The 123,655-nt window shown below is 47.0% G+C and overlaps 2 protein-coding genes across 6 annotated transcripts; one reads left to right on the forward strand and one right to left on the reverse strand.

The window, feature by feature from the left end:
* Positions 1 to 3,836: 3,836 nt before the first annotated feature.
* atg9b (autophagy related 9B) lies at positions 3,837 to 59,200 on the reverse strand. 5 transcript variants are annotated; one of them, XM_052022792.1, is made up of 15 exons: positions 59,075 to 59,200; positions 42,898 to 43,047; positions 40,434 to 40,481; positions 34,509 to 34,569; positions 33,603 to 33,767; positions 22,313 to 22,454; positions 20,436 to 21,184; positions 19,024 to 19,177; positions 17,152 to 17,331; positions 16,179 to 16,424; positions 12,860 to 13,092; positions 12,200 to 12,290; positions 8,104 to 8,188; positions 7,114 to 7,253; positions 3,837 to 6,023 (listed from the first exon to the last, which is right to left on the reverse strand). In XM_052022792.1, the coding sequence occupies exons 2-15, from the start codon at positions 43,007 to 43,009 to the stop codon at positions 6,015 to 6,017; spliced, it is 2,415 nt and encodes an 804-aa protein (XP_051878752.1). In that variant the 5' UTR covers positions 43,010 to 43,047; positions 59,075 to 59,200; the 3' UTR covers positions 3,837 to 6,014. The 5 variants fall into 5 exon arrangements, with proteins under 5 accessions (XP_051878752.1, XP_051878753.1, XP_051878751.1 ...); XM_052022793.1 differs by lacking the exon at positions 59,075 to 59,200 and adding an exon at positions 57,025 to 58,418 and having other exon boundaries at positions 42,898 to 43,035; XM_052022791.1 differs by lacking the exon at positions 59,075 to 59,200 and adding an exon at positions 57,025 to 58,418.
* abcb8 (ATP-binding cassette, sub-family B (MDR/TAP), member 8) lies at positions 58,993 to 114,106 on the forward strand. The gene is given in 17 exon segments (XM_052022796.1): positions 58,993 to 59,189; positions 62,765 to 63,107; positions 68,098 to 68,253; positions 71,489 to 71,583; positions 73,636 to 73,648; positions 73,650 to 73,729; positions 85,272 to 85,452; positions 88,084 to 88,169; positions 88,553 to 88,650; positions 96,524 to 96,629; positions 99,538 to 99,571; positions 99,816 to 99,952; positions 104,218 to 104,312; positions 108,324 to 108,457; positions 110,475 to 110,622; positions 110,927 to 111,177; positions 113,437 to 114,106. Coding segments are annotated over 17 exon segments (2,181 nt in total). The 5' UTR covers positions 58,993 to 59,052; the 3' UTR covers positions 113,524 to 114,106.
* Positions 114,107 to 123,655: the final 9,549 nt, after the last annotated feature.

Consider the following 123,655-nt stretch of genomic DNA (forward strand, 5'->3'; position numbering starts at 1 on the left):
TATGTTGCAGTTGTACACGACGTTGGCGAAGCCACATTTGGAGGATCGTGCAGTTTTGATCACTGTTATAGGAAAGACCTCATTAAGTTGGAAAGAGCGCAAAGAAGATTTATGAGGATGTTGCAAGGACTTGAGTGCCTTGAGTTATGGGGAGAGATTGGACAGGTTGGGGCTTTATTCTTTAGAGCGTAGGAGACTGAGGGGTGCCCTTAGAGGTGTACAAAATCATGCGGGAAATGGATAGGGTGAATGCGCACCATCTTTTTCCCAGGGAAAGAGAATCAAAAACTAGAGGGCACAGGTTTATGGTGAGAGGAGAAATATTTAAAAGGGCCCCAAGGGGCAGCTTCTGAGGAAATAACACAAGGGGGCATAATTTTAAGGTGATTGGAGGAAGGTATAAGGGGGATGTCAGGGGTAAGTTTTTTTTACACAGAGAGTGGTGGGTGCGTGGAACGCACTGCCGGCAGAGGTTGTGGGGGCAGGTACATTGGGGACATTTAAGAGACTCTTAGATAGCCTCATGAATGATAGGATAATGGAGAGCTATGTGGGAGCGAAGGGTTAGATAGATATTAGAGCAGGATAAAATGTCAGCACAACATCGTTGTCTGAAGGGCCTGTACTGTGCTGTAGTGTTCCATGTTCTTCATACAGACGGTGATGCATATATGGAACGAGCTGCCAGAGGAAGTGGATGAGGCAGGTACAATAACAACATTTAAAAGGTACTTGGATGAGTCCATGGATAGGAAAGGTTTAGAGGGATATGGGCCAAACGTGGGAAAATGTGACTTGTTTAGATGGGCATCTTGGTCAACACGGGCATGTTGGGCCAAAGGGCCTGTTTCTGTGCTGTATGAGTCTATGACCAAATTGAAAGGATCAATGCAAATTATCCATTATCCGTTGGTTATTTGTGCTTCCGAGTTGCACCTGGATTTTATCCCGGTGAAGACACCCTGGTACGTCTCCTACCATATCCCCAGAAGCATCATTCCCATGGTGTGCGAAGATCTCGGCCTTAAACGTACTTAAGGACTGACTGTACACAGCCGACTGGGATCAAAAATTCACATCCTTCTGAGTGAAGAAGTGTCTCCTTGTTTCAGTCCTATAGGCTCACCCTTGTTCGGGACTCTCCAACCAAGGAAACAGTCTCTCAGCATTGACCTTGCAATTTCCTTCAAAATCTTAAACGTTCCACTGCTATCATTTCATCTAAATCACTAATGCAAATTGTCAATAGCAAATTCAAAAGGACCGATTTATTCCGACAGGAAACACCAGAGGCTGCAGATGCTGGAATCTGGAGCAACAAACAATCTGCTGGAGGGACTCAGTGGTCGAGCAGCATCTGTGGGGGAGAGGAATGGTCGACGTTTCAAGTTGAGACCCTGCAACAGGACTGAGAGGGAAAATAGCCAGTACGAAGAGGAGGGGGAGGGGTGAAACAGGAGCCTGTAGGTGATGGGTGGACCGAGGAGGGGTGAAGGATGATGGGCAGATAGAGCCGGGAGGGTGAAGGTTGGAGACGGCTGCTGGAGGGAGATGAGCAGGAACACAAAGGTCTCCGATCAGTGAGGAAGGTGGGAATGGGAACCATTAGGGGAGAGGTGTAGGACAGGTGGAACCAGATGGGGGAGGAGATCCGGTGGGTGGATGGAACGGGAGGGGGAGGGGGGTGAAAATGGGTGATGGGGGACTGGTTATGGGAAAAGGAGAAAAGTGGGGAGACTTGAGATGCGTCAGAAGGAAGTAGAGAGGGGACACAGGTGGTGAGCGTTACCTGAAACTGGAAGATTCAGTGCTCACACCATTGAGGTGTAAACTACCCAGCTGGAATACGAGGTGCTGTTCCTCTAGTTTGCGTTGGGCCTCCCCCCGCAGTTGAGACAGGTCGGCGTGGGAATGACAAAGGGAATTGAAATGTCAAGCAACTGGAGGCTTGGGATGGCCATTGCGCACCGAGCACAGGTGCCCTGCACACAGGTCGCCTCGTCCGTGCTTGGTCTCACCAATGTAGAGGCCACATCGGGAGCACTGGTAATTGGCTCATTATTGTCACGTGCTAAGATACGGTGAAAAGCTTTTGTTTGCGTGCTGTGCAGATCCTGCCACACATTGAGGTAGTACAAAAGGGGTAAAAAGCAACAGAAAATGCAGCTGCACTTACAGAAAGTGCAGTGCAGGCAGACGAGTAAAGTGCAGGCAGACGAGTAAAGTGGAAGGGCCACGTCGAGGTAGACTGAGAGAACAAGAGTTCCTCCTCCGCATGTGGGAGGCCCTGAGTGCAGGTGACGTGGTTGGAGGTGCAGGTTCACGTTGCCTCACCTGGAAGGATCCAGGAATAACTTTGATATGCAGTCACTGATGGGTGGACACAATGAACTGGCGCACACAGTATGGGCTGAACCAGCCTTCCTTTGTGGGGTTACAGTCCTCTGATTCTGTATGGGAAATGCATCAACACAGCAAGATCCCATAAACAGCAATGCGACACAAGAGCCAATCTGTTTGAAAAATTGAGTTTGTTGACAGAAACTCAGCCAAACTGGAGGGACCCCTGGTTTCAGTTTCCCAGGCACTGAGTTCTGGAATCCTGGTGCTACACCTCTACTGGGGGGGGCGGTACTGAGGGGGGGTCACTGTGGGGGGGGGGGTGGCGGTACTGATGCGGCGGCAGGCGGCCAAGGGTCCCAGCCGGTCTGCCTACTTACCCGTCTTCTGTGCTTACCTGCGCGCGTGGGTGTCTTTGGAGAGGGAGCATGTGGTTTCTGCGGGCATCCTGGCTGAGTTCCGTGCTCAGTGGGCTTCTCAAGAGATTGCATGTGTCGTGGATGGCACCAATGAGATTTTGATCTGAAGTACTGAGGGTTGCGGTAGCAGGCGTAGTGATGTATGTGTGTTTTCACAGGTGTTAGTTTACAGTATTCTTTGAAGTTATGTAGTTGATTAGATGATTCTTTCTGTATTAGATGTAATACATTTGATACTTGTCTTTTGTAGTGCTTTTAACTAATAAACATTTTGTAAAAAAATGGGGTGGTACTGAGGGAGGGTCACACTGTGGGAGGGGTCAGAGCCACACATACGGATTTTGTGTTTCGATATGTTAACCGGAGGCCCCATGTGCTCCATCTGTGGAAGCGACTTCAGGAAGAGCCAGTGTCCTGTTTAATTCTCAGCCAACATCACTAGAAACAGAACATCTGGCTGTTACCACACAGCTGTCTGTCGGAGATTGCTGTGCATTAACTGTGAGTCCTCATTTCCCGTATTACAACAGTAACCACAGTATTTACTCTAAAGCACAGGAATGTTTGACAGTGCTGTGAGAATTTAGGATTAACTTGTCCACACTTCTCACAACAGAATCACTCTTTGCTGCACATCTCCACCCCTCTGCCTTCAGTTTCCCAGGCACTGAGCTCTGGGACCCTGTCGCTACACCTCTCTGCCTCTCCTCTCTCTGATGCTCCTTGTACCAAGCTTTAGCTCAGTTGCCCACCCCTTGCCCTGGTTCTGCTGTGAAGCGGCTGCAACATTTTCTGTTCCGCGGTGGAAGGATCAGGGCGTGATTCTGCGTCTTGGTTAATGATTGCGGCTCCTCAGCTCAGTAACCTGTGACTGCCAACCTCCAGCGCTCCCAGACACAGTGAAGAACAGAAAACCGTGCACACACCCAAGCCCCTGGCTCTGTGGATGCCTGTACTTCAGGAACTCCTGCCTGCTCTGACAGGTACATCTACAGGGCAGCCTGTGAGCTCATCGGACGGAGCGACTGCGTCAAGTTTTGGTGCTGCAGGAATCAAGAGGAAAAAATTAGACAGAAGTTCGGTTATAAATATTTAATAAAACTTTCCTATTTAGCAGTCATTACTTTGTAAAGTTAACTGACATCATCGCATCGAGCAGCTGATTGTTTAATCTGAAAATGAGTTCATTCAATGAGAACAGCACCACGCACAGCTAGCACCTCCGTCCAGTGAATACTGGGGATCAAAGTTAATACTTATGCCAGCACTCACTGATCCATCAGACACTCCCAGGGCAGCAGCAACACAGGAAAGACACAGAGTGAAGTTCCCTCTGCATTGCACCATCACACACTCCAGGGCACAGGCTAGACACATTGTCCATTACACGCTCCCAGGACAGGAACATTGCATGTTGGATACAGAGCGAAGTTCCTCTGCACTTTCCTGTCACATACTCCCAGGGCACAGGTTAGACATGGAGTAAAGCACTGTCCACGATGTTCCTTACACATTCCTGAGGGACATGCGAGTTAGATACAGAGTGAAGCTCCCTCTGTGCTGTCTCATTACACATTCCTGGGGCATAGATTAGACAAAGAGTAAAGTTCCCTCTGCACTGCCCTGTTACACACTCCCATTGGGAGTTGAGGGTTAGATACAGAGAAAAGGACCTTCTGCACTGTCCCAGGACAGGGTCGTGTGTGTTAGATACAGAGTAATATTCCACCGACAGACTGTTTACAAGAGGGAACTCTCTGACACCCATCACTCATCTGCTTTTACCAATGCTATTACCTGCCCATTGAAAACTGGTTCCCAAGGAATTCCCACCAGCACAAGCATGTTCAGGCTTTGGGCGAGTACAGAATGAAGCTTTGAAAGCAGACAATATACACCTGGTGTAGGGTGAGGTCACAAATCCAAGACCCCAACTGACGTAATGTGCCGGCATGAAATAAATCTAACATTCCGATAAATTGCACAATATTTGAAGCTCTGTCTCAAAACAAATCAAGTTGGAGAGCTTGTAACAGAAGAACTGCCGAACTGAGACAGAGTGAGCTGGAAATGCTGCTGCTGCACAGACAGTGAGACAGTTATTCCAAGAGTTCCTGTGCACCAGGTCCACACTGATACTGTCTGTAACATTCATGTTGAAACACTTTATTATCATGAACAGAGAGAGTCACAGGGAGAATCAGTAGAAGTGGTTCCAAATCGTGAAGGAGAAACTTGGTTCCAGAGGCAGGAGGGTTGGTGACTAGGGAAGCAGGACTGAAGGTGACTGTGGGCAGGGGAGAACCAGAGGGGAGATGAGGGAATGTTTCTTTACACAGCTGATTGCAGTGATCAGCAACACACTCCCTGGAAGGGTACGAGCACATTCAATCAGAACACTCACTGGGACTGGAGAAACTGGATCCAAACCAGGGGGTGATTTTACACTGAGTGGTTCTTGCAAAGACTTGGCACAGGGACCAGGAACCAGGAACCAAATGGCCTCCTTCCATGCTCTACAAGCCTTCATGTTGGGTCTGAGCTGGATCCTCCGATGTCTTGGTGGAGACAGGCACCTCCCAACAGAGAACTCCCTGACCAAGGGGGTCCCTGTCAGACAGATGGTCCCTCAGATCAGTGACCTCAATCTCCTAGGGTGGGGTTACAAACACAAAGAGAAAGTTCTCGCCCATAATCTTTGCCCAGTGAACCTTTGCGGGAAAATCAAGAATAGGTTTTGCATGGAACATGGATTTTTATTGCTGCCATGCCTGTTGTTTCTAGTGACATGCACACACAACTGAAGACCAGGTGAGGTGGGTCTGGCAGAAGCAGCGAGGTGGTAGGGGAGCTGGTACAATACAAAATGCCAAAGGCTGACCCCAGCATTCAAAGCCCTCAGCACCCTCTCTGCTGCACCTACACCCCCCTGCGCTTGGACACCACCAATGCAACCCCTCAAAGGGCAGAGATGGGAGAAGGGAAGTGGTATCTGATCCAGGAAGAGAAGAAGGGTGGTATCTGATCCAGGGCAGAGATGGACCATGGTGGGGGGGGGGGGGGTGGGAGGGAAGGGAAGGGGCAAGGAGTTGGGGGGAGTAGAGAGGTCTGGGGGTGGGATGGGTGTCAATGATCCATGGTTTTGATTCTTGCTCATCCTCCTAGCCTCAGCACCTCCCTCCAGGCCTGACGCTGGTCTTTGCTGCTTTCAGTCACGGCCGCCCCCGCTGACAGACGAGGGCCACGAACGACGTTTCATTCCTTCTGCACGTTTAAAAAAACCCGTCTCTGAAATAATCCCAGGAAGCATGGGTGGCGCCTTCTGCACACTGGCCCTCGCACCAGAACACAGCAGAGGTACTGGAAGACGTCAAGCCACTCTTTAGTGCAACGGAAGCCCAGGAAAAATGCGCCACTTGCCGACCACAGGCCTTGGGGAAGTGGTCTTGGGGGTCCCACCACCAGCCGTTTGGGAAACAGTAAGGCCACCGGGTCAGTCCCGTCCAAATACTTAAACCTGCTCAAAGAAGCAGATAGACGATAAATGTGTGGGAGGGGCTAAGAGACAGGGGTGTGTGTGTGTGTGTGTGTGTGTGTGTGTGCGCGCGCGCACGAGTCCATCCCTTGGTGAGGGTCAGTGTGTGTGGGACCGTCCCCTGGTGAGGGTCAGTGTGTGTGTGTGTGTGTGTGTGTGTGTGTGTGTGTGTGTGTGTGTGTGTGTGTGTGTCCATCTGTCCATCCCCCAGTGAGGGTCAGTGTGTGTGTGGGACCATCCCCCAGTGAGGGTCTGTGTGTGCATGGGATCCATCCCCCAGTAAGGGTCAGTGAGGGTCCGTCCCCCAGTGAGGGACTGTCCCCCAGTGCAGGTCAGTGAGGGACCATCCCCCAGTGCGGGTCAGTGAGGGACCGTCCCCCAGTGCGGGTCGGTGTTTGTGTGGTACCCGTCCCCCAGTGCGGGTCAGTGAGGGGCCGTCCCCCAGTGCGGGTCAGTGTTTGTGTGGGACCATCCCCCAGTGCGGGTCAGTGTTTGTGTGGGACCCGTTCCCCAGTGCGGGTCAGTGTTTGTGTGGGACCCGTTCCCCAGTGCGGGTCAGTGTTTGTGTGGGACCCGTCCCCCAGTGCGGGTCAGTGAGGGACCGTCCCCCAGTGCGGGTCGGTGTTTGTGTGGGACCGTCCCCCAGTGCGGGTCAAGTGAGGGACCGTCCCCCAGTGCGGGTCAGTGTTTGTGTGGGACCCGTTCCCCAGTGCGGGTCAGTGTTTGTGTGGGACCCGTCCCCCAGTGCGGGTCAGTGAGGGACCGTCCCCCAGTGCGGGTCAGTGAGGGCGAGGATCCATTCGACTATTTAATACACACCCTGTTTGTCTGAGAAGGCACTTCAGTTTCTGAGTCCCTGGGACCACCGTCGGGAAGCTCTCCGCCTGCCTCCTCCGTCCATCCCCCAAGATGGAGTTGTGAATGGGCCCTTAGCGTTTCAGGTGGACTTAACGGAGGCACTGAGAGTGAAGGACAGCACTGATCAGCAGGCAGGCACTCCACACCTCCCTCCCTTCCACCTCCAGCACTGGCCTCTCCAGCACCAGGAAATGATCCATCCACACCTCTCCCGGTAACCTCCTCCCGCATCCCACCAATAACACCTCTCCTCTGTTCCAAAGGAAACAACCCACGCCTCGGCACTCCATGAATGCAATCGTCCAGCTCTGACAACTCGGCAGTCCCTGACGTCATGTTCCACCTACACTAATCCCATTTATGGCCTTGGTCCGTAACTTTCTCTGCCTTGGTGATTAAAGTGCTTGTCCAAACATTATTGTAAGTGTGTGAGAGTCTCTGCCTCCACCACCCCCACAGGCAGCTGTGTCCCAGATTCCAACCCCCCCCCGGGTGAGAAAATTCTTCCTCACGTTCCCTCTAAACCTCTTACTCCTCACCTTAAACTCAATGCCTCTGGTCTAAGACACTGCTGCCACGTTGCAATGACTATCTGCCCTATCTATGCTTCTCATAAATGTATATATCGCTGTCAGGTCCCCCTCAGCCTCCCCCCCCCCCCCCGAAAACAAACCGAGTCCATCCAGTTCCTCCCCATATCTGGAAAGCTCCATGGCAGTCAACGTCCTGGTGAATCTCCTCTGCACCCTCTCCAGTGCACAGCCTACCCAACGCATTAGCCAGCCTTTCCCTGCCCGTCCCCTGAACCTTTCACACACACAGTGCATCATTGCTCCTTCAGACTGAGCCCGACCCTGCCTTTTCCTGAACTACATCCTGCCGTTCCACTCAGTTTACTGTGGAGACGTGGTGTTGGCCTGGCCCTTCGTGTGGGGAGATGTTGGGAGGTACCTGGAGCAGTGGGCTGCTCAGTGACTGAGCTGTGGACCTGCGACCCGGAGCCCATCTGTGGTGGCTGCACCGTCTTCTGGTGGAGCTGCAAGAGAGGGGAAGAATGAGAAGGTTTCAGCCAAATCCTCATCGTTACCTCCTCCATGTTTCACCACCATTCCCCCTGCTGTCTCAAACCTGCCCAGCACCACTTCCCCAATTCCCACCCTCCCCTTGCCATTCCAATCCCTGCCCTCTGCACTTCCCCCAAACACAAACCTCTATCTCTGGCTCCCTGCGATTAACTCTCCCTCCCCTCCGCCCACACGCCAACCAGCACCTCACCCTCTGCCCTTCCCCTCGGGTACACCCACTCTCTGACCCTCAGCCACCCTGACCCCTCACTGCCCTTTGCCCACCAAACCCACTTTTCTCGACTGAGCTGTAGGAAGAACCAGGAGCTCAGTAAGTTTGCTCAGGGAAGATGGCTGCTGCTGCAACCTCAAGCTTGGTCTGAGGTCACACCTCAGACAATTTCAGAAGAAGGAACCCCTGCCTGTTCTGTATACAGCATAGGAACAGGCCCTTCGGCCCACCACGTCTGTACTGACCATGATGCCAACCTAAACTAATCCCATCTACCTGCATGTGGTCTGTATCCTACATCCCCTGCCTGCTCATGTGCCTGTCGAAATGCCTTTCAAATGTTTCCATCTTATCTGTTTCCACCATCCCCACCCCTGGCACTGTGTTCCAGGCACCCACCACTGTCTGTAAAAAAAAATTTGTTTTGAAAATTTCTTTTAATCTTCCCCCTCACCTTAAACCTGTGCCCTTTAGTGTTTGACATTTCCACCCTGGAAAAAAGATTAACTCTCTACTCTATCGATGCCTCTTATCATTTTATATTCTTCTATCAGGTGTCCCCTCGGCCTCTGCCGCTCCAGAGAAAACAATCCAAGTTTGTCCAACCTCTCCTAATAGCTCATACCCTCTAATCCAGGAAACAACCTGGTAAACCTCTTCTGTACCCTCTCCAAAGCCTCCACACCCTTTCTGTAATGTGGCGACAAGAACTGCCCACAGTGCTGCAAGTGTGGCCTAACCAAAGCTTTGTACAGCTGCAACATGACCTTCCATCTTTTATATTCAATGAAGGCAAGTATGCTGTACGCCTCCTTTACCACCATATCTACTTGTGTTACCACTTTCAGGGAGCTATGGACTTGCACCCCAAGGTCTCCTGGTATTTCAGTGCTCCTGAGGAGCCTGCCATTTACTGTATACTTTCCCCTTTCATGTGATCCACTTGTCAGGATGGACAAAGATTGCAGGACTGATCTGGTGTGGTCACCTCTCTGTTCAACCCCCACCCCAAAACTCCCAGCATTTCCCTATTCACTCTCTCTTCAGCTAATGGCAGCTACCTGTATATCCTATCCTTAGCGTCACTTCTTACTTTGTACTGTTAATTCACAGGGTTCATAGTCTGCAATTATCCTGCAGACTGAGCTGTTGGGGGGGGGGGGGGGTTGTGGTTCTAATACACCAACTCCACCATGGGGAGTCTGCGACTGAGGGAGAGGCTCATTCATAACTTGCTGTGGCATCATGAGTACCTACACTTTGGGACTCTGATGGGAAGATGGTGATCTTCCGTGAGCTGGAACTGTGTTGTGATCACGTGCAGTAACACATCCCACGCTTCCCAATGGCTCAGCTGTGGCTCACTCAACAACTCTCCAGGTATCCAGTCTGAGATCTGACTAACACTCAGACCCCACACCAATGCATCCAGTGGGAGCGTCGCACTCTGGGAGGGGCGGTACTGAGGGAGGGTCACACTGTGGGAGGGGTGGTAATGATGGCCGAGGGTTCCGGCCAGTCAGCCTGCTTGCCCGTCTTCCGTGCTTACGTGCGCGCGCGGGTGTCTTTGGAGAGGGAGCACGTGGTCTCCACAGGCACCCTGGCTGAGTTCCATGCTCGGTGGGCCCCTCAGGGGATCACTTGTGTGGTGGACGACACCAATACGATTTTGGTATGAAGTATTGAGTGTTGCGGTAGTGTGCGTAATGACGTACGTGTGTTTTCGCGGGTGTTAGTTTACAGAAATCTCTGAAGTTCTGTAGTTGATTAGATGATCCTTTCCGTATTGGATGTATACATTCCATATTTGTAGTCTTCTGTAGTGCTTTTAGCTAATAAACGTTTTATACAAAAAAAGGGGCGGTACTGAGGGAGGGTCACACTGTGGGAGGGGTGGTACTGACTTCCTCGCCCTGGTCTGCCGGCCGGACACGCCGTGGCGGTCCGTCTTGCCGGTGGGCGGTGAGGGCGGTCCCCGGTGGGGGTCTCTCTACGCGGGAGTCCTCCCGCTGTACATCGGGGACCTGGGGTGGAGGGTCCTACACTGGGCCGTGCCGTGCAACCGATTCTTGAGCTGGTTCACCGACACCCCGGCCGCCCGTCACTTCTGCGGCCGGGAGGAGACAGTGTACCACGCGTACGTGGAGTGCGAGAGGTTGCAACCCCTCTTCGAGTATCTGCGGGGGCTGCTGCTGAAGTTCTGGTTGCACTTCAGCCCGGCGCTGTTGGTCTACGGGCACCTGGTGCGGCGCGGGGAGGGGCGCGCGGTGGATCTCCTAGTGGGTCTCCTGCTGGGCCTGGCCGAGCTGGCCATCCACGGGACGCGGCGGCGGGTGGCTGAGGGTACCGGCAGGTCGGCCTGCCTGCCCGTCTTCCGCGCTTACGTGCGCGCGCGGGTGCGTTTAGAGAGGGAGTACGCGGTTTCCGCGGGCACCCTAGCCGAGTTCCGCGCTCGGTGGGCCCCTCAGGGGATCGCGTGTGTGGTGGACGGTACGAACGCGATTTTTATTTGAAGTGTCGCGTGTCGCGTTGATGGGTGTAGCATCGCGTGTGTGTTTCGTTAGTATTAGTTGCATTCTCTATCGTAGTATGTCGTTGCGTAGTTTCTTCTTTTCTGTATTAGATGTCATGTATTGACACTGGTTGTCTTTTGTAGTGCTTTTAGCGAATAAACATTTATTATTAAAAAAAAGCAGCAGTCCCGAGGGTAATGCTGGAGGTGTTTGATAAGACAGTGTAGAAGGAACTATATAGAACCATAGAACAATACAGCACAATACAGGCCCTTTGGCCCACCATGTTGTGCCACCCTTCAAACCACTCCTAAGACTATCTAACCTCTTCCTCGCACATATCCCTCTATCTTAAATTCCTCCATATGCTTATCTAACAATCTCTTGAACTTGACCAACACATCAGCCTCCACCACCACCCCAGGCAGCGCATTCCATGCACCAACCACTCTCTGGGTGAAAACTCCACCCCCCCATTACTTTAAAGCCATGCCCTCTTGCATTGAGCATTGGTGCCCTGGGAAAGAGGCGCTGGCTGTCTACTCTATCTATTCCTCTTAATATTTTGTACACCTCTATCATGTCTCCCCTCATCCTCCTTCTCTCAATGAGTAAAGCCCTAGCTCCTTTAGTCTCTCCTCATAATCCATACTCTCTAATCCAGGCAGCATCCTGGTAAATCTCCTCTGCACCCTTTCCAATGTCTCCACATCCTTCCTATAATGAGGCGACCAGAACTGGACACAGTACTCTAAGTGTGGTCTAACCAGTTTTGTAAAGCTGCATCATTACTTCGTAGCTCTTAAACTCGATCCCCCGACTTATGAAAGCTAACACCCCATAAGCTTTCTTAACTACCCCATCTACCTGTGTGGCAACTTTCAGTGATCTGTGGATACAAACCCCCAGATCCCTCTGCTCCTCTACACTGCCCAGAATCCTGCCATTTACCTTGTACTCCGCCTTGGAGTTTGTCCTTCCAAAGTGTACCACCTCACACTTCTCTGGATTGAACTCCATCTGCCACTTGTCAGCCCAAGCTCTGCATCCTATCAATATCCCTCTGTAAGCTTTGACAGCCCTCCACACTATCCACAACACCACCGATCTTTGTGTCATTTGCAAACTTGCTAACCCACCCTTCCACCCCCTCATCTAAGTCATTAATAAATATCACAAAAAGTAGAGGTCCCAGCCATGTCCAACCCATTCTGTATCAGAAGCCATTCTGTGCTTACCTCATGCATGTAGATAGCATGCAGACTCATTTCTGTAGAAGCAAAGTTAGCGAGAAGCAGGGATCTGCCTGAGCCAGCACTCTCAGTCACGCTGATGTAACAAAGAGAAACACAAGAGGGAAATGTCAATTAGCCACTAACTAATCCCGACTGGTTTCAAGCGCCTCACTTTTGAGACTATTTTCTCTGTATGAGCTTGGCTGTGTTATCTGACTTATCACTAGGGCAGTGAGTGTGGAGACCATGCACAATACTCAATTGTCAGGACCACTACCTCTCTTCAGTGATGGACTCCTCAGCCACCTTCCAGTGTCTGAATGCAACTGGTTCAATAATATCTTGGAACTCTTGCTGGAGTTAACAAAAGTCAGCAAAATATTCAACTGTAGGATGCATCACTGTCAAAAAGCAGCATTGCTCAGGCTTCGAACAAGGCACTTGTCTGAGCCATTGGACCCCAAGGGTGGTCCGGGCTGATTAGAGGCTCCAGGACTGGGAATGAGGTTTGCCTGCCCTGTACAGACAGGGACCAGACTGACGTCCTCAGGAGGTGGTCGAGAGCTCACACCGCCTGACCTACTGAAGCCAGAATCCTCTGGGTTTATCTCAGGATTCTGGCACCTGCAGGATTCTGATTCTGTGTTTCCGCTGGTCGCCTACCTCTCTTCGATGATGGTCCTGTCGCTGCGATACAGGGAACTCTCGGCACCGTTCTCCACCAGGAGGGTGTGGGACCTTGTCCGGGCCGGGTGGTGAGAGGAGGACAGCGAGGCCAGCACGCTGGCAGCAGCAGAGGCCGTACTGCAGGCCTGAGCAGGACCCCCGTCCCTGCCTGCCAGTGGTGAGCCCGGCAGTGCTGAGTGCGTCAGCAGGCTCATGATGAGGTTCTCCGGCTGCAAGGAGAAGGGTACAGTGAGGCACGGGGACATGCAGATCACACCCACACAACACCACATCCCACTGACACTGCAGTACTGCCCCTCTGACATCTGGCAATCCCTCCATCACTTACGTTAGTAGAGAAGAAAATGTTTTTTTGGGTTAACATGGAAGCCGCAGCCAAAAGTGTGAAGTGATACACTTTGGAAGATTGAACTTGAAGGCAGAGTACAAGATTAAGGCAGGATTCTTCACAATGTGGAGAAACAGAGGGATCTTGGGGTCCACGTCCACAGATCCCTCAAGGCTGCCGCACAGGTTGATAGGGTTGTTAAGAAGGTGTGTTGGCCTTCATTTAGTCAGGAGATTGAGTTCAAGAGCCGCGAGGTGATGTTGCAGCTCTATAGAACTCTGGTCAGACCACACTTGGAGTATTGTGTTCAGTTCTGGTCACCTCATTGTAGGAAGGATGTGGAAGCTTTAGAGAGGGTGCAGAGGAGATTTACCAGGATGCTGCCTGGATTAGAGAACATGTCTTATGAGGAAAGGTTGAGTGAGCTAGGGCTTTTCTCTTTGGAGTGATGCAGGATGAGAGGTGACTTGATAGGGGTGTATAAGATTACGAGGGGCATAGATAGAGTGGACAGCCAGCACCTTTTCCCCAGGGCAGCAATGGTCAATACCAGAGGATATCAGTTTAAGGTAAGTGGAGGAAAGTTTAGGGGAGATGTCAGAGATAGGTTACTTTTACACAGACTGGGTGCCTGGAACACACTGCCGGGGGTGGTGGTGCAGGCTGATATGACAGGGACATTTAAAAGACTCTTAGATAGGCACATGGATATAAGAAAAATGGAGGGTTACAGGCTGTGTAGGAGGGAAGGGTTGGATTGATCGTGGAGTAGGTTTATATTGGTCGGCACAACATTGTGGGCCGCAGGACCCGTACTGTGCTGTTCTGGTCTGTGTTCTATACAGAGGAAGATCCTGCAAACAGCAGTGAGCTGAATGACCAGTTAAATTGCTTACTTCTGGTTGAGGGCTATCTGTTGGTTAGGAACCAGGCAGAACTCTGCAGTTTACTTAAGGTAGAGTCAGGGAGTGATACAGCATGGAAACAGGCCCTTCGGCCCACCAAGTCTATACCAACCACCTGTTTTTACACTAATCTTACCACAACCCATTTTATTCTCCCATCAACTCACCTAGATTCTGCTACACATCAATGCACTAGGGGCAATTTACAGCCGCCAGTTAACCTACCAACCTGCAAGATGTGGGAGGAAACCGGAATACTTGGAGGAAAGCCATGCTGTCTCAGGGAGAACTTGCAAATTCCACACAGACAGCCACTGAGATCAGCATTAAGCCCAGGTCTCTGGCACTGTGTGGCTGATGCACTATTATCTAGTCTATAATCATGGCTAGCAAGCAAGGTTAGAGGTTCTTTACAACTGTTGGGAGACGAGGGAGCCACTTGAGCTAGTTGAGGAGCCGGAGGCATCAACTGCACTTGTTCTGACTGATAAGGAGTTCAGAATAATGGACAAATTACAAACCGACTGTCCTGGTCAGTTAGCACCTCTCACCACAGTCTCAGCGTGACAACCACCCTGACGGGCTGTGTGTTTCCTGCAGCTCTGGCACTTCTTTGTGTTTCCTCTCTCTAACCACCCTCACTAACCCATCAACCAGATGGGTTCATCAACAGCTAACCTCTGCAGCTGTTCCTTAAAATGTGGCTAAGAATCTTTAACATTCACCTTTACTGTTTGGTCTCGACTAAAAGATGCTCCCTTTGACAATGCGACAGTGCCCCATTAATGTCCATCGGAGAGTATGGTGCTCCCTCAGCACTACCCCTCCAACAGTCTAACACTCACTCAGAACCAGAACGGTATTTGAAGTCACAACCTCCCAACTCAAAGACCAGCTTGGCATTAACAGAAATCCCTGTCCATTAATAGAAGCAGCTGCTCGCTCTATTAGTGAATTAAAATCTGAAATGAACTGATTATTGCTAGGCAAGGATAATAACAGCTTTGTTGTCAAGCTGGATGGATGGATTTAAGCTGCAGACCTGCTGTGATTTCAGTGAGGAGCGGAAGAAATTTAAGACGCTGCTTCTTCCTGCTTCAACCTATTCTGCCGCAGAGCTGTGGCTGTCGTGGTGTTCAGTCTAGGATACAACCCTTTGACCTGTCCCATAATAGTGGTGTCAAGTATTCAAGCCAATAATTTGTGGATTTATCATAGTTAATCTCATATTTATATTTACTTTGTTATAATATTGTTCCTTTAGAAATTTGTACTCTGATCTATTTTACTGAGAGTGCTCGTAATACTCAGCAGGTCAGGCACCAACTGAGGAGAGAGCAATGAGTTAATGTTTTGTCCACTTGTGTGGCTACTTTCAGGGAGCTGTCGACTTACACCCCAAGATCCCTCTGTACATCAATGCTCCAAAGGGTCCTGCCATTTACTGCACACTTTCCTCTTACTTTTGACCTTCCACTTCACACTTGTCCAGATTAAACTCCATCTGCCATTTCTCTGCCCACATTTCCAACTGATCTCTATCCTGCTGAATCCTTTGACAAACTTCCTCATGTCCACAACTCCACCACTTTCTGTGTTGTCTGCAAACTTACTAATCAGCCCACCTACATTTCTGTCCACATTATTTATATACATCACCAACAACAAAGGTCCCAGCACTGATCCCTGTGGAACACCACTGGTCACAGACCTCCAGTCAGGATAACACCCCTCCACCACTACTCTCTGCCTTCTCTGGCCAGGATGACTTTGAATCCAATATGCCAAGTCTCCATGGATCCCATGTGCCTTATTCTTCTGGATCAACCAACCATGAGGGACCTTGTTGAATGCTTTAATAAAGTCCATGTTGACAACATCCACTGCCCTACCCTCATCTATCATCTCAGTCACCTCCTCAAAAAACCTCATCAGATTTTTTATTCCAGAACCTGCAGTGTTTCTGCCTTTGCAGCACCGTACCAGTGTTTCTGCTCCTCCTCCCACACTTCTTTCCATCTACTGAGATCCTGACCACCCCAGGGTGTGCTGTGACACTTACAACATTGGTGGACTCGTTGGATAGGAGCGAGCTGCAGAGGGGAGTGTCGGAGAGGAGGTGCTGAGCAGGGGGCCCAGCAGCTGCATCGTGCTGCACCTTCTCCTTCAGGTGGCTAATGAAGACCGAGCTCTCCTGGGGCGGGTGCCAGCGAGGGTTGGTGATGGTGAAGTGCATGAGGGAGAGTTCAGTCTTCCCGTTCTCTGCCTGCTGGTAGACTGAGGCCTCAGTCTGGCCTTCTGACAGCCACTGCAGAGAGAGGACCATTAATTCCAGAGCCAGCTGATATCACAGTGCCTGCCCCCAAAACCATCCCAAACCCAGGGGTCTGTCGCTGCAACCACCCCGACCCAGGGGTCTGTCCCCAAAACCACCCCAACCCAGGGACCCATCCCTGAAACCACCCCAACCCAGGGGTCTGTCCCCAAAACCACCCCAACCCAGGGCTCCATCCCCGAAACCACCCCAACCCAGGGGTCTGTCCCCAAAACCACCCCAACCCAGGGCCCCGTCCCCGAAACCACCCCGACCCAGGGGTCTGTCCCCGAGACCACCCCGACCCAGGGCCCCATCACTGTAACTGCCCCAACCCAGGGGTCTATCCCCAAAACCACCCCGACCCAGAGGTCTGACCCCAAAACCACCCCGACCCAGGGGTCTGTCCCCAAAACCTCCGCGACCCAGGGAGCTGACATTGAAACTGTGCCAACTAGTTTATAAGACCAACATCTCCCCAACTCTGTCAGCCCCAGGAACCTCGGGGAAGAGCTTCCACCTGTGAAGAAACCCCTAGGTTTATGGAGTCATGGAGCTACACAGCACAGAAACAGGCCTTTCGGCACAGCTCATCCATGCCGACCCTGTCGTCTACCCGAGCTAGTGCAGTTACGTGGAGTCTTGTGGGAAGTGTGGTGTAGATGTGTGACTGTGGGAAGTCTCAGTGCGGTCCCCTGCCCCTACCGCACCCCCCACTCACCATCGGGTTGCCGTGCTTGCGGACATCCATCTGTGCAAAGGAGCAGATGTCCCCGACGCCAACCACCTCCACTGAAAAGTTTCGGAAGAAGTCAATGATCTCCAGGGATTTGGGTCGCAAGGAAAAGATAAGCACAAATGGAGTGATGATCGGACTGAGCAACTCTTCCAGAATAAACACCTGGAACACACAGAACTGAAGATCAGTCACCACCCCAACATCACACACAGCCTGGAGAGTCCAGTCCAGATTCCTGCAGTGTGGTTCTGCTCACAGCCAGGTTGGGAGATCAGCCCAGCACTCTCCTCGGGCCCCACTCACTGAGACCCAGCCGGCCACAAGGATGGGCCAGGCCTGGAGACACTCTGCCTGTGGACAAGTTAATGGGACCCTCAGAATCGGGACCCTCATTCACGGGCAGGTCCGTGGCTGAGACACAGTCACACCGTGGCTGCTGGGAGGGCTTTCAGAGGTCTTTACATGAAAGGTCAAAACTCAAGGAATTCCCGTTAATGTGGAGTTCAGGGGAGGGCTGGATAAGGTTTATCTACACGTGCCTCAAAATCTAAAGAGAGGGTTTGAAGGGTAGTAGTGAGAGAGCACTACACTGTCATAAAGGCAGTGCTGAGGAAGTGCTTCACTATCTGAGAACACAGAACAGTACAGCACAGGAACAGGCCCTTCGGCCCACAATATCTGTGCCGAACACGATGCCAAATGAAACGAAATCTCTTCTGCCTGCACATGATCCACATCCCTCCATTCCCTGCATATCTGTGTGTCTCTCTAACAGCCTCAAACGCCACCATCGGATCTGCTTCCACCACCTCCCCTGGCAGCCCGTTCCAGGCACCCACCACTCTCTCTGTAAAAAAAAACCTGCCTCACACATCTCTCTTAAACTTTCCCCCTCTCACTTTAAATACATGTCCTCTACTGTTTGACATTTCTACCCTTGGAAGAAGATTCTGACTGTCTACCCTAACTGTGCCTCTCATAATCTTATAAACTTCTATCAGGTCTCCCCTCAGGCTCCTATACCCCAGGGAAAACAACCCAAATTTGTCCAACCTCTCCTTATAGCTCACACCCTCTAATCCAGCAATATGAAAAACACAATGATGCTGGAGGAACTCAGTAGGCCAGGCAGCATCCGTGGTGAAAAGCAGGCGGTCAACGTTTCGGGTCAGGACCCTTCTTCAGGACTGAAGATAGGAAAAGGGGAAGCCCAATATCCAGGCAATATTCCTGGTGAACCTCTTCTGTACCCTTTCCAAAGTCTTCACATCCTTCAAGTGCGGTGACCAGAACTGCACACAAGAGCAGTGCTGAGAGTGTTAGAGGGGCAGTATTGAGAGAGGGCTGCCATCAGGGAGTTAGCATCTGGGAGCACTTCACTGTCAGGGGAGAGTACTGAGGGATTGCTGCAGTCTGGGTGGGGCAGTTCGAAGGGAGTGATGCACTGTTGGAGGGGCAATGCTAATGGAACATTGTACTGTGAAGTGCTGCATTGTCAGAGGGGCATTGCACTGCTGAGCTGCCAGCTTTCAGGTGAGACATTTCAGATGACATGGCAGCATCCGGTCTCTCAGATGATGATCTCAGAACTTCTCCCTGCTCTCCAGGGATCAATATTTAACCCCAAACAATAAGTGAAACAGAGCACCCTCCCACAGTCACACTGCTACAGACTTTAGCTGTGTTACACAGTGACCATCCTTCAAAAGGGGTTTCAGTGGCTGAGAGAAAACTGGGGGAGTCCTGAAGTAGTGAAAGGTGCTAAAGAGATGCAGAATCTCCTCTCCTCATTGCACGTGCCCTGATGGACCCCATCATGCTCTCCCCCAGGGTGGGATCCAGGCTTCGCCGTACCGCTTTGTACTGGAAGAGCTGTGCCATCTCATCCCTGGTCTCCGATTTATTGGCGTTTCCCTTCCAATGGTCAGGCATGTAGTGGATGTGGGCGAGAACACACTGCAGCAGCTGCTCCGGGCACCAGACCATGTATTCATCAGGGATGAAGGACCTGCAGAGAGAGACAGCAACACAGCCACGTACTAGGGATCATTCCAGGAACACACAAAGCAGTGAGCACAAACACAGGAGCTGCCCAAAAGAACAGAGGTGATGGAGCCAAACGTCTCCATGTTTAGCCATTCAAAACTGGGGCTGTGTCTGGTCTCATCAGATAGAACAGTGTGGAGGGAGCTTTGCTCTGTGTCTGACCCCAGGAGTGTGTGATGGGATGGTGTGGAGGGAGCTTCACCCTGTGTCTGACCCCAGGAGTATGTGATGGGACAGTGTAGAGGGAGCTTCACTGTGTCTGACCCCGGGAGTGTGTGATGGGACAGTGTAGAGGGAGCTTCACTGTGTCTGACCCCGGGAGTGTGTGATGGGACGGTGTGGAGGGAGCTTCACTGTGTCTGACCCCGGGAGTGTGTGATGGGACGGTGTGGAGGGAGCTTCACTGTGTCTGACCCCAGGAGTGTGTGATGGGACGGTGTGGAGGGAGCTTCACTGTGTCTGACCCCAGGAGTGTGTGATGGGACGGTGTGGAGGGAGCTTCACTGTGTCTGACCAACGGGAGTGTGTGATGGGACAGTGTAGAGGGAGCTTCACTGTGTCTGACCCCGGGAGTGTGTGATGGGACGGTGTGGAGGGAGCTTCACTGTGTCTGACCCCGGGAGTGTGTGATGGGACGGTGTGGAGGGAGCTTCACTGTGTCTGACCCCGGGAGTGTGTGATGGGACGGTGTGGAGGGAGCTTCACTGTGTCTGACCCGGGAGTGTGTGATGGGATGGTGTGGAGGGAGCTTCACTGTGTCTGACCCCGGGAGTGTGTGACGGGACGGTGTGGAGGGAGCTTCACCCTGTGTCTGACCCCGGGAATGTGTGATGGGACGGTGTGGAGGGAGCTTCACTGTGTCTGACCCCGGGAGTGTGTGCTGGGACGGTGTGGAGGGAGCTTCACTGTGTCTGACCCGGGAGTGTGTGATCAAACAGCGTAGAAGGAACTTACTGTGTCTGTCCCATGCTGTCCCTGCTCTAGGAGTGTGTGACAGGATAGTGTGGAGGGAGCTTTGCTCTGCTTCTCCTGCCCTGTAACATTTTGATGGGTTAGTGCAGTGGAAGAACTACACTTGCAGTGTGGAATGGTCTACAGGTTCTGTTCCCTTGGTGTTTCAGAGTTCCCCAGCAGCCGGCCTGAGACACAGTGGTCCTGTCCTTGCCTGCATTGCCAGGGCGCTCCTGGTGCGAGTCACCAGCCACCCCCCTGAGCCTTACCTGCACACCGTCACCACAATGCCCAGCACGGTGATGGCAGTCAGGATGTGCTGCACCGTTAGCACGTCCTCGTCGTAGACAGTGAGGGCAATCAGGACGGCCAGGATGGAGCCCGAGAAGAAGGCCAGGTTCTGGGCGATCACCGTCAGCAGCGGTGAGGTGAATGAGTTCATGTACTTGGCAGCGGGTTTGTAGCCACGGCTGAGGCGGGCCTGCAGCTCATGGTCCAGCTCGTTGAAATGCCGGAGGTAGAGGCGCCCAAACAGGGACCAGCGACGGGCTCCCAGGCTGCCAGGCTCTCTCTTGATCACCTCGGTGTAGCTGAAGAAGGCGTAGAGGATCTGCCAAACCAGGATGAAGGGGCAGAGCAGAAGGTTGGCAACACCCATCAGCAGCACTGTCCGACTGAGCTGCTGGGCCAGCTCCAGGCGGCTGCCAGAGCGCTTGTACTTGGGGTGGAGGTTCCACTTGTTCTGGAACAGGGAGCCAGGCCCCCAGAAGAAGATCAACTCAAAGTTGTACTTCAGGCCCTGGGAAAAGAAGATGACGTCGCCCAGGAGAGGGAGGCTGAGGTGGACGGGCAGCAGCGATTTGTTCACCATGGCCACCATGTAGTTCTTGAAGCGGAGGATGCGGTGGTAGATGTCCAGCTCCGTCAGCTCCTTCTTGTGGATGCACATCTGCTGCTCCCGCTGGAGCTGGATCAGACGGGCCTGCACCTCCTGCCATGTGTAATTGCACAGCTCGACCTGGAGGGGGCAGGAAAGGCCACCGTCAGTCACTGCCCCACCGGGTTCACAGATAGATATTTAGATCGATAGATATTTATTCATTAGTCACATGTACATCAAAACACACAGTGAAATGTGTCTTTTTGTGTTGCTAAGAATGTGCTGGGGGCAGCCTGCAAGTGTCGCCACTCTTCCAGTGCCAACATAGCATGCCCACAGCTCCTAACCCGTACATCTTTGGAATGTGGGAGGAAACCGGAGCACCCGGAGGAAACCCACGCAGACACGGGGAGAACGTACAAACTCCTTACAGGCAGCAGCGGGAATTGAACCCAGGTCGCTGGCACGGACACGTGGAGGGCTTTCAGCCCAGAGGCTACGAGTATCATCAAGGATACCTGCCACCCTGGCCATTTCCTTTTCTCTCTTCTACCTTCTGGGAGAAGATACAGGAGCTTGAAAGCCTGGACGTCCAGACTTAATAACTTCACCCCCAACTGCTGTCAGACCCCTAAACCAGTCACCCCTTTCACATCCCCTTCCCGGTGGTGCTGCCACATTCTCTGACTCTGAACTCTCCCTCTCTCGGTTATTCCGCTATTGTCACTTTAGCAGTTCTGTCTGCACCACCTCAGGCTGCACTACAGTCTCTGCACAGTTCTGTTGTTTGGTGCTCATCACTGTATTTATCGTTGCATTTATTACCACGGAACTGTGAGCTTCAGGCAGACAAGGAATTTTGTTGCAGCCTGGTGTATATGACGATAATTTAGCTAATCCAATTAAAGTTCAAATCCCACCATGGGTAAAAGATACCTGAGAAAAGTGCTGGGGTGAGAAAGTTAACAAAAATTAAAAATTAAAAAACACTCCAATGTCACTGAGAACAGTGAGCATCTCAATCCTGATCCACAAACCGATAAGGAAGGTATCTGATGTGGGTGTTTGAACTGGGAAAAGTAAACTACAGTTGTGTTTCCTCAACAGCCACATAAAAGGAGTTATTCCCTGGATTGCCAATGAAGCCCTCAACTGTATGAAACCACCAGAAGGACTAGTCACCCTCCCCACCCACACACTGATACATCAGATCACTGGGCACACTGAAGCTTTCCAAAGGGTCCCCTGATGAGCTGTGGGCTATACCGTGGGAATCTTCAGTGCTTTGATGTAGAATGTTCTGATTTCCCAGTAGCTCAGGAGATTGCAGATAACTTTAACCAGGCGATAGACCCAGAACACAGCAGCCATGATCAGGAGAAAGATAATCCAACCATTGTTTCGAATCCTAGAACAGAAGAAGGTAACATTAAAACTAATTAGCAAGGTGCCATCCATCCCAGTGACAGCAGAGACAAACCCTAAGTATATGGGAATCCTATGTAGATGCTAAAGGTATCAATGATTTTTCATATGTATTTAAGTCACTGCTTTGTGTTTCATGAGTTACTCCTTTCTCATGTCACTTAATCTGATGTAAACTTGGGAGTTCAGAGCTCGTTCCTTTCCCTAGGGGAATCTAATTGTAATTAATGCAACCTCGATTAATTAGCTTAAATCTCAGGGGTAAGGGATTCAAATCCTACCAGGTAATCTGTGAGCTGGCACCATGAAAGCAACCACAAAACTGTCGGGATTAACACAAATTCCCAGGGGAATAGCCTGCCATTTCTGAACTGCACACAGGATGGTCACTGGCTCACATTCAGTCCTCGGCAATGGGAACCTGGCCCACACATCCTCACCTGGGCTACCTGTGGCCATATGACTACCTGTAGGCTTCCTCAGAAAGCCGTTCAGCTGTAAGAGCATTTGCTCAAGAATACGACTTCCCACCAACACATCACATCGCCAGTGTGGGCTCCCTTTAACCAAGGTCAGCAGCTCGAGAATAAATTGTCACAGAGTTCAGCCAATCGGTAGCATTCCAGCTTCCAGATCAGATCTCGTGGCTGTTAATCCCTCTCACAGAACAGACCAGAAAGCCTAGAGCGACACTCCACCACTACCAACGAGGGAGAGTGGTGAGGGAGCGGCGGTGCTGAGGGAGCACCGCACTGCGGGAGGGGCAGCACTGCATTGTCAGAGAGTTCAGCTGAGGGGATGAGGCAGTTCTGAGGCTTCACCGCTCATCTTCCCCTTCTGCAGATTCTTACATCGGGTTCTAGAGCCCCTCTCCTCCCCATTGGAAGCTAAGCTGGATGCAAGGATTGCAAATTTCCTTCTGAAGTACATTGGTAAACAGTCGTTGCATGGTCACCGTTGCTGATGCTTACATTTTTCATTTGATTAATTAACTAAGCTTCAGTTAGTTACAGATACAGCAGGAAACAGACCCTGTGGCCCACCAGTTCAGCACCAACCGTCAAATCACCGTTAACCTCACGTTTTATTCTCCCCACATTCACACCAATTCCCCCCTCGCCCCAGATTCCACCCCTCACGCACAGCGGCCAATTAACCCACCAACCCACACGTCGTTGGGATGTGGCAGGAAACTGGAGCACCCACACAGACAAGGGAGAACATGCAAACTCCACGCAGACAGCACCGGAGATCAGTATCAAACCCGGCTCTCTGGCGCTGTGAGGCAGCAGCTCTGCTAAGTGTGCCACTAAATTCCCCAGCAACCAGGAGGCATTGGAACTCCTTCCTTTGAAGCATTAGTCCCCTGAATGTGTGCATGCAGGTGGAGAATTGGGACAGTTTGATGTAAAAACAAAAACTGGCCACCTCTGCACGTCCTCCAGCAGCAGACGGTATAACTAATACTTCTCAGTTAAAGGCTATTATTATCTGACAATGGGCCAGCAGTTGTTACTCTCTCCTGGGATACTTACATTACTGGAAGTCAATGTACAGCATCAACAGGAAATAAGAGTACACTGTCCTTGGGTATAATACAGTATTGGCAGTCTATTCATTACATCGGGATAACTGGCAACGGTCTTGAACTGAACCAGCCTGCTCACCGTCATGAAGTCATATCTGATCAGAGGGTCAGCTTAACCTCATATCAATGCCTTCATCGAAACGGTTTGCTTTCACCTCCCTCTCCGTCAGTTCAGTGACTGATGAAATCCTCACCTGCGCCCACAGTTCCAGAGCATTCCTGTCTAGTCTCCTACTCTGCCCATAGTTCAGGCTGTCCAACTGCTGCCCGTACCTAATGCACCAATTCCCATTCATCCATCAAGCCTCTGCTTGTTGCCTTCCACCACATCTAAGTTAGAATCTCATCCTTTGTTTCATAGAACATAGAACAGTATAGCACAATACAGGCCCTTCGGCCCACAATGTTGTGCCGACCTTTAAACCTCGCCTAAGACTATCTAACCCCTTCCTCCCACATATCCCTCTATTTTAAATTCCTCCATGTGCTTATCTAACAATCTCTTGAATTTGACCAAAGTACCTGCCTCCACCACCACCCCAGGCAGCGCATTCCACGCCCCAAACCACTTTCTGGGCAAAAAACCTTCCTCCGATATCTCCCTTGAACTTCCCACCCATTACTTTAAAGCCGTGCCCTCTTGTATTGAGCATTGGTGCCCTGGGAAAGAGGCGCTGGCTGTCCACTCTATCTATTCCTCTTAAGATTTTGTACACCTCTATCCTCCTCCTTCTCTCCAGTGAGTAAAGCCCCAGCTCCCTTAGTCTCTCCTCATAAAGCATACTCTCTAAACCAGGCAGCATCCTGGTAAATCTCCTCTGTTTCAAATCCCTTCATGGCATTTCTCCTCCCACCCTACAGCCTCCTCCGGTCTCTCCGCTTCTCCAATCTGAGCCCCTCGATCATCCTTGAACTTCTGTGGCTCCACCACTGGTGGCCGTACCTTCAGCTGCCGATGCCCTGAAGTCTCCCCACAACACTCTGCCTCCTCACTTCTCCTTCCTACTTTACACAGCTTCTCAAGATCTACAGTTGAAGCAATCTTCTACAATAGAAGTACAGATGAGGCCTAAACCTTACTGAAATTTGCAGAAAGGCTCATCTTGAAAGCATTAGGCAGGAACTTGCAAAGGTTGTTAGCAGGTAAAGGGGACATCTGGCAAGTGGGAGGCTTTTAAAAGTGAGACAGGAAGAGTGCAAGGGCAAGGCTGGCAGAAGTAGAGAACCCTGGTTGATGAGGGTTATTGAGGTTCTGGTCAGGAAACAGGAGGGAGCATAGGTGAGGCATAGGCAGCTGGTGTCATGTGAGTCCCTTGAGGAGTTTGTCTCTTGACAAACTTTGACAGATGCACAGTGGAAAGCATTCTGTCTGGTTGCATCACAGCCTTGCATGGAAACTCCAATGCACAGGAACACAAGAGGCTACAGAGAGTGGTGGACTTGGCCAGTTCCATCACAGGGACAGCTCTCCTTACCATTGAGGACATCTACACGAGGCAATGTCTCAGAAAAGCACCATCGGATCCCCACCCTCCAGGCCATGCTCTCTTCTCGATGGGCCTTCATCAGGTCACACCTGAAGACCCACACCTCAAGGTTCAACAACAGCTTCTTCCCCAATGCCTTCAGGTCTTGAACCGACGTGAAAAACCTTAATTCTACCTATATATTTATTTCTCTCTCTCAGCCTTGCACTAGTGTTGTTTATTTTACTTGGATAGGGGCTTGGAGGGATATGGGCCCAACACAGGAAATTGGGACTAGCTGGGTGGGCCCCACTCATTGGGCCGAAGGGGCTGTATCCGTGCTGTATTGCTCTATGACTCTACGACATGCGAGTTATGTATGATTTATGTCAATTTGTTTACCTTAACTTACGTTTATCCTTGTCTTGTAACGCACTGTGCTGCTGCTGCAAGAAGCTAATTTTCATGGCATTTATACTGTGTATGTGTGCCAAGAACAACCATAACATTGAACATACAAGGGATGTAGTAAACTGGGAGGGCAAAAGGAGGACAAGAGATATCTCTGGCAAATAAGTAAAGGGGGGCAAGGCAGAGAGACGGGGGGGGGCAGAGACGGGGGGAGGCTAGAGACGGGGGTGGGGGGGACGGTGGGAAGGGGGGTAGGAAGAGAGAATGGTGGGACAGGGAGGGGGGATAGTGAGGTGGGGATGGGGAGGGGGGACAGGGGGTTGAGAAAGAGCAGGAGGGAGACAGATATGGTGGAGGGACAGAGCAGAGGGGTGACAGCTGTGGGTCAGGGTCAGTGAATGTGAGTGGTCAGCCTGCCTGCAGATTTTGCAGTATTGGCCCATTGAAGTAGTGAGGACTGGTCAGCAAATTGGTGAGACCTGGTCCCAAGGACTTATTGGACCAAATGTTGCTGTCTTGCCTCACCAGCTAAAGTGCTTGGGTGAAGGAGGAGCAGCCCACCTCTGGGCATCGGTGCTGAGTGACGACACTCATTCACTGCCTTTCACTGAAGATTAATGGCTGACAGCTGAGGAAGGGCAGCAGCTGGTTCTCTCCAGCAGCCGCACAACAACACTGCTATTCATAGGCATAAAATGTTTCTAAAAAGTCTCAAAGTCAGTGTTTAAGTAGTTTAATTTGTTTTTCACCCAGAAACAAATATGCTGCTGAATTATTGCTTTGAAGAAAAATCAATATTGCTTTTCCACAATTTTCATAACCAGAGAGAGTCAGAGGATCACACAGCAGGGAAACAGGCCATTCGGCCCACCATGTCCACACTGACCAGTGGGCACCCATCCACCAGCATTTAGCCTACAGCCTTCATTGCCAGGCGATTCAAGTGCTCAGCTGGACACTTCTTAAATGCTGTCAGTGACTCTGCTCCCACCACTCTGGCAGTGCAGTCCAGGTACTCACCACCCTCTGGTGGAGAAAGTTCCCTCTCAAATCACCTCTAGGTTTCTTACCCCTTACTCTAAATTTATGAACTCTAGATTCATTCATCCCTGATCAGGGGAAAAGTTTCCTCCAGTCTGCCCTAACTGTACTCCTCAAAATTTTATATATCTATCCTGTCCCCTCTTAATGTCCTCTGTTCCAGGGAAAACAAACCAAGCCTCTCTTGTCCCCCCTCATAACTAAAACGCTCCATCCCAGGCAACATCCTGGTGAATCCCCTCTGAACCCTCTCCAGCACTGTCACACCCTTCCTGTAGTGTGGTGATCAGAAGTGCATGCAGTGCTCCTGCTAAGGTTTGACCAAGGTTTTATCAAGTTGGAGCATAACCTCAATTAAGTACATGTCCTGACTAATGAAGGCCAACATCCCATTTGCCTTCTTAACCACGTTATCTACCTGTGTTATCACCTTCAAGGATCTTTGGATTTGCATCCCAAGGTCCCTCTGTTCCTCAACAAGGATCCTACCATTCATGGTGTATGTCCTAGCCTATTTGTGATGTTGTTTGTGGGAAATGTTTGACAAGGACACCAGGAATGACTCACATGCTTTTCCTTGAAATGTTGCCGCCAGATCTTTTTACCTTCAGCTGAAAGGACAGACTGGCTCCCATTTAATCCTGCATCAGAAAGGCAACCTCCTCGGGCTGCACTGGGACTGCCAGCCTGGGCTTTAGTGCTCATTTCTTTGAAGCAGGGCTTGAACCCTGCGGCCTAGTTACTCAGTGGTGAGGGTGTCACCAACTAGAGCTAGTCGGGGGTTATAAATGGGCTTGTGGAGAGAGGAAAGTGGGACTGGATCAGATTGAGCAAGAACTAACGGAAATAAGTTGGCATGACTGAGTGTGTGTTGGTGCCAGGAACCATCAGAGGCTGTACCTTGGCAGCAAGTCAGACGCCGGGAGGAGAGGAGACGGAGCAGCTATTCGTCAGCATGAAATGTTGTAAACACTACAACTTTCCTGCAACCTGCCAATGACTCACCCTATTAGGGTACAACATGGAAAATAGTTCAGTAAACATCTCAGCACACAGCTTTCGACCCTCCTGACTAGCATTAACCTGCCCATCCTCCACCCTTCAGAGATTCAGAGAAGCTTCTAATGTTCATGGACAGAGAATGGTGGGTAAATGGAACAAGCTGCCAGAGGAAGTGGCAGAGGCAGGTACAACTACAACATTTAAAAGATATTTGGACATGTACATGGATAGGAAAGGTTCAGAAGGATATGGGCCAAATGCAACTAACTTAGGTTAGGCAACTTGGTCAGCATGGACGAGTTGGACCGAAGGGCCTGTTTCTGTGCTGTATAACTCAGTGACTCTGGGAACACGGTGACTGCAGACAGTCGGTATATCTGTTCTCAGGAGAAGGAGGAAATCACTATCCAGAGATGACTACCGTTAACTATTGATAGTGGATGACTAAAGTGAGGCTTCCTGCAGTTCAATGCCTATTACCCCGATTGGACATTCAGGAAAAACTTCATCTCCAAGTGCCTCCAACCTCCTCAGGATTAAATCACATGGAATCCACATACATAGGAGGGGCAACAAAGAGAAGGAGCGAGAGAAAAAGGGAGGCTTATCCCCACGGCAACCCTGACCTCACCCAGGCCTCATCAATCAGAGATATTCTCATAGTCCCACCCACCTCTTCCCCATCCTCTCTGCAACTTCTCGCAGCCACCATCGGGCAGGAGGTACAGAAGCCTGAAGTCCCCACACCACCAGGTTCAGGAACAGCTACTTCCCTTCAACCATTCGGTTCTTGAACCAACCGGCACAACCCTAATCAGTTTAGCAACACTAGAGCCACTTTGATCACCGCACCAAAATGGACTTTATTTTTGTTCTAATTGTGTTCTTTCTTGTAAAATTTGTGTATAATTTATGTTTTTCTTGTGAATGCTGCTTAGCTGATGCTCTGTGCCTGTGATGCTGCTGCAAGTAAGTTTTTCATTGCCCCTGTGCACACATGGACTTGTGCATCTGACAATAAACTCGACTTTGGACAACACCTCATATTCCACCTTGGGAGCCTCCAACCTGAGGCCTCAACATTGATCTCTCGAACTTCCGGTAACCCCTCCCCTTCTTTTTCTTCCCCACCCCCCAAACTCCTTTGTCTTCCCTTATTCCTGTGGCTCCCTTCCCCCACCTTGATGACCTGCCCATCTCCTCTCCTCCCCTCCTCCATCCTTTATTCCATGGTCCACTGCCCTCTCCCACCGGATTCCTCCTCCTTCAGCCCTTTGCCTCTTCTACCCATCACCTCTCAACTTCTTACCTTCCATCCCTCCCCCACCCACCTAGTCTCGCCTATCCCCTGCCTGCACATGCTCCTCCCCCTCCCCCAAACTTCTTATTCTGGCTTCTGCCCTCTTCCTCTCCAGTCCTGATGAAGGGTCTCAGCCCGAAACGTCGACTGTTTATTTCCCTCCACGGATGCTGCCTGACCTGCTGAGTTCCTCCAGCGCTTTGTGCGTATTGCTCCAGATTCCAGCATCTGCAGAACTTCTTGTGTCTCGGACTTAAAGCTAACTTGTATTTTCCATTTCCCATGCCCTTCGAAGGGTTTTTGACCTGAAACGTTAATTCTGTTTTTCTCTCCACAGATGCTGCCTGACCTGTTGAGTGTTTCCAGCATTTTGTGTTTTTATTTCACATTTCCAGTTCTTTGATTTTTGTAAAAATAAAGAGACACAGAGCCAAGGGAGAGAGACATACACACACACACACAAAGAAAAAATACCAGGAAGAGAGAGACAGAGACATCCAGGCAGGGAGAGACAGAACAGAGACAGGGAGAAAGAGTGGGGAGAGGGAAAGATACAGGGAAGAGAGAGAGGGAGACGTACAGGAAAATAAAGTGGGAATGCTCAGAGATTTTTCATTAACACATGACACCTGGTGAAATCAGCCATGACAGAGTCCATCAATCTTATCCATTGTTTCACCGACAGATACCAAGAAGGTGCAGGCAGATGTAGTGCTCTAGCCAACCCTGCGACCCTGGTGTTCAAGGCAATTATAGACCAGTTACTCAAACATATGCTGTGGGAATGTTATTGAAATTTAGAGTTAAGGACAGAGTGGTTGAAATATGAGCCGATTTAAGGAGAGCAACTGTGTGTTTGCGAATTGAAACTTTTTGAATAAACATATATAGAGAGTTGTACAGCACAGAAACAGGCCCTTCGGCCCATCATGTCCATGCCGACTTTTTTGCCCATCTATGCTAATCCCATTCGCCCACATTAGGACCATATCCTGATCCCACCATCTCCTCTGGAACCGCGTTCCAAATATCAACCTCCCTCCGTATTAAAATTTACCTCTCAGATCCCTAATAAGCTCCTTCCTCTTACCTTAATCCTAAATCCCCTTGTTTTTGACACCCCTATATGAGAAGTTGACTATCTAGTCCATCTCTGATAATCTTGTACATTTCTATGACGTCAGCCCTCAGCCTCCTACGCAGCAGTGAAAACAAGCTCAGCCTATCCAATCTCTCCCTATATGGTGACTGATACCTAGAATACACTGCCAAAGGTGCTGGCAGAATCTGGGAGGAGGGGTTCATCACATAGGACACAAGGTATTGAAAGCACTATCCAGGAAAAAGATTCAGAAATAAAACTCTCTACACAAAAGATGGTTCAAGTATAGAAATCATTCCCTGAAAATGTAGAGACCAGGTTAACTAAATCTAAGAATGAAGGATTATGGCATCCAGTCCTGAAGAAGGGTCTTGACCTGAAACGTCGACTGTCCATTTCCCTCCACAGATGCTGCCTGACCTGCTGAGTTCTTCCAGCATTTTATGTGTTGCTCCAGACTTCCAGCACCTACAGTCTCTTGTGCCTCCATTATGGCATCAAAGTGGATGAGAACTGAGCTGGTCATAGAGTCATACAACATGGAAACAGACCATTCGGCCCACCAAATCCACACTGACCCATGGGCACCCATCAGTATTAATCCTATCTTCCAGTACTTGGCCTGTAGCCTACTACGCATAGATGATTTTAAAGACTTCTTAAAGGTCATCAGCAACAGCTTCCACCACTCTCTCTACAGACTCTCCTATTCTGACTCAGTGCAACTTACACACGTGATCAACCATTTCCACAAACCTCAAGAAACAGGAAGAAACAACAGTGACTAAGATGTCAGTAGCAGCTCAGTGGGTAGCATTCCCGACTTTCAATGGATTGTAGGTTCAGGTCCCACCCAGAGACCTGATGCCACACTCCAGCGAGTAGTGAGGGAATGCTGCATTGTTGGATGGACCGCTACTGAGGGAGCAGCATGCTGTCAGGGAGGCAGTATCCAGGAAGCGCTGCACTGTCAGAGGGATTTATTATCTAGGAGGAGAGAAAATCCAAAGCACGGAAGTACAAAGGGACTTGGGGGTACTCGTGCAGGATACCTTAAAGGTTAACCACCAGGTCGGATCGGTGGTAAAGAAAGCGAATGCTATGTTGGCATTCATTTCGAGAGGTATAGTGTATAAAAGTAAGGAAGTGTTGATGAGGCTCTACAGGGCACTAGTGAGGCCTCATTTGGAATATTGTGCGCCGTTTTGGGCCCCACATCTTAGGAAGGATGTGTTGACGTTGGAGAGGGTTCAGAGGAGATTTACGAGGATGATTCCAGGAATGAAAGGGCTTACGTATGAGGAGCGTTTGTCAGCTCTTGGACTGTACTCGCTGGAGTACAGAAGAATGAGAGGGGACCTCATAGCGACATTTAAAATATTGATAGGAAAGGACAGAGTAAATGTGGCTAGGCTGTTTCCCTTGGTGGGTGAGTCCAGGACCAGAGGGCACAATCTTAGAATTAGAGGGTACAGTTTCAAAACAGAGATGAGGAAAAATTTCTTTAGCCAGAGGGTGGTGAATTTGTGGAACTCCTTGCCACGTACAGCAGTGGAGGCCAGATCAGTGGAGGCGTTCAAGGAGGAGATAGATAAATATCTAAATAGTCAGGATATCAAGGGATATGGGGATAAGGCCGGTAATTGGGATTAGAATAGTTTTTTTCTTCTTCTTCTTCCCCCATTCCCCATTTCTCATTTCTATTTCCCTTTCCTTGGAGCACTCGATGGGCCGAATGGCCTGCTTCTGCTCCCTTGTCTTGTGATCTTGTGATAATACTGAGGGACCTTTGCACTGTGCAAAGGAAAACGCCAAAGGAGCTCTGCACAGTGGAGTTGCAGTGCTACAGGCACATTGTACTAACAGAGGCAGCTCTGCATTGCCACGACTGTCATGTTTTGGGCAAGTTGTGAATTGCCCTCTTAGTTGGGTGCAAATAATTCCAAGATATCACTTCAAAGAAAAACCGAGAAGCTTTCACTGGTATCCTTGAAGTACTTGTCAGACAACACTTAAAGCAGATTATCAGGTCATGCCACATTGCTGTTGTGGGAGCCAGCTGTGTGCAACCTAGTTGTTGCATTTCCTTCATTATAAATGGTGATTACATGGCAAAATACTTCATTGGTTTGTAGAGGCAGAGAGAAGGACCAGGACTTCAGGGACCACACAGCCTGCTTCTTTGGCCACTGTGTTCACCAACTGAGTCATCAAGGGAGTTTTGAATAAATGTCTCAAAGTTTCCCAAGCAGAGCAATGAAGTATTAGTTGGATTTGCCTATGCAGGTTAGTTTTCAAAAGTTGACTGACACTAATTGGCGATTAGTGGACTTGTAACAACTTGTTCACTGCAGAGTGAGCGTTCTCAGGATCCACAGAGCAAACCACGCCATTCAATGCACTTCAGTAAAGCCCAATCCGTGAGGTGCCTTTCAGCACTAGGAGTATTGTGTGCAGTTCTGGTCACCCCATTATAGATAGGATGTGGAGACTGTGGAGAGGGTGCAGAAGAGGTTCACCAGGATGCTGCCTGGATTTGAGGGTATGTGCTATAAGGAGAGCTTGGACAAACTTGGGTTTTTCTCCCTAGAGCATTGGAGGCTGAGGGGAGATCTGATAGAGGTTTTAAAATTATGAGAGGCATTGATAGGGTAGACAGTCAATATCTTTTCCTCAGGGTAGAAATGTCCAACACTGGAGGACATGCTTTTAAGGCTGGGGGGGGAGTTTAAATGTGACATAAGGGGTGTTTTTTTCTTCACAGAGAGTGGTAGGTGCCTGGAGTGGGTTACCAGAGATAGTAGTGGAAGCAGGCAGTTTGGTGGTTTTATAGAGGCTTTTAGATAGACTCATGAATATGAAGGGAATGGAGGGATAGGGATGTTACACAGGAGGAGGACATTTGTATAAATCAGCATGAAGAGTGGCACAACATCACGGGTCGAATGGCCTGTCCAGTGCCGTACTGTTCCATGGTCTATGTTCATTGTCACGAAGCAATTGGCAGATTAGCCCACCACTTGCAACAGCTCCCCAATTCCACATTTAACTGTTCACCTGCTGACACCCAACATAATGACCACAGATGCCATTAGCTTCAGCATTGACACAACAGCAGAACCTGGGCCCAAATATAAACAAAAGGGGTCAATAGATCTATCCATCTAGCTGTTTGGCTCAGCTCCTCACCCACCCAACACATGCTCAGCAACAGCTCTTACCTTGTGGTACATTCCTCAGTGGGTAAAATTGCATCAGGCAGAGTGACTTTATTCCTCTCTGGGTACCCAGAACCAGTATGGTTTACAAACTTGTTTGCAAACAGCACGTCATATTCCACGCAGTTGAACAGGAAAGTAGTGAATAGCACAACAAACAAGAACTGCCTAAAACACAGAAAAGGGAGAAATGAGTCCACCACTAATCGGCACAACCCTAATCACTAGTTTAGCAACACTATGACTCCTTTGATCACTTTGCACTAAAATGGACTTTTTCTTTGTTCTAATTCTGTTCTCTTGTAAAAATTGTATATAATTCATGTTTTCTTGTGAATGCTGCTTACATGATGCAATGTGTCTGTGATGCTGCTGTAAGTTTTTCATTGTACCCGTGCACACATGGATTTGTGCAGATGACAATAAACTTGATTTTGAACTGTCTCCAATGTTCTCAGTCCAAAATTCTTACCATCTCCCTGACCTCTCACTGAATAACATATTTAAAGTGTAGAAGGAACTTTACTCTGTACCTAACCCACGCTGTCCCTGTTCTGGGAATGTCATAGAGAGAAACAGTAAGGAAACAGGACCTTCCCCACACCTCACTGACCATCAACCACCCACCACCCATTTTCTGTTCTACTCACATTCTCATCATACCACTCACCTACATACTAGGGGCAATTTACAGCAGCCAATTAACCTACTAATGCATAGATCTTTAGAATGTAGGAGGAAACCCACACAATCACAGAGAGAACATGCAAGCTCCCACACAGAGTGTATGGCGGATCTACCCTGTCTTGTACCTGGCCTGGGAATGTTTGATGGGACAGTGTAGAGAGAGCTCACACTATTTAATTTTATTTGCACACTTATCAGATGTTACAACAAGATTCTACTTACACCAGTTCAAAGAATTCAGAGAGCATCATGCAGGCAAAGCCATTCTTCTGGTGGAAATGATATATGTGACCAGGTTAAGGGATGTCTTCCTGCTGTGGCAGTGGGCCCACAGACAACACACAGTTAGAGAGTCTCCACTACACCATCCTCCCAGCACTACATCTTTTTAAAAATATTCATCCTTGGGATACTGTCCGAGCTAGACAGGACAGCATTTATTTCTCATCTTGTAGAGGTGTTAGTGATCCGCTTCCCTGAACCAATGCAGTCAGTGCAGAGACAACGTTCACACAGCAGTGTTAAGGCAGAGTTCCAGGATTTTTAAACAAAACAGCAATGCTGGAAAGAGAAACAGAGGTAACATTTCAGGTCAAAGACCTGTCACCAGTTCTGACAGTCTTTGACATGAAACATTAACTCTCTTCCTCTTTCCACGGATGCTGCCTGACCTGCTGTGTGTTTCCAGCATTTTCTGTTTTATTTCCAGCATCTGCAGTTTTTTGATTTTCAGCATTTTTATCCAGCAAGGATGAAGAACATCCGTATAAGAAATAGATGCTGGAGGAGGACATTCAACCCTTCATGCCAACACCATTCCATAAGATCATGGTTGATCTTTGAAGACATAAGAGACTGCAGATGCTGGAATCTGGAGCAACAAATAATCTGCTGAAGGAACTCAGTGGGTCGAGCAGCAAGGGACTTGTCGATGTTTTGGGTCAACAATTGTCCAAATGTAGGATTTCAACCCAAATTATCAACGATTCCTTTCCTTCCAAAGATGCTGCTCGACCCTCTGAGTTCCTCCAGCTGATGGGTGATCTTTTACCTCAGCGCCACTTTCTTGCACTAACCCTATATCTCCTGATTCCTTTAACATCTGAAAGTTTATTGATATTTGTTGAGAATGTCTTGAACAGAGCAAATGATGCTCTGTTCAAGACATCCTCTTGGGTCGAGAAATCCAAAGAATCACAACCCTTGGGGTGAACAAATTCCATCTCATCTCAGTTCTTATTTTGAGATTGTGAGCCCAGGGGAAACATCACCTCTGCTTCTATGCTATCAAGCCTTGTACTAATTTTATACCTTTCAATGAAATCTCCTCACATTCTTCTAAATAAAAGAGAAAGCAGACATTCTGCCATCCAGGTGTCAATCTGGTGAACCTTCAGTGCACTCCTTCTATTACAAGTATATCCTTTCTTAAGTAAGGAGACCAGACCTCACACAATATTATTGCTGTGGTTGCGCTGGGGCCCTACATAAATGCAGCAAGTTATTCCTGCTCTTGCAGACAAGGGCTGCAGGAAGTCACCATGATTGAGAGGGAGCAAAGCCATGGAAGGATTAAAAATCAATGAGAACTTTAAAATTAAAGTCATTGGTTGACTGAGTGCCAGTCTATGTCAAGGACACAGGTACTGAATTCAAATAATCTTGGTTTAACCACCTCAGTAACCTAATTAAAGACACATGATCATAAAGTACCCTGTCCAGCACTGGGCAGCCACTTTGGGAAGATGTGAAGTGGTATCACTGGCAGAGAACTCCCTTCCCCAAAGGGGAAGTAAATGGATTAGATCTCCCATTAGAGCCCAGATTAAGGATCTCGACCTGAAATGTCGGCTGTCCTGAAACTGTCCATTTCTTTCCACAGATGCTGCCTGACCCAGAGTTCTTCCAGCTTTTTGTGTGTTGCTCCAGATTCCAGCATCTGTAGTCTCTTCTGTCTCTATCTCACATTGCCTTATACATAGGCTTGCTCTTCATACATAGAAATTACTTCCAATTAACTGTTGGGTAAACTAAAGCTATCATTTTGGGTCTCTACCACAAATTCTGCTCCTCATTCTCTGACTCCATCTTCCCTGAATCTTCGCAACCTTGGTGTGATAAATTACACGGAGATAAAGTTCAGATCTCGTTTCTGTGCCATCACAAAGACCGCCTACTTCTGCTTTTTATAACATCACATGACTCTGCCCCTACTCCAGCTCATCTGCTGATTCATCCGTGTTGTTGTTGCTACTAGTCATAATTATTCCAACGCACTCATCCCAAGCCCTGGTATTGGTGTCCTCATTGGCACCATAAGAGTGCTTAGTGGAATGGTGTCATGACAACAACCTTTCCCTCAATGTCAAGAAGACTAAAGAGCTGGTCATTGACTTCAGGAAAGGGGGCGGTGTACATACACCTGTCTATATCAATGGTGCTGAGGCCGAGGGGGTTGAGAGCTTCAAGTTCCTGGGAATGAACATCACCAACAACCTGTCCTGGACAAACCACGTGGATGCCATGGCCAAGAAAGCTCACCAGCCCCTCTACTTCCTCAGGAGGCTAAAGAAATTTGGTTTGTCCCCTTTGACTCTCACCAACTTTTACCGATGCACCATAAAAAGCATCCTATCTGGATGTATCACGGCTTGGTATGGCAACTGCTCTGCCCAAGACCGCAAGAAGCTGCAGAGAGTTGTGGACACAGCCCAGCACATCACAGACACCAGTCTCCCCTCCTTGGACTCTGTCTTTACCTCTCATTGTCTTGGTGAAGCAGCTAGCATAATCAAAGACCCCACCCACCCGGGACATTCTCTCTTCTCTACTCTTCCATCGGGTAGAAGATACAGGAGCCTGAGGGCACGTACCACCAGACTTAAGAACAGCATCCACCCCACTGTGATAAGACTATTGAACGGTTCCCTTATACAATGAGATGGACCTCCTGGTCTACCTTGCATCTTATTGCACTGCACTTTCTCTGTAGCTGTGACACTTTACTCTGTACTGTTATTGTTTTTACCTGTACTACCTCAATGCACTCTGTACTAACCCAATGTAACTGCACTGTGTAATGAATTGACCTGTAAGATCAGTTTGTAAGACAAGTTTTTCACTGTACCTCGGTACAAGTGACAATAATAAACCAATACCAATACCCCATTGATCCATCGCTCACAGGCTTTCTGACTTCAACTGGCATCTGGTCAATCAACAACTTGATTTTCAAGAATTCTCACAATTGGTTTTAAATATTTCCATGGCCTTGCCTCCTCACAATCACAGTGATTTCTTTCACCCCAGAACCACCTGGGATCTATGCACAGCAATCCTGGCCTCCTGCACGTTTCTGATGTTAATCACTCCACCTTGAGCAGTTGTGCCTCAAGCAGACAGCAACAGGTTCTGGTGTTCCATCCCCAAACTGCTCCACCTCTTGCCCTCTCTTTCCAGCTCCCGGAAAAGCTGACACTTTGTCAAAGCTTTTGGCCATTTGCCTTAATATTTCCTGAAATGGCCAAGTGTCAAAGTTCCATTGAAAAGGCTGCAATAAAGTGATGTCTGTTTTGACATTTAAAAAACTCAATCTGTGACCACATACCCATCCTGTCCTCATATAGAGTCATACAGCATGGAAAAAGGCCCTCTGGCCCATACATGCCGACCAAGATGTATATTTAAGTTAATCCCATTTCCCAGCACTTGGCCCATATTCCTCTAAACTCTTCTTATTCATATACCTGTCCACATACTTCTTAAACGTACTCAATGTACCTGCCTTAACAATTTCCTCTGGCAGCTGGTTCTACATCTCTACCACCCATGTGTAAACAATGTTGCCCCTCATACTGTATACTTCAACAAACAGGTATTACATATTTAATATTAACAAATCAACCTACCTCTACCCCACTGTGATAAGACTATTGAACGGCTCCCTTATACAAGGAAATGGACTCTGACCTCACGATCTACCTTGTTGTGACCTTGCACCTTATTGCACTGCATTTTCTCTGTAGCTGTGACATTTTACTCTGTACTGTTATTGTTTTTACCTGTACTACATCAATGCACTCTGTACTAACTCAATGTAACTGCACTGTGTAATGAATTGACCTCTACGATCGGTTTGTAAGACAAGTTTTTCACTGTACCTCGGTACAAGTGACAATAATAAACCAATACCAATAGCATTAATTGATGTTTGTGGAAAATCACTCAAATTTTCCAAAAGGCTGGGTCTAATTTTAGATATTGTCCTCCTCTTCTAGATTTGCCAACCACAGAAAAATTGAGGAATCAAAGGAGAGTGGGCTAGTGCAGGAAAGTGCGCTGAAGTAAAACATCAGCCACGATGTTGGTGAATGGCAGCGCAAGCACAAGGGCCCAAGTGGACAACTTCTGCTTCTATTTCCTATTTTATTAAGTAGTTTCTGTCTATCCACCAAAGCAGCTCTCTGTAATATCTTGGAAAATTACACTAAATCATAGTTTTAATCTCACAATTTTTTGGAAATTTATAGTCTGTGCACTCTATATGTATGCACCAAGGGGTTGTACTGAGAGTGAATGAATTAACCCTCCATTGACTTATACACAGCCCCAAAAGCTCAACTTCATCCCCAGGTTCCCAGCTGAGGTCGAGGGTCCCCCATGCATTTAATGAACATTGCAGAGAGCATGATAAACGTGGAGTCAGTACATGTCTCAAATCAAGACGTGTCACTTATGTGTGTAAATATCTGCTCAGTTTATGGGGGAACCTTTATAGTCATTGTTGATGAATTAATGATTAACACATCGCCTGTGATTAGAGAAACAAATACATTATGTGAGAAGTGACACATGCTCAGGAGAAGTAGGACTTTGGACTCCAGTCCGAACGGTTTCCTACAAAGGGGGTTTCCTCACCCAGTGCTTAGATCCAAAAGGAGGTTTATCACTGAGACTACTCACTAGACCCAATGTCAATATCAGGGTAAAAGGTGAGCTGGTGGTCACTTCCTATCTCCATTTCCAAAAGGGTCAGAGGCCAGTTCCCTCACCACCCAATCAGGAACTTGTGGGCTGAAGCCCCATTCTTGAGCAAAAAATCTTAGTAGGCACATCAGAGCAGTGCAGCACTGCGGGAGGGATGGTACCAAGCGAGCACTGCACTGTGGGAGGGGCGGTGCAGAGGGAGCGCCACACTGTGGGAGGGACGGCGCTGAGGGAGGGGCAGTACAGAGGGATCAGCACACTGTGGGAGGGGAAGCGCAGAGGAATCGCCGCATAGTCAGAGGGAAAGTTGCACATGTATCTGAGCTGTGGAAGGACTCCCTCATATAGGCAGGACCCAGAGCTGGCATTTCATTTTGGGACAATGCTGTGCACAAAATGTGTACATACTCACTGCAGCTGAAGCCAACTGCTGAAACACGAGAGCTGTAATAATGTCCCTGGTCCCTGCAGGATTTAAAACTCTCATTATCTCACAGAGCCGATACCATCATCACTGCCCCTCTGCCCTTCAACCACACACGTCTCTCTACAAACACTAACTACTCCCCTCTTCTCATATGTTACAGCACCACAGGCCATCCAGCCACTAGCCAGCTCTCAGAATGTACCCATTAGTCCCCTTCCCCCTTATACAACCTATTCTCTCTCATATGCCCATCAATCCCTCACCACTTCACTTGCTGGGGGCAATTTATGGCCAATTAACCAATCAGCAGATCATGGGAACGTGGGAGGAATGTGGAACAGCCAGGGTGAAACACACTTGGACACACAGTGAAGTGGAAGTGCCACACAGACAGCACCTGAGTCCTGATTGAAGCTGGGTCACTGGAGAATTACCTGCACCACCTCTGCGCCATCCTTCTCCCTCAGCCGTTCCTAGAGGTTAAGAATGACTCACCTGCACTCCTGTATTATGGGTTCTGAGTTGACTGAAATTCTAGGTGGGACCCACAGACTGCCACAGATAGGTGGTTGGTTGGGATGTCCCCTTCTCTCCAGAACCAACATCACTCAGTGCCCCCACGAAAACATTGGTCGTTGCCCTCCACGTTTGCCCAGAGGAATCACCTGCCCTGCAGGACAGTGATCACCTCCAAACTGCCCTGCCAAGCCTAAATCAATCTCTGACCAGAAAGGATATTCTTGTGAAGAAATTATCCAGGTTCTTGATGTGATGCCATGAATCTGTAGAAGAATACAACCGAAATTAGTCACTTCAGCCAACATTACCCGCAGCACAGATTACCCATGATGAAAGCTTCCGATTCTTCAGAGGAACATAAGGAGCGGGAGCAGGAGTGGCCTGTTGGGCCCTCAGACCTGCTCCTCCGTTCAATAAGATCATGGTTCATCCAATACTGGCCTCAACACCACTTTCCTGTTCTCCCCACACCACTTAACTTCCTCCCAGATTAAATTTCTGTCAAACCAGCCTTGAAGATATTCAATGATTCCACCTCCATAGTTCTTTGGGCAGAGGATTGTGAAGATTCTCTTCAACCACCTGAGAAAAGAAATTCTTCCTCACATCCCGCTGAAGTAATGACCCTGTATTCTGAAACTATGTCCTCAAGTTCTAGAAACCCCCAGTAGGGGAAACATCCTTTCAGCATCCCATCAATCCTCCTCAGAACCTTATACAAGATCACCTCTCATTCTTCTAAACTCCACAGAGCACAGGCCCAGCCCACTCAACCTTTCCTCACACTCCTTCCTTTAACCCTAGGAATCAACTCAGTGAACCTTTTCTGAATTGACTCCAAAGCAAGCTCATCTTTCCTTAAGCATGGAGACCAGAACTGTATGTATGTGTGGTATCACCAGTGCCCTCTGAAGATGCATTAAAGCTACCCTACTCTTACACTCCATACCCCTTACAATAAAGGCCAACGTTCCACCAGCCTTCCTACCTAACTTGTGCTTCCATGCCAACTCTTTGTGCTTTATACATAAAGACCCCCAGATGCCTCTCTTCCACAACACTTTGGAGCCTTACTCCATTTATTAATAATCAGCTTTTTTTTGTGACTCGGAAGTCTCTACTCAGAGAGCTGTGGAGGCAGCTGGATATCCTGGAGCATACCAGCAATACAAAGGAGGTGGTGCTGGAGATCTTGAAATACATAAAAGGTGGATAAATCCCCAGAGCCTGACCCAGTGTATCCAATGTCAGTATAGGAAGCAAGGGAGGAGATTTCTGGGACCCTGGCAGAGACTTTTGTATCTTCATTAGCCACAGGCGAGGTACTGGAAGACTGGAAGATAGCTAATGTTGTGCATTTATTTAAGGACTGCCAGGGAGCGACAGGTTTGTGAACCTTACATCAACAGTGGGAAAGCTATTGAAAGGGATTCTGAGAGACTGAATTTATCTGCATTTGGAAAGCCAAGGACGGATTAGGGTTAGTTAGCATGGCTTTGTGCGAGGGAAATTGTGTCTCACCAATTTGATTTGAGTGTTTGAAGAGGTGTCCAAAGAGGACTGACGAGGGCAGGGTGGTAAACACTGTCTACATGGACTTTAGCTAAGCCTTTGGAATGGTCCTTAGCTAAGCTTTTGACAAGGTCCACATGGTAGACTAGTCTGGAAGGTTAGAACAACACTGGGTCTAGGGTGAACTAGCTAATTAGATACAAAATTGGCTTGGTGGAAGGAGGCAGGTGGTGGTGGTGAAGGGCTGCTTTTCAGACTGGAGGCCGGTGACCAGTAGCATGCTGCAGGGATCCATGCTGGGTCCCTGTTGTTTGTCATATATATGGGTGATTTTGAAGAAAATGTTTGGCACGATCAGTGAGTTTGCAGATGACAGCAAAAGTGGCGGTGCAGTGGACAGTCAAAAAGGTTGTCTAAGGTTACTACAGGATCTAGATCAACTAGGAAAGTGGGAAAGAGAATGGCTGATGGAATTTAACTGGACAAATACAAAGTGATGCGTTTCAGGAATTTAAACCAGGGCAGGACTTACACAGTGAATGACAGGGCCCTGGGGAGTGTTGTTAAGCAGAGAGACCTAGGATCATCATTTCCTGAAAATGGGAACACAAATAGGTGGGGTGGTGAAGAAGGCATATGGCACACTTGCCCTCATTGGCTGAGGCACTGAGCGTACAAGTTGGGATGTCAAGTTACATTTGCACAAAATGTTGGTTGGGCTGCACTTGGAGTCCTATGTGTAGTTCTGGTCACCACACCACAGGAAGAACATGATTAAGCTAGAGAGGATGCAGAAAGGATTCATGAGAATGTTGCCTGGATTGAAGGACTTGAGGTATAAGGAGAGATTGGATAGGCTAGGTCTGTTTTCCCTGGAGCGAAGGAAGCTGAGAGGTGACATAATTGAGGTACAGACAACTCCCACATTACAGAGGGGTTACATTCCCAGAAAATCATTCGTATTGTGAATTTCTGTAGCATGAACCCCCTTTTCCCAGTGAGGGGAAAGAAGATACATACATGGAAAAATGGCAAATGTTTACATGGCACACAGGAGATAATTAAATATCTGGAGACAACAGGAGCTGTAGTGATTACATTAATCATAGTGATTAAAGAGAAGAGGGTGAATCAGATCAAAATGGAAGTCAGAATTAAGCTCTGTACCTTTGAGTCCCTCTGGAACATGAACCAACAGATCTTCACCAGGTGGGGAATCCTCTTCGTACTCATCCCCCACAAGCCGCTGGTACTCCTGGTAAGTCTCAAACCTTGCCATTTTATATCACATTCCCCAAAGCGGACCTGTGTAAACAACTGAAAGAATAGTAGTGTCAAAGTGTGCAGCATGAGAATGGCAATAACAGTGTGCCACATGGAAATGACTGGGGACGATTTGGGAGTGCTCAGAATGGGAAGAGTGCAAGGATGTGAACAAGAGAGATGTAAAGAGGGACCATGGGGTCCAAGTCCATAGCTCCCTGAAAGTGGCAACATGAGCAGATGGGATGGTAAGGAAGGCGTTCAGCATACTTGCCTTCATCGGTCAGGGCACTGAGTACAAGAGTCAGGAAATCATGTCACAGCTGTGTAAAACTCTGGTTAAGCCACATTTGAAGCACTGTGTGCAGTTCTGGTCGTCCCATTACAGGAAGGATGTGGAGGCTTTGGAGAGAGTGCTGAAGAGGTTCACCAGGATGTTGCCTGGATTAGAGAGTATGAGCTATAAGGAGAGGTTGGACAAATTTGGATTGTTTTCTCTGGAGCAGAGGCTGAGGGGAGACCTGATAGAAGTTTATACAATTATCAGAAGTAAAGATAGAGTAGATAGTTTATCCCCCAGGGTAGAAATATCAAATACTAGAGGACATAGCTTGAAGGCGAGAGGGGCACAGTTTACAGGAGATGTGCGGGGTAAGTCTTTTTTTTTACAGAAAGTGGTGGGTGCCTGGAACACACAGGAGTGGTGGTGGAAGTGGACAGGACAGTGGTGTTTAAGAGGCATTTAGACAGCCACATCAATGTGCAGGGAAAGGAGGGATATGGATCATGTGCAGGCAGATAGGTTTAGTTTGAAGGGCGGCACAACATGGTGGGCCGAAGGGCCTGTATTGTGCTGTATTGTTCTATGGTTAATTTGGCATCACTGTCAGACGTCGTGAGACGAAGGGCCTGTTCTTGGGTTATACTGTTCGATGTTCATTAACAGGCCAGGCTTGTGAGATAAAAGGTATCAAAATTTCACATAGTTTCTCAATTTCTGATTACTATTTTTCTCTATGTAACTAAATGCTATTAGAACCCATAGACAGCACATCATACAGATGCAAATATGATATGCAGAGATACAACCACAAGAGCAGTGGGAAATTGAACTGCACTGAGCTGTTACAAGAGCCAATACATCAGGATCAACCTGTGTGGGACTCTGGCTAGAGAAATCTGGGAAAACACTTGATCAAACATAGGGAGGAGGACAACAACCAAACTAGCAACTATAGAATGGATTAGAACTTCGAATATACCCTGGCCAGAGTGGACAAAACAACACCTGAAGCATTGTTGAACCAATTAGAGTTAGCAATGGAGCAAGTTAGTGAAAATCGAAAAACTGCAGATGCTGGAAATCTAAAATAAAAATAGAAATTGCTGGAAATACTCAGCAGGTCATGTCACATCTGAGGGAGAGTTAATGTTTCAGGTCTAAGACCCTCCTTCAGAACAGAGAAGGAGACACGCTTCTTAGCAGCTTCACAAGCTTCTTTTCTCTCCTTCCCAGTTCTGATGAAGGGTCTTTGACCTGAAACTTCAACGCAGTTTCTCTCCCCACACACACGGCCTGACCTGCTGAGTATTTCCAGCATAATAGAGCAAGTTAATCCGACAGGCTGAGATGTTACCTTACCTGATCCTGTGACTGATAATTAATATAGAAATTGCAAACTCCTTCTGCTGCTTTGAAACTTGAGTAAAAGCAAGCTGTTAATTAGTGATGGTGGTCCCCCCAGAGAGATTGCCTAATGAGGCTGGAATCACAATAACATCAAGTATTGAAACTTGGGTAAAAAAATTAGCAAAAGGACTTGGGTTTTCAGCAGACATGAAAATACTGGAATATGTTGATGGTACTCAGCAGGTTAACACTTCAAGTCAATGACTCTCATCAGGTCCAATGAAGGCTCATTGACCCAAAACGTTAACTCTCTCCACTGATAGTACCTGATCTATTGAGGATTTCCAGCATTTCCTTTGTCTGCTGCAGATTTCCTGCAACTGCCGTATATAGCTTTTGGAAATAGAAAAGTGAGATATGAAGTATAAGTATGTGGGAGGAACAAAGAGAGAGCTTCTAAAGTAATGAAATTCTTTAGTGCTTTCATGAATTAAATCCTCAAGGAATGCAAAGCAGGTGGGACTAGCTTGGGTAGACAATTTGGTTGGCATAAAAACCTGGCTGAAAGGCCTGTTCTGAGCTGTATAATTCTATGGCTTGCAGGTTTCTTTCAAAGTTGCACACTAACCCAACTTGAAAAGACATTACCATTCCTTCATTGTCACTGGAACTCTCCATCCAACAGCACCGTGGAAGTACTTTACCAGATAGACTGCAGTGGATCAGGGCAATGCCTCACCACCACCATTTTGAGGGCAGCTGGGAAAAGGCTGCCTTGGCAATGACACCCACATCCCAAAAACTGAGTAAATAATAAAAAGCGAGACTAGAGCAGTTCTAAGGGAGTGTGGCACTGGTGGAGATCCATATTTTGGATGAAACATTGATAGAAGTCCTGCTCTGTTTTCTTGGGTTAATTGAAAAGATCCCCCAGCAGTTCTAAAGAGGACCAAGCAACTGACATCCTAGCTAAGATTTATCCCTCAACTAATATTCCCCAAACTAATTATCTGTGATTATTATTGTATTGTTTCTGGGATTTTGCTGTGTGCATGTTGGCTGCAGTTTCGTCCTCTATAATAGTGACTGCATTTAAAAGACTGCGAGGTCCTTTGGGACGTCCAGGGGTTGTGAAATTTGATAAGATTCTTTGTGATGAAAGCAGTCAAAAGAATGCTCACTGTGCACTTCAAAACCAAATGTTTCCTTTCCAATCTCTTTCCTTTTCCAGCCCTTTCACCTCCACGTCTGGTACAGAGTGAGCAGGGTTTGGTGCACACCCGTTACTTCTGCAATAATCAGCTCCAAGGCTTCACACCCTTTCCTTAGAAGACAGTCTTTGATAAGAGATTCTGTTTGTGGTACGAACAAGCTATTGTTGTTGGAATATCTGACACTATTTGCCCAGATTGGATTATAGTGTGCAGAATATTGGAAAGATATCTTTATTAGTCAAATGTACATCGAAACACACAGTGAAATGCATCTTTGTGTAGTGTTCTGGGGGCAGCCCGCAAGTGTCACCACGCTTCCGGCGCCAACATAGTACGCCCACAACTTCCTAACCCATACGTCTTTGGAATGTGGGAGGAAACCAGAGCACCCGGAGGAAACCCACGCAGACACGGGGAGAACGTACAAACTCCTTACAGACAGCAGCCAGAACTGAACCCAGGCCGCTGTCGCTGTTATGGCGTTACGCTAACCGCTATACTACCGTGCCTGCTGAAAGAGAATGTTCAGTGAGAGGTTCTCACCGGAAACCCTCTCCAACATGTCTATGAGACGTGCCGCACACAGCTGGAGACATCAGAGCCAAGTGGGATCAACAAGTGCACGAGAGGGGGAGACTGACTGTCAGAGGCAGCAGAAAAGCAGAGCAGTTTCCTCATGGGGAAGGCTATTCAAGGAATTTCAAAATGTGCCAAAATCAAATGTCTTAGCTATACCAGTTCACTGACAGGCAGTTGGCAATGAGGGAGTGTTGCATCGCCAATAGCATTGCAGTAATAGAGTCAGAGTAATACAGCATGGAAACAGGCCCACCGGCCAACTCAAACGTGCCAACCATGGTGCCCACCAACCTAGTCCAATTTGCCACATTTGGCCCATACTCCTCTAAACCTTTCCTATCTGTGAACTTATCCCAAGGACTTTTAAATGCTGTTATTGCCTCAACCACTTCCTCTGGCAGCTCATTTCATATATGCACCACCCTCTGGGTGAAGAAGTTGCCTCTTACCTCTCACCTTAAACCTATGCCCTCTAGTTTTTAGTTCCCTTTCACTGGGAAAAAGACTGTGTGTTCATTCCATCTATGCCCCGCACAGGAGTACCCCTCACTGATCCTGTAATGTTACAGAGGCATGGACTAATTCAAATCTAACTGGAGTTGAAAGGTGTTGGTCTGAAGTGGGGGGGTGTAGGGGTGGCAAAGAGGGGCAGGGAATGGTTCCAAATGGTTGGGAGTTGACCTCTTTACTGGTGCTCTGGGGATGGGAAGAGGGAATATTCCTGTTTTTTTGGGGGTAGAGGTAATAGCCCTATGGGTTTACGTGTACAAATCCGAATGACTTTGGCCAGAAACCCTGATGGGAAGGACCGTCTTTTAGCCAATAAGACACTTGGGAAGAGTGGGTTTGAACTGACTTTTGGGGACATGGATGTCAAGATGTGACAAGAACAGTGTTTGGTGAGTGGAACATTTGTTTAGCAACAAATTGACAAATGGCTCCATTAACCAGATTACTGATAACTAGAGACCAATACTGAGCAGCATAGAAACAGGGAAAAAAAGGTCAAGTCAGCCCTTTGATCCTTGTTCACCGTTCAATGATCTATCTCAAGACCATATTCTATAGAAGTCTACAACAGTGATTTTCAGTATTCAACTTCATAGTTCTGATGACGGCTTACAAACCCAAAACATTGACCATTTCTCTTTCAACAGATGCTGAGTGACTTGCTGAGTTTTCCCAGCATTTTCTGTTTTTGTTTTGGATTTCGAGCATCTGCTTTTGATTTTCATCAAATTAAGTATCCAGGGCTAGTTCTGGGCTGAGTGACTAGTGGGTTGCTTGAAGAGTCATTGCTGGGGTCGGAGTTGTTCACACAATCTGTAACAATGATTTGGATGAGGGGTTCAGGTGTCATACTGATTATCATCAGCTGGGTGGCAATTATATGCAACTTCTTTCACCTTCAGAGCAGTGACCTCTCACTGATGCGTGCGTTATCCAGATAAAATGAGCCATCCATTGCAAAGGTCTGTCTCCACAACATCAGCTCAATCTGCTTGGTAAGAGGTGTCCATTTGCCTGCTGTACTTCTTGTTTAATTCAACGTTAATCTCAACACAGGTCAATAGGGTAGTGAAGAAGGCATAAAGCAAGCTTGCTGTCAGAGGTCAGGGCACAGAATATAAAAGTTAGGATGTTATGTTGCAACTTTACAATACATTGATTAGATCACACTTGAAGTATTGTGTAGTGACCAAAACAGCACATTACAGGATGAATTTGGTTGTACTGGAAAAAGTGCAGAGGAGTTTCACCAAGATGGATTGAAGGACTTTAGTTACGATGTGAGATTGGATAGGCTGGGTAAAATTAGTAAATTGGTTTATTATTGTCACATGTACTGAGGTACAGTGAAAAACTTGTCCTGCATACCGTTCATACAGGTCATTTCAATACATCAGTGGATAGGATAAGATAGGATAGGATGAAAGTGCACAGTCTTTTTCCCAGGGAAGGGAAACTAAAAACTAGAGGGCATAGGTTTAAGGTGAGAAGTGAAAGATGTAAAAGGGACCTGAGGGGCAACTTCTTCACCCAGATGATGTTGCGTATATGGAAGGAGCTGCCAGAAGGAGTGGTTGAGGAAGGTACACAGAAACACAGAAAACCTACAGCACAATACAGACCTTTCGGCCCACAAAGTTGTGCTGAACATGTCCCTACCTTAGAGATTACTAGGCTTACCCATAGCCCTCTATTTTTCTCAGCTCCATGTACCATAGAACAATACAGCACAAAACAGGCCCTTAGGCTCACCATGTTTTGCTGACCTTTAAACCACACCTAAGACTACCTAACCCCTTCCTCCCACATATCTCTCTATCTTAAATTCCTCCATATGCTGATCTAACAATCTCTTGAACTTGACCAACACATCAGCCTCCACCACCACCCCAGGCAGTGCATTCCATGCACCAACCACTCTCTGGGTGAAAAACCTCCCTCTGATATCTCCCTTGAACTTCCCAAAAGTACCTATCCAAAAGTCTCTTAAACGACCCTATCGTATCCGCCTCCACCACCATTGCCGGCAGCCCATTCCACGTACTCACCACTCTCTGAGTAAAAAACTTACCCCTGACATCTCCTCTGTACCTACTCCCCAGCACCTTAAACCTATGTGCTCTTGTGGCCACCATTTCAGCCCTGGGAAAAAGCCTCTGACTATCCACACGATCAATGCCTCTCATCATCTTATACGCCTCTATCACGTCACCTCTCATACAATAACAGTATTTAAAATAACTGTGGACAAAAACATGGATAGGTTTGTTTTCCCTGGAGCGAAGGAGACCGAGGGGTGACCCAATAGAGGCACAGGTCCTCCCCAGCTTACACCGAGAGTGGTGGAGTCAGATACAATCACTATGCTTAAGAGACATTCAGACAGACATTGAGGCAAGACATAGGAGGATACAGACCTGGTATGCACAAATGGGACTGATGTAGAGGGACAAAGGGTTTAACATGGACATGGTGGGCCAAAGGGCCTGTTTCTATGCTGTACAATTCTAGGACTCATTTATGAAATTCCCTCTTGGTAACAACAAGACATTCTCTGGGCAGGATACATTAGTCACCCTGAGGTCTTTGCATGAACACAGTCCCATTTGTAATGCAGAATCAGGGCAGAAGGTTCCTCCAGCTTGATATCTGGTTGTAGGATTTTGTTGCGTGAATTGGCTGTTCTCTCCTGTGCAACAGCAAGCATGCTTGAAATGTAGTTACTTGGCCATTAAGCACTTTGCAATCTTATGAGAAAAACCTGCTCAAGAGTGTGGCCTCGGCTTTGCGTGCATTGCTTCACAGTGATGTTAAACAGCAAGGTAAGGCAAAGCTCCATATGGAGAACTTACAGCACACGAGGCTATTCAGACCATGGAGAGGAGGGAGGAAGGAGTAGAGGGTTAAGATGATACAGTGGGATAAAGAACAATATGAAGCTGCTGTTATGGTGCACAACTGCCAGTAAAGACCAGTCAGACCAAATGGTTGGTTTCTTGCTTAACAATCAGTGTTTATGCTCCTTGTAGGTCACAAAGTGGGAGACACTGCAATTCTTTGCAGTCCATCAATATAACAACAGCGCATCCCTTCCTGATCAACTTAACACATCCTATGAGCGTTTTGAACAAATGCGAAGTAGATTGTCACCATCCACCCTGACAGCCACCAATGCAGCTGAACCTGTGATCACAGTGGAGGACGTAAGATCAGTCTTCCAGAGAGTGAACACGAGGAAAGCACCTGGCCCAGATGGTGTCCCGGGCTGCATGCTCAGATCTTGTGCTGATCAGCTGGCAGAAGTATTTGCGGACATATTCAACCTCTCCACTTCAATCTCAGGTTCCCTCCTGTTTTAAGGCAGCCACTATAATCCAGGTACCAAAGAAAAGCAAGGTAACGTGCTTCAATGACTACCGACCAGTGGCTCTGACATCCACCATCATGAAGTACTTTGAGTGGTTGGTCATGGCACGCATCAACTCCAGCCTACCAGACAACCTGGACCCATTGCAATTCACCTATCGGCGAAACAGGTCTACAGAGGATGCCATCTCCCTGGCCCTACACTCAGCTCTGGAGCATCTGGACAGTAAAGACATATACATTAGACTATTGTTTACTGACTACAGCTCTGCCTTCAATACAATAATCCCAAGCAAGCTTATCACCAAACTGCAAGACCTAGGACTCAACACCTCCCTCTGTAACTGGATCCTTGACTTTCTAACAAGCAGACCGCAATCAGTGAGGATAGGCAGCAATACCTCCGGCACGATTATTCTCAACACTGGTGCCCCACAAGGCTGCATCCTCAGCCCTCTACTCTACTCCCTATACACTCATGACTGTGCGGCCAGATTCTGCTCTAACTCCATCTACAGGTTTGCAGATGATACCACCGTTGTAGGCCATATCTCAAACAGCGATGAGTCGGAGTACAGGAAGGAGATAGAGAGCTTAGTGGAATGGTGTCATGACAACAACATTTCCCTCAATGTCAACAAAACTAAAGAGCTGGTCATTGACTTCAGGAAAGGGGGCGGTGTACGTGCACCTGTCTACATCAATGGTGCTGAGGTTGAGAGGGTTGACAGCTTCAAGTTCCTGGGAGTGAACATCACCAACAGCCTGTCCTGGTCAAATCACATAGGTGCCACAGCCAAGAAAGCTCACCAGCACCTCTACTTCCTCAGGAGGTTAAAGAAATTTGCTTTGTCCCCTTTGACTCTCACCAACTTTTACCGATGCACCACAGAAAGCATCCTATCTGGATGATCACAGCTTGGTACAGCAACTGCTCTGCCCAAGACCACAAGAAGCTGCAGGGAGTTGTGGACACAGCCCAGCACATCATGGACACCAGCCTCCCCTCCTTGGACTCTGTCTTTACCTCTTGTTGTCTTGGTGTAGCAGCCAGCATAATCAAAGACCCTACCCACCTGGGACATTCTCTCTTCTCTCCTCTTCGATCTGGTAGAAGATATAGGAGCCTGAAGGCACGTACCACTAGACAAGGACAGCTTCTACCCCACTGTGATAAGACTATTGAACAGTTCCCTTATACAATGGGATGGACTATGACCTCACGATCTACCTTGTTGTGACCTTGCACCTTATTGCACTGCACTTTCTCTGTAGCTGCCACACTTTACTCTGTACTGTTATTGTTTTTACCTGTACTACATCAATGCACTCAGTACTAACTCAATGTAACTGCACTGTGCAATGAATTGACCTGTATGATCGGTTTGTAAGACAAGTTTTTCACTGTACCTCAAGACAAGTGACAATAATAAACCAATACCAAGAACTATGGTATTCCAGCACTTGTTGTACTGGCAAAAGCTATGAATAACTTTATAATGTCTAAGTCGAAAATAGGAAGAGAGCAAATGAGCCCCTCTTGTCACAGCATCAGCATTCTGCATTCCCCTAGAAACATTAGCCTGGCTCACGCCAAAAAATCTATATGACATGGCAAAGTGAAGACACGAGACTGCAGACTCTGGAATCTGGAGCAACAAACAATCTGCTGGAGGAACTCAGCAGATCCAGCAGCACCTGTGGGAGGAAAGAAATCGAAAGCCTGAATCAGGACTCAAGAGGCAAAGTGATGCTGACAAGATGGTGGAATGGACAAGAATAACATTCAGTCAATAGAATACGAGTAAATGTGAAATGGAACATTTTGTTTTGAGAAAAGTCAATTACTCGTTTGCTGGAGTAATGGCTAGGAGGAGGAGGGGTGGCGATACTGGTCAGGGACACTGTTACGGCTGTGGAAAAGATGGATGTTGTAGAAGGATCATCTCTAGAGTCCGTATGGGTGGAGTTAAGGAACAAGAAAGAAGCAGTTACTCTACTAGGAGTATTCTATAGGCCCCCCGGTAGCGGTAGAGATATAGAGGAGCAGATTGGCAGGCAGTGTTTGGAGAGAAGCAAAAATAACAGGGTTGTTATAATGGGAGACTTCAACTTCCCAAATATAGACTGGAACCTGCTTAGTGCCAAAGGTTTAGATGGGACGGAATTTGTTAAATGTGTCCAGGAGGGATTCCTGACGCAGTATGTCAACAGGCCGACTAGAGGGAATGCCATGCTAGATCTAGTTTTAGGAAATGAACCGGGACAGGTGAAGGATCTATTGGTGGGTGAGCATTTGGGGGACAGTGACCATTGCTCCATAACCTTTAAAATTGTCATGGACAGGGACAGGTGCAGAGAGGACAAGAGGATTTTCCATTGGGGAAGGGTGAACTATGAGGCTATAAGGAGAGAACTTGGGAGTGTAAATTGGGATGTCCTTTTTGAAGGAAAATGTACCATGGGGATGTGGTCGATGTTCAGGGATCTTATGCAGGATGTTAGGGATAAATATGTCCCGGTGAGGCAGAGAAGGAATGGCAGGGTGAAGGAACCGTGGGTGACGAGAGAGGTGGAACGACTTGTTAGGGAGAAGGTGGTAGCATACGTGAGGTATAAGCAGCAAGGTTCAGACAGGGCCCGTGAGGAATATAGGGTAGCGAGGAAGGAACTTAAGAAAGGGCTGAGGAGGGCTAGAAGGGGACATGTAAAGGCTTTGGCTAGTAGGGTTAAGGAAAATCCCAAGGCCTTTTTCAAGTACGTGAAGGGTAGGAGGATGGCTAGGGTAAAGGTAGGTCCGATTAAGGACAAAGGTGGGAGAATTTGCCTGGAGGCGGCAGAAGTGGGAGAAGTTCTCAATGAGTACTTCTCTTCGGTATTCACCAGGGAAAGGGGTCTTGATGATGCGGAAGGGAGTGCTGGTAGGGGTAACGTTCTCGAGGTTGTAGATATCAAGAGAGAGGATGTGTTGAAGTTGTTAAATAATATTAAGACAGATAAATCACCGGGGCCTGACGGGATTTTCCCCAGGCTGCTTCGAGAGGCTAGGGAGGAGATTGCTGAACCGCTGGTAAGGATCTTTGAGTCCTCGTTGTCCACGGGGATGGTGCCGGAGGATTGGAGGGTTGCGAATGTTGTCCCCTTGTTCAAAAAAGGTAATAGGGATAGGCCAGGGAATTATAGACCGGTGAGTCTCACGTCTGTGGTGGGTAAGCTGTTAGAAAGGATTCTAAGGGATAGGATTTATGAACACCTAGAGAATCATGGACTGATTAGGGACAGCCAGCACGGCTTTGTGAAGGGAAGATCTTGCCTCACAAGCCTGATAGAGTTCTTTGAGGAGGTGACCAGGAAGATTGATGAGGGCAGTGCAGTGGATGTGGTTTACATGGATTTTAGTAAGGTGTTTGATAAGGTTCCTCATGGTAGGCTTCTTCAGAAGGTCAGAGGCCGAGGGATCCAAGGAAGCTTGGCTGTGTGGATTAGGAATTGGCTTGCATGTAGAAAGCAGAGGGTTGTGGTGGAAGGAGTGCCCTCAGATTGGAAGGCAGTGACTAGTGGTGTCCCGCAGGGATCGGTTCTGGGACCTCTACTTTTTGTGATATTTATAGATGACTTAGATGAGGGGGTGGAGGGCTGGGTTAGTAAGTTTGCGGATGACACTAAGATAGGCGGTGTTGTGAACAGTGTGGAGGGCTGTCGGAGCTTACAGAGGGATATTGATAGGATGCAGAGCTGGGCTGACAAGTGGCAGATGGAGTTCAATCCGGAGAAGTGTGAGGTGGTACACTTTGGAAGGACAAACTCCAGGGCAGAGTACTGGGTAAATGGCAAGGTACTTGGCAGTGTGGAGGAGCAGAGGGATCTGGGGGTTCATATTCACAGTTCGTTGAAAGTTGCCTCACAGGTGGAAAGAGCAGTTAAGAAGGCCAATGGGATGTTGGCTTTCATAAGTCGCGGGATTGAGTTTAAGAGCTGCGAGGTGATGATGCAGCTTTATAAAACTCTAGTTAGGCCACACTTAGAGTACTGTGTTCAGTTCTGGTCGCCTCATTATAGGAAGGATGTGGAGGCGTTGGAGAGGGTGCAGAGGAGATTTACCAGGATGCTGCCTGGATTAGAGAGTATTCAATATGAGGAGAGGCTTAAGGTGCTAGGGCTTTATTCACTGGAAAGGAGGAGGATGAGAGGAGACAATGATAGAGGTATATAAAATATTGAGAGGAATAGATAGAGTAGACAGTCAGCGCCTCCTTTCCAGGGCACCAATGCTCAAGACGAGAGGGCATGGCTTTAAGGTTATGGGTGGGAGGTTCAGGGGAGATGTCAGGGGGAGGTTTTTCACCCAGAGAGTGGTTGGTGCATGGAATGCACTGCCTGGGGTGGTGGTGGAGGCAGATACATTGAACAGGTTCAAGAACTTGTTGGATAGGCATATGGAGGAGTGTGGGGTGGGGGGATATGCGGGAGGAAGGGGTTAGGTAGTGTGAGGGTGGTTTGATGGATGGCACAATATGGTGGGCTGAAGGGCCTGTTTTGTGCTGTATGGTTTTATGGTTCTATGATAGGGAGGGATAAAGGAGAGAGGCAATGTCTATGTATACAGTATACAGTTCTGGGCTCCAGGTTCTCAGTAGGATGTTAAGACAATAGAGATGGGGCAGAGCAGGTTTATCAAGATACCATCCAGTGTGGGGAAATACTTGCTATAAAAAAATTACTTTAAGATTCAGGATCATAATAGCAGACCAAAGAAGATTATGGAGTGATTACATAGAATTGTTCAAAATTTTGAAGGGATGGGCAGTGTAGATGCAAGTAAGTCTCCAAAAGTCTAGAACAAGGGGACATTGATGTAATTTTAAAAAGAAAAACTTAAGACAGTGGTAAAACTTTATTAGATGAATAGTTACTGAAAGTATGTCAAAAGTAAAAAGGCGAGCCTGGTAGCTGAAGGAAAGGGGGATTTAAAAGATAATGGGAACTAGGAAATGAATTACACGGGGTAGAAACACCATGATAAGTGGTGGGAGTGAATACCTGAACCTGAGCTGTGATTTCCATGTAATTCTGGAGAGCAGCGATCAGACCCCTGATGCGTTATGTGTTTAAATCAAGATGTCCAAGGAAATAGCCACATAAACGGTAATTATAAAAAAACCTACTGATGTGTGCATTGCCCAGATAAGGTGACCCATCCACTGAAAGGTGTTATCTCCACAACACTGCCTTCAGTCTGCTTGGTTTACGGTGCCTCTTTGTTGTAATCTTACTTACGCAAGTCCCTCTTCCTTAAAAACACGAGCCACCCTCTCGGCAGTGCACATTTGCAATGCCAAAGGCTACGTCACTACACAGCCCCACATACTAAACTGAACTAGGGACAGGCCCCCTTTTAATCTGGTGACTACCCAAAGTAAGGGATATATTCCAGCTTTACTTCTGATACCTTATACTTTTGGAAAAAAGCTGCATAGAATGAATTCAATTGTCCCACAGAGCAGTGTAGATGAAGAGCTCAGTTGGCCCTGCACCCTCACACTGTACAGGGACCTAGTTGTCCAAACGGCTGCCAGAGGGAATCCCCTCTTTTATGCTTTGATCCTCATTTACAAACAGCAAATGAACATTAACTACTTTTTGAACCAGTGTTGGAAAGTGGAACATGACAGATGACGGCAGGTGGCAACAGATGTCAGTCACTGATTCAATCTCTCGGACATGTGTCTCTCTCCTGACTTGCTCCATCTTGAGCTGACACCAGACTCCTGTGCAAGATCGGGTGGTTTGAAGGGGAGTTGCCCCACCAAATGAACATTAAGGATCCTTGCCATACACCAATCTATGAAGGGTCTCAGACCTGAAACATTAACGGCTTCGCTTCCCACAGATGCTGCCTAACCTGCAGAGTGTTTCCAGCATTTTCTGTTTTTATTTCAAATGTCCAGCATCTGCAGTTTGTTTTAGATTTTCATCTCTAATCCACCTTGGGCTGAGAGATCAATTGATCAGGGCTGTTATCCCCCCTAGTTAATGGAATGAAAACCAGGTAGTCACTTTTGGACCCAGTCCCCCTCTCCGTGCCTTCCCTTTCCATTAGATTCCTCATATTCCAAAGTGGAAACAGGCAGAGAAACGCCAGAAAGGACAACTTCCACTCAGCAGACACAAAATTAAAAGCCAGACCTGAAGCGATCGCTTGCAATACAAGGCCAGGGAGTGAAAATCTGGATGCAGCTGGCACAGGCTGCCCCCCAGACTAGGCACACAGATGACCATTTCCCATGATTGAGCTATGCAACTGTGATTGGCATCACACGCAAGCTCATGCATGAATCTTCCAGTGTGGCTCACCAGATAGCAACCAGGAGCAAGAACCCTGACTCTTCCCTGGGCTAGGGAGGGTCAAGGACAGGGACACTGAAACAAAAGGGACTAGTATCCAAGATAAGGAGCCAGCGTAGGCTCCAGTTATGCCAACTCACTGACTGGCAAACACATTATGTTCCAGAGGAGGACAGGACCTCCAGGCAGTCCCACAAAAACATCCTCATGGAAGGAGAGCAGACCAACTACGACTGCCTGTTTTGTTCTCCAAATGTCCTTGCAGAAATGCTGGATTGCATTACAGCCCCATGACACACGGCACCAGCTGCTCCTCTCTACTAATAACATGCTTCCTCTGGGTGTTTCACAAATCCACAACAAACACAAGACACATAGCTTTCTTACCTGGGATCATTCTACAGATAACGAGATCTCCCACCCAACAATAGCTCCCCTTCAGTCACAGTTCAAAGATCCAGTCCACTAAATAGCCTTCACTTTGTTAAACAACCCGTTAGTAAGAGCAGTCTGTGGAGCCAGCAGTCATAGCTTGCTTTGACTTGTAGTATCTTATCTAGTTGCAGCATCTGTCATCCATCTCCAACATCCTGCTCTCTGCCTCTGTCACTGGTCTAACGGCGAGCAGTAGAGATACTTTGCTTGCTTTCCTTTTGCATTAGTCCCATACTAACAGCCGGAGAAACAGGAGTACATCTGGCTGTTCAGTGCTGTGTGTCAGCCACACTCTTCTTCTCCAGTTCCTGCCTTTGTGTTTTTCTCAATTTCCTCTTGACGGTGCAAGTCGGTGTGTACGTCTTTCTCCTTGTTAGTTTAATGACAGCAGCTAAATGCAGAATAATTCTTGCTCTTGGTGCTTGCAGTACTCCAGCAGTTCCTGTTGATTCTTGCTGTGTCAGTGCACTTGCTGAGGTCTTTCGAGTGTACACTCCTCTTGCAGTTTCTATGTTCTGTTGACTCTGTCCTTGCACTCTATTTATATTCCTCCTGCAGTCTGTTTATATCAGCCTGGTGTTTAACCTACACTTCTTGTGCTTTGTCCTCTCACCCCAATCGGTACTCTGTTGTTTGTTTTCTTGTGTATCCCTGATCTGCTCTTTGCTCTCTCTGCCCCTCCACTAGGCTTGACTTTCCCGTTATGTCAGCACTCCCTGGGCTTCATTATTTGCCCTGTGCTCCCTCTAAGTTGGTTGCTTCTTTGTTACAGTCTTTGCTCTGCTGGTTGCTCCTGTGATTTTCTCTCTCTGCCTTCTTTCGTCTTGCTTGGATTGTTTGTCTGATGCTTCTACCATTGACTTTTCTGTCTGCCCCCCTCATTTGCTCTTCCCTCAATCACACTTCCTGCTGGTTTTCACCCCCCTTCTATTCCATTGCTTTACCTTTCCAACTATAATTTCATCTCCTGATTCTTTTCTGCTTCCTCTGTAATTTATTGATTTTTTATTTAAAAAATATTATTTTCCCTGCAGATTTTCCCAGTCTCTGCTTTCAATAATCTTTCTCAGACCAATTTTCTTTCCCAGTTTTCACCCTGTGCTTCCCTGTGTTCTCTGTCCCTTTCTATTTACTAGCCCATTTAGAGATTTCTCTCTCAATTCAACCTCCTGTCTTTTGAGCTCCTGAATCCTCCTCTCCCCACTTGTGTTCCCCTCTCCTCACACCCCACCCTCTACCATCCTCCCTCTCTCCTCACGCACTCCAAATGTATCTTTACTCCAGTCCCTTTCTCTCCTTGTAATTCTCCTTCTGCTCTCCTCCCACTCTCCCTTTCTCCCCTCTCTGCCTATCTCCCTCTGAAGCTGCCTCTCCCCCCCTCAGCCTCTCCCCCTCTCTCCCTCCCCCCTGCCTCTCCCTCTCTCCCCTCTGCCTCTCCCTCTCCTCTGCCTCTCTCCCCTCTGCCTCTCTCCTCTCCCCTAGCTTTGCCTCTCTCCTCTCCCCTCTGCCTCTCTCCTCTCCCCCCTACCTCTGCCTCTCTCTCCCCACTGCCTCTGCCTCTCTCCTCTCCCTCTACCTCTGTCTCCCTCTACCTCTGTCTCTCTCCCCTCTGGCTCTCTCCCCTCTGCCTCTGCCTCTGCCTCTGCCTCTGCCTCTGCCTCTGCCTCAACCTCAGCCTCAGCCCTGAAGCTCCCTCTTTCACAAAACCCAAGACAAATGACAGCTCTCACCAGTGACATCACACAGATGAACCTCTGACCCTGATGGTGACCTCATCATCACCAAAATAAATTAAAACAAAGCGCACCGCCCGACCCCCCTCTCGCCCGCACAGACTATGTAGAAGGGAATTAAATATAAATAACCCCCGCGAGAGAAAAATAATTTTAAAAAAGCTCTACGCTATGGATTGTGGGTGGATCAAAGATGGCGCTGCCCGCGTTGCTGGGGTAACGGCACTGAGCGGGGCTCGGGGAGTCGATGGCGGGCCTTCACATTGTACCTGCGATGTTTCACCTGTGTCTGAAGAATGGCTCCAGGCTCCGGGGATGTTTCCCCACACGCTCCGTGTGCATTTGGACCCGAACCGGCTGGAGGATCTCCGTCGGCAGCGGCAGGTAGGAGAAAGCCGGGCGGTCGCTCTCCCGAGGCATGCTGGGATGTGTAGTTCCGTGTCCGCAGGAAGTAGCGAATCTAAGCGGAAGCGATGGCGAGAGGAACTACAACTCCCAGCACCCCTTGCAGCAGATAGCCTGCCCTTTACTCTGAGATAAAAGGGGCATCGGTTTCAGATCCCAGTGTAGAGCCAAAAATAAACAGATCTCGAAATAGATCAACGTGGTGACAACAGATTAATATGTCGTCATCTGACAGGATCGTAATCTAGATCAACAGGGCAACCTAACATTCCAAAACAAATGACCCTGATGGGCAGACACACCATCTCCCGTATCTTGGAGGACGCAAGACCGAGGCTTTATGGCTCTTTACTTCTCGGAGCTCCACCCCTACCCGTCAGCTGCTCAGTAGCTGATTCTACATGCTTTTCTGAAGTTGGTGAGACTTCCCTCTGACTCTGTCTTGCCTTCTGATCTCTTTGGGGATGAGGAACCAGTGCATTGAGGAGTCAAAGATGGGCTTCACAGCCCTCCAACTTGTGTAGTCCCTCTTTAGTTCCTCAGTGTTTTCTGGGGTCAGCAGTTTTATGTTCACCTTCCATGTCCCTGTGCCAGCCCTCTAGTTTTCCTGTTGGTGAGAGACAGCTTGAAGGAGGAGTGGCCGGAAAAGAACACTGGCGTGATGTTGGTGGATCTGCCTGTGAATGCTTTGGACACAAAGAGGAAGTATATCCGGGGCTGGACAGGTGAATTGCTGTGGTGCCCCATCTGCAGGGTTGCTGTAGACAGCTTGGCATCTTTATCGCTTCCATTTGCAGAGTCTAGAATGTGTACCTCAGTCCAGAAGTGTAACAGTTTACACAAGGTACAGAAAAATTGGTTGTGGTGATGAGACTTTAGGTGTTGAATCACCTGAACTATGGGTGTTAAAGTCACATCAATCAATGTACGCAGTGTGAAAAGTATGGGATACCACTCCAAGGTCAAGGCTGACATGTTTTTGCAAGAGTGTGGCTTACCGCACTTCAGGAATGATTGGTAGTGGTTGTGATGTAGTCCCGCGAATCATAGATGTGTAGAATGACAGTGATTTCCTCACCTCCGGTCTGGGTATCCTACTCCGAGGAGGTAATTTCATCATCACTGAAGTCAAAGAGGTGGTTGATGGGCATCTTATTGTGGCTGATATAATGCAGAGAAATGCTCTGCTCCAACTGATGAGTGTGTACATGCCACCCCTGAAGAACAAACAGCTCCTCCAGCTGCTGGCAATGTCACAGTCAGTGGTTTGGCAAGTGACTTCAAAGTCAAAGTCGAGTTTATTGTCATACGCACAAGTCCTTTTGTGCCCAGGGCCAATGAAAAATTTACTTGCAGCAGCATCACAGGCACATAGCATCAGATAAGCAGCATTCACAAGAAAAACATAAGTTAAACAAATTATACACAATTTTTACAAGAAAGAACACAATTAGGACAAATAAAAAAACAAAGTCCATTTTAATGCAAAATAGTCATAATATTGCTAAACTGTAGTGATTAGGGTTGTGCAGGTTGGTTCAAGGGGTGAATGGTTGAAGGGTTCTTGAACCTGGTGGTGTGGGACTTCAGGCTTTGTACCTCGTGCCCAATGGTAGCTACAAGAAGATGGCATAGCCTGGATGGTGGGGATCTTTGATGATGGATGTTGCCTTCTTGAGGCAGTGCCTTAATTGTATCATCAATGTTGCTGGATGATCTGCCAGGACCAATACCATGTGCAATATCTAAGGTGTGGTCTCACCAAGATTCTTTATGAAAGCAGTGAGACATCTTAAATCCTGTACTCAAATCCCCTTGCAATGAAGACTGACATACCATTTGCCTTCCTTTTGCCTGCTTACACTTAATGTTAGCTTTCTGTGGCTGTTCTGGTTGGAAAAGAGTTATCCATCTAATCCCCCCCTTTAAGCACTATGTTCATAGCACCACAAATCTCAGCTTTTTATTTCTTTTTAAATGCAAAGTGGATTTCAGCCTCTTCCACTCCTTCAAACAGTGAGTTTCAGACTCCCAACAACCTCAAGCGAAAAATAAAATTTTCTTTATGTCTCCTCTAATCATTTGACCAATTACTTTAAATCTCTGCCCCCTAGTTATTAACCCCTCTGCTGAGGAAAATGAGCACTTCCTATTTACTCTGCCCAGCTGTAGGAAATATGTCAATAAGCTGGAAAGAGCACAGAAAAGATTCACAACATTGTTACTGGGACTGGAGGGCTTGGGTTTTAAGGAGAGACTGGATAGGCTGGGACTTTTTTCTCTGGAGTAGGGGGCTGAGGGGTGACCTTATAGAAGTATATAAAATCATGAGGGATATAAATAAGGTAGATGGTGACAGTCTTTTTCCCAGCGTAGGGGAGTCTTAAACTAAAGAGCATAAATTTAAGGTGAGAGGGGAAAGATTTAAAATGGACATAAGAAGCAGGATTTTCACACAGGGTGGTGGGTATATGGAACGAGCTGCCAGAGAAGGTGGTAGAGGCCGGTACAATGACAACTTTTAAAAGACATTTAGACAGGTACATGGATAGAAGAAGATTTGAAGCGCTATGGGTGAAATGCAGGCAAATGGGACTAGCTAGGATAGACATCTTGGTCGGCATGGACGAGTTGGGCCAAAGGGCCTGTTCTGTGCTGTTTAACTCCATGTCTCTGTCTAGGCTCCTCACCATTTTATGTATCTCACTTGCATCTTCTCCCAGCCTCCTCTATTCCAAGGAAGACAGCCTGACTGGTCCCTTCTTTCCTTAGCTAGAACTTTCCAGTCCCAACACCATCTTCATAAATCTCTTCCACACTTTCTCTGGTGCAACCACATCTTTCCTGTGATGTGGTGACCCTGAACTACACAGTACTCAAGCACATTTTGAAATAGTGTTGTGTACAGTAGCAGCACTGTCTTTATAACCTATACCTCAGCCGATAAAGGAAATTGTCCCATATGACTTTTTAATCACCTTATTACCACCAGGTTCAAGAACAGCTACTTCTCTTCAATCATTCGGTCTTGAACCAACTGGCACAACCTTAATCACTAGAGTTTAGCAATACTATGACCACTTTGCACTAAAATGGACTTTGTTTTTTTTGTTCTAATTGTGTTCTTTCTCATAAAAATTGTGTATAATTTATGTTTAATTGATGTTTTTCTTGCGAATGTTGCTTATGTGATGACGCTATGTGCCTGTGATGCTGCTGTAAGTAAGTTTCTCATTACACCTGTGCATACATGTACTTGTGTATATGACAATAAACTCGACTTTGACTTTAACTTTTTGACTTTATTAATTGGAAAGGAGCCTAAGATGTGAATGAGGAGTTGGAGAGAAGGTGCGGCTATGAACAACTTTGCTGAACCTGAAATATTGACTCCGTTCCTCTTTCCACAGCTGCCGTCTGACCTGCTGAGTATTTCCATTCTGTTTTTATTTTAGATTTCCAGCAACTACAGCTTCTTTTATTTTTATTTACAGAACCTGTATTGAATTGTTTTAAGTGAAGTTTGTGAAAATGTGATTTCAATCTTCCTGCAGGTTCCCTCTGAGCAGGAGCCAGCAGTGTTGGAGATACCTTCCAAGTGGGAAGAGCTCAGGGTGCAGCTTGTTTCTTCAGGCATTGAACCTTATGCAACATGGCATCAGGCTGCGAGCAGGCAGCTACCTGCGGGGTTCGCTGAGGATTCAGAGTGCCTTCCTGCTGGTGGGCACACCTGGGCTGATAACACTGGGACTGAGACTGAATGGCACTGTAGCTCACTGTGAAGAAGATCAAGGCTGTCATGTTAAAGACCCTGTGCCACAGGGTCCCGAGTTCAATTGGAGAGAATTTTGGAGGTTCCTTCGCCCAGAGCTCTCCTCTCTGATTTGGGCCATCATTGTAAGTATTATAGAACATAGAACATTACAGCACAGTACAGGCCCTTCGGCCCACGATGTTGTGCCGACATTTTATCCTGTTCTATGATCTATCTAACCCTTCCCTCCCACATAGCCCTCCATTTCTCTATCATTCATGTGTCTATCTAAGATTCTGTTAAATGTCCCTAATGTATCTGCCCCCACAACCTCTGCCGGCAGTATTCTACAACCTACTAACTAAATGTGACCAGAGGTTTTTCTGGCCTAGTTCCCTCTGTGCCCATTTTCCCTACAATGTTGGTTTCCCTTTTATCAACACTGCATGATATTCAGCACCTTGCTACCGAGGCCAGGATGGCGCCACGTTCAAACTCTGGCACCAAATGCCCATACTTTGATTTTAATTTTCTTTAGGAATGTAAGCATCACTAGGAAGCCAGCACTTACTGCTGATCCCCAACTGGCAACTAGCCTTCTTCAACAGCGGGAGTCCATGTGGTTAAGACCATAAGATATAGGAGCAGAATTAGGCCATTCAGCCCATCGAGTCTACTCCGCCATTCAATCATGGCTGATTCTTTTTTAACCCCATTCTTCTGCATTCTCTCCGTAACTCTTAACTCCCTTACCAATCAAGAACCTATCAATCTCTTCCTTAAATACAGCTAATGACTTGGCTCCACATCCCTCTGTGGCAACGAATTCAACAGATTCACCACCCTCTGCCTGAAGAAATTCCTCCTCATCTCAGTTTTAAAGGGACGTCCCTTTATTCTGAGGCTGTGCCCTTGGATCTTAGACTCTCCTACTGATGGAAACATCCTCTCCACGTCCACTCTATCCAGGCCTTTTAGCATCTGGTGGGCTTCAGTGAGATTCCCCCATCACCCTTCTGAACTCCATCGAGTACAAGGCGAGAGACATCAAATGCTTCTCATATGTTAAGCCTTTCATTCCTGGGATCATTCTTGTGAATGTACTCCCACAGTATCTTTGGATAGGATTTAGATCCAGTGAGGATGAAGCAATATATTTCCAAGTCAGGATGGCGAGTGACTTGCAGGCAAACCATGTCTTTCTATGTGCCTGCTGCTGTTGTGCTATATATATGGAAGTGCTATTGGAGTAAATGCAGTACTCAGGCAGAACAAAAGGTCATGGAGGTCTTGCCATCACCACTATAAGGCTCAAAGATTAGGGGTAGAAATGTTAAGTTTGCCTACTAAATCCAAAAGGTTTTATCAGCTCTACCTGTTTTCAGTATTTGTTCTTGGTTGATGGGCAAGGCATCCCTAACTGTCCTCAAGAACATGGTAGTGAGCAGCTTTGTCAGTCGTAGTTGGGTGGTGAAGCTGCTCCCACAGTGATGCTGGGTAAGACTATGAGAAATAGAAGCAGAAATAGGACTTAGAGCCTACTCGATTGACCAATATCGTAGGCGATCCACTTTCCCTCCTGATCCTAAATCTATCCATTTTCCTTATTGTTCAAAAACGCATCAGTCTCGGCCTTGATCACAATGACTGACCATCCATAGCCCCTGGGGTAGGATTGGGCATATATCGACATGGCAGGGTGGTGTACACACTGCAAGGGAAGGTCTTCTGATAGTATTGAAACTATTATCATTTTTATTTTGGGGCCTATGACAATAAGAGCAGTTAACGGCAGGCTGATCTTAATTTCTCTGAAACATTTTCAGATTGAAGACTCTGGGAGGAAAGAAGAGACAGTAATTTAAAGTGGTCAGTTTCATGTGAGACAGGACATGAGCAGACCTTTCAGCCTATGTGATCAGACCAAACAATGCTAGTTCCCTGGAACTCTACTTACTTCATTTCTCTCTAGTCTATGTTGTCTTTTCCCAAGGGGAGGGCATAGGTTTAAAGTGAGGGGGTAAATTGGTTTATTATTGTCATGTACTGAGTTACAGTGAAGATACAGGAGTGAAGATATGAAGGAGGGAAGAAGAGGAAAGATCTAGCAGGGTCCTGAGGGGCAACTTTTTCTCATAGAGGGTGGTGGTATGTGGAATGAGCTGCCACAGTGATAGAGAAGGGTACAATTTGCAGCGTTTGAAGGCACTTGGACAGTTACATGGATAGGAAAGGTTTAGAAGGATAGGAGCCAAACGCAGGCAAGTGAAACTATCTCAGTAGGCAACTTGGTCGGCATGGACGAGATGGGCTGAAGGGTCTGTTTCCGTGCTGTATAGCTCTGACTCTTCAAAGTGTTTAATTGCTTAGTGCAAAACAAAACTTGAAATGTTGAGGATTAATTGTTCATTAATTGGGTACAGCAGTGCAGTGTTTCTGGACCTTGAGCATTGGCCCAAAGGTGGTGAATTCATATCCTAGCCGGATGTGTTGTGAAACTTAAAGCTGGAAATCCCGGAAATCGCATAGAAAAAATGTGAGATTGTCAGAAATCTCACCTGGGTCACTGGGTGTCCTTCAGGAAGGGGAATCTGTTGTCCCTGCCCACTCTCCTTGCCCTTAGACATGGTTGCTTGCATCTTGCCAGTATGAACAAATTAATTTCTTGGATCCAGAGTGACACCATATTTCTCCACATTGGTATACATTTACTAATCACTTTGTTTATCTATGTTCATTTAGAACTTCCTGGTTCTGACCATACAACTTAGTCGCTCTCATCTTGTGGTGTTATTATGCATGTAAAATGGAACTGAGATGTGTTAAACAGATCTATGATTAAAAAATATAAGTATATTAAGTAAATGGTGAGTGACTGCAGAGCCCTGAGATGCAGAGGGATCTGAATGTCCTGGTACATAAATTACAAAATGGATGTATACAGGTACAGCAATTAATGAGGAAAGTTAACAGAATGTTATTGTTTGTTGCTAGGGAAATTGAATACAAAAGTGGAGAGATTATGCTTCAGTCATATAGGGCATTGGTGAAACCACATCTAGAAGACCACACCTGAATGTTGTTGAGTGTTGGTCTCCTCGTTTAAGGAAGGATGTTAATGCTTTGGAAGCGTTCAGAGGTTTGCTAGATTGATACCTGGGATGGGAAGGTAAATTGGTTTATTATTGTCACGTGTACCAAGGTACAGTGAAAAACTTTGCTTCGCATGCCCTCCATACAGATCACTTCATTATAACAGTGCATCGAGATAGTACGAGGGAAAACAATAACAGAATGCAGAATTAAGCGATACATTGATAGAGAAAGTGCAGTGCAGGCAGACAGTTAGGTGCAGGACCATGACGAGAGAGACTGTGAGGTCAAGAATCCATCTTATCGTTCAAGGGGACCATTCAACAGTCTTATAACAGCAGGATAGAAGCTGTCCTTGAGCCTGGTGGGACGTGCTTTCAGGCTTTTGTATCTTCTGCCCAATGGGTCATACATCCTGTTAAGATCTTGAGAGGTCTTAACAGGATGTATGTGGAGAGAATGTTTCCTCTTGGAGGAGGATCCAGAATGGGAGGTCACTGCTTAAAAATGAGGGGTCACTTATTTAAGACAAAAATGAGGCAATATTTTTTTCTCTGAGGGTCATGAGGTTTTGGAATATTCTTCCTCAAAGGGTGATGGAAACAGAGTCTTTGTGTGTTCTTGAGGTAGATAGGTACTTCATAAGCAAGGGTGTGAAAGGTTACAGGTAACAATCCGATCATTCATGGAGACACAAGAGACTGCAAATACTGGAATCTGGAGCAACAAACAATCTGCTGGAGGAACTCAGCGGGTCGAGCAGCATCTGTGGGAAGAAAGGAATTGTCGATGTTTTGGGTCAAAAGCCTGCATCATTCATTCATTCATTGCCAGCGTAGATCTGAGGGGCCGAGTGGCCTACTCCTGCTTCAACATTTGTTCGTAAAGTTTAAAACCCTCCTCTTCCTTGCTCTATATTCTGAATTCTTCTTGATCAAGGGGTTGGTAGTTTTGGTGGATATTATTGACTTGCTTTTGTGTACACAAAGCTTGCAGATGACAGACCTCATATTGTACTAAACAGTGAGGTGGGTAATAGACTTCAGAAAGACAGTCTGTTGAAATGAGCAGATGTGGCAGATGAATTTTAGCATGGAAATGTGTGAGGAGATGTGAATGGGGAGAAATACTATATACTATGTGGTGTAAGAACACATTAAAGTTGGCAGGACAAGCTGAGAAGGTTGTTGAAAAGCCGTACTCAAACTGTGGTGTTAGAAAGAAGGCATAGAATACTAAAAACTAATTATCTTAAACCTTAATAAATCATAGTTCTGGACACAGATGTTTTGCAAGTGTTGTGATGGGAAAGTCCAATTCTCCACACTGCACCTTGGGAAGGACACCTTTGCGAGGGCAGACAGGACACTCAATGAAATGGCTCAAGTATGAGGGGCTTAACTTATGTGGAGAGACTGGAAAAGCTGTGGTTGTTGTTAGAGCAGAGTTGGGTAAGAGGAGATTTAATAGAAGTTCAAAATTGTGATGAGTTTGGACTGGTTTATTATTGTCACATGTACCGAGATACAGTGAAAAGCTTTTGTTTGTGTGCCGTCCTGACAGATTGTGCTGTACGTAATTACATCAAGGTAGTAAAAAGAACAGAATGCAGAATGTCGTGTTGTAGTAACAGAGAAACTGCAGTTTTGTCAGTTATTTAAAAACTACTTCCACAGCCAAGAGCAACTGGGAACAGGGAACGCAGATTTAAGAGAATTAAAAAAAGGCAGGTGAGAGATGAGGAAAATTGCCTTTAAGCAAGGAGGTGTTATGACCAAGAACGTGCTGCTTGACAGGACGGTTAACAAATTCCATAACAACCTTCTAAAGGTAGTTGGATAAGTACTTGAAGAAAAAAAAATTGCAAAACTGTGGAGAAGTAACAAGGAATCAGGGCTAATTCCATCATTTCATCAGGACAGGTACGATGGACAAAATGATATCCTTTTGTGGTTTATAATTCTGATCCTCTGGTTCCTCTCTCTGACCATCCGTACTCTGATTCCTAGCTGATGCATCCATTTCTTCTCCCTTTCCCAGTTTGCCTGCGGTACAGCATACCTGAATTCTCAGATCCCACTTTTGCTGGGGGACCTGATGAATGCTATCGTCCAGTGCCTGCAGACCAATCCTGCCTGCTACTTAAGGAACATGAAGGTGCCAAGTGCAAAGTTACTGGGGATCTACGTTATACAGGTAAGATCCTGTGGGATAAAGTGGAGTTAGTGTGTTCAGTGTACAATCGTTGGTGAGGATATGCCCTCATCGCCAGATGGCACAATGGACCAGCAGGCCATATCCGGATAGCAGGTGATGGTAAGGAAGTGGAGGGTGCTGGAGCAGCCCACATAAAAAACACCTTTGTGCGGTGTGGAATGTTACAGAGGGCATTTTCAAGGGATGGCTCAAGTTGTGTGGGTCCTTTTTTTGATAGGAGTTTTGGGAATTTGGTCTGGTAAGCAATTCTGGCCAAGTGAATTATCCTCTTGACACCCACAATGACGGGGCTACCAGCTGCTTCGTCTACGTGCCTCGGTGTCATATGGCTAGCTCCTTCAACATCCAGTTTCTCCCCAGGTCCAGCTGCTCTGACAACCAGAGTACCTTTATTCCCAGCCAGGGGAGCCACTGTGACTAGTGGCAAGCGTGTCCCAGATTCTAAAAAGGAACAAGTAAAAGACAGGCAACTCCCTCAGAGAAGCACAGTAAACACTTGTTGATGGGAGCTACATGTCATCCTGAAGGAGTGTCCTTGGAGGAAATATGTCACCATTACACACCAGCTGGGAGGATCTCAACATGCAGGCATCTCTGCAGGGACCTCGAGCAGAGAGTTACAGATGCACACCAGTGATTGTTCACTATCCTCAACTGAGAGAGGGAGAACTGTGGCAGACACCCAATGTTTCCTCTTGTGCAACAGAAATTGACAAACTTCTTCTGGACCTTGACAGCAAAAGCAGGGTTTGGGACCGAAGTGGCCAAGCATGGAGGTCACAGTTGGCTTATGACCAATATTTAGACCCCGTAGGAAAGCACTTGGAGCAGTCCTAACTAAGTGGTGACTTCTACTTCCAATTCCTGCTAGTTTGCTGGCCAGGCTTCCTTGGTGGGGCTCAGATGGAGGAGGTGTGTGATGCTCCATACATCCTTCTCTGGCAAGGAGTCCACCCAGAATTGTCCTACTGGAAGTCCGGAATATTTCTCCCAATTGATCCATGTGGAGGATATGGAAGAAAAGACTGGCTGGAACTTGTATGTCCTCCACAGGGCAACAGGATTTGTGACTGAGAGAAGCACATCATTGGCACAAGCCGAGAGGACATCCTCCCATGTTGTGTCTCCAAGAGACAAAACCACACTCCGGTCCTCCTCACCGAGGGTGCCCAACCCAGTGGGACAGGACCTGAAGGGTTAAGGGGGTCATTATATTTTTGGGAGATTCTTATAAAATAAGATAAGGTATTAGTCACATGTACATCGAAACACACAGTGAAATTCATCTTTTGTGTAAAGTGTTCTGGGGGCAGCCCACAAGTGTCGCCATGCTTCCAGCGCCAACATAGCATGCCTACGACTTCCTAACCTGTATGGCTTTGGAATGTGGGAGGAAACCGGAGCACCCGGAGGAAACCCACGCAGAGACTAATAATTACAGGCAGCAGCCGGAATTGAACCTGGGTCGCTGGTGCTGTAATAGCGTTACACTAACCGCTACACTCTTTCTTTCTTGTGCCCTCATCCTGCAAAATAGAGATCCCTCCTCCAGGACTTGCAGCCACGGTGGTCATAAGGAGGGGATTGGGGACCAGTGCCAGGAACCCCAGACATTCCTCAGAGTCCTGGGGAACACATCTCAAGATTTTGCTTTTCTCCACACCCTCTTTCCATTCATATAGTCCATGCCCTCTTTGCCAGCATCTCACTCCACCTCTGCACCCACTGTTTGTGGTGCAGGGTTGAGGGAACAGGCAATAGGACCACCCTGGGCCATGAAATTTTGGCCGAGAGGTTGGGAGAGTTCTTCTGAAAGTGCCCCAGCTCCTTGCAGCTGTGTGGTGTGACGTGCTGCTCTTTGGGAGATAAAATGTAAGGGTAAAGTGTACAGTCAATGTCAGGACCCTTGGGAGCATTGATGTGCAGGGGGATCTTGGGATGCAAGTCTTTAGGGTAGATAGGATGGTTAAAAAAGGCAAACTGCATGCTTGCCTTCATTGGTCAGTGTGTTGAGTATAAAAGTTTACAAGTCATGTTGCAGCTGTATAAAACCTTAGTTAGGCCACATTTGGAGTATTGTGTGCAGTTCTGGTTGCCCCATTACAGGAAGGATGTGGAGGCTTTGGAAAGGGTTCAGGAGAGGTTCATCAGAATTTTGCCTGGATTAGAGGATATTACTGTAAAAGGTTGGAGAAACTTGGATTGTTTTCTCTGGAGTGAAGGAGGCTGAGAGGAGACCTGATACAAGCTTATAAAATTATTATAGGGTAGATAGAGTCTTTTTCCCAGGGTGGAAATGTCAACCAGAAGGCACAGGTTTAAAGTGAGAGGGGAAAGTTTAAAGAAGATTGACGTGGCAAGTTTTTTTACATACAGAATGGTAGGTGCCTGGAACGGGCTGCCAGGGTCGATGGTGGAAGTAGATATGACAGCAACGTTTAAGAGGAGCGTTTGATGGCGCTGGGCCTGTGCTCAATGGAGTTCAGAAGGATGAGGGGGGAATCTCATTGAATCAGAATAAAGGATGTCCCTTTAAAACTAGAGTTGAGGAGGAATTTCTTCCCCCAGAGAGTGATGAACCTGTGGAACTTGTTGCTACAGAGGGCTGTGAAGGCCAAGTCATTGGATGTATCTAAGGCAGAGATTGATAGGTTCTTGTTTGGTAAAGAGGTTAAAGGGTATTGGGAAAAGGTGGGTGAATGCATTTGGTTTAAAAGATATATCAGCCATGATTGAATGGGGGAGCAGACTCAATGGGCCAAATGGCTTAATTCTGCTCCTATATCTTAGTCTTAAGAGGCATTTAGACAAGGACATGAACTGGCAGGGAATGGAGAGATATGGACCACAGGCTCGGACATGGTGTACTGTTCTATGTCGTGCCTTCAGTGGGTGTTTACACTGACCACCAAAAGCTCTCTGGCTGTGACTAACCTGAGAGCAGAAAATGTGATTGTACTCAAAAGTCAGGCCTTTGTACACAGTTGAAGCCTGAGGATGATTGCCTTAATGCTGGTGACTTTCATACAGCACCAAAACACCATTTACCGGCACTGTTGGTCCACAGCCTTGTGTGCCCTGGCAATTCAGGTGCTCTGATGCCTGAATAATTTCTCCCCTTATGGAGTCTAAAATTCATTAAGATAACAGCAATTTCCTACACTTGCTCCAGATCAATCACTGACCTTGTTTTTCTTTGACCTCCCATTACCAGGGAATTCTGAGCTGCTTTTATATCGCTCTCTTGTCCAGGGTTGGGGAGCGAGTCGCTGCTGCGATGAGGAAGGAGTTATTTGCAACTCTAATCAGGTGAGAAATTTTTTAGGGTGTTCAAACATTTCTCAATGTCGTTTGATCTTGGCTCAAGATTTGTAATGTGAAAGTATAACAAGTTTACTAGCACATTCCTTAATGATGGAGGAACTCTGACTACCTGTCGGCCAAAATCTAGGAGCTATTGTCAATAATTCCTTGTTCCTCCACAACATGTCTTGCTTCTTTCTTCTCCAAGTAATCTGCAGGTATCAATGAACTGGCAAGAAGTTCAACTGTTAATGTAGAATTCAGACTGTAAAATCACTTTAAAAGCACAAGATTTGTGCGTGGAAAGTTCACTGAGGAGCTGGTAGATATTCTAGCCTAGGAATTGCTGCATATGACCATCTAACATTGAAACAGTACTGTGGGTCACCCTAACAATGTTTGTCACCGTATAGTAAAAAGCAAGAGCTTCACATGGGAAATTCACAGGATTAGCTCCAGCTCCTCTGTTTTGTTACATACTCCATGTGCATTGCTCTACAGACATCGTAACCCAGTTTTAATAGGGTTTCTCCTCACTTTATCATTAACCATCTTTTTAGATTCCTGTTTGTAACTCTGTTTATTCCCTTACTATCACTGTACTCCCTCACTTGATTCTTTCTGTGCTCTCTTTTCCTGTTTTTACATTTAGCAGCTTGCAGATCCCACACCTCACCCCATTTTACTAGTTTAAAGCCTTTGCCACCTCTTTATTCGTGATTTTTATTAATGACTTGGATGAGGGGGTAGAAGGGTGGGTTGGCAAGTTTGCAGATAACGCAAAGGTCGGTGGTGTTGTGGATAGTGTGGAGGGCTGTCGAAGATTGCAGAGGGATATTGATAGGATGCAGAGCTGGGCTGACAAGTGGCAGATGGAGTTCAATCCAGAGAAGTGTGAAATGGTACACTTTGGAAGGACAAACTCCAAGGCAGAGTACAAAGTTAATGGCAGGATTCTGGGTAGTGTGGAGGAGCAGAGGGATCTGGGGGTTCATATCCAAGGATCCCTGAAAGTTGCCTCACAGGTGGACAGGGTAGTTAAGAAAGCGTATGGGATGTTAGCTTTCTTTAAATCGTGGGATCGAGTTTAGGAGCCGCGAGGTAATGATGCAGCTCTACAAAACTCTGGTTAGACCACACTTAGAGTACTGTGTCCAGTTCTGGTCGCCTCATTATAGGAAGGATGTGGAAGTGTTGGAAAGGGTGCAGAGGAGATTTACCAGGATGCTGCCTGGTTTAGAGAGTATGCATTATGAGGAGAGACTAAGGGAGCTAGGGCTTTACTCTTTGGAGAGAAGGAAGTTGAGGGGAGACGTGATGGAGGTGTACAAAATATTAAGAGGAATAGATAGAGTGGACAGCCAGCGCCTCTTTTCCCAGGGCACCAATGCTCAATACAAGAGGGCATGGCTTTAAAGTAATGGGTGGGAAGTTCAAGGGAGACATCAGAGGGAGGTTTTTTACCCAGAGAGTGGTTGGGGCATGGAATTGTGCTGCCTGGGGCAGTGGTGGAGGCTGGTACATTGGTCAAGTTCAAGAGATTGCTAGATAAGCATATGGAGGAATTTAAAATAGAAGGATATGTGGGAGGAAGGGGTTAGATAGTCTTAGGTGAAGTTTAAAGGTCGGCACAACATGGTGAGCCGAAGGGCCTTGTATTGTGCTGTACTGTTCTATGTTCTATGATTATTTACGTTTCCACCAGTTCCCATCCCAGTTGAGGTGATGCCTATGCCGTCAGTGCAGCTCCTTCCTGCCCTAGGATAGGAACCATTTTCGCATGAGGATTAGCTCATTGGCCTGAAACATTACTATGATTCAATCTGCACAGTTTGCCGTTGCGCTGACCAGCTGAGTATTTGCAAGATTTCTAATTTTATGTTATAATAGGGTATGATAAGCATTGCTTTGTCTGAGGGATTAGGAGTAATCCACATAGACCTACCACTTCACACTCCCAGGTTCAGCGCTGCCTGTGAGTATCTAAGCTTTAATGAACAGGTATATTTGATGGATTCCATCCATCTGAGCTCTGTTTCTTTCTCTACTTGGTGTCAGGCAGGACGTGGCCTTTTTACGTATGCCACCGGACAGGCCAGCTAGTGAGTCGCCTAACCAGTGATATCCAGGAGTTTAAGTCCTCCTTCAAGTGGTGGTTTCTCAGGTGAGCTTACTGGATCTGGGCGGGGATTTATCAACGCTGTGAATCACAAAGATCTGAGTTCACTTCCTTCCTCATCGCATAATGAATATATATCTTTCTGTTCTTTATTCGTGGTTGATTCTTACTTTGACTTCAGAAGATTGAACCCCAGTCTGGAGATAAACCTATTAATTGAGGCAGGTTCTTCCAATTCAGTACCAAGCAAGTGCTACCTTGTCACCGGGGCAATACCAAGGTAATGCTGCAACTGTCAGTGGGGCACTTCTGAGGGAACACATTTTTGTCCAAGTGGTAGGACTGAAGGAGCGCTGGACCAAGGAAGGGCATTAGTAAAGGAATGCAGCAAGTTGGAGGGGCATCTTCCAGAGGTAGACCTGAAACCTAGGTCCTCCTGCCTTCTTAGATGGATGTAAAAGATCCCAAGACAATATGTTGAGGAAAGACAGGGAAATCTCCTGATGTCTGATTCCTGACAATATGTATCCTAAACAAGCAGCAGAAAGCACAGATCAGCTGGTCATTTGTCATGTGCATGTTGTTGTGAGTTTCACCTTGCAAGAGGCTAGAGAGCCCACATTTCAGGTTGTTACTAGTTGATTGGTAATTAACAGCAGCAAATAAAAGGAAGGTAGGTATAAGCAGAGTGGCCTTTGTGTGAGTGGACCAGGTTTAAGTGGAGCACTTGAGACTTTAGCTCAAAAGGCTTTGGTGAGAGGAGGCGGAGGTGGAGGCCACAGTACGTCTCTGGTGAGTTTCCTTTTGTCTTTTCTTTCTCTGATTTTCCTTTAGTGCCAGGGTAGAGTAGTTAGAATGGCTCCAGGGTCAGTGCTGTGTTCCTCTTGTGGAGATGTGGGAATTCTGAGAGACATCCAGTCTCCCTGATAGCTACATCTGCATGAGATGCATCAGATGCAGCTCCTTACAGACCACGTTGGGGAAGTGTAGATGCAAGCTTTGATAAAATAAGCTAAGGTCTTTATTAGTCACATGTACATCGAAACACACAGTGAAATACATCTTTTGTGTAGCAATTTTGGGGGGCAGCCCGCAAGTGTTGCCACGCTTCTGGCACCAACATAGCATGTCTACAACTTCCTAACCCGTACGTCTTTGGAATGTGGGAGGAAACCAGAGCACCCGGAGGAAACCCACACAGACACGGGGAGAACGTACAAACTCCTTACAGACAGTGGCTGGATTTGAACCCGGGTCGCTGGTGCTGTAAAGCATTATGCTAACCACTATGCTAACGTGCATCTTCGGCTCCTACAGGAGAACGAGGAGTTCATAGCTAAGAGCTACAGGGAAGCAGTCAGTCCAAAGCTGCAGGAGGCAGGTAGCTGGGAGACTGTCAGGAGAAGGAAGGAGATAGGCAGGTAGAGCAGAGCACCTCTGTGACCGTTCCCCTGAATAACAGGTTTGGATACTGTTGGGGGGACGATCTACCTGGGGAAAGCCGCAGTGGCCTGGTCTCTGGCACTGAGCCTGGTCGTGTGGCGCAGAAGGGAAGGGGGGAGAAGAGGAGAGTGGTTGTGATAGGGGATTCCATAGTAAGGGGGGCAGACAGGAGATTCTGTGGATGTGAAAGAGATTCCTGGATGTTACGTTGCCTCCTGGGTGCCAGGGTCAGGGACATCTTGAATCAGGTCCACAGCATTTCTGAAGTGGGAGGTCGTGGTACATATTGGTACAATGACAAATCTAGGAAAAGAGAAGAGGCCTGAAGAAGGAATGTAGGGAGCTAGGTTAGGAATCTGAAACGCAGACCTCAAGGTAGTAATCTCTGGATTGCTGCCTGTGCCACGTGCCTGTGAGGGTTAAGAATAGGTTGATTTGGCAGATGAATGCGTGGCTGAGGATTTGGTGCAGAGGGCAGGGTTTCAGATTTGTGGATCATTGGGATCTCTTCCGGGGAAGGTACGACCTGTACAAAAGGGACGGGTTACACCTGAATCTGAGGGGAACCAATATTGCTGCGGGCAGATTTCCTGGAGCTGTTGGGAAGGGTTTAAACTAGTTTGGCAGGGGGATGGGAACCAGAGTGATAGGTCAGAGGTTGGTGCATTTAGTGTACAAGTAGGTACAGCATGTAGAAAGACTGTGAGGAAGGACAGGCAGTTGAAAGGGCAAAATTGCAGTCAGTTGGATGGGCTGAAGTGTGTCTAGTTTAATGCAAGAAGTATCAGGAACCAGGGTGATGAACTTAGAGCGTAGGTCAGTATGTGGAACTACGACGTGGTGGCCATTACAGAGACTTGGCTGTCACAAGGGCAGGAATGGCTGCTGGATATTCCGGGGTTCAGATGTTTCAAAAGGGACAGGGACGGAGGTAAAAGAGGTGAGGGAGTGGCTTTGCTAAAGAGCAGATAGGGAGGCAGATTTTGGAGAGGTGCAAAGATAACAGGATTGTTGTCATGGGTGACTTCAACTTTCCTAATACTGATTGGCACCTCCTTGGTGTAAAGGGGATAGATGGGGCAGAGTTTGTTAGGTGTTTCCAGGAAGAATTCCTGACACAGTATGTTGACAGGCCGATTAGAGGAGAGGCCATACTGGACCTGGTACTAGGCTCTTGGTGAGAGAGCATTTTGGAGACAGTGACCATAACTCCTTGACCTTTACCATAGCCTTGGAGAGGGATAGGAGCAGACAATATGGGAAAGTATTTAACTGGGGGAGGGGGAATTATGATGCTATTAGGCAGGAACTTGGGAGTGTAAATTAGGAACAGATGTTCTTGGGGAAATGCACAACAGAAATGTGGAGGTTGTTTAGGGAGTACATGCATGAGGTTCTGGATAGGTTTGTCCCATTGAGGCAGGGTAAGGGTGGTAGAGTGAAGGAACTGCGGTTGACAAGAGATGTAGAATATCTTGTCAAGAGGAAGAAAGAAGCTTATTTGGGGTTTAGAAAGCATGGATCAGACAGGGCTCTTGGAGAGTTACAAGGTAGCCAGGAGGGAGCTTAAGAATGGACTTGGGAGAGCTAGAAGGGAGCATGAGAAGGCCTTGGTGAGTAGAATTAAGGAAAACCCCAAAATGTTCTACATTATTGTGAAGAATAGGAGGATGACTGGAGTGAGGGTAGGACCGATCAGGGATAAAAGAGGAAACGTGCCTGGAGTCGGAAGAGGTAGGGGAGATCCTTAATGAATACTTTGCTTCAGTGTTCACCAGTGAGAGAGACCTTGACATTTGTGAGGATGCCGTACAACAGGCTGATACGCTGGGGCATGTCAACGTGAGGAAAGAGGATGTGCTGGAACTTCTGAAAAAATTAGGATAGATAAGTCACCGGGGCCGGATGGGATATATACAAGGTTATTACGGGAAGCGAGGGAAGAGATTGCTTTGGCGATGATCTCTGCATCCTCACTGGCCACAGGAGTAGTACCAGATGATTGGAGGGTGGCAAATGTTATTCCTCTGTTCAAGAAAGACAACCCTGGGACCACTCAGTCGTACTTCAGTGGTGGGCAAATTACTGGAGGATTCTTATAGACAGGATTTCTGGGCATTTGGAGAAGCGTAGGCTGATTAGGGACAGTCAGCATGGCTTTGTGAGGGGCAGGTCATGCTTCATGAGCCTGATTGAATTCTTTGAGGATGTGACAAAGCACATTGATGAAGGTAGAGCAGTGGATGTGGTGTACATTGACTTTAGTAAGGCATTTGATAAGGTTCCTCATGGAAGGCTCATTCAGAAAGTTAGGAGGCATGGGATCCAGGGAAACTTAGCTGTGTGGATTCAGAATTTGTTTGCCCATAGAAGACATAGGGTGGTTGAAGATGAAGCGTATTCTGCTTGGAGGTCGGAGACCAGTGGTGTTCCGCAGGGATCTGTACTGGGACCCCCGCTCTTTGTAATTTTTATAAATGACTTGGATGAGGATGTGGAAGGGTGGGTTAGTAACTTCGCCGATGACATGAAGGTTGGTGGTGTTGTGGATAATGTAGAAGGTTGCTGTAGGTTACAAGAGGACATTGATAGGATGCAGAGCTGGGCTGAGAAGTGGCAGATGAGTTCAACCCAGAAAAAGTGAAGTGATACACTTTGAAGATCGAATTTGAAGGCATCAGAATACAGATTAATGGTAGGACTCTAGCAGTGTGGAGGAGTAGAGGAATTCTTGGGGTGCACGTCCATAGATCCCTCAAGGTTGCTGCGCAGGTTGATAGGGTTGTTTAAGAAGGTGTGTTGGCCTTCATTAGTTGGGGTATTGAGTTCAAGAGCCACAAAGTTAATGTTGCAGCTCTATAAAACCCTGGTTAGACCACACTTGGAATATTGTGTTCAGTTCTGGTTAACTCATTATAGGAAGGATGTGGAAGCTTTAGAGAGGGTGCAGAGGAGATTTACCAGGATGCTGCCTGGATTGGAGAGCATGTCTTATGAGGATAGGTTGAGTGAGCTAGGCCTTTTCCCTTTGGAGCGAAGGAGGATGAGAGGTGACTTGATAGAAGGTGAACAAGATGATATGAGGCATAGATCGAGTGGACAGTCAGAGACTTTTTCCCAGAGCGAAACTGGCCTTACACTAGTGGCCATAATTTTAAGGTGATTGGAGGAAGGTATAAAGGGTTGTCAGAGGTAAGTTTTAACACAGTGTGGTGGGTGTGTGGAATGAACTGCCCGCAGAGGTGGTGGAGGCAGATACATTAGGGACATTTAAGAGACTCTTAGATAGCCACATGAATGATAGAACAATGGAGGACTATATGGGAGGGAAGGTTAGATAGATCTTAGAGCAGGATAAAAAGGTCGGCACAACGTCATGGGCCATAGGGCCTGTACTGTGCTGTAATGTTCTGTGTTTGACAAAGATGAATTGAGTTTGCGTTTAAGTTTGAAAATGATTTTGTTTGATCCAAAGTGGGGTCTCAAACCTTAATGAAGTAAGTTAATGAAGGTATGAGGGAAGAGTTTGCCTGTTTGGTTGGGGAAATACATAGAAAAGTTAGATGGTCTAGCATTTGAAGAAATAAATTGGTTTATTATTGTCACACGTACCAAGGTACAGTGGAAAACTTTGTTTTGCATGCCATCCATACAGGTCATTTCATCACATCAGTACGTAGAGGTAGTACAAGGGAAAACAATAACAGAATGCAGAATAAAGTGTTACAGTGACAGAGAAAGTGCAGTGCAGGCAGACAATAAGGTGCAGGGCCATATGCAGTTAGATTGTGAGTCGAGAGTCCATCCTATTTGCACTAGGGGACTGTTCAATAGTCTTATAATGGCGGGATAGAAGCTGTCCTTGATGCCTGGTGGTTTTGTAATCTTCTGCCTGATAGGAGAAGAGAGAAGGTCTGTTTGCAAAAAAAAAGGAATGAATGATGAACCCCTTTATATATGTTTTGATGCCTTAGTCATCCACAAAGATCAGTTGTACATGTTTTGACAAGTTTCGCCAATTTCCTTTGCAGTGTGTTGGGGAAATTGGACCAGGCATTCTTTACCGTGTCATGATTCACCCTAATCATGGGTTATCTTTTTTCCCATGGTCATTAATATGTTGTTGTCATGAACCTGTGTAGTGTGTTTTCTCAATAACCATCATATATTGAAGCAAAGGTCACTATAAACAAGGAACAAAGAAAGTCGGACCTAAATGTGATTTAAAAGGTCCCAATTGGGCACCGATTTTATGTTCACTGAAACTCCAGGATAATGTTTCGTACATGAGCAGCTCTGAGTATTGCAGCATCACTGCACTGTGTCTCTCGGTGTAAGGGGCTGTTACTTGTGGTCCTACTGGCAGCTGTCTGAATGCGGTGCGTGGTTGTGATCAGACCAGTCCATTGTGAAGGTGGCTAATTCGGATGCCATTCCACTCCACATTTCCCCACCCACCCCCCCCCCCCCCATGCTGTAATTTTTCTCCCTTTCTGTTTCCCCTTATTTCTTGCAGCCTTCCCAGTGAACAGTTTGCAAATGACTGCATCAGGGAAGGCTCAGCAAGTAGCTTCTGTTGTGAGATACGAGCATGGAGTGTTCCACCCTTCTGCATGGCAATGAAAACCATTAGAGTAATTTGTTTGAGCAAGAATCTCCCGATTCTGCAGTTTTTTCCGATGACATGTTGTGACTTTGTTTAATTGGTTGATTATTGTCACATGTACCGAGATGCAGTGAAAAGCTTTTTGTTTGCCTGTCATCCAGACAGATTATTCCGTACATAACTACGTCAAGGTAGTACAAAATGTGGAAAACAGTGTAGAATATAGTGTTGCTGTTACAGAGGACGTGCAGTACTGTGCAGGAAGACAAAGTGCAAGAGCCAATGGTGGACAAGGTAGACTGAGAGATCAAGAGTTCATCTTGGCGTTAGTGAGAGATCCATTCAGCATCTTGTAACACTGGGATGAGAAGCTGTCCTTGAGCCTGGTGTATGCATTCTCAAGCTTTTTGTATCTTCTGGAAAAGAGATGACTGGGGTAGGTGGGTTCATTGATTATGTTTGAATGAGCCACGGAGGAGACCAAGAGCTGCTAGATGAACAAGCAGATAGTAGCGAGACCCAGTGAGAGATCTCTTGGAAGAATTTCTCTGAACTGCAGGTCTTCATACTCTTTACATACAAAGATAACATACCAATTTCAATAGTTACAAATACATGGACTTACTGCAATATTTCAAATGTTTCCACGGGGATTACATATTTGCAACCTTACTGACAAGGCCTACTCTGAATATTCAAACACCTCTGTTGGGACAAAGTAATTCACCTGGATAATCTAAAAGCTTTTGAGAACAAAACATCCAAACATTTTTTTTTAACCGCAGAATGTGAAGGCTGACTCTGTAGATGCATAGACACCCTCAAATATTGATTGACAGAAGAAATATAACTGCGACCATGTCTGATGTGCTAGGTGGGAAAATGGTGACTGAAGTCACCTTTGCATCTCTGTCACAATGGTGAAAAATATCTTTGCTCATGATGTCTGATGGCTGGTGTTCCATGTAGTCCCAATTAATATGGACTACATGCTCTGATAGATGCTCTGGAGCATCTGGACAGTAAAGACACATACATTAGACTATTGTTTATTGACTACAGCTCTGCCTTCAATACAATAATTCCAAGCAAGCTTGTCACCACACTCCAAGACCTAGGACTCAACACCTCCCTCCGTAACTGGGTCCTTGACTTTCTAACAAACAGACCGCAATCAGTGAGGATAGGCAGCAATACCTCCAGCACGATTATTCTCAACACTGGTGCCTCACAAGGCTGCGTCCTCAGCCCTCTACTCTACTCCCTATACACTCACAACTGTGTGGCCAGGATTCTGCTCTAACTCCATGTCAACAGTTTGCAGATGATACCACCATTGTAGGCCGTATCTCAAACAGCGATGAGTCGGAGTACAGGAAGGCGTAGAGAGCTTAGTGGATGGTGTCATGACAACAACCTTTCCCTCAATGTCAACAAAACAAAAGAGCTGGTCATTGACTTCAGGAAAGGGGGTGGTGTACATGCACCTGTCTACGTCAATGGTGCTGAGGTCGAGAGGGTGACAACTTCAAGTTCCTGGGAGTGAACATCACCAACAGCCTGTCCTGGTCAATCACATAGATGCCACAGCCAAGGAAAGCTCACCAGTGTCTCTACTTCCTCAGGAGGCTAAAGAAATTTGCTTTGTCCCTTTGACTCTCACCAACTTTTACCGATGCACCATAGAAAGCATCCTATCTGGATGTATCACGGCTTAGTACAGCAACTGCTCTGCCCAAGACCGCAAGAAGCTGCAGAGAGTTGTGGACACAGCCCAGCGCATCATGGACACCAGTCTCCCCTCCTTGGACTCTGTCTTTACCTCTCGTTGTCTTGGTGTAGCTGCCAGCATAGTCAAAGACCCCACCCACCTGGGACATTCTCTCTTCTCTCCTCTTCCATCGGGTAGAAGATGCAGGAGCCTCAGGGCACGTAACACAGCTGTCCTTAACTGTCCTTAACAGCTTCTACCCCACTGTGATAAGACTATTGAACGGTTCCTTATACAATGAGATGGACTATGACCTCATGATCTACCTTGTTGTGACCTTTGCACCTTATTGCACTGCACTTTCTCTGTAGCTGTGACACTTTACTCTGTACTGTTATTGTTTTTACCTGTACTACATCAATGCACTCTGTACTGACTCGATGTAACTGCACTGTGTAATGAATTGACCTGTAAGATCAGTTTGTAAGACAAGCTCTTCACTGTACCCTCGGTACAAGTGACAATAATACCAATACCAATGGGACTATATTGTCTGTACCTTAGGCCAATGCATAGCAGAATGTCTCATGGTCATGTCAGTTTCCAAACAATATGCATTGAGTGTGGCCCCCTCTGTCTTCACAGACAGTGCAGTTTGTTTACACAGCTGTCTTTGTAATCTCAAGACTGATTACTGCTTGTTACATTTGAACTGTTTGAAGGCTGGTTCTGGTTTGCATTTATTGGATAATATATCTTGCACATAACTCATTATTATAGTTTCTTCTCCCTAACACCAACATCAGTCATGTCCTAACTTGGCATTAGGGCAAAAAGCAGCACCAGAAGTGGATGAAATCTAATTTCTGAGCTTTATTCTCCTGCTTCAGCATGGTATCTCTGAGTCACCAAAGCCTTTAATTCCCAGGAGCAGTGAAAGATTTAACCCTGTACCCTCAAACTCCACTCACTCTAGTTATCTCTCCACAGATGCTGCCTGACCTCGGAGTGGTGTGGGAGAGGAGGGGACAGTGGGATCAATTCTTAAAGTCAGGCAGCATCTGTGGAGAGAAACAGAATTCTTGTTTCATAGAAATCAATATGTTTTGGTTATTGGTTTATTATTGTCACTTGTACCGAGATACAGTGGAAAAACTTGTCTTACAAACTGATCATACACGTCAATTCGATAAGATAAGATCTTTATTAGTCACATGTACATCGAAACCACACAGTGAAATACATCTTTTACGTAGGGTGTTTCTGGGGGCAGCCCGCAAGTGTTGCCAACGCTTCTGGCGCCAACATAGCATGCCCATAACTTCCTAACCTGTACGTCTTTGGAATGTGGGAGGAAACCGGAGCACCCAGAGGAAACCCACACAGACACGAGGAGAACGTACAAACTCCTAGTGCAGTTACATTGAGTCAGTACAGAGTGCATTGATGTAGTACAGGTAAAAACAGTAACAGTACAGAGTAAGTGTCACAGCTACAGAGAAAGTGCAGTGCAATAAGGTGCAAGGTCACAACAAGGTAGATCGTGAGGTCATAGTCCATCTCATTGTATAAGGGAACTGTTCAATAGTCTTATCACAGTGGGGTAGAAGCTGACCTTGTCTGGTGGTACGTGCCCTCAGGCTCCTGTATCTCTTCCCACAGGGGGAAATGTAGGGAACATAAGGGGAAAAGTTTGTGATAGGAGGGAAAACAGGAGAGACTGAACAGGAGAGACTTATTATGGGAAGCGAGGGAAGAGGTTGCTGCACCTTTGGCGACGATCTTTTCATCCTCACTGGCCACAGTAGTGCCAGAAGATTGGCGGGTGGCAAATGTTGTTCTTTTGTTTAAGAAAGGGAGTAGGGATAACCCTGGGAATTACAGACCAGTGAGTCTTACTTCAGTAGTAGGCAAAGTACTGGGGAAAATTCTTAGAGACAGGATTTCTGGGCATTTGGAGAAGCATAGGCTGATTAGGGACTGTCAGCATGGCTTTGTGAGGGGCAGGTCGTGCCTCACGAGCCTGATTGAATTCTTTCAGGATGTGACAAAGCACATTGATGAAGGTAGAGCAGTGGATGTGGTGTACATGGACTTTAGTAAAGCATTTGATAAGGTTCCTCATGAAGGCTTATTCAGAAGTCAGGAGGCATGGGATCCAGGCTATGTGGATTCAGAATTGGCTCGCCATAGAAGACAGAGGGTGGTGGCAGATAGAGCGTATTCTACCTGGAGGTCGGTGACCAGTGGTGTTCCACAGGGATCTGTTCTTGGGACCCCTGTTCTTGTGATTTTTATAAATGACTTGGATGAGGATGTGGAAGGGTGGCTTAATAACTTTGCTGATGATACCGTCCATAGATCCCTCAAGGTTGCCGCGCAGGTTGATAGGATTGTTAAGAAGGTGTATGGAGTGTTGGACTTCATTAGTCGGGTATTGAGTTCAAGAGCCACAAGGTGCTGTTGCAGCTCTGTGGAAACTCTGGTTAGACTACACTTGGGAGTATTGTGTTCAGCTCTGGTTGCCTCATTATAGGAAAGATGTGGAAGCTTTAGGGAGGGTGCAGAGGAGATTTACCATGATGTTGGCTGGATTGGAGAGCGTGTCTTATGAAGGATCGGTTGAGCGAGCTAGGGCTTTTCTCTTTGGAGAGAAGGAGGATGAGAGGTTGACTTGATAGAGGTGTACAAGATGATAAGAGGCATAGATCGAAGTGGACAGTCAGAGACTTGTTCCCAGGGTGACAATGGCTAACATGAGGGGACATAATTTTAAGGTGATTGGAGGAAGATATAAGGGGGATGTCAGGGGTAAGTTTTTTTTTATACAGAGGGTTGTGGGTGCGTGGAACGTACTGCCGGCAGAGGTTGTGGGGGCAGATACATTAGGGACATTTAAGAGACTCTTAGATAACCACGTGAATGATAGAGAAATGGGGGGCTATGTGGGAGGGAAGGGTTAGATAGATCTTAGAGCAGGATAAAATGTTGGCACAACATTGTGGGCTGAAGGGCCTGCACTGTGCTGTAACGTTCTATGTTCTATGAATGACTCGGGTAGTGGTAGAACAGGAAGGGAAGAATCGCTGATGGACCATGTAAGAGTGAGCATAGTCCAAAGTCAAGGTTCAAAGTGGAGTTTATTGTCATCTGCACAAGTACATGTGAGCACAGGTGCAGTGAAAAACTTACCTGCAGCAGCATCACGGGCACAGAGCACCAGAAGCAGCATTCGCAAGAAAAACATAGATTAAACATCGACAATTTTTACAAGAAAGAACATAAGATAGAAATTAGCAGCAGAGGGAATGAAACTTTCTGATTCTGTCTGGGAGCAGGAAGCAATTTTTATACAATCATCATTGTAGCGGAAAACAGTGAGGCAGGGTCCCTGAGGAAGTCTGAAACAAGGTCTGTTCCACGTATCCTGTGAACGCTCCTTCCGGGTGAAGCAGCCCTACTCTTGCACTTCTTTTATTTCCGTTTACTGCATTCGGTGCTCACAATATGATTTCATCTACAATGGGAGAAAACAAAAGCAGATTAGGTGGGTGCTTTGCAGAATGCCTCTCTTCAGTCCACAGGGGTTACCTGAGCTTGCAGTAGCCTGTCACGTTGATTCTCTATTCCACTCGCACTTCAACCTCATGTCCTCTTTGCTGTTCCATTGAACTCCAACTAGGCTGGTTCTGAAATAAGCTCATTATCCTGTAACCATAACTCGGTTTTTCTCTCTCTACAAATGCCGGCTGTTCTGCATTCTCTTTTATTTCAGATTTCCAGCTGCTACAGTGTTTTGTATTTCACATTTGCAGTATTTTCTTTGATCTCCAGGGTTTGAAGAGTATCGCACAAACAATCGGCTGCTTGGTATCTCTCTACTTTGTTTCACCAACACTGACTGAACTCATGTGTGTGGTCATGCCAATCCTGGTTGGAACTGGAGCATACATGGGATCCTACCTCCGGAAACTTTCCCGAAAAGCTCAGGAGCAGGTATGGCTGGAAATGCTTGTGTGGGTGCTAGTAAAATATTGAGCAAATCCAAATTTTAGGACAGAGGAACTGGGTGAGGCAAGTCTAGAGAGGCAGCAAAGGCCCAAGGGAATGAGTCAGATGGTAGGTACAGGTGAGTATGTAACTAATCAGGGCTGGTGTCCAGATGTAAAGGGCAGATTGTTAGAGCTGGTGCAACTGGGTTGTTTAGAAAGGGTTGTGGCCCAGTTAATTGACAGAACACCAATGGGAGAGTGGAAGGAGATTAGTGTTTAGCAAAACATGCAGGAATTAGTTAAAAGGGGATAGAGGAATGAAATTCATAAGCATAGCAGTCAGAAGGGGATTGAGCCCAGAGCTACCAGAGTCTTGGTTGTTGGCACATTTCTTTCTGAGTCAGCAGGCTGGGGGTTTGAGATCTGTTCCAGGTTCCAAGACTTGAGCTCATCCAATTCACCCTAACTTCAGCAGTCCAATAAAGAGGGAGGTATGTACATTCAGAAGGCCAGTACTGGGGGAGGAGTGCCCTGTCAGGGGGCAAAGCTAGAGGAGATGTGGCCCATCAGGAGGGCAGCACTGGGGTAGGATTGCACGGTCTGAGCAAGACCAGGAAGGTGTGTGCAGGCGGGGCAGTAGCAGGGGGAGGCTTGCCCTGTCGGGGGTGGCTTGCTCTGTCAAGGGGCATTGCCTGAAGAGATGACCCCTGCAGAACCAGGCCAGGTGTGTCCTATTGAGTAGAATTAAGGGTGAGGACAGTCCTGATGAAGTTGTGCACTGTCGGAGGGATGTGCGTGACTTATTATTCACTGGCAATGCCCATTTTCAAAACACATGGCAAAGCAGACACAGACACATTGGATTTGCTTCCAAAGTGCATAAAACATTGTTACAGATATGGTGTAAAACTCCGTCCACACTGTCCTGTTAAACATTCCCAAGGCAATCAGGGGGATGCTATTCTGACTGCAGCTCTGTGATCAGTGGTGTTCCGTAGGGATCAGTGGTGGGACCTCTGTTTGTGATAAGTGGTTTGGACAAAAGTGTAGTTGTGCTGATTGATAAGTTTGCAGACGACACAAAATTAACAGAGTTGTGGACAGTGAGGGAGGTGTCAAAGGATCCAGCAGGATAGAGATCAGATACATCGGCAAAGAAATGGCGGATGGAGTTTAATCGGGACAAGTGTGAGGAGATGCATTTTGTGAGGACAAATGTAAGGGGAAAGGACTGTTGAGTGTATTGAGGAATCTTGGTGGGCAAGTCCGTAGATCCCTGAAAGTGGCAACACGAATGGATAGGATGGTAAAGAAGGTGTACAGCACGCTTGCCTTCATCAGTCAGGCCATTGAGTGTAGAAGTTGGCAAGTCATGTTGCAGCTGTATAAAACTTTGGTTCAGCAACATTTGGAGTATTGTATGCTGTTCTGGTCACCACATTACAGGAAGGATGTGGAGGCTTTGGAGAGGGTGCAGAAGAGGTTCACTAAGATGTTGTTTGAATTAGTGAGTATTAGCTATAAGGAAAGGTTGAACAAACTTAGGTTGTTTTCTCTGAATCTTCGGATGCTGTGGGGTGACCTGATAGAAGTTTATACAATTTATGAGAGGCATTGATAGGGTAGACAGTCAGTCTTTCTCCCAGGGTGGAATTGTCAAATACTAGAGGGCATAGCTTTAAAGTGAGAGGATAAAGTTTAAAGACGATTAATGAGGCAGGTTTTTTTCCACAGAGAGTGGTGGGTGCCTGGAACACGCTGCCAGGGGAAGTGGCAGAAGCAGATACAATAGCAAAGTTTAAGGGGCATTTAGACAGACACATGAACAGGCAGGGAATGAAGGGATACGGACCAAGTGCAGGCAGTTGGGATTAGTTGAATTTAACATCATGGTCGGCACAGACATCGTGGGCCGAAGGGCCTGTTCCTGTGCTGCTCTGTTCTATGTTCTAATTACAGCACAGATTTTCTGTAGAATCTCCGTCTCCAAGAGGAGAAGCATATTAGACACACTATTATTATCCTGTCCTTATCACTCAGCATCCTGACTTCAAAATAGTTGTTACTGGGTTAAAATCCTGGCAGTTCCTTACGAACAATATGAATGGTACTATAGGAGTGCCTTCACCATGCAGACTGCAGGGGTTTAAGAAACTCATTGGCACCTTCTTGAGGACAGTTATGAACAGTTCATAAATGCCTGGCTTGTGTTGATGTCAACATCCCAAGCATGATTAAATATTTAAGAAGTGCAGCACAGATTGGATAAAGAGTAGCAATTCCTCTACACTATTATTAGGAGTGTGTCTCATTAGGTTGCCTTATACTGCAGTAGATCTGAATTTTCCCATTACTTGTATGCTCTCCTATCCTTGCACTGTATTCATGCCATTTGAGTAGTTTTAAGCTAATTAGGAATCAGAGCTGAATGGTTTATTCATCATGATTCAAGTTGTAAGGAAAAATTAAAATATACAAAGCTAGTGTTTTTCCACTGACCATGGCTGAAATGATTTGTACAAATTTATCCTTTTGAGTACTGAATGTCTTTTGGAATTTAATGGCTAAAGTGCAGGATTTGAGTTTCTAACTTCACTGATTCAGTCTGGAATCTCTTTTAATAAATTATTTGCAGGTTGCCAAAGCAACATGCGTGGCAGATGAGGCACTAGGAAACGTACGGACAGTGAAGGCGTTTGCAATGGAAGACCTGGAAACTGAGTAAGGAATGTGGGAGCCATCCTAGTGGAGCCAATACCAGGGCTGACAGACTGACATGTTTTCTATTGTTAACTTAATGTTATTCAGTCATATGCCTTGGAGTAATGGAGACAAAATGCATATTGCCCTCTTTCACTAGTTTGTATTATCACAGGACAGGAGATGGTGTTAAGTCATGCAGGAGGTGTGCAATACTAGATGGGAAAGAGTTATCCACTGTGTGCTCTACATGTGTAAGCTTTGTTGAAACATACATAGATCATGCCTCATCTAATGCAAGTTAATAGAATCAGTGAGAGAATACAGACTGTGTATCATTGGACATAATGCATTGCTGATGGGAATATTTTGACTAACTGCTGATATTATTCCTGATTTTTAAGGCTTTTCTCAAAAGAAGTGGATAAATCCAGGGATATCAACCAGTATCTAGGTTTGGGAATTGGCATCTTCCAGGGATTATCTAACTTTACACTGAACTGTAAGTAGTGCCATTTTATTCATCAGTAAATGCCATCCAATGGGAGCAGAGAGACAGAGAATGCTGTGGCAGGGAAATACCAGAGAGAGGGAGGTGATCGGTATTGTTATTGTAACAAAACTGGAGTGGCCACAGTAGCACCTTGAACGTTACAGACAGAAAGAAAGAGATGAAAAGAATAATCAAGGAAAATAGAAAGAGAAAGCTTTCATTGATCAGGTGAATAACAAAGGAGGAATCAGAAGAGCAACCAATGGATGCACAGGTAACAACAGTAAGGTGGTCGAGATGATGGTGAATTTCTTTGCCCAGAATTTCCCCAAGCATGTTAAAGATTTTCTTGGTGTTGGAGGAAAAGATTATAGAAGATAAACAGTGTAATGAAAATATTTAATAAGCCAATTGGACTTCAGCAGGATTAAATCCCCGATTTGAATGAATTATATTTGTGAATATTAGAAGTCAAGTCGAGTTTATTGTCACATGCACAAGTACGGTGAGGTTTCATTGTACCTGGGAAGAGCTAGCAAGTCACTGTTGCACATACACAGTAATTTGTTCAAAACATGATAATCAATGGAGGAATGGCAGACTGAAATTCGTGTATTTAGTGTCACGAACCTGCAACAAAAGAAACACACTGAGCATGATTCAGTGTTAAAAACTATTTTATTAATTACTACTTATGATAATACGTAAAATAAAAGTAAAAATGTTAGTATGTTAGAATTCAAAAATGTTAAACCTCGAACGTTAACCCCAAAACTAAACTCTTCGTGTGTGTGTGTGACAAAGTCCCAAACTCCAAGTTCCGGAATGGTTCTTAAAGTTCAGTTCCACAAGCCATAAGGTGAAACATGAGCAAGGGCTTCTTCAACAACCACCGTTGTCTGAAGATAAGACGTAGACGTAGAGAAACATAGAGAGAGTAAATACGAAATCCAAATGTTCCACGATGGAACCCAAACGACACTTCAGTGTTTACTCGGTAGTGACTTCCTCACCCCGAAAAGCATCCGAACCGTGGTCGTCCACACATAAATACCTGTTTCCTTCTACAGGTCAGCAACAAAGTGAACTCCACCGGATTACTTCCAACTTCCATACATGGATTTCAGTGGCAAACACAGTTATTGTTTCTCATCCATCGATAGAGAAAACAAGCAGGCTGGTGTCTCTCTCCCTTCTCTCTCTCTCTCCTTCTTCTTCTGCTTCTTCAACAACGTCATTACGTCCTTTATCTTCTATTGACATAAGCACGCCCCACACACACATACACACACACACTCTATCTTAAAGGGACTTTCACTGAGTCCGTAACATTAGGAAAAGGGATAGATAATCCGGGGATCCACAATCTTTACTGAAGGATGTAATGGAATATCTAGATACAAGTCAGAAGAAGGAACACTGAGCATGGATTCCAAAATGCTGTCTTTGACCAATGGATGAATTCTTGGAAGGAGGAACAGAACAATAGATTAGAATATTGTATTAGATGCATTACTTGTGGATAAAGGCTTTATAGGCTCCTTGTATAACATGTGAACCTAGTGAACAGGTACTAGAATAGATGCAAGCTGCTGGTAAAATGAAAGAGAGTAGGGGCTTGGGATAATGTCACAGACCAGCCAATTGCGGGAAATGGTATCCTGCAGGGATCAGTGCTGGGAGTGCTTCTGCTGATCCATTAAAGGTTTGCTTTCATGAACTGGAAGTGCAGTTTCAAAATGTGGGGATGAAACTATATTCTGAGCATAGTTAATACACAGGAGTATGATAAGGTACTTGGAGAGTCATACAGCACGGAAACAGGCCCTTCCGCCTATCTGGTCCATGCCAACTAAGATGCCCATCCAAGCTAGTCCCATTTGCCAGCGTTTGGCCCATAACCTTATGAACCTTTCCAATCCATGTATCTGTCCAACTGTCTTTTAAAAGTTGTTTCAACCAATTCCTCTGGCAGCTCATTCCACATACGTACCAGCCTCTTTGTAAAATAGTTGCCCCTCAAGTTCCTATTAAATCTTTCCCCTCTCATCTTAAACCTATGCCCTCTAGTTCTTGATTCCACAAGAAAAAAACGGAGTGCATTTACCCTATCGATGCCCCTCATGATTTTATACACCTCTGTCTCCTACGCTCCAAGGTAAGAGATCCTAACCTGTCCAACCTCTCCCTACAACTGAGTCCCTTGAGTCTTGGCAACGTCCTTCTAAATCTTCTCTGCATCTTTCCAGTTTAATCACATCTTTCCTATAGCACGATGACCAAACCTGAACACGGTACTCCAAGTAACAATCTGCTGGAAGAACTCAGCGGGTCAAACAGCATCTGAGGGAAGAAAGGAATTGTCGATGTTTCAGGTTGAAACCCTATATCATTTATGTGCAAGGAGTCCTGATGCAGGGTTTTGACCCGAAACATCGACAATTCCTTTCCTCCAACAGATGCTGCTCGACCTGCTGAGTTCCTCCAGCAGATTGTTTGTTGCTCCAGATTCCAACATCTGCATGTCTCTAGTGTCTCCACAATACTCCAAGTGTGGCCTCACCAGTATCCTGTGCAATCGTATCATGACCTCCCAACTTCTATACTCAGTGCCCTAACTGATGAAGGCCAGCGTGCCAAAAGCCTTCTTCACCACCCTGTGTGTGACTCCACTTTCAGGGAAACATGTACCTGAACTCCAAGGTCCCTTTGTTCTACAACACTCCCCAGGGCACTATCATTCACTGTGAAAGTCTTACCTTGATTTGACTTTCCAAAATGCAACACCTTGCATTTATCGGAATTAAACTCCATTTGCCATTCCTTGGCCCACTTACTCCACTGATCAAGATCCTCTAATTTTTGATAACCTTCTTCATTGTCCACTATACCACCTATTTTAGTGTGACCTGCAAACATACTAACCATACTTGAAGAAATCATCAGATCAGGTGTGATCTTGGTAAATTTAATTCCTGTACATGAAAGCGTTATACATTTTGCAGGAGAATAAGAAACAAGAGGATAATCTCCCCTCCTATGTTTGGTTTTGTGAATGTCAGTGGTAGGCTCTAATATAATGGAGGAACAAAAGTACATGGGGATCCAGATACACAAAACATCAAATAAAGCAAACCAAGCACTAGGTTTTACTTCTCAAGAGATAGAAATGACTCGTGAACATGTACTTAAATCCTGGTTTGACTACGTGTTTAATATTGTTCTCATTTTCTGCAGCATGCTGAGAAGCACCCTAATGGAGGAGTTTGATCGGACAGACATAGGGAAATAGCTTTCAATTGTGGGGATGTCCAGGCAGTCACTAATCAATCCAGTAGGGAATTCAGTACAAACCGATTTATCCAGGGAGTGATACAAATATAGAACCTTCCACTAGAGGAAGTGGTTGAAGTTATATAGCAGCACAGCAATTCATTCAGTTAGCCTATTGATCTGGAGATACAAATTCAAATCCCACCATGGCACTTGTAACAAGATAGATGAGTCGATGCACAAGTAGCAACATATGAGTATGACCTAACATTTATTACAGGGACGTGCTTGCAGGATGACAGGACTGGGATTCATTCAATATTCTAAAAGAACAGGGAAAAAGGGAAAGGAGGTGGGGTAGCTGTGTTAATCAAGGAAGGTATCAGCATGGTGCTGGGTAGTGATAATAGATGCACTGGATAGTGATGTGGAATCGATTTGGGTGGAAATAATGAATATCAGGGGAAGGAATACATGAGTGGGTGGCTTATCAGCCCTGAGGGTGTTGCTTCTCAATAGAACAAAGCATAAATAGACAAATGCCAAAGGCATATAAGAAGGGAACTGCAATTGTCATGGGTAACTTTAATCTGCATATCGATTGGACTAACCAAACTGGCAAGTGTACGATGGAAGAAGAATTTGTGGAGTGCACGATGGATAGTTTCTTCGAGCAGATGTTACAATCCTATCCAGAAACAGGCTATTTTAGATTTAATCATGTGCATTTCTGGATACAGGTCAAGGGTGAACACCCAGGGTCCATAACCAACCTCCTCAACTTAAATAAAGGGCAGTTACAAAGGTATAAAGATAGAGTAGCCTTGTGTGGACTGGGTAAATAAGCTCGGGATAGCTCAGTGGATCAGCAGTGGCAGGTATTTAAACAGCTAGTTCATAATGCTCAGCAGAAGATTATCCCAATTTGAAAGAGGGATTCCATGGGAAAGATGAACCATCTGCAGTCAACAAAGATTAAGTCAATATAATATTATTATTAATATAAAAAAAATTAAAGCAAACAAAGTAGCAAGTGATAGACAGGAGGGCTGGTAATTTTATAAGGACCAGTAGGGAGAGATTAAAAACTGAATAAGGAGAGAGAAATTGATCATGAAAATTGGCAAATAATGTCAAAACAAACAGAATGTACTTCAATGAATATATGGAAAGGAAGACAGAGCTGAGGTGAGTGTGGGACCCGCAGAAAGTGAGACTGGGGAATTAATGAAGGGAAACAAGAGATGATAGATAAGTTAAATCAATACTTGTCATCAATCTTCTCGGTGGAGAACACTGCAAGTCTCCCAAAGATACGTGATGGGCTAACTTCAAACAGTACGGAGGAAGTTGCAGCAGTCGCTATCATTGAGAGACAAGGAATTAGAACTAATGACACCAAAAGCGGACAAATCACCCGATGGCATGCACCCGAAGATTTTAAAGGAAGCAGCTACAGAGATGGTGGAGTCATTAGCTGAAGTTTTACAAAACTTACTGAGTTGGGGAAGGTACCAGTGGATTACAAAACCACTGTGATTCCTTTGTTTGAGAACAAGAAAGACAAAAAGCAGATAAGTATAGGCTTGTTAGCCTAACATCTGTTTTTGGCAGATGCTGCAGTCTATAATTAAGTTAGAAATACTAGTCATTTAGAGAAGCTTGATATATTAAGACCAAGTCATCAAGCCTTTATGAAAGGTAAACTGTGTTTGACAAATTTCTTCGAGTATGTAACAAGCAGAGTTGATAGAGGTGAACCTGTAATGTATTTGGACTTTCAGAAGGTATTTAACAAGGTGCTACGTAAAAAGGTTGATGCATAAAATAAGAGCAGGGAGGTTATGGTACAGTTTTATAAAAACCAAACAAACAAACTGCTGGTGGAACTCAGCAGGTCAGGCAGCATCTGTGGAGGCAAAAGGATGGTCAACTTTTTGGGATAAGATCCTGCATCAACTGCTGATGCTGAGACTCAACCCAAAACAGTCTCATATTTCTACCTGTTCTATGTCCTGCTGTAGGAGTTCTCCAGGGATTGGTGTTGGGGGTCATTTCTTCCTTTGATCTATGTTAATGTCCTAGACTTGGATGTGAGCCACATTGTCTAAATTTGCAGATGGTACAAAACTTGGCCATATTGGGAAATGCGAGGAGGGTAATGATAGATTGCAGCTGAAATAACCGGGTTGGTAGAATGGGCAAACATGTGGCAGATGAAATTAGATGTGTAGGAATGTGAGGCAAAGCATTTTAATAGGCAAAATAAGGAGAGACAATACAGAGTAAAGAATACTATTCTAATGGGGGTGCAGAAGCAGAGGGACCTGGAGGTATGGGTACACGTACCACCCCCCCCCCCACAACAGACACTCTCTTCTTCTCCTCCCACCCATTGGGCAGAAGATAGAAAAGCCTGAGAGCATCTATCACCAGGCTCAAGGACAGCTTCTATCTTGCTGTTATAAGACTAGTGAACTGTCCCCTAGTACAATAAGATGGACTCTTGACCTCACAATCTAACTCATTATGGCCTTTCACCTTATTGTCTGCCTGCACTGCACGTTCTCTGTAACTGTAACACTATATTCTGCACTCTTTTACTGTTTTCACCTTCTACTATCTCAATACACTTTTGTAATGAATTGATCTGCATGGACGGTATGCAGGTTTTTCACTGTACCTCGGTACATGTGACAATAATAAACTAATTTAACAATTTAAGATGAGATATCTTTATTAGTCATATGTACATCAAAATGCACAGTGAAATGCATCTTTTAGGCGGAGTGTTCTGGGGGCAGCTCACAAGAGTCGCCACGCTTCCGGCACCAACATAGCATGCCCACAACTTCCTAACCCGTATGTCTTTGGAATGTGGGAGGAAACCAGAGCGCCCGGAGGAAACCCACGCAGACATGGGGAGAACGTACAAACTCCTTACAGACAGCGGGCGGAATTGAACCCAGGTCGCTGGCGCTGTAATAGCATCATGCTAACCACTACACTGAGTTCCTTTGCTAGAGAGCCAACATGGACATGATAGGACAATTGCCTTCCCCCCGTGCTGTAACCTTTATGTTAGCCTGTGCATTATCAGTTGGCCTCATTACCCGTTACCAAATCCAAGAGTGTCTGCTCCATAGTTGGTTTCATAATGTTTTCTAGGAAAATATTCCAAATGCACTCTATGAATTTGCTTTCATAGCTGCCCTTTCAAATCGATTAACCCAATCTACATGATGAAAGTTTTCCACAATTATTGCATGCCCCCATTATTTGTTGATTTATGTTGGTTATATCAATGTGACTATCGTTTGTAGGCCTGCACACCACTCTGACCAGCATCTTCCCTCCTTTGCAGATTGTACCTCCACCCAATTGGACTCAACAGCTTGAGCCTAGATCATTTCTCAGAACTGTTCTATTTCATCCCTCATCCAGTGCTACCCCACCACCTTCTCCTTCCCACCTATTCTTAAAAATCAAATATCTCCAAAAACATTCAGGGAATCTACAGTTTCTTTCTTTTCTGTCCTTGTTTATCTGTCCCCAGTCACCTGATCAGTTCACCATCCCTTATCGTTCTCATTTAGTCCCTCCCTACCAGAGCTTTAAACAAGTCCCAGCGTTTTACCTGTCTGCTTGAGAAAAGGGGAGGATCACAGCAGTGATCAGAGAAAAATAGTTTCCAGGAGATAGACATTGTAAAATTGGAAGAAAGGAGGTCAATGGTTCGACCTGACACTGCAGGTAGTGACCATTGGTTTTATTTGTTGACACAAAATTAATGCTTATATTTATTCTTGGGAAGTGGGCATGGTTGCATATGCTGACATCTATTGCCTATCCCCAGCTGCCCTGAATGTGTGGCTGTGAACCGCCTCCTCCAACTGCTGAGCCCTTGTGCTGAAGCAGCTCCCACAGCTGTGGGGGCAGAGAGCTCCGGGACATTTGCCCTGTGACAATGAAGGAATGGTGATACATTTCCAAGTTAGGGCGGTGTAAGACTTCAAGCAGAGCTTGGTGGTGAAAGTGTTCCCATTCACCTGGTGCCCTTGTGTGGGAAGGTGCTGTTGAAGACTGCTCAAGTTGCTGTGGATAGTAAACCCTCCAGCCACGGTGAGCTGGTGGTGGAAGGAGTGGATGTTTAAGTGAGTGGGTACCATGTTGATCAAATCTTGTGCAGGATGCTATTGAGCTTCTTGTTTGTCGTTCCCACGAATCTGACCTCCATTGGTTCCAACTCCCCCAACAACTTAAAGGCATTTTCATGTTCCAGTCCTATTACGGCCTTGCCCTTCGCTTTCTCTGCAACCATCTCCAGGTTGCTGCTTCCCACAGAATTCTAGATCTGTGCCTTCAGATACTCATCCCTTAATTTTGGGAATTCCATTCCAATAACCCTCTGCCTCCCCACTTCCTAGTCTGCTTATGGGACACTTACTTAATTCACGTTTTTGTTACTTCCCCAAAAGTCTCCCCCTTTGTTATTTTGATGCTATGTGATATACCTTAGAACATTTATCTATGTGAAAGGTCAGTTGCTTGTGTCTGTTGTTGCAGGTTTATTATACAATAAGGTGTCAACTACTGTTGTCTCTTGCAGGTGTGGTCCTGGGGACGATCTGTGTCAGCGGATCATTGATGGCAAAGGACCAGCTACGCGCTGGCGACATGATGTCGTTCCTGGTGGCAACACAGACTGTGCAAAGGTCAGGTGGTGGGGGTGCTGGTGAGCTGTACGGCTGCCAGTTCTTTGCAGAACAAGTGGATTGAGAGCCACTACCTATAGATGGTGACGTGCACTGAGCATTTCTCCTTTATCCTCTGGCACCAGTTCCAACACTATGCAAACCCAGTTGGGCATGGGTCAGATGTTCAGATGCAGCATTGGCAGTGAGTTATTCTCCCTCTGGTGCAAGGGTTCAAGTCTCCAGCTTCATACTACGATGTGGAGAGTCTCCTCCGTTGATGGTTGTTGTCCCGGTTTGAAGTAATATTTACTGGGAGTGCTGACAGATGGTGTAACCAACATTATTCTGTATCTAACCTGTGCAGTCCCTGCCTGGGCAGTGCAGAGGGAGTTTTACACTCTGAAACCACACTATACCAGCTCTGAGAGTATATCATGGGACAAGGTAACAGGAATTTTATCTTCTATCCAACCTTTGCTCCCCTTGCCCTTGGAATGTTGGATGTTGCGTGGTAAGTGGAGATTTACCCTGCACCCAACCAGTGCTGCACATACAGTGGGAATGTTTGATGGAACAATGTAGAGGGAGCTTAAGTTTCTGAATCTAACTCTTATATTTAACAATTTTTTTCTCTGTCCCCATTTTTATTTGTTTTTTTTGTTTGGGGGAACTTTATTATATTAAAATATCATTATATTAAAATAACGTTATTAAAACATCAACAACAGTAAAATTAAAGTCAGGCCGCTGGAGGAACTCAGTGGGTCGAGCAGCATCTGTAGCTGGAAATGGTCAGTCAACGTTTTGGGTTGAGACCCTTCATCTAGACTGGTCCAACATTGTTGAGCTCATTTCTTTGCTCCAAATTCCTGCATCTGCAGTCTCTTGTGTCTCCAGTAAAATTAAAATGTTGTCCTCTGTGTCTGGGGTACATTGCAGCCCTATGATGCCCACCACTGCTGAAAAGTCTCCGGTGAGACTGTGGACATTGCGTGCTCCCTCTCCCAGAGACATTTAGGTACAAATGTAATCCCAGTAAAGCGGCAGGTGGCCTACGTGGAAGGATGTCTCAACGACCCACTGTCTGGACCTATGCATGACCACATTGGGCAACTCCAGCAGCAGACCGACAAGTAGGACCTTTCACTGACCTGCCCCTTCCAACCTGGTGCCCGAAGCTCAGGAGCATGGGGCTGAGGAAACCCCCTTCAAGTATCCAAAGAGGGGCTGGAACTTTGTGCACTCCATGTGTGCACGAAATGTGGACTTGTCCACTCTGCAGAAGTGGCAAGTGGAATGGGAGTAAGTGAACCAACTTAAAACCATATGCATGGGGCCACTTTGAGCAACACACTCCAATCCAGGTGCCCCAGGTGAAGGGGGAAGATTCCCGCAGTGCAAGACCCATCACTGGGACTCCTACACCACCAGCTGGCAGAATGCTGACAGATGTCCAGACGGCAGACAGTGGTGAGGAAGTGGAGAGCCAGCTGGAACAGTCAGTACAGGAAGGCTCTCTGTGTTGTGTGGAATGACTCCGAGGGCATTTCCAAGCTCAAGTTGTGCTCGACTGGCTCACCGGGAGTGTTTGAAGGTCCTTCGTCTGATGCTGGGGGTCAGGTTCTTCCACAAAACTCTGCATGCATTTTTGATGTTGTAAACCTAGAGTGATGGAGCCACAGGGGAGGCTGCAGCTGCAAGGTGACAGAACAGGGGGAGCTTACTCTGTATCTAACCCAATGCTGCCCCTGCCCTGGGAGTGTGTGACCAGACAGAGTAGAGGGAGCTTTACTCTGTACCTAACCCATGCTGTCCTTCAACCTGTTGTAGCCCTGGTGGAATTTCCTTAGGAGCTATAACATTTTCCAGAAACCAGTTGGCTCTGTGGTGATGGGTACCAAGTGCATTTGGCCTGACCATTAAAGAGCGACAAAGAGGATCTGTACAAAGATGCCCATGAGCCTGATACTGTCCTCACCAACCCCCACCCAACTACTCTCCAGACTACAGATCCATTGACAGGATGAATCTGTGGACTGCAGCCTTTTTATTTAGGATGGGGAATAATTTGTGTCGAGTGACATACTGGTTATGTTACTGGACTAGCAGCCAGAATTTTGGACCATTGATCCAGAAACACCAGTTCAAATCCCATCAAGTCACAAATAAATCTGGGATGTTATAAAACTATATAGTCTCAATAACAATAGGCACAGAACTGCCAGATTGCCTAAATCCTATCTTGGTCTGCTAACATCCCTCAGGAAACCTAGAACATAGATGTTGTGCCAAACTAATGAAGCTAATGATACCTAATCCCTTGTGTCTGCACAATGTCCATATCCCTCCATTCCCTGCACATTCATGTGTCTATCTAAGAGTCTCTTAAACCCCTCTATCATATCTGCCTCCACCACCACCCCGGCAGCACATTCCAGACACCCACCACTCTCTGTGTGAATATAAATAAAAAACCTGCCCCACACGTCTCCTTTGAACTTTCCCTCTCTCACCTTAAATGCACGCCCTCTGGTATTGGACATTTCCACCCTGGGAAAAAGATACCAGCTGTCTACCCCATCTATGTCTCTCATAATTTTATAAACCTCTATCAGGTCTCCCCTCAGCCTCCACCACTCCAGAGCAAACAACCCTAGTGTGTCCAACCTCCTTTAGCTCATACCCTCTAATCCAGGTAGCATCTTGGTAAACCTCTTCTGGGGAATCTATTGCCCTTGTCTGGTCTGCTGTTTATGTGATTCCAGACCCACGAACGTGGTGGACTCGGGAACCGTCTCCTCAGTTCAGAAGCTGGGAACTGAGGATGGGAAATAAGTGCTGGTGTTGACAGTGATGTCCACATCCCATGCAATGAAAAATAGAATAGCTGGTTCTCAAGTAACACTTTCTTTCTCTGTCGGTGCAGGTCCTTGGCACAGATATCTATTGCCTTTGGACAGGTGAGTCCATAATGTCAAACCCCAACCGAGTGACAATGACCCTCCCCTACACTTCATACACAACACCAAGACCCTAACACCCCTGTGGCACCACACCTCCCAAAACCCCAACACTAACACTACCCCTTCCCCACAAGCCTGCTACTCCCACCCCCGTCTGCCATTTCCAACCTGGTCTGCAAGCCCCACTCTCTCTAACTCTGAATATCCCAACTGTGATCCCACTTCTCTCTGTGTTTGCCAGATCATCCGTGGAATGAGCTCTGGAAGCCGAGTGTTTGAGTTCCTGATGTTGGAGCCGACCATCCCGATAAGAGGTGGGCACCAGATCCCATCGGATGCCCTGGTTGGACACGTCCAGTTCCATGACGTTACATTCAGGTCTGTAAGAGCTGGAGAGGTCCATCAGTTCACACATAATATTGGGCATTGCATCGCTGGGCTTCAAGTGGGGTAATATCACCCATCGATCCTCCTTTGACCATATAGAAGTTAGATTTAAACCTTCATACAGTGCAATGAAATACTGCTAAGTTATGTCAAGGTACAGAGGAAGCTCACTCCACACTGAACTCTCAAAAGTTCAAAAGCAAGAACAGCATGGGTTAGACATAGAGTGAAATTCCTTCCACACTTCTTTCTGTGTCATTAAATGCTTCCTGCTCAAGTCCAGTATGGGTTAGATGCAGGTTATAGATTCGTAGAGTTGTGCAGCACAGAAACAGGCCCTTTGACCCACCATGTCCACGTCGACCTGTTTGTCCATCTACACCAATCCCATTTGCCCGCATTAGGACCGTATCCTTCTACGCCCTGCCTATACAAGTGTCTCTCTAAATGCCTCTTAAACATGGTCATTGTATCTGATTCCAGCACCTCCTCTGCAGCGGGTAACAACCACTCTCAGTGTAAAAAAAACTTTCCCCTCAAATCCTCTTTAAAACTCTTTCCTCTCACCTTAAAGCTGTTCCCTCTTGTTTTTGATATTCCAACCATAGGAACCTTATATACCTCTATAAGGTCATCCCTCTGCCTCCTCTCTCTAAAATGAAAGTGCTCCAATCCAGGCAACATCCCGTTGAATCTCCTCTGCACTCTCTGCAGTGCAACGTCTTTTCTATAGTGTGATGACCTGAACTGCACACAATGCTCCAAGTGTTTTGTAAAGTGGCAATATAACATCCCAACTTTTATATTCTATGCCCCAACCTTTGAAGGCAAGCATGCCAAATGTCTTCTTTACCAGCCTGTCTACTGTGTTACCACTTTCGGGGAACTATGGACTTGAACCTCAGGTCTCTCTGTCCATTAATGTTCCTTAGTGCCTTACCATTTATTTCATACGTCTTATTGCTATTTGACTTCACAAAATGTATCATTTCACACTTGCCAGGACTAAGTTCCATCTGCCAATGCTCTGCCCAAGTTTCAATCTTATCTCTGTCCTGCCTTAGACAACCTTCTTCACTCTCCACACAATGCCACCAATTTTTGTATCACCTCCAAAGTTACTAATCATACCTCCTACTTTCACATCCGTTAATATACATCACAAACTAGCATCCCAGTACTGATGCCTGTGTTACACACTGGCACAGACTTCTAATCAGATAAACATCCTTCCATCACCAGCCCTGCCTCCTATCACCAAGCCAATTTTGGATTCGATTTAGCCAGCTCTCCCTGGGTACCAAGTGCCTTAACCTTCTGGACTTGTGTTTTATAAAGTTGTGATATAACGTCCAACTTTTCTATTCTACGCCCCGACCTATGAAAGTTTGCCTACCATGCAGGACCCTCCTCTACACAGTTCCACCAAATGTGCCCAGAGCTAAACAGCATGGGTTAGCTGAAGAATAGAATCGGAGAGGGAGACAGCGACGTTGCAGATAGTGCAGTTGCCACACAACTCCAGGAACCCAGGTTTGATGCAGATATTAGATGCTGTCTGTGTGGAGTATGCATGTTCTCCCTGTGGCCCCATGGGTTTCCTGCAGGTGCACCAGTTTCCTTCCACATCCCAAAGATGAATTAGCTCAACTGTCCCTTTCTTGAACCTTCCTTCACCATGGCTTCCCATCTAGCATAGTTCATAGAGCTGTCAACTGTGTCCCCTCTATTTACCACACTCTTGTTCTTGACTCTTCTCCCAGCCACAGCAAGGATAGTTCCCCTTGTCTTCACCTTCCACCCCATCAGCTTCCATACTCAACAGATCATTTCCGGCAGGATTCCACCAGCAGACACATCCTCTCCTTTCCCCATTCAACATTCTGAAGGGACTATCCCCGCTGTGATTCTCTTGTCCATTCCTCCCTCTCCACCAACCACTCTCCCTCTTGCAGCCCTTTTCTGTGCAACCGCAGGAGATGCAACTCCTGCCCTTTCACCTCTTCCCTACCTACCATCTAGGGACCCAAACACTTCTTCCAGGTGAAGCACTTGTACTACTTTCAATTTAGTGAATTGTGCTTATGGGTCATGTGGTCCTCTCTACAGTGGGCGAGCCAAATGCAGATTGGTTGGAATTGGAACAGGAATTGGTTTATTATGCGTCACGTGTACTGAGATAGATTGAAAAGCTTTTGTTTGCATGCCGTCCAGACAGATCATTCCATCAGGGTAGTAAAAAGAGCATAGAATGCAGAATATGGTGTTGCAGTTACAGAGAAAGTGCGGTGCAGGTAGACAGAAGGGAAGGGCTACGACAAGGTAGACTGGGGGATGAAAAGTTCATCTTTTAGTGTATGAGAGGTCCATTCAAGAGTCTGACAACAGTGGGAAAGAACTCTCTTCTCTTCAGTCTGTGACGGCAACTCTGAGCTCCCAGTCTCCTGTCACTTTAATTCTCTGCTACACTCCCACCCTGACCTACCTTGTCTTCAGCCTCCTACACTGCTTCAAGAACAGCACTCATTTTCCGTCTGGGTGAAACAAAGCCCTCAGACTTAAATTCGCACTCTTTTTCTCAGAATCAGGTTTATCATCACTGATACATCGTGAAATGTGTTGTTTTGCAGCAGCAGTACAGTGAACGACATAAAAATTACTATAAGTTACAAAAATAAATAGTGCAAAAGAGGAATAACGAGGTAGTGCTCATGGACCGTTCAGATGGCGGAGGGGAAGAAGCTGTTCCTGAATCGTTGGGTGTGGGTCTTCAGGCTCCTGTACCTCCTCCCTGATGGTAGTAACGTGAGGAGGGCATGTCCCGGGTGGTGGTATTTGTGGTCTCTCCACAAACATGGCTTCAACTGGTAGTTTTTGAAGTGATTGTTGTTGTGACGACTTTGATCTGCTCCCTTCTGACATTCCCTCTGTTCTCTCCACCTTTCCGCTTCTGATGTGGCTCCTTGACCTGAAACGTTCACTCTGCTTCTCCCTCCACTGACGCTACTCCACCTGCTGAGTGTTTCTAGCATTCTCTGGTTTTGTTTTGGATTTCCAACATCTGTAGGTTTTTGCTCCAATATCCTTTTTACCTTTTCACCTGGTTAGGGAGGGGAAGTCACTGATGAGGCAGCCAACGTTGCAGAGCATGGTCCCAGCAGTAGCAGTGAGGTGAATAATTATCCATTGTTGACAAATAAACTTTGGATAATTCACCAGGGAGAATACTGTGCACTTCCTGGTGTTACATACTGGCAACAAAGGAAACACACCGGGTCATGTATAAGTGTTAGAAACTATTTTATCAATAACTACTTATGATAATAAGAAAAGTAAAAATGTTATATATTAAACATTAACCCCAAAGCTAAACTCGAAGAGTGTGTGTGTGTGTGTGTGTGTGTGTGTGTGTGTGTGTGTGTGTGTGTGTGTGTGTGTGTGTGTGTGTGTGTGTGTGTGTGTGTGTGTGTGTGGCAAATTCCCAAACTCCAAGTCCAGGAGTGGTTCTCAAAGTTCAGTTCGGCAAGTCATAAGGTGAAACGTGAGCAAAGGCTTTTGCACAACCACTGTTGACTGAAGAGGAAATGTAGAGAGAAAAGAGAGAGAAGTTATGAAATGTAAATGTTTCACAATGGAACCCATACAACCCCTCAATCACTGATGATCTCCATTGCTTTGTTCCGAAGTATCTGCCACCCCGAAAGGCATTAGAGACGTGGCCGTCCACACAAATACCTGTTTTCCTGTACAGGTTAATGACAAAGTGGACTCCACTGGATTATTCCAAAAATCCATATATGGATTGTAGTGACAGACACAGTTACTGTTCTTCATCCATTGATACAGAGACCAGCAGGCAGTGTCTCTCTCTCTCTCTCTCTCCCTCTCTCTCTTTCTGACTCACTGAGCAAACCTCAGCATGTTGTTATCTTCTGCTGTCGTGATGACGCCACACACACACACACACACACACACACACTACCGTACTATATCTTAAAGGGACATACACCAAATAGCAACCTAATCCGTAACAATGGAACATTCCCATTTCCCTGACGAGATGAACAAGGCTTCAGTGCAGCACTAGGGTTTCAGGCTTGATGATGGGCTTAAGTTTCTGAAACAGCACTCAATGCAAACTTTTGATGGTTTGCTGGACACCACCTCCCTCATCAACCACCAACCCCTGAGCCGTAAATAACACTGACGAGACTCCGTTGTCAATCAAATTGAAGAGCTTCTCTTTCTTCCCTTAGATATCCCACCAGACGTGGTCACTTGGTGCTGAACAAGCTCAACCTCACCTTGCCTGCCTCTAAGGTGGTGGCCATCGTGGGGCAGTCGGGGACAGGTGAGGACAGTTTCATATTGTAGCCATGAGCCAAACTTCCTTCTCACTCAACCCTATTCCCTCCAATCTGCTGACCATCCAGTCTCTCCTGCTGGCCTCTACCTTACCTGGTATTGTTGATGGCTTTCTCTCCTTGGATATTGCTTTTCCTGGTGTTTTCTCATTACCCTCCTCCATTCATGCCATCTCCCATCCTGTCTCCAGCCTCCCTTTGCTGTTCACGGTGTAGTCTCCTGATCTCTCCCAGAACTCCTCAATTCCTCCAACAGTTTTCTGCCCCAATTTCTGTGGTCCTGCACCACTGTGATGAAGGTAACCTGCCCCTCTTCACCCTTCTGGACCTGTTCAACATATCCACTTCTCAGTGATAACCTCGTCATCCATGCTGTCACTGCCCAGATCAGTGACGTCGACTGTTCCACTGCTTCTGATATTTCTGAATAGCATTAGCAGAAATTTCCCAAATAGTGGGGAAACCAAAGCTGTTGTCTTTAGTCCCTGCTAGGGGAAACATCAGCCTTGTAACCACCCTGAAAACCCTGCTTTAAAAAAAAGTGTTTCAATGAAATTGCCTCTCATTCCAAACTCTGGAAACGACAGGCCCAGGTCTGCTTAGTGTCTCCACACAGGCAGGTCTCCCATTCCAGCAATCAATCTGGTGAATATTTGTTGCACTCCCTCGACCACAGTATGTTGTTCCTCCGGTCAGAGGACCTGTACACATTGTTTCAGGTACAGGGCCCTATGTACTGTGACACAAATCCTCTTGCAGTGCAGGGCACCATACCATACGCCTTTCTAACTGTTTGCTGTACCTGCATGTTACCTTTTCAGGGATTCATGTATGAGAAGGTCCCTCCAAACACCAGCACCTTTCAATTTCTCACCATTTGAAAAATCAATGTTCTATTTACTTTTACCAAAGTGTGTGACTTTGCATTTGTCTGCATTATATTGACCTGTCACATCCTCACCCATTCACTTAGCCTCTCGGTACCCCCTCTGAAGTCTCTCTTCTCTTCCTGTCAACCCACATGATGTGCAACTTCAAGTCAATGCCCAACTTGGATTTACTGCACTTGGTCCCTCATCCGCATCACTGATGCTGATTGTGAGCAGTTGGGCCTCTGATCCCTACAGCCTCTCAATATAACCCATTCTCTGTTTTATACCCATTCTCCAGTTGTTATTCCATGCCAGTAAATTACCCCAATCTCTTTTTGTTTAAATTTTGTTTACCTCTTGTGTGGCATTTTATCAAAGGCCTCCTGAGAGTCCAAGTACATCGCAACCACCAACCACCTTTTCCTCAGCTAATTATGGCCTCAAAATATTCCAGTAGTTTTACTGAACATGATTTCCCTTTCACATTAACGTTCTCCAATTCTATTATTTTCCAGTTGTTGATTTATCCCCTCCTTAGTAATGGTTCCTGGCTTATTCCCTTTAACTGACCTCAGGCTAACTAGTCTGTCGTTTCCAATTTCCCTCTTCCTCTCTTAAATAGTAGGTCCCTTCAGTCTGTGGAAACCATTCTAGAGTCCATGGAATTTTGGAAGGTGACAGCGGTGCATCCACTCGGGCAGTGCACTGGGACAACTAGGAGAGCCACTGCCTCACAGCTCCAGAGACTGGATTCCTTCCAGACCTCCGGTCCTGTCTGTGTGAACTTTGTACGTTCTCCCTCTGTGTCTGTGTGGGTTTCCCCTGGGTGCTCCAGGTTCCTCCCACATCCCAAAGACATGCAGGTTAGTAGGTTAATTGGCTGTTGTAAATTGCCCCTGGTGTGCAGGTAGAATCTGGGGGAAGTTGATGAGAATGTGGTTTGAATTTTTAAAATGAGATTAATGTAGAATTGGTGTAAATGGGTAGTTTGCGGTAAGTATGGACTCAGTGGGCCGAAGGGCCTGTTTCCATGCTGCAAGATTTTGTGACACTATTTCCACAGGAATCTCCTTCAAAACCAGAATCTGGGCGTCATTGGCAAGGCCAATGTTTGTTGCCCATTGACTTGAGAAGGTGAGTGTGAGCCACCCTTGAACCTTGAACCAGGACGGATGGGGAGGCAGTTCAGGATTTATTGGTATTGGTTTATTATTGTCACTTGTACCGAGGTACAGTGAAAAACTCTTGCATACTGATCGTACGGGTCAATTCATTACACCGTGCATTTACATTGGGTTAGTACAGAGTGCATTGTGGTAGTACAGGTAAAAACAGTAACAGTACAGAGTAGAGTAAAGTGCAGTGCAATAAGGTGCGAGGTCACAAAAAGGTAGATTGTGAGGTCATCTCATCATATAAGGGAACCGTTCAATAGTCTTATCACAGTGGGGTAGAAGCTGTCCTTAAGTCTGGTGGTACGTGCCCTCAGGCTCCTATATCTTCTACCCGATGGAAGAGGAGAGAAGAGAGAATGTCCCGGGTGGGTGGGGTCTTTGATTATGCTGGCTGCTTCACCAAGGCAGCGAGAGGTAAAGACAGAGTTGCGCTGGGCTGTGTCCACAACACTCTGCAGTTTCTTGCGGTCCTGGGCAGAGCAGTATTTAGAGCCTGATATGACCAAGTTAGGATGATGTGTGGCTTGGAGAGGAAATTAGTTTATTGGTTTATTATTGTCACATGTACCGAGGTACAGTGAAAAACTTTGTTTTGCATGCCATCCATATAGATCGTTTCATTACATCAGTGCATTGAGGTAGTACAAGGGAAAACAATAACAGAATGCAGAATAAAGTGTTACAGGTACAGAGAAAGTGCAAGGTCATGACAAGGTAGATTGTGAGGTCAAGAGTCCATCTTATTGTACTAGGGAACCGTTCAATAGTCATAACAGCGGGATGGAAGCTGTCCTTGAGCCTGGTGGTACATGCTTTTAGGCTTTTGTATCTTCTGCCCGAGGGGAGGGGGGAGAAGAGAGAATGTCTGGGCAGGGTGGGGTGTTTGATTATGTTGGCTGCTTTACTGAGGCAGTGGGAAGTGTAGACAGAGTCCATGGAGGGGAGGCTGGTGCCCGTGATGCGCTGGGCTGTGTCCACAGCTCTCTGCAGTTTCTTGTGGTCTCGGGCAGAGCAGTTGCCGTACCAAGCCGTGATGCATCCAGATAGGATGCTTTCTATAGTGTATCGATTTAAAAATTGGTGAGGGTCAAAGGGAACATGTCAAATCTCTTTAGCCTCCTGAGGAAATGGAGGTGCTGGTGAGCTTTCTTGGCCGTGGCATCTACGTGGTTGGACCAGGACAAGCTATTGGTGATGTTCAGTCCTTGGAACTTGAAGCTTTCAACCCTCTCGACCTCAGGACCATTGATGTAAACAGGAGTGTGTACACCCCTTCTTCACCCTGCCCTCACCACCCCCCCTTACCTGTTGCCCTTGATAATGTTAATGTTGTAGCCTGTGTGAGTAACTACAGTGCATTTTGTGGGTGGTACACCCTGCAGCCACTGAGCGTCAGTAGACAAAGAAATAAATGTTTGGGCTGGTGCCAGTCAAGCGGGCTGCTTCATGGTGCATGCTGGAGGAACTCAGCGGGTCAGGCAGCATCTATGGACAGTTGACATTTTGGGTTGAGACCCTTTATCCAGATGATGCATGTGGGACAGGTGCCAACAATTTGTGGGCAGATCTGGAAAGAGGAAGGGTCACACAAAGATGTGAAAATGCCAAACAAGATGAAACTAGTCATTCCACTTAACCTGTTGTGGTGACCCTGTATTGGGATTGATGCACTCCCCATCCACCAATGGACTTCCTAGGAGTTTAAATAATGTAAAAAAACAACCTAATCAATAAAATCTGCGAAAGATCCTCCCTGACTACCCAATGCAATCCAAGTGCGTTCACGCTGACCAAGCTCCAGATTACTCAGCGGGTGTGACCTGATCTCTGCTGGAGTTAGGAATGGATTGCAACTCTCTTTGGAACGTAGGGATACAATGTTCTTCATGGGAGAAAGTTGGGTGAACTGCTGTTAAATTATTTTCTAATGTGTGATTAAAATGATTTGAAGGAAAGTCAACAGTAACATCACTGCTGGAGAGATTCTATGAGCCATCCAGTGGCGCGATCACTTTGGATGGACATGACCTCAGGACCCTGGATCCACACTGGCTGCGCAGTCATGTTATTGGATACATCAGTCAGGTCAGTGCTCTTCCTCTTGCCCACTTTCCTCCCCTTCCCTGCTCCGCCTCCCTCCGCCCTTCCCTGCTCCGCCTCCCTCCGCCCTTCCCTGCTCCGCCTCCCTCCGCCCTTCCCTGCTCCGCCTCCCTCCGCCCTTCCCTGCTCCGCCTCCCTCCGCCCTTCCCTGCTCCGCCTCCCTCACCCTTCCCTGCTCCGCCTCCCTCCGCCCTTCCCTGCTCCGCCTCCCTCCGCCCTTCCCTGCTCCGTCTCCCTTCACCCTGTCTCTTTCCTTCTCCATTCCTCTCTCCCTCTCATCTGGCCTCCTACCTGTCCAGGGAAGGGCTGTCGCTACCTCTCGCCTTATACCTATGCCTTTTTCTTTTATACACGCCCCAAGGTAGGAAAAAAAGATTCTTGCTTTCTATCCGTATCAGGTCAACCATCAGCCTCCTCCACTCCAGGGAAGACAAACCCAGCCCATCCATACCGAAATCCACCAATCTAGGCAACATCCTGGGGAATCTCCTCTGGACTCTCTCCAGCGCAACCACGTCCTTCCTATAGTGTGGAGACCAGAATTGCATACAGTACTCCATGTGTAACGTGACATCCCTCCTTGTATTCTATGCCATGTCTGATGAAGGCAAGCCTTCAACAACATATCTATGTCTGCTGCCAATTTCAGGGATCTATGGGCTTGTACCCTGGGGCCCTGTAATTTCCTGTGTATGTCCTACCCTTATTTGACCTTCAAAAATGCTTTATTTTGCATTTTTTAGGATTAAGTTCCATCTGCCATGGCTCTACCCAACTTTCCATCTGATCTAAGTCCTACTGTAGCCCAAGACAATCCTTCTCACTGTCTACACCACAAACTTTTGTGTTATCTGCAAACTTACCGACCATTCACACCCAAGTCATTAATATACATCATAAAAGAGTCCCAGCATCACCAGCCTACCATGCAGGACCTTGTCAAAGTCCATGCAGGCAAGATTTACACACTGCCCTCATCAATATACTTAATCACCTCTGCAAAAAAATTCTGTCAAATTGGTGAGATAGGATCTCCCATGCTGACTATTCCTAATTAATCCCTGCCTTTCCAAGTGTAAATAAACACTGTCCCTTAGAATTTTTTTCCAATAATGATGTAAGACTAACTGGGCTGTAATCACCTGGCTTGTCCCTTCTGTCCCTCTTGGATAAAGGAACCACATTCTCTGTCCTCCAGTCACCTGGTACCTCACCTGCAAAAATCTCCATCAAGGCCCCAGCAATCTCCTCCCTTGCCTCCCATGGCAACGCTGGATACATCTCATCAGACCCTGAGGATTTATTCACCTTTATTTGCTCCAAGAGATCTAACACCTCCTCCTTAATGTTCACATGGTCTCGAATATCACCCTCCCTCACCTTGAACTCTCCACTAACAATGTCCCTCTCCTTGGTGAATACAGATGAGAAGTATTCATTTAAGACCTCGCCCACATCCCCTGGCTCCACACATCGACTATCCCTTTGGTCCCTAAGTGGATCCATTCTTTCCCTGGTTACTCTCTTGCTACTAATATATTTATAAAATGCCTTGGGATACTCCTTACTCTTGTTTGCCAGTGATATTTCACAGCCCCTCTTTGCCCTCCTAATTTTGTTTTTAAGTACTCTGCTAAACTCTCTACATTCCTTAAGGAATTACCCTGTTTTCAGTTGTCTATATTTGCCGTACACTTCCCTTTACTTCATCAAATCCTCGATATTCCTTGTCAGCCAAGGGTCCCAAATCTTGCCATCCGTGCCTTTTACCCACATGGGAATATGTTGACCTTGAACTCTCAGCATCTCACTATCTCCAGTGCTCTTAGACTGAAGCTGTTATTAATGTTCCCACCACTCAGTTAGGGTTTATGTTAGGGAGTTCCCTTGAGATGGGTCTGATGTTTTGGTTCCAACACCCAGGGTGAGGTTGTTTGGCTGCTGGAGCAAGGCTCTTGTTAAAGATTCCCCCGAGCTGATATTGTTCCCGTCTGAATTGCAGGAGCCAGTGCTGTTCAGCAGCACCATCAAGGAGAACATCCGATTTGCAAAACCAGATGCCTCTGATGAGGAAGTGTATATCGCAGCCCAGCAAGCAAATGCAGACGGCTTCATCCGGAGCTTCCCTGATGGATACATGACCATTGTGGGTATGTGTGACAGCACGTTCCTGCTGACAGAAGACGTACACGCAGATTACATGGGGAACTCAGCACGGATAATCAGAGACACACAGGAACACACCTCGGACAGTCAGACACACCCTGAACACAGACTACACACAGAACACACCTCAGATAATTAGACACCCACACCGAACACATTCAGGGACACACAGGAACACACCTCAGACAGTCGGACAGAACAAGCGTCTTCAAGGCATGAGGAAGGACCGAACCTTCACTATGTTAATAGATTGATCGCGTTCATTAACAGCCTGTATTTATTGGTCAGGTGAGCGGGGAGTGACTCTCTCTGGGGGTCAGAAGCAGAGGATCGCCATCGCTCGAGCCCTGATTAAAAATCCCAGCATCCTGATCCTGGATGAAGCCACGAGTGCGCTTGATGCAGAATCAGAGAGGGTGGTGCAGGAGGCACTGGACAGCATACAGAAGGGTCGCACAGTGCTGGTCATCGCACACAGGCTGAGCACCATCAAAGGGGCCGACATCATCTGTGTCCTGGCGAATGGCCACGTGAAGGAGGTCAGTGTAGCTCACTTTGCCTGGGCTACTCCTGCTATTCCTGTCAGCCCCAAGCTAGCAACTAGCAGTGGCATGGCAGCATCACGTCCTGCTGCACACCAATTAAAAATGATGGCTGTCATCAGCAAAACTCACTACCTGGGTCATGTCTTCTCATACTAAACCAGAGGCCGGCAGAGACGTGGACACTGTGACACTAAGAATGTGGGAGACAGAAGCATAGTGAAAGCCTTATGGTCTTCATAGCCTGCTTCAGTAAGAGCAGAAATAATTCCCCTGTCAGCTCTGTCCTAGGAGGTAACAGACTGTATAGTATTGAGTTTAGAAGAATGAGAAGTAATCTCATTAAAACATATGACATTCTTACAACTGTTCAAGGTGCAAGTGGTGAGGAATATTCTACAGGGAAAATTAGTTGGGCATTGAGATTGGTTGGTGACCAAATGGCCTCCTTCTATGACGTAAGGAAATATGAAACCAAAAATGGAGTACTGTCAACAACTTTAGTCCCCATGTTAAGACATTATTTCATTGGAGGTGGTTCAGAGAAAGTTCACCAGGATGATGCTGAGAATGGAGGGATTGTCCAACGAGGAAAGCTTAGACAAGTTGTTGACGCAGGTGACTGCTGTGAAGTGGGCTGTTTTGTCAAGCTTCTTCAGAATTGTTGGTGTTAACACTAATCCAAATAAATGGAGAGTGTTCCATTATACTCCTGACCTGTAGATGGTGAAAGGGCCTTGGGGTACCAGGAGGCGAGTCACTTGCAGCGGGACACCCAGTCTCTGACCTGCTCCTGTAGCCATGGTATTTATGTGGCTGGTCCAGTTGAGTTACTGGTCAATAGTAACCCCTGGAATATTGATGGTTGGGTACTTGACGATGGAAGTGCCATTGTATGTCAGGTTAGTGGTCACCTTCTCTCCTGTCGGAGGTGGTCTTGTCCCTGCACTTTTGCGGCACAAATATTACTTGCCATTTATCGGTCCGTGCCTGAATGCCATCTGGGCCTTGCTGAGGACAGACATGGGGTACTTCACGTAACATCTCTCCTCATCAGGCAACACCCTCATCACAGGAACTAGCAGAAAATGGAGTCTTGTGGCTGTTACCCTCGAGACAGAAGGATAACAGCCACAAGAAGTGACAATATGAAGATTTATAAAGGCTAGAATTGGGAAGCACTTGAGCCAGAGTAGATGGGAGAAAACCATTTCTGGGTACCTAGAAAGATGAGACTTTAATATAAGAGATGAAAAACACGATGATGCTGGAGGAACTCAGCAGGCCAGGCAGCATCCGTGGAGAAAAGCAGGCGGTCAACGTTTCGGGTCGGGACCCTTCTTCAGGACTGAAGATAGGAAAAGGGGAAGCCCGATATATAGGAGGGAAAAGCAGAGCAGTGATAGGTGGACAAAAGAGGGGCAGCAAGGTGGGCACAAGGTGGTGATAGGTAGATGCAGGTAAGAGACAGTGATGGGCAGGTGCGGGGGAGGAGGGGAGAGCAGATCCACCGGGGGGTGGGTCACAGGGAAGGAGAGAGGAAGAAAAGGCTGGGAAAGGGAAGAAGAGAAGAAGCACGGTGAGGGGGGGGGGGGGGGGGGATTACCTAAAGTGGGAGAATTCAATGTTCGTGCCGTCAGGCTGCAAGGTTCCAAGATGGAAAATGAGGAGCTGTTCCTCCAGTTTGTGCTTGGAATTCTCCCGGCAGTGGAGGAGGCCGAGGACTGTCTATCTGTGACAGTGTGGGAGGGGGAGGTGAAGTGACCGGCGACGGGGAGATGCAGATCGCGGTTACGGACGGAGCGCAGGTGTTCTGCGAAACGGTCGCCTAGTCTGCAGTCCTTTGTTTCTTTAATGTAAGAGATTTGGGGAAGAGAGCAAGATAGACTCCTTTAGAGTGTAATGAGGCTGTGAATTTGACTCCCCAGAGTTAGGTCTGGACACAGAGACCACATCAATATTGAAGAACAGGTGAGGTGGGCGGTTAAATGAACCAGAGCTATGGTCATAAGGGAACAGAGCAGGTGCCCTGTGTTGGGTTTGGGAACCACTCCTGGGGTATAAACATCAGGTGGTCCAGGGGGTGTGTTTTGATCCTTCATATTGGATGCAATTCTGTGTCTCACCTGTGGCTGCTCTGCTTACTTATTCAAAAGCAGTTCATTCAGTGTGAGGTGTTCTGGGCTCTGCTGGGAACCAGCAATGTCAGACGGGAGTCTGTCCACGAACTGAACTTGATTGCTCTTGTTGCTACAGGTGGGGACCCACGCAGAACTGCTGCAGAAAGGAGGGCTTTACGCAGAACTGGTCCGCAGACAGACCAGCGATGAAACCATCCTGTGAAGGGAGAGCGAAGGAAGGACAGTGCAATGAATTCCAGGCATTTATTCACATTGAACAGTCCGTGCAAACATAATATGGAAGGAAGCTGTGGGCCCAACAACACTCCCTCTAACACCAGTCGTTCTGACAATATGGACACTGAGATTCCAGCATGGTGCTTTGGATGTGTGGTTGGAGGGCTTCCCTCACACTGTCCTCTACAGATGTGGCACCTCTTCACAACAGCCTCCACGCCTGTCTACTCCAGGCTTTGCCTGTACCTCGCCTGGGGGGCTGTGGAATCCTGGAGTATGGGTGGAGGCAGATCACTGTACAACACGGGTATAGCACTGATCAGTACAGGTCTGTCAGTGTATAATGCTGGGATACAGCACTGGTGGAAACAGGTCTGTCACTGGCTGTGTAATGCCGTAGAACCATACAGCACAAAACAGGCCCTTCGGCCCACCATGCTGTGCCATATGCTGGGGGATAAATGGTCCCCTGAGCTGTTAGAGCCTTTTAACATCACCTATCTGGATACTGAGTTGTTGATTGGATGAGGCCTATCTTATGTTTAACTTCCTTTATAAATTACACTTTTCCCCAATCGAGCTATGATTTCATTTATGCATCTGCAATAAGTGAGCAAATTCAAATAGGTGCACTCTCACATCCTCACTCTGTTGTACACCAGGGTTGTGGAGAAACATTTGCACTGGCAGGATGTTCAGTATCGAGCTGACACAGACTGAAGAGAAGTTCCTTACCAAGCTGTGATTTGTTCAGTCCAGCTGAAAGATATTGTGATCCACGATAGGTTTGCAAGGCATTGCGAAAGAGGTTGAATCACCTTGAACCACTGCAGTCCATGTGTGAAAGTGCTCCCACTGTTCATCTCAGCAGCGAGTTTTTGACTCGATAACAATGCCAGAGTGTCAGATATATATCTAAATCAGAATGGTGTGTGTCTTGTAGGTGTTGGTGTTCCCAGCCAGCCACTGCCTTTATCTTTCTAGACAACAGAGGTCATCCTGGTGTTTAGGAGGTGCTGTTGAAGAACCTTTGACCAGTTGCCCCAGTGTACCCAGTGAATGTGTACAGCATCTGTTGGCCAAAGACAGAGGGAATGAATGTTAAAGGAGGTGCACTGGATACCCTTCAAGTTCTGGATGTTGTTGAGCTTCTCAAACGTTCTCCAAGCAACACTTGCACGTACCCTGCCTCTGATAGTTGTCTCTTTATCATATTCGGAGCAAAGCTGCGCAAGGTCCAGAGCCAAGTGGTCAGGGCTGAACCCACTGAGCAATGCTTTAAATGCCAATTGACAACACTGTTGTTTTGGAGAGAGTGCAGGGGAGATTCACCAGGACGTTACCTGGATTGGAGGACTTTAGTTGTGGGGGGAGATTGAATAGGCTGGGTCTGTTTTCCCTGGAGTGAAGGAGGCAGAGGGGTGACCTGATAGAGGTTTATAAGATCATGAGAGGCATAGATGGAGTTAACAATCTAAATCTTTTCCCCTTGGTTATGGTACCAAAAACAAGAGAGCATAGATTTACGTGAGAGGAAGGAGTTTGACTGAGGATTTGAGGGGAAAATATTTTTACACAGAGAATGGTTGATATCTGGAACTCACTGCCAGTGGAAGTGATGGAATCAGATACAATCCCCCAGCATTTAGACAGACACTTAAGAGGGCAAGGCATAGAAGGAGACACAAGAGACTGCAGATGCTGGAATCTGAAGCAATATACGAGATGCTGCAGGAACTCAGCGGGTCGGGGGCAGCATCTGTGGAGGGAAATGGACAGTCGACGTTTCGGGTCAGAACCTTCATCTGGACCAAACCAGAGAAGGATACGGTTGTAATCCAAACAAATTGGATGAGTGTAGATGGGCAAAAAGGTTGGCATGAACATGATGGGCCGAAGGGCCTGTTTCTGTACTGTGCAGTTACATGACACTGGTGAGGATTTATTTTCTATGCCTCTCATAATCTTAAACACTTCTGTAAGGTCACCCCTCACTCTCCTATGTTCCAAGGACTAAAAAGACCCAGCCTGGCCAACCCCTCCCCATAACTCAGGCCCTCTAGTCTGGCAACATCCTCGTAAATCTTTCCCAAAAACTCCATCAAATTCATAAGACAAGATCTCCCACAGGAGAGATTTAAGAATGACTGGTATAAGGATGACAGGAGTTTAGAGGAATACGGGCCAAGTGCTGGGAAATGGGATTAGCTTGAATATACATCTTGGTGGGCACGGACATGTATGGGCTGAAGGGCCTTTTTCCGTGCTGTACACCTCTGTGACTCTAAACATCTCCCCCCTACTATCGACCTCTGATATGGGAAGACGTTTCCTGCAGTCTATCCTATGTATAATCCTCATAATTTTATATGCACCAATCATGTCCCCTCTTAATCCCCTCCACTCCAGGGGGAACAGACCCAGCCTCTCCAGTCTCTCCTCATAACTGAAATGCTCCATCCCAGGCAGCACCCTGCTGAATCCCCTCTGCACCCTGTCCAGCGCTGTCACACCCTTCCTGTGGTGTGGTGACCAGAACTGCACCCAGTGCTCCAGCTGAGGTCTGACCAATGTTTTATAAAGCTGGAGCATCACCTCCCCTGTGTAATGAAAGCCAGTATCACAAATGCCTTCCTAACCACGTTATCTACCTGCTTTGCCACCTTCAATGATCTTTGGACTTGCACACCAAGATTCAGGATGCTGCCTGGATTAGAGGGCATGTACTATGAGGAGAGGTTGGACAAACTTGGGTTGTTTTCTCTGGAGTGGCAGAGGCTGAGGGGAGACCTGATAGAAATTTATAAGATTATGAGAGGCATCGACACAGTAGACAGCCGGTATCTTTCTTCCCAGGGTAGAAATAACTAACACTAGAGGGTATTCATTTAAGGTGAGGGGGGTAAGTTCAAAGGAGGTGTGTGGGGCACGTTTTTTGCACAGAGGATGGTGGGTGCCTGGAATGTGCTGCCAGGGGTGGGGGTGGAGGCAGATACGATAGAGGGGTTTAAGAGGCTGTTAGGTAAGCACATGAATATGCAGAGAATGGAGGGATATGGACCACGTGCAGGCAAAATGGATTAGGTGTCATTAGCTTAATTAGTTTGGCTCAATATTGTGGGCCGAAGGGCCTGTTCCTGTGCTGTAGTGTTCTATATTGTAAGTAGTCCTCACACCACACACTGTCAGGCAATGTCCGTCTACAGTACGAGGTTGAATGGCCATTTCCCTGTGTGATTTAATGGGATTACCATTGCTGGGTCCTCACCATTAACAACCTGCTGCTCCCCATTGATTCAGATACTTAATTGGACCATCTGCATAAAAACCCTGGCTACAAAGGCTGGATGTCCTGTAACCTGTGACTTATCTGCTGTTTTAGAGGTGCCTTTGTACCACTTACGCGTCATGCCAGGCATGTGATGGAATACTCTCCAACAGCACTCGAAGCTCAGAACCACCCATGACCAAGAATTCTGTTTGGTTGGCACCCCACCCCATCCACTATCACGGAGGTTCACCACCAGCATGCTGAATCCCCCACAGTAACTCACCAGTACCCTCCAGCTCACAACATCTACCCCCAGAGGGGAAAAGGCTCATGACGTTGGTGTTGCTCCTTCTAGTTGGGAGCTGGCTCCACATGTTGACTGCCCTCCCTCGTGAAGAGGGATTGCTTGATAACGGCCAACTCTGATGCCTGGTCACGTTCACAAGTCTGCAGGTGCCACAATGGCCTCAGCGGTCACCTCAGAATGCAGAGAGCCAGAGTGAAGTTAGTCGGCCTCGATCCCCAGGGACTGCCTCGAGAGAAGAGGAGGAAGATCATGGTGGACTGAAGTTCATCGAATTATACTGGTCTTTGCTCCATGTCAGTGGGAAGAATACAGAAATGGTGCAGGAGAGGGAGAGCTGGAACTGGTGTGGACCGTGTATGAGGGAGGCAGAACATTGGAAAGGCTGATAAAAGTCGGGGTCCTCAGTCGCTTCCTCCCACTCATTCCTCTCCACATCCCCTCTCCCTGCATCTCTCCCCCCACTCCACCCCTGTCTCTCTGCTCCCCCTGTTCCTCCCACTCTCCACAAAATCCTTCAGACCTACTGACAGGATTAGTGAACCAACATCAACCTCTCCCAGGCCAACATTCCCCAGCACTGAGGCACTAATTATACTCTGTCACCTCTGGCTTGCGGTTGCCCAGCATAATTAGAATTGGTTTATTATTGTCACATGTACCGAGATGCAGTGAAAAGCATTTGTTTGTGTGCCAACCATACAGATCATTCCGTACATCAGTACATCGAGGTAGTACCAAAGGAAAACAGAATATAGTGTTACAGTTACAGAGAAAGTGCAGTTAGACGATAAGATTTCTTTATTAGTCACATGTACATCCAAACACACAGTGAAATGCATCTTTGTGTAGTGTTCTGGGGGCAGCCCGCAAGTGTCACCATGCTTCCGGCGCCAACATAGCATGCCCACAACTTCCTAACCCGTACGTCTTTGGAATGTGGGAGGAAACTGGAGCACCTGGAGGAAACCCACGCAGTCACGGGGAGAACGTACAAACTCCCTACGGACAGCGGCCGGAATTGAACCCGGGTCGCTGGTGCTGTAATAGCGTTACACTAACCGCTGCACTACCGTGCCTGGTTTGTGTGATGGACTTGGCTGCATTCACAACTCTCAGCAATTCCTTATGGTCTTGGGCAGAGCAGTTGCCGTACCGAGCTGTGATGCATCTGAATAGCATGCTTTCTGTGGTGCATCGGTAAAAGATTGGTGTGCATCATTGGGGATATGCCTAATTTCCTTCACCTTCTGAGGAAAGAGAGGCAAGCTCCATCACATCATCATGTTATGTGACTCAGGACAGATCTGGGCATCCCTGAGGCCCTGTGGACCATTGATGGCAGCAGAAACACACACCAGAATCAGATTTATTATCACTGACTTAGATGACGTGAAATTTATTGTTTTGCAGTGCAGTGCAAAGACATAAAATTACTATAAATTACAAAAATAGATAAATACAAAAGGAATTACAAAGTAGTGTTCATGGGTTCATGGACCATTCGGAAATCTGATGGCGGAGAGGAAGAAGCTGTTCCTGAATCATTGAGTGTGGGTCTTCAGTCTCCTGTACCTCCTCCCCGATGATAGCAACGAGAAGAGGGCATGTCCCTGGTGGTGAGGGTCCTTAATGATGGATGCCGCCTTCTTGAGGGACCCCACAATATGTAACCTCAGGACCATTTTTGGGATCGCCACTAACCCCGAAGGTTATCCTGAACGCAGAGAAAAGGGAAATTAAATAATGTGAGGGACAAGGCGATGGTATAGGGACCAGTAAAAAAGCAAGGGCTGCCTCTGGAGGGAGGCGTAAATGGGAGAAGCAGGAGTATTATCTGAAGTTGCTGGGCTCAGGGTGGAGACTGGAATGGAGACGGCGAAGGCTGTGATGTGGCAGCTGGAGAGATTTGCTGCTCCTGAAGCTTTTGATAGTGGGCTTTACTGCACATCATGGGAAAAGGAGAAACCTTGAGATCTGTGCCACACCAGCCTCCTCCTGCCCTGGACCCCTACCACCCCCTCACATCCTCTGAGGAGGCCGTGGGGGATGGGAGGATGGTGAAAGAGGAAGTCATGTTGTAACAAGGTTTCAGCACGAGAATGTTGAGGAACTTTTACTGGAGGAAACCCAACTGCTTCAACCCGAAACAATTCAAACCGACCTACTCCAGACCTTCCTGTACACTGAGCCAGCTTCATATCCACAACAGCTTGCATCCATAAAGTATCCTTCACAGTAACATCAGTAGCTTTTCTTCAAATCACACAGGGAGCTGGCAAATGCAGGATTATCAGAACTTCCCAGTGAGCTATGGGATTGGCTACACCCTCAGTACTGAGCGTTGTTCAAACTGGTGTGAGAGTGGGAGATGTTGATGTTCAAAGGGACCTGATCCTCCTTGTACGCAAGTCACAGAAAAGGCAACAGGCAGGTTCTGCAGGTCATTAGAACACAGCACAGCACAGGAACAGGCCCACCATGTCTGTGCCAAACACGATCTCTAAACTAATCCCATCTGCCTGCACATGGTCCATATTCCTCCAACATCTGCCTGTTCATGTGTCTGTCTAGATGCCTCTTAAACACTTCTGTCATATCAGCTTCCACCACCTCCCCTGGCAGCCCATTCCAGGCACCCACTGCTTTCTGTGTATATAAAAAACTTGCCTTTTAAATCTTTAAACTTTCCCCCTCTCACCTTAAAGCTGTCTTCTCTAGTATTTGACATTTCCTCCCTGGGAAAAAGATTCTGACTGTCTACCCTATCTCTGCCTCTCATAATTTTATAAACTTCCATCAGGTCTCCCCTCAGCCTCCGCCGCTCCAGAGAAAACAACACAATTCAATCTCATTAGAACTCATACCCTCTAATCCAGGCAGCATCCTGGTGAACCCCTTCTGCACCCTCTCCAAAGCCTCCACATCCTTCCTGTAATGGGGCGACCAGGACAACACATAATACTCCAAGGTAAGATATCTTTATTAGTCACACGTACATCAAAACACACAGTGAAATACATCTTTTGCATAGAGTGTTCTGGGGGCAGCCCGCAAGTGTTGCCACGCTTCTGGCACCAACATAGCATGCCCACAACTTCCTAACCCGTACGTCTGTGGAATGTGGGAGGAAACCGGAGCACCCGGAGGAAACCCACGCAGACACGGGGAGAATGTACAAACTCCTTACAGACAGCGGCTGGAATTGAACCTGGGTTGCTGGCGCTATAATAGCGTTACGCTAACCGCTACACTACCACGTCTCCAAGTGCAACCTAACCAAAGTTTTACATAACTGTGAGGAAGTAAAGGGTTAAGAAACTGGGACTATACATATAACCGATGGAAAAATAACCTGCAAGCAAGAGCAGGCAAGCTACTGACTCGGCTCGGTGATGATTGCTGTGTCCGGAACCTTGGTAGCAGGCCAATATATGAGACAATAAGGGTGGTGGGTGTAATAAACAGACTGGAGGAAGCTTGTCCTAAACAATGAAGGTGAGACCTGTCTTTGAATCTCTTGATTATAACTCAATTATGTTGGACAATAGGTGCGATGTCAGTCTCTGGATCTCCAAGGCCTGACCGAAACTCATGGAGCTGAATTCATTAAGTGTGTGTGACAACATCTGTATAAATTTCTGTCTGCTCCTTTGGACTGCGGAGACCTCCAATAAAGACTCTACATGAGAGTTTGAGGAGAATTCTCCCGCGGTATACTGCTGATAGACGTGTTTTAACTGTATCAACCTGGTGGTACTGTGTTACTTTTCAGCAGACAGGAGTGGGGACTTAAAATCGGGACGACGACTGCATCATAGATTTTCGATGTTATTCTATTAATACTTCAAGACTAAAGTCACTTTTTCAGATATTGCACAGTACAATAATAAATCTTCTAAAAAGAAATTAAAACTGCTGAGTTTAATGGGAGCTTAGGACATATGACAGGGTGCATTGAAAGGGTGTGCGGAAACCGGGTTCCTGTGAGCAAGGTACCAAACCACCAGGATTTCTGCCATAGAGTCCTGCCCTGACCTAACTTCCTATAGCAGCTCTATAAAACTCTGGTTAGGCCACACTTGGAGCACTGTGTGCAGTTCTGGTTGTCCCATTACAGGAAGGGTGTGAGGCTTTGGAGAGGGTGCAGGGGAGGTCCACCAGGATGCTGCCTGGATGAAAGAATAGTAGCTATAAGGAGAAGCTGGACAAACTTGGATTGTTTTTTCTGGAGTGTCGGAGGCTGAGGGGAGACCTGATGGAAGTTTATAAAATTATGAGAGGCACAGACAGGGTAGACAGCCAGAGTCTTTTTCCCAGGGTGGAAATGTCAAGTACTAGGGGGCAGAGAGTAATAAAGCACGGAAACAGACCCTTCGGCCCAACTGGTCCCTGCTGACCAAGATTCCCATCTAAGTCCCATTTGCCCACATTTGGCCCATATCCCTCTAAACCTTTCCTAACCACATACCTGTCCAAGTGCCTTTTAAATGTTTTAAATGTACATACCTCAACCACTTCCTCTGGCAGCTCATTCCATATACTGACTACCCTCTGGGTGAAAAAGTTGCCCTTCAGGTCCCTATTAAATCTCTCCCCTCTCACCCTATGCCCTCTAGTTCTTGATTCCCCAACCCTGGGAAAAAGACTGTGCGTACTCACCCTCTGCCCCTCATGATTTTATACTCTTCTATATCACCCTGATCCTCCAACGCTCCAAGGAATAAAGTCCAAGGCTGCTCAGCCTCTCTCCAGCACTCAGTCCCTCAGAGGAGATTTATGAGTCCCAGCAACATTCTTGTAAATCTCCTCAGCCATCTTTCCAGCTTTCCTATAGCAGTGTGACCAAAACTGAACACAACATTCCAAATGCGTCTCACCAACATCGGTACAACATTCTGATGTCAGAGAGGATGCTCGCCTTTGTTAAAGGGGAACAGAATTTAAGAGCAGGGAGGCAATGGCACGGCTGTAAGAAACATTGGTTAGGCCACAGCTGGAGTGCAGATCTGGTCACCACACCAATAGGAAGGATCTGAGTGCACTGGAGAGGGTGCAGAGGAGATTTAGGTTTACAAAATTATGAGGGGCATAGATAGTGTGGATAGTGGGAAACTTTTCCCCATAACAGGGATGTCATAAAACTGGAGGGTGTAGGTTGAGGGTGAGCGATAAGTAATTTAGAGAGGACCCAAGGAAGAACGTTCTCACCTGGAGGGGGTTGGAATCTGGAACGCACTGCCCGAGGGGGTGATAGAGGCAGAGTCTCTCAACATTGAGGAAATATCGAGGCAAATCACCAAGACATGGAAAGCAATGGACCAAGTGTGGGATTAGTGTGGATGGGTACGATGTTCAGCATAAATATGGTGGGCCAAGGGGCTTGGTTCTGCCACATATGACTCAAACAACATCCATCATCAAAGATCCCCACCATCCGGGCCGTGCCATCTTCTCGCAGCTCCCATCGGGCAGGAGGTACAGAAGCCTGAAGTCCCCACACCACCAGGTTCAGGAACAGCTACTTCCCTTCAACCATTCAGTTCTTCAACCAACCGCACATCACTACCTCGGTACAGCAACACTACGACACTTTGATCACTTGGCACTACAATGGACTTTGTATTTTTTTGGTTCGAATTGTGTTCCTTCTTGTAAAAATTGTGTATAATTTATGTTTTTCTTGTGAATGCTGCTTATCTGATGCTCTGTGCCTGAGATGCTGCTGCAGGTAAGTTTTTCATTGTACCCGTGCACACACGGTCTTGTGCATCTGACAATAAACTCGGGCTGTGTAGGGCCCTGGAGGCTGGTGAGGAAGGAGGTGTAGGGACTGATGTGGCACCTCCTATGGTTGCAGGTAAATTGCCTGGGGAAAGGGAGGGTGAGGGATGAACGGACCAGGGAGTCAGGGAAAGCGTGGGCAGGGGAAGATGTGACTGGTGGTGGGACCACGGAGCTGGCAGAGGTGACGAAGAATGATGTTCTGGATGCGTGGGCTGGAAGGCGAGGGCCAGGGCTGGGGGTAGGGGGGGTGAGGGTGAGGGGATGGTGAGGGGAGGGTGAGGGGAGTGAGGGCGAGGGGAGGGTGAGGGCCGGGGGTGGGGGGGTGAGGGTGAGGGGAGGGTGAGGGGGGTGAGGGTGAGGGGAGGGTGAGGGTGAGGGGGTGAGGGGGGTGAGGGTGAGGGGAGGGGTAGGGGGGTGAGGGGAGGGTGAGGGGAGGGGTAGGGGGTGAGGGTGAGGGGGGTGAGGGGAGGGGTAGGTGGGTGAGGGGAGGGTGAGGGGTAGGTGGGTGGGGGTGAGGGGGGTAAGGGTGAGGTGAGGGTGGGTGAGGGGAGGGTGAGGGGTAGGTGGGTGGGGGTGAGGGGGGTAAGGGTGAGGTGAGGGTGGGTGAGGGGAGGGTGAGGGGGGTGAGGGTGAGGGGAGGGGTAGGTGGGTGAGGGGTAGGTGGGTGAGGGGGGTGGGGGTGAGGGGGGTGAGGGTGAGGTGAGGGTGGGTGAGGGGGGTGAGGGTGAGGGGAGGGGTAGGTGGGTGAGGGGGGAT

The sequence above is a fragment of the Pristis pectinata genome, chromosome 9, assembly GCF_009764475.1.
Source record: "Pristis pectinata isolate sPriPec2 chromosome 9, sPriPec2.1.pri, whole genome shotgun sequence".
Taxonomy (NCBI): Eukaryota; Metazoa; Chordata; class Chondrichthyes; order Rhinopristiformes; family Pristidae; genus Pristis; species Pristis pectinata.

Excerpts from the sequence above, each read along its gene's own strand:
- atg9b (XM_052022792.1), bottom strand. The coding sequence starts at position 43,009 with ATGGCAAGGTTTGAGACTTACCAGGAGTACCAGCGGCTTGTGGGGGAT. Across the intron at positions 33,768-34,508 it reads TCTGAATTCTTTGAACTGGT|GCAGTTCTTGTTTGTTGTGC; the intron begins GTAAGTAGAATC and ends TCTGTGTTTTAG. Across the intron at positions 8,189-12,199 it reads ATGCTATCTACATGCATGAG|CTCCACCAGAAGACGGTGCA; the intron begins GTAAGCACAGAA and ends CCTCTCTTGCAG.